Source organism: Dromaius novaehollandiae, chromosome 1 (genome assembly GCF_036370855.1).
Source record: "Dromaius novaehollandiae isolate bDroNov1 chromosome 1, bDroNov1.hap1, whole genome shotgun sequence".
NCBI lineage: Eukaryota > Metazoa > Chordata > Aves > Casuariiformes > Dromaiidae > Dromaius > Dromaius novaehollandiae.
The window spans coordinates 113,345,074-113,489,252 of NC_088098.1; the positions used below are offsets into that span (position 1 = coordinate 113,345,074).

Consider the following 144,179-nt stretch of genomic DNA (forward strand, 5'->3'; position numbering starts at 1 on the left):
ATTATCTCTTTCCCCAGGTGTGTGGAACCTGAATCTCAAGGACTGGTTAAAGACCAGGATGTCACTGTGGAGAACAGACAAGGCACTGTTTACTCCAAAGGCCTGCTGAAGAGGGGAAGGTATCACTGTTCACAGATGGGGAGTGGGACCGGGCCTAGGCCGGGTAGTCTCTCCCTGCCCGTGGACACACGCCCCAGCTTGTGCAGGATATGATAACAATGCCTTTGTCACCACCTCCGCTATTATCTGCTACCAACCACTTGCGGCCTAAACTAATGTCAAGAGCCTGACCCACACCAAAGCTGCCTCATAAATCAAGTGAAAAGGGGAATTAATATCTACAACTACATGCTGATCAGGCATGAGGACCCATGATGGGGGGCCTCCACTATTTAGTTCTCTAAATCTGAAGGGTGGAAACCTTTGTCACAAGTTTTCATTAATTTCTTTTCCCTTCCCTTTTGAAAACCCAGTCAGCAGCTTGAGCCCAGAGGAGTGTGTCAGAGTGACATAGGTTCTGGCTATTGATAAAGACGTCAAGAAACCTACTCACAATAGACATGCGCCTTAGAAGCATATAAAATGGGACAATAACAACAGCTCTTTGGAGCTCCCTCTCAGCTGGTCTGGGACCCCCCCCCCCCCCCCCATTGCGTCCTGCACCCTTGAGACCCTCGCCCACCATGGAACAGGTCGTATTACCCCTGCTTGCTCTGTATGTAGTGTAGTGTGTTATTTTTACCCTGTTAAGTACAGAACTTGCTATATTGTTTAAACTCTCTTGCTTAAGGATACTGGTGTACTTAATAAATATCTGAAACCTCATAACCGCCTGGCTGTTTGGTCAGTGAAGCATTTAAAGAAAAAAATACAAGTCACCCCGCTGGCCACGAGCGGTGTTCATCCACTTTGCAGCTGCAAGATCTCTTTTCATGGTATTTTTGTATAATACTAACATTTTGTTAGTGTATGGCCTGCCAAAAGTCTTTGAATGGTTATTTGAACCCAGAAAAGTTACCCTACTGTGCATAACAAAAACAAGGGCAGGGATTTCCAAGTTCAGAATTTTTAGATTGACATGATGGTATTTCTACACACTCTACTGCCCCACCATTATTTTTTTTTAGGAATGAAAAACATTTCTCAACATTTCATTTTGATTTAGTCTCCCAGAAGGTTCAAACAGGATTATAAATGGAAATTAAGCATTAGTATAGCTCTTTAACTGTTTCTGTTTGAACTGCAATGTATCCTTGATGCTACTTACTAATTTGTACTACCATAACATTCTAATCAGAATTAGAAACTGTGTTGTACCCACAGAAATTCATGCTCCTCTCGTTTTCATACTTCTTTACAATTTTTCCTTTTCACCAAACAGTACATGCAACTATTCTATCTATAGATCCCTTATAATGTAAAAAAAAAGTAATTAGAAACACGAAATGTAAACCACTGATCTTCCCTTACTTTCATACGTTTATTGTGGACATATTTTTAATTGATTATGCTCAACAGTTACTTAGCCACTACCATGCAGTTGTGAGTTTACTACTTAATGGCACATTAAAAATCTTCTCTATCTGGTGCTCCTAGACTCAGTATAATATTTCCCAAAGTTAAATCATTACTACAGCGTATTCTGTAGGCTCATTAAAAAGTTTCATGGTAAGACACATAGATAAAACATTTTGGCAGAAAATCATACATTTATCTTACAGAGAAACAGAATAATATGTACATGTTCCTACAAATCAATGAAACATAGTTACCAGAAGACTACCAGCTATTTGTAATTGTGAAGAATAGATTAGAGACTTTCTGAGGAAACTTCAGAGAAAATAATATGAGTTGTTTTAATAATTAGTTGTCACATGCACTTTTGAATGCAAAAATAACTTACAACAAAAATATGTTTGAAATTGTATAGCTATATTAACTTCTCCTTCTAGTCAATAATGGTTAATTTCTCTGCTTCCCAGCAATGATGGCATATCTCAAGATCATTCTACTTACTGAGGTCAGACAAGTAAATACCACCAGGAGATTGACAAAGTCATTATCCTCTACCAGTCCTCCCTTCCTCTCAAAGGAACCTGACAATTTACTGGTATGAACCAGAGGGACTGCACCTTTAATTTTCCCTGTCAGGGGAACTGTGAACCAAGAAACTCTGAAAACTGACAGGTCCAAGAGACCTGGGTATCATGCACCAGCCCTATACCTAAAAGTCTCTGTGCTGGGTGAAATCAAACACTATCAGAAACCCAGAATAACTTTTTTTCGTATATGTAAGATATAAAGTTTTGGCTGGAAGATAAATTTTCACAAAATTAACCTCTGATTTCTGCATCCTGATCTACAAGAGAAACCAACAGCGTACCTTCAAAAAACAGATTGAAACCTTCAAAAACAAATTGAAAAAAAACCCTTATGCACTAGATAAAAAAAATCATGGGCTAAGAAAGAATCTGATTCTACAGCACAACACAATTGTTTACAACTCACCACTAGCCTACCCTTCTATTGAAGGGTAGCACAAGTGAATTTACTTATATCTTCTATTTACTAGGAAGGGTAGCTTTTCTACTTTTTTTTCTATTTTCCCCAGATATATCCATTGGTCTAAATAAAATGTATTGCCATTCTTTACAAACTTTTGCTTGCTTATATCCTTATATCTGCTCTTAGCTACCACAACACTTCTACTACTGTTTTCCCCTACTCAGACACTGGAAAGTAAAAAGCAAAAAAACACTTTGCTGGTTGTACCCATTTTATGGCTTAATTATGACCAATTGCAGTGATGAAACTTTGCAGTCACATGTCTTATGAAGGTACCGATACTGTTCTCTTGATATTCAGCTCTCCATTCTTAGAAATAATCATTGTAAACAAAATATTTTGCGCTATGGGTATTTCTAATCAAGCCTCTTCACATTCATAACAGCATATATTATGATCTCTGATGTATATCTTTTCAGAACTATAAAGAACTTGTAAGATCCTTTTCAAGAACTTTATGTTTACTTATGTGATCATTTCTAAAACCAAGTTTTAGAATGGACTGAACTCAGTGGACATTTTGCTGGTATTTTTTTTTTTAATTGCTTCAGAGAACCTTTTGTATGCATTACCGACAATCAGTTCCCCTATTCAGGTTTGGAAACTGCCATAGATACAAACTTTAGCTGGAAGAGAGGAGGGTAAAGAAAAGTTGCCGTCCTACTGATGAAAAAAATCATCTCTAATAATAGAGCTTCCACTCCAAAGTCTTAGATGTGTTTATTTATTTCCAGCTGTGAATCCTCAAGTGCAAATAAGATTTTCCAGTAGGACACGTAAACAGTAGTAACAAGATCTGAGTAACTTCAGTGATGTTTCCTCTCCTCAGCACTTAAACTAAAACACAAAATCATGACACCATTTCGTGTCACAAGGTGGAACAAAATGATTAAGCATTAAGCATAACTGAATAAGAATTAATGATCCTGGAGGAAGGAGGACCTACCCTCCACTGAGTTGGATCAGGTTAAGGAGCACTTAAACACCGGACATACTCAAGCCCATGGGATCTGGTGGGATGCACCCACATGTGCTGAGGGAGCTGGCTGATGTCACTATGTGGCCACTCTCAAATTTTTTTGAACAGTTGTGGCAACTGGGAGAGGTTTCTGAGGACTGGAAGAGAGCAAATGTCACCCCTATCTTCAAGAAGGGCCAGAAGGTAGATCCAGGGAACTACAGGCTGGTCAGTTACCTTGATCCATGTGAAGGTGATGGAACAACTTATCCTGGATACTACTTCCAAACATGTAAAGGTGACGGGGTGTAGTCAGCATGGATTTACAGGAGGGAAGTCATGCTTAAGCAGCCTGATGGCCTTCTGTGATGAGATGACTGACTTGGGCAACGAGGGGAGACCAGTGGATATTGTTTCTTTACTTTAGCAAGGCTTTTGACATTGTCCCCCACAACATCCTCATAGGCAGGCTGATAAAGTATGGGCCAGATAAGTGGACAGTGAGGTGGACTGAAAACTGGCTGAACTGTCAGGCTCAGCAGAGGCACAGAAGTGCAGCTGAACTTTTTTTTCTTTGTCTGTTCAAACACTGGAAGAGGTTGCCCAGAGAGGTTTTCGATGCTCCATCTTTGGAGATATTCAGTTACTGACTGGACACAACCCTGAGCAACCTGCTCTAGGCAACCCTGCTGCAAGTCGGGGGCTGAATGAGGCAATCTCCAGAGGTGCCTTCCAACCTTGGCAGTTCTCTGATTCTATCATCTTTTAGTGTGTTTTGAACATTGACACAACTGGCTGCATCATTACATGATCACCATAAAGAATTTCAAGTGGAAAAAAGACAAGCAGATGAACATCCCCATGCAGATATTCTGAAATCACTGCTAATGACAGGTGTCATGACATCACTCAGTCAGAGAGATTTAACAGAGCAAATAGTTTGCTATTACAGACCCTGCTCTGAGCAGGAGGATTGGACTAGATAATCTCCAGAGGTGTCTTCCAACCCCAATTACTCCGTGATTCTGTATATTGTGGAACTAATTTGGAAAGGACTGGACTTAGCTATACTGCAGATCACTGACACTGGATGACTAGAAAATTGCATCTGATGACCTGAATGATAAACTAATGTAATGTCTTGTTGACAAAGCAAAAGAGCAGAGACTTCTTTTATGTTGCACATTCTCCAAGACAGCTACAGAGGCTGCTGAAAGCCTTCAGATGTACAAAGCAATCTCTAAATGCTGTAGTACAGTTGAAATTTGATTGTATCACAGCTGGTTGCTGTTTGTGTTTTACAAAACAAAGATCCCTTGGTCTTCCATTTGAAGTCTTGGGTGTGATGATGGAATTCAATATGCTAAGAATATCTGTAAAAGGATTTACTAATTTTATTCACAAGCTTCTGAGTAAGGGCTCAAGTGGGTTTCATTATTCATTAAAAGTGACCCTAGAAATATGATCTCAGGATTTTTTTGTCTGTCTTTACTTTTGCAAACTGATACTCATTAATACATTTTTCCTGCTATTATGCAATGATGCTACAGCTGCAACAATATGTTTTATTTACATAATTTCACTCAATGCCTAGCTTCTAGGAAGTACTGCAAACCCAGAGGAACAATAATCAGCTTATCAGTTGGAGATTAAGGGTCTTGTCCTGATTTTCTACCTACTAAACTGATTTCTGATGATATAGCAGTTTTAAGTGTTCTTTATATTAAAATGAAAGATCAATGGTATACATATCAAGTAAATAATAAACAGTTTGAGGTCACAGTTTCACTACAGAAACCTCCCTTGTTTGCAATAAAACAAATATAACCTATCCACGATTTCAAGATTTCAACCTTATAAATATTATTTGCTCTCACTGATTTTTGAAGATAGTCTCTATCTGTCAGAAGAGGCTCTGCTCAGGAAGCTCTTCTAATTCTTGTTTCCCAACACAGGTCAAATAGCTATGGACTAGATGGTCCCTGGACACAGAGCCTGAATAACCCTACTCATTTCTGAGCTAGGTATCTTTTATGTAGGCCAAATACCTAATGGCCTAACACCACCATATTCTGAGATTTCATTTGAGATTTGGAATATTTCAATGCACATTATTTAATGGCAGAAATGCCTAGCAGCAGAATGATTCAAGACAGTGGAAAAAGTAGACCTATAGTGACTGTCACTGATTCATCAACATACAAATAAGGATGAACTACTGTTGTATCACCAGTTAAAGCTTGCTCCTTTTGATTGAAGAAAGTCTTTGAACCTCAAATCTTTTATGCAGCACAGAGTACATATTGTTGCAAACATATACAAACAATTGGTTTCCTGTCATCTTTTTGCTTACTGGGGCCAATATGCACCAGCCTGTCAGTGGAAAGACACTTTGAGCAACGTGAAAGCTAGGGATCGCTGATAATAGCTGGAAAATGCTGTCTTCAGTGAAATCCTGCGTATTCACCATTCAAGGGAGCGTTCTTGACCAGTGCTGACCTGCTAAAAGCCTTATTCATCTCTTAAGGCTTTACTAGCTTACAGAAATGCTAACACTAGTCATTGCAAACACAGGCAGGGGTGTAAATTGTACACCCCTCTATTGTAGTCATTAAAACATTGTGCTGCTACTTTGTCAAACGCTGAGGTATTTCCGCTCCACACAGAAAATATCACAAGTTGAAAACTGGGTATTATGTTCACTATGTGATGTTTGAAAGGCCAAATCTAAACTAATTATTAAAGTCTGAAGGACTAAGTGATATTTTGTACTGAGTCCTTATTAGTTTACTTTATCAGAAACTTCTGTTGCAGTACAGCATAGTGGTAGGCTTTTCATTAAGCAGCAGGAAAAAGCAGATCTCAGCCTCACCCATGATTTTGCTCCATATTTAATTACTTATTTGCTGTGTGCATTTATTTGTATAAGGAGTTTCAGATGTCCACTCCACATGTGTGTATATTTAAAGAATATTACAATTACAAATCAAGCTCACTTGGTCCAACCTCAGACACATATTTGCACATCTCTTCCTGAGTTCTTAGTAGGAAGGAAGGTGAATTAGGAACTGACTTCTCAAATCAGTAGTAGTTCATGAACACTCAACTCTTTTTATCACTAATGAAATGCCAATCCCCTGTGCTGCTTCTGCCAGGAAAGCTGCTGTAAGAATACATAATGGCAGCACGGAGTCAATATTTTGTCAGTTAGGCTCATGCCATTATTGCAGTGAGAACTGAATATTAAAAACCAACTACATCTTATTTACAAAACAGTTGCTCCCTGCTGAAATTTTAAGATGTAGGCTTAATTTTGCAGAAAAAGTCATTTTCTGTTCATGTTTCATACCACAATAACAAAACATTTTGCAATGGAAAACGCAACATTCACTTTTGGAAAAATTCTATAATTATTCTATTGGTGGCAAAACAATGAACATGGGGCAACTTTTAAGAAACTAACAATGAATTAATTTTTAAATTTACATAACAAGTTCAACTGATTAATTTAAGTGTATTTAATTTGAAAAATTTGAAGAATAAAAACATTTGCTTTGTTTTGGAAAAATTATTCACTAAGCTTTTCAGATTCAGGTGGTTTTTCTGTTTCTTCCTGTATTGTGACTAGATGTCGGCAACATTCTGGTGACTCTGAAGATAATTTTTCTTTACGCACAGATGTGCATTCCAGCTTCGGTGCAGTGTTTTCTCATTATTCCTTCATTCCTTGCTCCTTTGTTCTCCCACTAACTCTCCACTAGTTGACATCAATACTAAGTGCAATGTTTGTATCTGGTGTAGGCCAATACACTAACAAGTAAAATCAAAGTAAAGAACGTTAAAGCAAGCCAGAAATGGGATTTGAACCTGAGAAGAATGTCTTTCATTGAAAATAATTCCTCTTAAGAAAAGATGATACCAAAAAAAGGAAACTTTAAAATCTATAGTGCCAGATACCTCATTATATCTTTTTCTTTTCCATGAAGGTGGCATTTTGGTGGGACCACATCTCTGCAATCCTGCTTTCCACGAGTGTCTTTACAGTGAATTGTTAAAGCTTCTTCTGAGGATGTCAAGAACATGAAGTACCTGAAATACAAGTCTCATGGCACTCAGCCACAATTCTGATGACCAAATTGAAGCTGCTAAAACACGGAGTGTGGCATTTGCCTATCTAGGTTTAGACATCTATAGGATAGGCCTCTACGTCAGAGCTATTCAGCCTTGTCTCCCCTTGCTGTTACTAGAGTCTGCCTGCATGTTTTACTCTAACAAACGCCACAGATCATAAGTCTTGACATCATCCCACAAAGTCAAAGACACGAAATCAGAAACTCTTCATATACCTGCACCTTAACCTCAGTCCAGGAAGACACAGAAGTCTGTGTCTGATAAGCATTGGCTTAGCTAGAAACAGGACAATAATGCTGTGTGCTCGGTCTTTTAGTACTTGAAAACAAATTACATTATATTACATAATCTGCTTGCCCTACCCTCTAGAACAATGTCTATCACCACAGACATTGGACTTTTTTTTTTCAGATTGAAAAGATAGAATTTAATTGCTTAGATTTCAATGATAGTTAAACAATTGTTATGTTTAAATCTGCAGTTTTATGGACTTTTTTTTTTCTCATTCTCATTATAATATACTGAAAACTTAGCCAGAGACATTGGCAGTGCAGCTAAATTTGGAACTATACCTGATTACAGAATGTTTTTTCTTTGTTTCTTGTTGTAAGGGGGAATAAGTAAGCTGCAACCATACAAGACAGTGTAAAATCTTGGGCTCTGAGTCTAAAACTGGAGAATGAAACAAATGAAAGATACTAAGAAATTGACCTGAAATATAGTGCTTACATCATATAGCATGACAATACGTTTTAAAGTGATATAAACTCTCACATTAGAAGAGGATCTTACAAGATTAACCTAGAGACAAATTAAAACAAACTAGTCTCATGTATTGAAATCCTTTGATATTCAACTTATTTTTTCAATTCTAGTAGGCTAGCTTAGGATTTTTGAATGCTCAAGATTGCAAATCCAGAAGTTTTATAGATTACTGTGCATCAGCGTAGCAACTACAACTCCTACCTACTGTAGATCTCAAAGTTAAAAGGGTTCCCCCTCCCAACCCCAGGTATTCAGAAAGAAAGGGAGTGGCTACAAAGGGACAGAAAGCAAGAGAGGCTCGACAGAGAGGCCAGTATTATCCAGGTTCCAAAGTCCTGAAAAATTGCTCATGGATAATTATGTACAATTACAGGAACATTAAAATGACAATTACAAAGAATATGCACCATAATTAACATTGACTACAAAAGAAATACGTGTTTGCAATTGTATACACAACAGTGCAGCCAGGTTTATTCCCTTTACCAAAGGGACATATATCCAAACAATTGTTTTTTGGTTTTGCATTTAGGAAATCCTGACACTGTACTGTGTTAAATGGTGACCAGAGGAACAGAGCTTGGGACTCTCCTGTTAGAGGACACAGAATATGATTATAAATTAAATCAATACGAGCTAAGTAAGTTTAAAACTTAGTTCAGCAGAAGACCATACATGTGAATTAAATCTGCAGTTAGATGTTTTTTTCTGATGAATATTTCAAGGAGCTTTTTTTTTTTTTTTTTTTTTTTAATAAAGTTAATTCTTCATCTTTGCCATAGGCCTACATAGAAATTCACATTACCTCCTTATTCCAGGCTTTGGATAATAAGAGTACAGAATTTCTGAATCAATTAGTCATAGGATCTGGATGTGAAAATTACATAAAATATCATTTGCTCTGATCTTAACAGCAGGACTTACTTTAGACTACATTCACAAATAATTTGACTTAATAGAAATTCCCTATCCCTATCATCCAGTTTTCAAATTGACATGTTTCAGACATACATATAAATCATTGAATTCTAAGCAGTAGAAATTGTCTGAAGGTTTACATTTAAACCCAAGAAGTGCCATATACAGGGCCCAAACAGCTGTTTAAACTCTGAGAGCTGCAGGGCCTATTTGGTGCATCACATTCCAGTAAAAGTTATTTTCATTCAAAATTTAAATTTTCATTCATGATTTTAAAAAATTCTCTTAATCTAAAGCCTACTCCTGCTCCCAAGGATTTTTGATAGACTCACAAGGCACTGATACTGGATACTTTCTCTCTCTCTGAGAAGGGCTACGTGGAAGAGTAGAAATGGAAATGTGTGTATGTATGTATGATCGTACCTCAGAATGGACCATCTTAACAGTCTCATGTTTTATTAAAAATGCAGCAACAATATAATTCATTGTCTGAGCCTGCAGACTCTGCAGATGAACATGAGGCCACCAGATGGCAAGGATAAGATTTGGTAATAGCTTACATCTTGGGGAGAAAGAAAATTTCTGTCTTTTGGAAAGACCATGTTAGGAAGTCTTTTGCAAGGGAAATTCCACATGTCAACAGTTTAGGTTTACTGATCATCACTTTGGAGTGTTTATTTCCAGATTTCCTCTTTAGATTTTAATCAACGAGAGGTTCATTTTGCTGATGAATGAGCCAGAGCTCTTTCCCAGCATAAACTGTGAGACACATTTGAAAAGGGCCTAATCATCAACCTCTGAATAAGAAATATCACCTGCACTGAAAGATCACTTAACCTGTTTCCTGAGTTTCCCCAGCATGGGAACACTTCTGAACGCTGCATTCAGCACCGTCTGCTCCTATATGTAGGTTTTCCCAACCATGTTAAAGGGTCATGATCATTTAGATCATGACTACGAGAAAAGGAACATGGATGGGAAACCGAAGTGCTTCTCCGTGTAAACTCCAATAGGTTTACTGTCCCAACTGGCATGCCTTAGAGCTAGCCCTAGAGCAGAAGATTCATCTTTTCTACTGAAATAAAAATTGAAATTTTCACAATTTCAGCCACTCCATAAGATTCATATTAAAAGCAAGTAGAAACATTCTGTTTTAATCAGCATGACTTATAAGTTTTTAGTCTTTATATGAATACCTATGTAGCCCCCTTACGCTTACTTTCTTGTCTTTATCTTTCCTCCTCATGCACACCATTCAAATACATCCGAAAACATATAACTTGTTCCATCTGCTAGGAGAAGAACCCATAAAAATATGACAGTTTCATTAAAAGACTCCTAGTATGGTAAATACTCACATTCAGTTTCACTGGCCAACAATAGTGAGCAACTTGAACAAATTACTTTTATCATTTTATTTTACAAAATGCACATTTATAATGTTATATGTGAGTGTGTGTACATGGAAAGTTAGTTTCTGTCAGTGTGAAATTCAATAAATCACAAGCTACTTTAGACAATCACAGGAATTAAGATCACATGACAAATTGTAATATGCTTAAAATACAGTTTTCCTTAAAATATAGACAATTTTAGCAACTCTTTCTAAAAGATTCAATATCTTGTTTTACTTTCCATTTTTCTTAGCAACACATCATTTTAAAAACAGTGATAATACTATTTGGGAGATAGAAGTGTGTAAAGGGGGGAATCTGCAAGGGCTGTTCCTTTCAAATCTGTATTAGACTTCTATTTCATAGTTCAATTTTACAAGCTCTGTGTTAAGGAAGATAGTAATAGCTGATATATTCAAACCTTCTGACCTGATGGAAGATCCAGCTGGCCCATTTAAAGAACACAATGAGGCATGGCCCTGCCCAGCAGAGTCAATGCTACCCCTTGCTCTTGTTGAAAACTCAGGAATAAAGACGAATGCAAAAACCGTAGAAAAAGAGGGCTTTTCTAGTCTTTGGGAGACTACTGGATGGCATCAAGCTGAAACCTGGTAACGTGTTACTTTTAAATAGTGTGCATGACAGTGTGTCTGTGCACAAGCCCAGGTTCTGGTCCTATTTCATTTTCTGGTATAGATGTAGACTTTGAAGGAGGCCGAAGAGCTGGCAGGCAGGTCACAGAGGAAAAGGACAATCATACTATGGCATAGCTAGCTTCCTAGCAAGGAATCCTCCTTGAAAGCTGTGGCGGACAGATGAGTGAACTTTTGCCTTAAACATTTCTTGGTACATAAGGTGCAAGCAAACCATAACCCCAAACAAGCCATCTGTTCCCAGCGGGAACAGGACTGAGCTGCTGCGACCCCCGAAATGGTCTCCCTGTGACCACCCAGGACACACTGAGCCTGCGCTGAACCAGACCACGATTGGGCAGAGACTTTGGGACCTGGACTGTAAATTACTGCTGCTTAGCACAACTTCTATAAAGCTTGCTTAGCATGAGTAGCTAAATTTGCTGAAGCCTTAGGCCGCACTCCCTAGTTCAGTGAGAAAGGGCCCCAGAGCTGGTGCAGGCAGGAAAGACAAGGGGGTTACCAGCAGTTTGCATTTCCATGCTTCACGCTCCGGGAGGAAGGATGTCAAGGCATTGAAGTGAGGCCTGCTTGGGCACCGGGACCCTGGAGAGCAGGGCCTCCTCTCGCTGCGGAAACAATGCTGATTGGGGGGTCTGGGCTATCTTGGGGTCCAGATCATATTCCCTTTGTCTGGACCTTGGGAAATAACACCTACCGTCACTGCTGGGGAAGTAATAAATTGTCAGGGCTTTGAGAGATAAGGGCAAGACCCGAAGAACGAAAACGCATCTGTCAGCAGAAACCACAACAGTAAACAACCTACCTAGGGACCCAATAAGGAGCAGGAGACCCCAGACCTAAATATTACTATTGGTCCAAACTACTGCGTGAAGGGCGGAGAGCTTAAGATTGGAAAGTATAATTGCCCAGGGATTTCTTTGTTCGGGGTCCCTCTTTGGAGGCACCCAACTCGAGCTGTAACTATTGCATGCGTGTCATTACAGTTTATTTATTTAATTTGCCTTGATTTGGCTCCGAACTTTTCAGCAGGAACCTAGGGTTGGACCCTGCTCGAGTTGTAATTACTGCATGTGCTTCACTAAAATTTACACCCCGGGTGAAGAGGACCAACAGGACACCGCTGGATCCATGGGTGGTGATATCCCTTTCTCTCTCTCTCTCTCTCTCTCTCTTTTTCTCTCTCACCTCCCCTTCGCCTTTCCCCACCTTTTCTCCCCACTTTGTGGAAAATAAAGTTAAAAGGTTGTACGATATGTGACTGGTTTTAGCGTCTTAATCTCGTCCTTGGGATCGTAACGAAACCCCCCCGATATTGGATCGGGACAAAAGCGAAGTTGTCCACAGTCAGCCAGGTTCTTCCCTTGTTTGTAGTGTCCAAAAAAAGGCGGGTGGCTAAAGCCGAAGTAGGAATTCCAAGCAGATTTAGTGCACAGGTTCTTCACAGGGGATTAAGATATAGGTAGTAAGCCAGGGAAAATTGAGCTTCATGGAAAAGGCTAGAGAGATTCAGGTCTAATGAGTTCTACCTTTCCTTCTGTGATGCAGTTCCTAAATGGACTGAGCAAATTTGTTACCCCCTACACCTACAGGTATTAGGGGCCATAGGAATACACCAGACACAAACTATGTCTGATTATTTTCATGATTGTTTCATATGCTTACTAAGATAAAGCTCTGGCTTGCCATTAAAGTCATGCTGTGTTCTCCTTGCTCTTTTTGACCATTTGTACAAACCAATGACTCTTTTCCAATTTGCCATTCTTTGTGCTCAGCATAGCTTCCAAATTTCCCAAGTTCTTTTTGATCTAGAAATTTAATTGGAGAAAAGTGTCTACCGAGGACTAATTAGTTTGGAGGGCAATCTGAAAGAAACCTTAGTGAGAGAAATCACTTTCACCCCAAAGTGATTATTTTCATGTCTAGTCTCAGTCAAGAGCTCGTAATGAGACACACACGATTAACCTGTTTAGATATTTATGTCGTATGTTTTTAATATACAGACTGACACAGTGCAAGGGCAGTGAAAGATAAACTCCTCACTTGAGAGTGCCAGATAGCCAGCAAAGAAAAGGAGGAGAGTTTTACATTACACAAAGCAAGAAGTTGTTTACAAGCCAGTTAAGAGCAGGAGATGACTTGGATGACTCCAAGTATAACAAAGAGAAGTTTGCTATCAGCAGAAAAGAAACAACTTCAATGTTAATGAACAGCTTAACTTGACAGTCCTCAACAGAAGGGGAGAATGGAATGGATTTTGGGAGACAGGATAAACTGGTTTATTCTGTCTTCTCCATCCCCAAAGATGACTTTAAAGTGATGATTGGCTAGTGTAACCCATGAGAGAAAGCATGAAAAATATCTAAACCTTTATAATCTCATCCAGAGGGAACCAGCAACACAGCTGAATGACAGAAAGAGACTTTTTTGATGAAAATGTAAAAGTTGTACAGTACACCTTCCAGTATATGGTGACAAGAAGAATTTTTTATATTCCATTTCTTCATCTGTATAATTTATAATGTTTGTAATTGTGTTGACTACTTTAGATATGATGAACGAATTAGCATTTTATCTTAACCTGGCTCCAATGAAACATGATTTAAGATGGTCTCATTCCTAAAGAACCTACAGACTGGGTCAACTGTATTTTTCACTGCTCCTTTTGTCCTTAATTGAGCTCATTAATAGTTAAGAAGAACAGAAAGTCACTAAGATCAGATTTGTAATGAACTCTGCTCTACAAAATCACACAAATGTAAACGGGAGTACTGAAATACAGCATTGTGTTGCACAAATCAGAAAAGAAATGTAGTAGCTCTGAGTAGCATAGAAATAAGAATATTTTATTACACTAATTTTTAGATGCTAGGGAAGAAAATAAAACACTTTTAAAAATCCTTTTCTGATAAACCATCTCTCTTCCCTTGCTTACTACAAATAGAAAAGTAAATATTTGTCTGTTAGATGGTCGAGAATTTTCCCACTGTGGTGGAACATGGTTTTCTGAAGCAGTTTCTACTGCATGTGTTCTTTTGCAATTATGTTTTTACACTTCAATTTCCTTTTCAGAATTCTACTTTTCTTCTCATAAGAAACTGAAACACTTTGATTAGAAAGTCTGCAATCAGCTTGCTACAAACTCATTTCCAGTTAAAAAAGAGAGTGTTTGACATTAGCGTCTTTTTGCTGTAAAATGTTTGTCCTAGAGTTTAAGCAGTCTGTGAGAGCATGATTTTCGATATTGGAACAGGACAAATGTTTGTGAGCTTTCAGAACTCACTCTGTAATTAACTGTTCTTAGAAACAACCCTTGAAAATTTAAAAGCAATTTAAAAAGGTGTATTGAGGAAAACCACATAATTTCCTAAAATTACATCTTATGTAGAATATTTGATTTAAACTAGCAAATTTCTTGGCCACTTTTTCCATGTTCAACATAGCTTTAGAATTTCATCCCTAAAGCTCTTGTCATAATATTAAGAAGTTTCTAAACAAAATTTCAGAAGACATTACTTGAGATTACTTCATTTACTTTATAAGTATTTCTGTGACATCTGTCATTAGCAAATGTTATTCAGTTTATTCATCATGCTAAAGTTATGGCTTTGATCAAAATGTTTCAGGGGGTTTTCAGTTGCATATATACAATTGGTGAATAAACACCTGGAGTGAGAGCCCACCTCCAAGGCAAAACTAGAAGACTTTACTCAGGCTAAAAATTCTGTTTTAGCGAAAGAGTGGTATCTTTCACCCCATATAATTTATTATGAAGTTCTTTGTGGCAAGAAATTTTATGAGGTGAAACAATCAGACTGATGGTAGTTGGAATACTTAGAAGCACATTTCATTTTTCTCTTGAACACAAGGTACAGAGAAGCACAGAAAAGCACTTTGGTAAAGAAGCTTAGTTATACAGTAGATAAGTCTATTTCTTACTTTATTGAGAACTAATTTTCTCTTTCCTCTTGAACACTCAAAAGCTTTCAAGAAGAGATAAAAAGCATGTATTATTTCCCTGAAACTATTCTTAAACACAAATATCTCTGCAATAATGAAACTGGAAATTTAAATTTCTCATAGGAAGCAGGCACACATTTATTTTCAGTTTAAGTTCTGAACATACAGGGTCTCTCTCCTGGCACACAAGCAGTGGAGGGTCTAAGGAGCTGAAAAGCTATTGCAGAAAGGCTCAAATATAACTGCAGGCAATTACTAATAACTAATTAACTTACATAGTATGGTTTCCATTCACTAGTTATACCACATCTTGTCAGCTTTGAGGCTAATCATGCACATTTTAATCCTATGCTACAATTGTGAATCACTGCTTCTTTGCAAGAGCCCATGAGAAAATAGTGTTAACTAATTCTAGGGAGTACTGTAGTGTGAACAGGAAAAGAGGGAATCCATTTCAGGGGAACACTATGACTTTCTCCCTCAGCTCTTGTTCTTCCTAATTTTAAGCAGAGATTCTAGCTCTGGAAGCAAACCCTTTTTCTTCAGCACTAGTGTCTCAAGCCAACACCACTGCTGTGTGGATTCCCTTTGGACTGATTCACTGCAGGGTTATTCTACTGATACAGTTCACTTAGACGGCAATAAAGGCTACAGTCCAAGCAGTCAAAAACTGAGGAAGTGCCTCTCAAAACCTATACCAGGCTGTATTTTCCTCCTATTAAACCCTCTCTATTGTTGCAGAAGTCTCAAAAGTCATGTAGTAGGAAAAACATTTCCTGTTCCATTTCTTACAAGTAAATTAGATATGGTCGTGAGACGCTGTGGGAGTGCTGACTAACAGCAAAATTCAGCACTTTGTCAGACTATTCTTATTTTCTTATAGACCTATGCTTTAAGTCAATTAGAATCTTGTTAGCATTTAATGAGAGTTAAATGACAAGATTCATTATTTTTAATCATTGTTCTATTCTACGAGCTAAGAGAAATATTCTCTGTGGCTTTCATTCCACTCAGCAAAAATAAGTCTGGCAAGGCAAGGGGAGAGTTGAGAAAATGGATTATTCTTCCCCCTGGCTTATTTGCATAGTATGTGCCTACATATTTGCAATAGATTTATTCTGGGCTAAATTCATGGAGGTCAGTTTCAAAACTTTTCCTGATGACTTTGTTTTTGGGTGACAAGTCTAGTTATTTAAATTTACCCATTTCTATATATTTTGTCTGTTTTCAGTGGTTTTGTTTGTTTCTGCAAGAAGTATTCTTAGTTGCTGTCCCAATGTGCAGATTAGAAAGCTTTTGATTTCCAACTCCTCAGGTCTATGTTAGTCCTGAGAGGCCTTCCAAGTCTTATTAAAACAAATTCCATTTCAGCCTGTCAGTGCAGTACATTTGTTATTCATCCTTCTGCTCCTCTTCCTCTTTGTCATCCTTCTAATAAGCAATCTAAAAATGTCCTTTAAGCAATTTTCTAGAGATAACAATTCATACAGAAATATGTCCCTATGTAAAATAGGGGTAATGATATTCATCTCCTTTGTAAACCACTTGAGATCTTCAGAAGGAAAGTACTATATAAGTAAGTATTATCATAATAAGCATGTCTTTCATACAAACCAACAATCATAACGTAAATCAGATTCATTTGCAAGAGAAGTAAACAATGACAGGCTCACAAATACAGTATCTCATTGGAAGACACTCAAAAATCTCATCAATGTAGATGGCAATTATTTCAAAAGTAACAATAGGAAGATAGTCTTAAAGAAATACATGCCAAAAATTGCTATAGGAAAAACAAAACATATTCTTGGTAGAATTCCTTCAACTATCTTTTTTTTTTTCTGAAAAAAAGATGAAAGAATACTTATAAAGATTCCAATCGTCCATTACAGTATGTAAATAGGCAATAATGAAAACAATCAATCAATTGTACTCTCAATCTTTATTTTTCAGATAGTCATTATTCTACTCTGGGTTAGAATATATGGATGTGTAAAGAAATATTTGTAATGACTGCATGAAAACAATAATAAAAAAAAAATCTCCTCTTTAAGTCATTCTAATTTGTGCAACATAGTGAGGACTCCTGTGGATGAGGCCTTAAATGTAATAAGTCTCCTTTTTTATTACTATTCAGCTTTCTACTAGTCTTTAAAATAAATGTAATAAGGAATTTATTTTGACCCTAAGATATATTCTCTGTGTATAGAAATCCATTAAGATTTTTAGTCAATAATACTGCATTTAGTTTTTCTCCCAAGAGCTGACGTTCAGGAACCGCTATTCGATATTTATTCTGAAAGATTTTTGATCCGTGTCTTTCCCAGGTGATTTCTTCTACAATAAAATAAAATTACCTAAAATAAATCAAGCAATGACTGAATCAGAAGTCTCATTGAGAACACTGAATCTGGAAGGATGTGTCTGGAATGATATTACTCCTCATGAAAGGTAATATTCAGTAGAGCCTCTGTAATGTCATACAGAATCCACCTAATACACTAAGGCACTGGCTATATGCTGATATAAATGAGAATATGTTGGAGTTAAGTTAGTTGAATTACATCACTGCTAACATGAAAGGATGAAAAAAAGTCAGATCTTCAAAAAATTAGTAACTAATGCATTTCAGTTATACACTGGAAAAACACCTCTGAGTCACAGAGAAAAACATTTAATCATAGGTCAAGCTTGAATGTCACCTATTTTGGCGACAACTGTGAAACAACCTAGCCATAAAATATGTGGATGAGTGAAACCAGGCCTCTCTCTGTAGGACTAGAAATCTAGCTTTTATGCATAAATCCTCCATTATCAATACTTAGATATAAAGTAGTTATAAAGACAGGGCAGCCACTTTTAAAGTTTGGGGGAAAGAGATTCCTGTAAAAAAGTGGTCCTTCTGACAGTACATAAAAACAAATTAGGAAAATTATTCCAGAACAATTATAGAAAACCTGTATTTGTTTCATATTAAACTTTAAAAATGTTTTGACAGCTTACATATCTCACATATAGTGCAAAATTGCTATAATTGCTTTATTATACATTTTCCCTCAAATTTACTAGTGAGTCTAATGTGATAAATTATACTGTTACCAAAACAAATATTATATGGTTTTAAATGGGATGTAGAAAAAATGTATCAGAAAAAACAACTGTCAATTGTAATTTCCCTGAAACACTTAGGAGCCTAATTCTAATCGGAATACCATCTGCCTCAAAGATTTGATCTCAAGCCTCCCACTTCTTGGGCCTGCAGGCAAAGTCATGCGAGAGAAGCACTGTAGAGGAAGACAGAGTTAGGGAGCGCTTGAGCAACCTGGACATACACATGCCTGGGACCAGACAGGATGCAACTGAGGGTGATGAAGGAGCTGGGCAATGCCTTTGCAAGGCTATTCTCTATATCATCTTTGGAAGGTCATGGCAACAGGAGGAGTTTCCTCAAGTCTGGAAAAGGGCAAAACCTCAAACCCACCTTCATGAAGGAGAAAAAAGAGGATCTGGAGAACTACGGGCTGGTGAGCCTCACCGCATTCCCTGGGAAAGTTATAGTGCAAATCCTAGGAAGCCATTTCCAGCCACATAAAGGACAAGAAGGGGATTGGGAGGAGCCAGCATTGATTTACCGAGGGCAAATTGTGCTTGACCAGCCTGACTACCTTCACGATAAGATGACTGGCTCTGTGTACAATGGAGAGCAATGGAAGATGTTTACCTTGACTTTAACAAGGCTTTTGACACGGTATACCATAGCATTCTTATAGACAAACTGGTGAGAGATGAACTGGTAGAGCGGACTACAAGGTGGACAGAAAAAAGCCTGGACCACAGGGTCAAAGGGTTTTGATGTGGGACGCAGTCCATTTGGCAGCTGGTTACTAGTTGTGCCCTTCAGGAATTAATCTTGGAGCCAGCCAATGTTATTTAATTTCTTTCTCTGCTCTAGAAGATGGTATAAAGTACACTTTCAACAATTCTTCAGCACTAAGCTGGGGGGAGGTGGTAGAGTGGTGGAGAGGGGCAGTCGATACTCTCAAGGGAAGGGCTGCAACACAGTGAGATCTCAACAGGCTGGAGAAATGGGCAAACAGAAACCTTATGAGCCTATCAGAGGTAAATGTGAAGGCTTGCATCTATAACAGACTAAACCCATGCAGCGTCACAGCTGGAGACCAACACAACAGAAAGCAGCTGCACAAAAAACAGACCTTGTTTGTTGGTGGACAAGAAGCTGAATAGGAATCAGCAGTGTGCCTGTATGGTGAAGCTGACCAGTTGCATCCTGAACTGTTTTAGTAAGAGTGTAGCCACTCTTGCCAGGCTTGAGAACAACAGCCAGGTTGAGAAATGTGATTTTTTTCATCTGTATTCAGCAGCTGTGAGACCACATGTGGAGTACTGTATCTAGTTTTGAGCTCCCCAATACAAGATAAACATTCACATATTGCAGCAAGCCCAGAGAAGGTCCACCAAGGTGGACAAGGGACTGGAGCACACAGCATATGAGGAAAGGTTTGGAGAACAGCATTTCTTCAGTCTTACTTAGAGAATATTAAGGAGGGGATCTCATTCCTACCTTCAACTAATAGGACGATACAGATAAAACACAGCCAGACTCTTCCTTGGAGATACACAGTGAAAGGATGAGAAACAAGACAAAACTAAAAACATGAGATTTCATTGAAAATGATAGTTTGATTAATCTGGGAGTTAATAAATACATTATTAAATAATAAACATTTATAGTGACATATTTTTGGGGGGCCCAGAAGTTTGAAAGGAATAAAAGTGTAGCTGTTCAGTAAATACTTAATTTTCTAAAAACTTGGGCTACAAATAAAAAATAAGTGGACAAGGGATAATTTGTACTAATTTATTTATGTTCTATCTTCCTTCTTCTCCTTCCCATCCCCTTGTCTGCTCTCCAAATCCGCAAACAGTCCCAAAGGAAAAAAATATATACTATATGATGTGTAAATGTAAATTCTAAGAGCCTTTTATCAGTTATAATCATTGCTCTTGGTTATATATTACACAGCATTTGTCACTGGCACAGGTTGCCCAGAGAGGCCGTGAAATCACTGTCCCTGGAGATATTCAAAGCAACCAGATACAGACTTGAGTAACCTGCTTCAACAACAGTTGGAGCAGATGACCTCCACAGGTCCTTTCCACCCTGTATGGTTCTGTGACTCTAAACATTCAGTTCTTGCTAAATCACAGGGCTCCCAGAGACGCCTGAAATGCAGCTGCATTCCAAACAGAAGTCATAGTCGCTCACTAATGATTAATAACCATCTCTGTAAAGATAGTACAAAGAACGTGGTACTATTAATATGAGAAGCATTTCTATAACCTTCAGTTAATGGGAGTATTACACACAATGTATTGTTATGGGCAAGAGGGAAACAAACTATATATTGCTTATATGTATTATATGTATGCATATAGATAAGAATTTGTTAGTCTAATAAAAATCTTAATGATCTAACTGAAATACAACAATTATTAGTCCAGTTTTAGTACAGCTACTTCTTAAAATTTGTACAGAACAGCCTCATCAATTACAATACCCTTACAATGGTTATACAAAAACCTAACTAGTATCTGCCATTTTCTCTGGTATTATGCTCACCATTCTGAAGTCCTTCTTGGTCCCAAAGTTGACAGGGCCAGTTTTCCTCAAGCAGAGAGGTGGGAGCTGTCAGTACAGCTTGTCAACGGCCTAAGGTCTTCACCAGGAGAAGTGTGATCTTCGTGGTGGGGTGGTCGCTTCAGGAGGTTCCCCTTCAGAAGCCCCCCTCCATGGACCAAGAAGGTCCACTTCTCAGTCCTGGGGTGCATTTGGCTTTCTTGTGATACATTTTCCTAGCCCACCTGCCCCCTTCCCCCTGCTGCCAGCTAAGGGGTGAAGCTGCCCCACAGCCCCACAGCCCCAGCTCCGGGGGCTGTTTGCAGGGCAGGGGCTGCCTGGGGCTGTCAGATCCTTTCCCAGTGGCACTCACTGAGCTGCAGCTCAGGCAGGCTGGGCAATGGGCACTTGGCCACAAGGCGCCTGGTCAGCCCAGCCCAGCTCAGGACACGGTAAGCCCAGTCACCACTGGAGACCCGGTGATGACAGGATGCCCCAGAGCCTGCCCTCTTCCTGGGATAATGGCAAAAATCTGGGCTATTTACTGGGCTACAGGAGCTTGAGATGGTTTCCTACACAGAGGAAATAAAAAGTCCACTGATCTGTGTTTTCAAGAGTTTGCTTAGGCCAGTTCTTAGCATGCATCTGAAAACACAGATTTGTCTCCTGAACCTGAGTACCTCTAACGCTCAATTCTTTCATGTTTCCAAAGGTATGAGTTCACACATAGTTTTTTCCTAAAGTAGAGACATTAATCTAAGTCTCTGTCAGCTACAGCAGTATCTATTTTCACCACATCTAAAGAAATTAAATAAGTTTCAGACCTCTGCTCTTCTTCCTGATTTCACAGAAAGTGCCTGAGAAGATTAAAACACATTTGGGGATGCAATCAGACACATTACTTCTTCATGAAACCAGGCTGGAAATCTAAAACTGTGATTTTATACTTAAATTCTTGATTTCAGACTCATTTTGGGAACCGTGGGGAATATCATCACATTTAAAAGAAAACTTGCCACCTTTAAAGAAATGCATTTTTATTGATACGCATTTAATCAAAGAAGACTATAAAGTAAATACAACTAGAATCTGTACATTTTGTGACTGTAAATACCTGGCATACTGATTTGAACTACTTTGTCTTACATCATTCAACAATTACTTCAGAAAAGCAAAACCATATCAAAAAACATACAAGCAGCTGTGAACACAACTCATAATCATTATGCTACCTTTTTTTGCTTCCCTGGTTTCTGTACATCTATGGCACTTTTTAAGCACTTTTACTATTTTTCCAGAATTCTACAGTACAACATAAGAGATGACTGACAACCAGCATGAAAAAGAATCAAACCATGAAATAAGTCCATTATAAATCTGCAGATATGCAGAGAACTAAACTTTAAAAGATACAAAATCCAAGATCTAATGGTCTAGGTGAAAACACTTCCAGAACTCCACAAGTTCTTCAAATAGTCAAAATCCAAAGTTCAGAAGAGTCTTGAAATAATTCGAGAAGACATACTGTGCTAAAGATCATGTTTTTATTTGGTCCTTTCATTTTCTCTGCCCATTTGAAAAAGTTCAAAATCTTGTGCAAGAAGGAATAACAGAAGATCTGATGACACACAGTTGGAAAAATCAACATGAAAAAAGAGACATTAAAATCCTTAAGTAAATCCTGTTCATCCCAGGTTCAAATAGGCCCAGCTAGATTCCATGCATTGAAAGACAAAGATAATTATATATACCCAAATGCAAAAAGATAAACACATTTGCTGAAGAACTGTTCCATGTGGAGAGGCGAGCCATGAGCCAGGGGTGACACCAATACTGGCAGGGGACCATGCCCTCGCCAACAGCACCCAACACAGTAAGCACAGCAGGGTTGGTGACAGTGAGCGGGTCAGCCAGTCACTCAGTGACCACCACACACATGCAAAGTGGCAAATGAGGCCCCCCCACACACACAGATCCCCTGGGGACCCCAGGGAGGGAGCTGGGGCCAGCCAGGGCCAAGGCTGGGCTCAGGCTTCCCCCGAGGCAGCCTGGGGCGACCTGGGGACTCAGCCAAAGCTGAGATGGGCACCATGGGCCCTGATATGTCCCGGTTTATGCCTTTGTGTTAGTTATTTGAAGTAACCCTTAAGGAACCACATATAACAATGTATGTATATGTATTTATAAATCCCTAAAATATTTGAAGAAAGTTTGGATTTTTCTGTCTATATCTTACTGTAGGAATATCAGTTTAGAGAAATATTACATGCAGCAAACAAAAAGTCATTGAGGAAGATGAAGCTATTATTTGAGAAAATATGTTAACTTACAGGTGCATTCAGGGCACCTTTTTTTCTCTTTAATTTTATAAATATACAATGATGTGGCAGCTTTCTTACAGTGAACGGTGGAGGAATGTTTGGCATTACATATTTTAGATATGCAATATATCTAATCAGATAGGAAGGAAATGGAAGTGTTTCTATAAAGGAAATTGCATTTAAGAAGTAATTTTTGTAATATTTCTTACCTATAAGTCATACCCACCAATCAGAATATAGCACCTGCAGAGCAACTAGTAAGACTTCATTCTTAAGCAACACTTGTATTACCTATTGTATCAAGTTGTACTTGATATCTACTATAGTTTAAAGATTCCTTTGCATGACAATCTCTCTTTATTAAAGGAGTTAGCATGCATTTCCATTACTAGTCGTAGATTTTTTTTTAATAGCATTATTCACCTAGGAGGTATCTCTATTGTCATTCAAGGACTATTTATCCAGGGTTACAATTTTACATTTTAACTATTGCAGATCATTTGCAAAACATATGGGGAACAGCTTTGATATGCATTAGGTGAATGTACAGCTAATGTGAGAAAATATAGGTCAATGGGAGATCATTTTTCAGGAAGACAAATTGCTTCTTCCTTACAGAATTTCAGTGGAGCTGATTTATGAAGCAGACCATGATGAAATTTAGAAGAACAATTGCAATACAGACTAATGAGGTTAAGTTGCAATAGCGTCTTATATCAAGTTAGTGTATATCACACCATGTCAGAATCTAAGACAAACTACTATAGATTTTCTCAAAATGAAAAATCCCATCCAAAGAAGAAAGACATTTATAGGCAAGTGAAAGATAGAGAAATACTGTAGCATTTGAAAAAGAAGTGGTAGAATATTTCATATGAGAACACAATAATAGAGTACTGAATTTCAAGTAGGAATAGGAACACTTTCAAGTACACACTTTAGATGGAATAAATTCTATTTAACAAATGAGAAATACTCACATTTAATCCTGGAAAAAAGGCTGATTTCATCTGTAATCACAGTGGTAAAATTAATTTAATCATACAATAACCATATAATACTGAACTGAGAAAGCTGGACAGGCTAATATGACTATGTGAAGATTTAAGAGAAGAACAAAGTCTCCTTTGTTAGGCTTCAGGAAGAACTTTTGCCATGCTGTGAGCCACCTGAAGCTACTAGAGGAGTACAAGTGACTCCATTCACCTCCCCCCTACCCCAGAACTCTGAATACTTTTAATGGATTTATGAACAAAAAAAAATAATAACCTTAGGACTGTAGTGTTATTATATGTTATTAAAAACATTTTACAGCTTTCTCACAGAGATACACACTTTTAGAAAATTGATTAATATGAAACCCTCAGGCCTTACTGTAACAGAACTCAGTTTTACACCTCTTACTTGTGAGGAATCCTTTCTCATATGGATATATTCAAGTCTATTGATATGAATTTTGAGACCTTGCTCAAGTGCGAGACTTAATTAATGCCCTTAATTAACTCATAAGAACTCAAATTAAACTCTGTGAAATATCTTGCTTCCTACCATTTTTCATTTAATTAATTTCAATTAAATTTTTACAGTCAAAAGAGAATTCAGGCTGAAGTTGATAAATGGTGATAGACAATATTAAAATGGCAGAATTTTAAGCTTTTGGTTTTGTAAGGCAAATAATTGAATGATATATAAAATTACTGCTTCTTGTTTATTCTTAATATCTTACTGAAGAAAAATATGGGCTTTATCAGCCATAACAAAGTAATGTATCAAGGGACAAACCTGAAGAAGGTAGCAAATATCTGGTAAACTAATTCAAAAATAGGATTCCCTTTTCCTAGATGAAGCTAGATTAAAAAAGAAACAAAATAAGCTTCCAACTTTGGTTGAGTGAATTGAAGACAGGGTTTCATATTTAAAACATCATTTATAATGAGAAAACTCCATATTAGAAGCTGCCTTTAAATCAGTTCAGTTGCATCTAAATCACATCCTTGTTTGTTGCAAAAACAAATTGTATAGAGACTGTTGTACATAAGCATGTACTTTAGATAATATCTCAAGAACTGATATCTCTTGTACTGTTCCACAGAAGCTTTTATTCAAAGAGATTGGAAAGCAGGGTTTTTTTTTTCAAACCTTTCTAAACATATCTTCAATGCTGAGGTCCTTTTTCCTCCTTCCAACAAAATAGAGTTATTTTTCTTAGCTGCCAGATAGTAAAGACCTATTTGATTAAGAAGTGCTGTTGGAAAAAAGCTGGCTTGCATGTAACTACCAAGCTTAACCTGACTAGTTTGAATGCTGTTTCTTTTCTCCCCTCCTTTTTTCTTTAACTTTATGTCAAAGGCACCCAAACTGTAAAGCACGTTCCCCCACACCCACCAGAATCTATTTTCAATAGAATAGCTACATTTTTGTATCTCTTTGCCCAAGGTTGTCTCAAGGTAGGAAATCGGTAGTGGCAGAAATTAGATTAGTTTTTCTTCATGTTATCAATATTGATTGTCATTAATTCTGTCTTTCTAGGGCATTACATAACTGTTTGGTTAGCATTTACATTGATAAAACACTTTTTAAACAAACAATCAATACCTGGATCACCACATTATCCTTCAGCTGCCTATCCTTCACCTTACTAGAAACATTTTATTTACATTCTTTATTGCACTGGGCTTCTGTTTAATAATTAATGCTAATTATTAATTATTCCCTGCATAATTTCTTACTGGCACAAAAATGCTCCTGTGCTTTGAGCAAAGAAAGCCTTATTGTTATTTGAAAAAAATCATCAGAACTTCTTGATAGATATTTCTAATGCCTTCAGGAAACAGAAAGTAGCTGAAATTGCCTTCTGGTCTTTAGCTAGTTGCTTTATATCCACAGTAAACTCTCATCCTTGGAACGGCACTTGAACTCCAGGTCAGGTTACTCAGTTACCAGCAATACTTCTGATCGTCTGCTTAGTCATATCTGCCTGAGCGGAGGTGCTTGCCATTGACAGAGATAGTTATATCTATACTGGCAAAGTCAGAAGAAACTATCGTTGCGCATCAGAGCAGAGTTCAGGAATCTGAGCATAAAGCCTAAATTTAGGTTACTATTGATCCCCAATGAATTCAGCTGTGTTAAGAAGGAAGGAAATTTCAATCTGTGTACAGGGTGTTATTTTCCTGAATGGTTTGCCATTGTCTTGGCTACAAACACATTTAGGAAAGCAAAAATTATATGCCTAGTACTTTCTTCCTCTACACTGACGGATAGCAGCAGAGGCCCCTTTACTGTACCAGGCTCCTCAGTGTACCAGACAATAAAGTTAAGACAATTTAGAATGGATAGTAGGAACATGCAAGTTTTTTCCAGTCATTATGGAATCAATATTGATATATAATCCCTTTGTCTGGAACCAGTACTAAAGTCTGTGATGGATATTTTTTAAGATAGCACTAAGAGTATAATATTGGTCTCTGTGTAATGCTTGTTCTTCGTGACTGCTTTTTAAATTTTACTGTTGAAATTCTGAGCAAGATATAATGGCAAAACTCAGTAGTAACACATACCTATCTTTGTATAAATTCATAGATTTTTAATTTAGAAGGAAACATTTTGATTATCTAATTTGCATATCAAGTGTATTTATCTGGAGGTGCTAGAATTTCTTCTTTAGAAAGACATTCACAGTTCATTTAAAGACATGTATTGACAGACTGCATCTCCAGATATTTTTCCCCCGGTGAGTAATTACCCTTCATTTTTTATGAAGTAAACAAAGAGAAACACTCAAGTAAACAATACATCTTAGGATCTGGGTTTTAACAGAAAACCCATTAATATCCTTCATTAAGCAAGGGATGAAAAGAAAACAACTTTTTTTTTTTCAAAATCAATAGGTAAATAATCTAACATATGCTGTGCTTTTTTGCTCTGCTAATACAGATAGTGTTTAAATAATCCAAACAGGTCTCAAATGATGGACAACAGAGATTCTTCAGAGAACCTAAAGGACTGAGTAAGAGATGTTGCACATGAGTAAACCAGACCAGAGAGATCAGCTAGATCACTACCTTAGTTCCTAGTAGCATAATATAAGATGCCCATTAAGATGTAGGTGTCCTTTTAGACTGAATTGAATATACATACACACCCATACTACCATGGTTGTCTTTGAAGAGTCACTTCTATTCTAGAAACAGTGTTTCCATCATTGGTCCAGGCTGAATGCTCATGTTATTGTGCTGTTATTTGCCAATACTGAATACAGCGGAAGCAGCTCAGAATCACTTCCCCCCCCCCCCCCCCCCCCCAGACTATACATATGTGGAACAAAATCTCTTTTACATGTAAGGAAAACCAGTTTGCCCATCCTTATTTTTTCGCAAATCTTCACAGCTCTGAGAAAAAATATCCACAAAGGAAACTTAGAGCTCTAGTACAGGAAACACAAATATTAGGGAAGGACATGCTAGTAAAGATGAAGATCAGACCTAAAAACTGCTACTAGTTTCTACCCATATCTACCAAAATTGGATGAGAATGTGTTCTTTCCTTCCACTACTTTTCTCTTCTTGGCCTTGAAAATAATTACTAAGCACTAAGATCAAGACAAAGTCAGAACTCTAAGTTTGGGTAGCAGGCAAGTCTTTCTGTGCTTGATGTCAGCTGCCTTTTTAAGGAATATTAGTAAAAATCACTTCAGTAACAAAACCATAAATAAAATAAGTGTCTTTCGACTTAGGATTGTGCTGGATCATGGCTGATGGGCTTTTATACACACATTTTGGAAACTCGCAAAGATTTCTATGAATTTACTCTTCTGATGCAACTTCCTTTTCTTTCTAAAATTACCAACCTTGATGTTTTGATAAATAATCATTAGCTACACAAGACAATCAAAAAAAAAAAAAAAAACCTTACAAAACTAACACCTTTCAGTATATACTAATTTATGTTGCTCAACAATATTTACAGGAGTTTTCTCATATTTGGGGCAGAAGTTTACCTCAGTCTTCTCTGACACCAAAGAAAGAATATTCTAGGTGTCAAGGAAGCTGCTTCCTTGATACCAGCTGTCCACCTGTTGACAGCTCTTGCAAAACAAACAGACAAAAATAATATATATATGTGTGTGTATATATATATGTATATGAATACTGTATGTACGCATATGCCTGTATACGTGTGTGTATACACACACACAATTATCTGGCATTTGGTTTAATTGCATCTTGAACACAAGAAACAGGCAAAAAACTGCTTAATACACATATTGTTGTAATGATGCATTTAAAATATTGAATTTGAGTGATACTGAGAGATCATGCACCTGGTTATAAATTATAACCTGGAAAGCAGTAATTATGATTAAATGTTCTTGTAGTGGTTTGACCCTTCTCTCTAAGGTTTCATGGATAAACCTTTTTTTTTTTTAATTGGTCAGCTGAGAATTATTAAACAAAACACCTGTGTGCAGCTACATATCTGTTTCAGGGAGAACAAATGATCACATGCACAACAGAAGTGTTTTGAACTGGCATAGTCTGAGAGAAGAAATGAAAAAAAAAATAGTTACCATACAACAGAATCCCTCCTCAAACTAGCTAGTTCTAAATTAGATGAAAAGTAGACCAAAATCTCTGTATAGAGAGGTCATTTAAATGCTTTTGAATGCCTGACTAAATATTCAGATATTGCTTTGCTCAAATGACTAATTAGCCAGAAATATTATAAAACTGAAATTCTACCTAAATTAAAAAGGGCAAAGGTGGAAGAACAAGTTAATTTTGAAGTTCGCTAGACCTCATTTGTGATGGAGATGCAAAGCTGGATGGTGAACGTCTGCAGAAAGATACTTTAGAAACGCCAGCCTAATAGGTCACCCTTTGTCGACTGCTTGGCATTGCCTATCAGAAATTCCTGTTCCTTTAAACTCTGCACCCTTTCTCACAGCAAACTTACATTCTGCTTTTCTTGCTGAAAGAAATCCTGATTATTCCAGCCAGGAAGGAAACTGACATTTGAAATTGACCTGAAATTTAGTATATTATTAAATAAACTGGGAGCTCTGGACTATCACTATAGTTAATGGCCTTAATTCAATTTTGTAGCAACTTGCTAGTAAAAGAACACATATAGATGAACAGAGCATTTCTAAACTAGCCATTGCCTATTAACCAGAGATCTACACCTGTAATTAAGGCAGAAGAAACTCATTTTGATCTAGAAATTCTGGATTCAGTCCCCATGAAAGAGTATCTCAATAAAACGTTTTGTTCAGACCTAAATAAACCTGTAATTAAAATGCAACCTTTAAATATACAACAGGCTTTTTTTGCACCATTTAGGATGTGATCTTTTGCCATGGAAGCCAGTGCATGTTGTGCTATTGTTTAGAGTGAAAAAGACATAGGATTTGCTGCAGTAAAAATAAATTGAAGTATCTCCTCATTCAGAGCACTTAATGCCACATATTAAGTAATGCTTCCTTGTTTTTCTAATGCTTCTAAATATCTACTACTTTTACTGGAAAATAGAAAAAATATATATTGCTGGAAACTATACTATTATTAAAAAGTAGATAGAGACTTTGATTCTTATTATAAAACATTTTAACTAGGTGTACACAATCGTCTGAACTTTGGTGGCAGATGTTATATATATTTATGTTATATAACATAAATTACCAAGTTGACTTCAAAAAGAGTAGTTATAGGTTCACAAATCGCTTCTCTGTGAAGACAATTATAAATTTTAAGAAACATACTGTTAAATTGACACAATTGTAATGACATCTCTGTAGGTGGCTCATATCATGCACTGTTTTATGTGCTACTAGGAGCATTATGGCAGCATTTGCACAATAGGCCTACACAAGGATGAGGTAGCATAATTGCAGCACCACTGAAGCATGAATACAGACTAATTACCAAAATTGGAACTGCTGAACTCACGCTCACATTTCATCTATCTTATTTCATTTACTTTTACATGCTGTTGTGGTCACAGAATTGCTGTGTTTGTTGTCTGAATATTGCAGATAATATTGTCCATTTGCTGCCTCCATCTTACTGTTCTGCTTTCAGTGCATCAGTGCTACAAGCAGGACTCCATTTTATGTATTTTACTTCAGAATACACCAGGGACGGTCTATCTTTGCTTGCATATATACAATATCTGCATGTATGCATAAATATGAATACACACACACACACACACACACACACACACACACACACACACGCGCGTGTATATATATATACACATATCTCTATATATCCCTTTTCTGTGTTTTGCCATTGGCCTATTGATACTGTACAGCAGATACTTGTGTATAGATGTATATATTTGCATGCGCACACACTTATATGAATCGCAAACTGTTTTGTCTGTGTTTACACACATGCACACCTAAGACAATAACACAATATGCAAGGATGAGTTAAAAAAAATATTAGTCTCTAGGAAATTTAATCAACTAGTTTAAAGCTATGACAGGCATCTAAAACAACAAGATCTCTGTGTTAAGAAATGGTGGCACACACTGTAGATAGTACACACATTTTCTGCTCATGTTGTGTGGAAAATAGTATTTGTTGCTGATACTGCTTCTGCAGATGAAACTTCTGAAAAAAAGAGGAGTCAGACTATATACCAAAGAACGACACTGCTGATCTGCAGTAGGAGTAGAGATGCATCAATTTCTGGATTTGTCACTATTGTCAGCCTGGGAAAGAAAAGCAGACAGATACCTAAACATTCAGAAATATGTGCCCTGTTATGTTCTTTAACATTTAGACTGTAAGGGTGCTGAAAATGATGTTCAAGGGCTAAGGAATACACCCTCCCAAGCAACAATCATGTGCTATTTTTCAGCAAGCAGTAAATTGGCACCAAAAACATCACCAGATTTCCCATCTGCCTTTGGTAATATGAATCTGCATCATCCGTAATTAACAAAACTATAGTATTTGTTGTTGCATACACTTCGGGTTTCAGCAGAGACATGAACGTTGTTCTCGATGGGTTCAGCTGTTCTTCTGTAGCCTAAACTTCAGCTATTTCATCTGTTTTTGGTGGTTTCTGTCTGAAGCCTTCTTGAGTGAAATAAACCACTCACTAATCTCTGTCAACAAATCCGGGATTATGATCTGAGTCAACAGAAAGATGATTCTTAGAGTGTAAACATTAAAAAGATATAGAAGAATTTGGGATAAAATAAAAATCAAACCTAACAGAAGAGCCAGAAATATTTTAAACAGCTTCAAGTTAATAGGTGGATACGAAAAAAATACAGACTAGGTGATGTTTCCCATTGAAGGCAGAGGAAAATGAGTTCTCTGTAAAGGAGCCAGTTACACTGAAGAACAACAAAATGAAACAATCACATCCAAAAAAACTGATCTTGTATGAAAGAACTATTGCCATTTCTATTATACTTGCTCAAGCAGTAGGAAGAAACAGGCAGAACTTACTCTCTGTTAACAATGATGCTGATGAATCCAATCAGAGCAGCAGTGCATCCAACTGCAAAAGGCATTTCTGAACATAACTGAATATTCAATTCCATTAATAAGATCATGATGCATATTTTAACTCTGTTACCATTAATTGTTAATGAAATTGTAATATCTAAGGAGAGGGCTAGTTACATCACATAAAATGTTTCTGGCATTCGGCATGGGTTGGCATGCAGAGACCTAAGTACCAATGCTGGGTTAGCACTCAGGCACTGCACACAGTTGGCCATGGCAGGATTTTCTGTTTTATTGTTTGCCATGGGTTAAGTATTACCACATGTTAATTTTTGCACTTTGACTTCTGGCATCTATGCTTTCCTGCTTCAGGTCTCCGGTTGTCTGTCACATTGGATTTTCCTCCTATTCCCAGCGTGAGAATACATCACAAGTCACAGAATGGGAAGGGCAATTTTGCCTGACTAATTTCAGTTACTTTGCTTAGGGTTAATTCTGTTTTTTTCCAGAAGACTTTTTGCAATCTCTCTTGTTCCAGATTTCAGTCATTACCTGATATCCAGCCAGTGATTCAGCTTTCTATAATTCTAAGAATCTTAGATCATGCAAATTCTTCTTTTCACCTTTTTTGAATTTACATTTAAAAATCCAATTTTTTATGTCTCAGTTAATGTGGAATCTGTTTTCTATATTAAAATTGCATAGTTCTTCTCCTCTTACTATAACTACAAAAATATCTGCTTTAGAACCAGATAAAGATTGTCTTTGTCATCAACAATTTTTTGTCATCAACAATTCTGTTGTCATTAATTGCTTACAGACATAGTGCAAGGCTTCCTTTAACTTTCTCTGATCCTTTATCATATACTGAAATTCTTTTAGCTATGATGAACCTTTAGAATATCTATTCTCCCATTCTAACAATGTTTTAATGGATGTTTTACCTATAATAATCTGTCTTCAGAAATTGCTCAGGGTCAGGCATGATGAAGGTCTGTCTCAATTAGTGATAAGTTCTGTCTGATCAGCACTGCAGTGCAACTGTATGTAAATAATCAAACATTCATTAGAAAAAAATTGAAAGTCTTTTTCTTCAGTATTACATAAAATACAGAATTAACTTTCAAGGCAAAAGGTGAATGACTGGGAGTGACTCTATCCTTGTGGCTAGGACAGTCCCTGACAGTGCTTTTGAAAAGGTTAGTTGCAAGTGCCTCGAAACTTAGGAGCTAAATATTTTCCACCTTATTAATTATTGGATATACATGTCTTAATGGATGTAAAATTATTTTATTTGATTTTTGTACCTCTATCATGTTAATCACAAATTACAAATTAGTAATTTGTATTGTAATTTGCACTGCAAATACTTTGAAATTATACCACATATATGCAAGACATAAATGTTAGTCTTCTGAAATATAAGGAAAAATAATAAATGATGAAAAATATATGGCTATTGGCCAGCAAAAAGGAGTCAGATTTTAAAAAATCATTAGTTCTACAATTCTTACTTTCACTGTTGTTTCTTAGAACACCAAAATGTTGCTGCACCTGTCAGTCATACTTCAGAAGCAACAGGTTTCAGTAAGGCAGTATTTTCTTAACAATAAAGGCTATGTGATGTCACACCACTTAGATCTTAAATTAAAAAAGAAAAACACCAAAACAATGGGAAAATGACTATTTTACCTTTGAATAATCAAGACCAGGTAATTCAGCACTATTCTGCAGTACTCCATGAGGAGTGCACACCTCTTAAACCCCATTTTTGTCTCTCTCTTTTTTCCCCCCTTATCACTGTTTCAAAAACTCATTTCATTTCTACTTAGGAAGAGTTTGGCTGGATCACTGGGAAAAGAACAGCCTTGGGTAGCTGTGTAAATCTAAAATTTAAGATGGATTTAAGAAACATAAGCTTTAATAGTCTTAGATATTTTGCTATTCATGCAGTTAAGGAAGCAAATATAGACTCCAGTATGCATATACTCATCACTAGTGTTTCAAGATGAGCTCAGTATGAGCTCAGTATGAGATGTATGCACTTCATGGAAGTAATAAGTAGCTTCAAGCTATCTTTAGGTTATATGTATAATGAAGTAATTATAAATTTTTCATATGTCATTTCAAATAGCACATCAAAATTGATGAGTCCAAATGTCAATATCATAGTAGAAGCTGGGACATTTGGGAAAAAAAATAGCTATATGGGGTATGTGGGTTAATGTTCTGACAATCATTACATTATTTGTACTAATTTTGCAGAGAAAATAGGGTTCAATTATAGCCCTTTTTATGAAGACAAGTGCTGTTAAAAATACATGATAATCTCATGCTGGCTGGTTGTTTAAAAAAAGCACAATAATTAAGGCACAGTATAAGGTTCTAGATAAACTTGAATTTTTGAAGCTCTCACAAACATGTTTTTCAAGACTTCTTTTTAAGACTTTGTTCCCTACATCACCATTACATTTTTCACTCTGAATTTATATAAGCAAGAAAGTCCGAGACAGAAACCTTCAACGACCCAGTCCTGCAAGTACAGCAGTGGCCAAAGAAAGAGAAGAACAGAAAGTACAACATCTTATCAAACAATGAGAATTGCTCTGCATACGTAAGGCTGGGAAACAGCATCATAATTCTGTGTCAAAAACTTCATCAGTGTCTGCTGCAACAAAATGCTAGACCAATTTTCCTCACTACTCAACATACGGAAAAGAGGATTCAGCTTTTCCTGGTATTTTATTCAAAACAGCAAGTACTCCCTCCAAAGCAATGAAGTATAATCAATACCTACATAGTAAAATACCCAAATAGCACATCACCAATATCTACGTAGCATCATTTCCTCAGCTAAAGATAAGTACTCTCCTAATCAGTAGAGCAAACAATCAGGATTAAAAAGCAGACCAGCAACTCTACAAGTCTCAAAGAGCAAGCCAGAATAATAATAGCCTAATTGAGAACTATCACAGAACACTGAAATTCATGAAGATGGAGACAGACTTACAAAAAACAGGTGAAAATCTCCAAAAAAAGGATACAATCTTAATTCAGAACAACACCTGGACACTCAAGAAGACAGAAGAATGACTGAAAGTAGACAATTATCTCAAATAAAAAGAGAGAGGATGAAAGCTATTGGCTTAAATTAATGGGAACTATGAAAGATCAAGTTGAACTGTGCCTAATACTGTAAAAAAGATGGTAGAAATAGCACTGTAATATACAACATCCTGGCACTGGATCAGGAATACACTGTGATGATAAGCAGACATTGGAAACCAGCTCTCACACATAATGTATAATCTCTTCATGACATTGCTTGTCTTTTTATTCTGACCTTAATCACCTTCTCCTACCCGAATTTACAATGCTTACAGAACTTGTGCTACAATAATATCTCATTGAACTAAATAGAGAAACTGGCAGTTTCCCATTAAGTGACCTCGGCCAGGGGGAGCAACTACTTTCCACAGCTCATTGGAAGATAAGGGAAAAACCTAAGCTAAGAATAATTTGTTTTTTTTTCTTTGAAACTGAAACTTTTCATAGGGTTGGGGCTACTTTCAGTGGATAACACATTTTGCAAATAAAAAAAAAAAGGGTGAAAAGATCTCCTTATGAAACTTATAGTTCAAGAATTCAGTTTTCCTGTTTTTAAACTATTTTCTTCTGAAATGAAGTTAACTTCTGAAAAGAAAGAGAGGGGAAATAAAAAGATCAGTCAGCTTAAACCACCTTTTTTAATTCAGGTTCTCACATAATAGTAGTATTATCTAGAGTTGAGGAAGAAATAATTTTCCCATCCCGAGTTTTTGAAGTATTTATACATTTATACATGGGGTAGAGGAAAAATGAGTTCAGTGCAACTTTGCTACAATTTGAGGAGCTTTATTAAGAAGCTTAGCTCGAAGGATAAATCCATGTTCTTCTGTACATCCAGATACAATGTGGATGCATAGTAGACAACATCTTTTCCATAGTATACTCATTAAAATGATCATAGATAAAACTGGATGGGAAAAAAGTGACCCTGCCTACATTTATTTTAGACTAATTATTTTTGTCTAAAGTCTATTTTAGACTAGTCTTTTAGTCTATTTTTAGTATTTTATCTTGTATTTGATGTGAAACTTCTTCAGCAAGGCACATTCTGAAACTCTTTTTGTTTAGTCAATTATGAATAAAATTCACTGTGGTATAGAAGACATATGCACCATTTACATCTCACTCCATTTGCATATTAAAGGTTTGTATTGTATTACAACCATCACAACAGTATTCACTCAAAATTTGAATGAGGGCATACCTGTGAATAATAAGGCGAGGGATCATTTGAATCTTAAATGTTACTAAAATAGCCTGCAAGGTGAGTGGGGTCTTACTATCTAGAACAAGAAGTTAGCTGTGATAAAAATCAATGCTAAGGGATTTTATCTCCGCAACAAAACAGAATTCTTTTATACAGAAAATTGGGTAATAGCAAAATAAAGTCCCCAGGCAAATTCTAATCTGTATTGAACTACATTATGTGAAGGTCAATCGGTAGGGAAGGGAAGAAATAGAACTGTGGTCTACAGGGGCACAGAGATACCACTACAATAGCCTTGCAAAAGGCAATCTGAAATTGCAGCAAGCTATTTAGGTCACAGCAGTAGAAGAGAAAAACTTGACTTGAAATAACAAATATAACTTACAGTAAGAACTATGATGGATAAGGCGCAGTAATTACATCAATGCATTGTCTGAATAAGCCCCTTAATGTCTTTATTTTTTTCAGAGGAATTAACCACTAAAAGTCAAATGCTGCATCCAGGAAAATATACTACACACTACATACTGCTCGTGATTTATAACCCGGTAGCATTCAGAAGCATGAAATGTGAGTGTAGCATGAGAATAAAACATTATTATTATATTTCCAGTGTTAGCTCTCTGAGTTATCTCCAACTCTCGCAAATACTCTTCCAAAGCTCCTCATATAAAAGGCTCGCATTATTTACTACAGTTTTAGCCTAACTCTCTTGGTTACTGCACATACCAACTATAGTTCTGAAGCACATCTCAATGAATTTAGCACTCCAGTCAGAAACAAATAAGCTAATACTTCACATTCACACTTGCTATCCAACTTGAGCTTGACATTGTCCCTCAAAAGTCAAAAAGATACACCTTTCTGTGCTAGTCTTCATTGCCTAAGACATGAAAGACCTGGTACACACATGCTGTCTGCCTCTGTCTCCAGAACCCACTTGTTTAGTTTCAGGTCTGCTTTTTCAACCATTGACGCTCTTTGCTCCTAGCTTCTTATGCAGACTACCCCTCCAGCTGAAAATATCCTTCCCCAGTCCTATGGGATATGCCAAATACTGCTTCTCCACAGACAGTCACAACAAGGTACAGATACATCAACAAGATGCCCACTATAAAAGCTATAATTATTTGTACGCTCTAATTATCTGTATCTATCAACAAATCTACAGGAATTAGTCTTATAAAAGCTTTATAGAACAAGTAGTACCACAGCAAACAGGTAGGCAGAGGAATATAAACTTCCTAATTACCAAATCAAAATCTTCCATTCTTGACACAAATGTTAATGCTGTGTTATATTTTTCCTAAATTTACTCTGATGTTAACACAAGATGACAACTAGCAGGAAATCTGGTGTAAATATGAACTAGTAACCCCATCCTGTATTTTCCCAACACATACAAGTTTTCACTAGACCAAGCATTTCATGTATTTATCTTACTTGTTTATCAATATGGATAGCATCTCTTTGAAAGAAGAACTATCTATACCACTACAGGAGGAGCACAAAAATAAGTGGAGACTCTTGGCACCATTCACAAAATATCTTCTTTGCTTTAATAGTGCTGGGTTTGAATTTACTAATATTTTTAATATGGCAGGAGTTAACTTCTTCAGGAGACCGTTAGAAGAGAGATGGTTGACAAAATAGTAGTCCATGAAGTTACCAGGCCAATCATTTTTGTATTCCTGCAATGCTTCTTCAAAGGAAATAATAACTGCAACATTCATACTACAGCATTCATAATAAGTTTGTGCCATTTATGAGAAACAATAAAATCATAACTCTGTGCTAGCTTTTAGAGTGCCAAAACACAAGTATTTAGCCCACCATCATCCAGGAAACCGTTACCATACTTTGATTTCAAAGAAGGAATTTAGTCTAGTGCTGGAGTTGAGAAATTCAGCCCTGAACACTCACACAGGGTTAATGCAGTGCAAGTCTGTGTGCTTATTTACATCGGACTGCCCACCCCCACATAAGCATATTCATGTCATTGTAGTTCGATACAGCTGTTGCTTTTCATATAGCGTACTGAAGAACAAGCTACGTGTACTCTCTGTTAAGCAGAGGCAAGTCTTTAAAGTATTGTTCATATTGCTTTGCAAGCTAACCAGCTCAGAAAGTACTAATATTCAGCACGTCATCTTACTGGCAATTCTCAGTTTACTGCTCTATCCAACTCCACCTAATTAAACACATGCACGTTCATTACACCAATATACCATCCTCTGTCCATCCCCTAGGCATCTTAATAAGAGTACAGAACAACCATACCATTCAGTGCAATACAAATATGAGTAACTCAAAGACTATTAACCTCTTTGTTGCTGGACAAAAGTTTTAAGCAAGCAGTAGCAAGGTTCAAACTACTGAAAAGAAGTACAGAAATTTTGTGTTTAGTAGCATTGCTAAGTCTCTTACTGTTTTCTCTGATGCTCAATACTACATGCATCATATATTGAATCTTCTGTTTGAAGTGCACTTCTCCTACACAAACACCAAATGTTTAAATGTTAATGTTCTATATGACAAGGCAATAATCCCTTAACACACTGTTAGTTTCTACTAGTCCTTTTCCACAATGATATTCAAAAAATATTTTTTATTTTCAAACACGAGACCTCCATCTTTGTTAATAAATGATAAGCTCCAAGGTGGATGATTTTTAGAGATTATGCACATTTTTAATATATTTAAAAGAAATGTGGTGTTTTAAAAACCAATAAATCATTTTATAATGTGTTCATGCACCACTGAGTACTAGAGACTTTGTTCACCTAAATAACAAAGATACCATTTCCAAATGAATTCCCAACTTACAAACACTTTTTTTTTTGTCTTCTTGGTTGTTTTTTAACATCACTTTGACAATGCTTTCATGTAAGGAAAACCTCTTTATATTGTGAAGGGAGATAAACAGGTGTTACCATGAATAAGGTTATACTTTGCAATGAAACATTATCAGATATTTTGCAATGTAATACAGCTTTTGGCTTCAGTGTGTAGCAGTTGCTGTTGCATGCAATGTAACAGTAAAAAGGCATGAGTACCATTAAAAACATTTGAAAGACTACTTTGATTTATAGAACAATTTTTTCTTATTTATTCAATGTTCTAAATAAGCCAGCTTCTTGGACACACACATTATTCATTTATGACAGAAAACACACCTAGGAAATGGGTGAGTAGCAACTCACATCATAGATATTTCCATGGATGACCCAGATATTGTCTTATGAAAATACTTAGCTCTAGTAAAGGTCGTAAAGTGTTGCCTAAATTGTCACTATCTCTATCCACTCACCCCCTTTATCCACCCACCCCCTTTTTTGTTAGATTATGATTTTTTCTATTAAGAACAGCATATTTTAAATTATCTAGTAAGACACAATGTTTTAAAGTCCTGTCTTTATGCCAGTTGGATACTTCCTTTATCTCTACATCTTACAGTGACTTTCTAAGCCTAAGGAGACAAGACTTAAACAGTCAAACTGTTCTGTGTTCCCACCAGCAACTTCTAACTAGAATAATGGATTTCCCATTGGAGAGGAGGATAGTGATTTAAAAACAATAAACTCCTGCAATGGTCAGGAGCATCAGCTGCAAGCAGGAAGACAGAAAACCGAAGCAGTGCCCCCTTGGAAGGAGTTACCACTGGATGAGTTCTGCTGTTTGCTGACCGGCACGTCCTAGCCAGGCTGTCAGCATCAGCTGCAGCACAACATTGTTTCTTTTCCAGAAGCAAACATGGGTGAACAAAAAGGGTATAGTGGACATAATGGATATAGGAAGGAGCTGAGGCCACAGTAGATGGAGGGGGAAGATTTAGGAAGAAGTTGGAGAGTTACAGAATGGGAGGAATTTCCATTTCTGAGAGTGTGGGGAGGTCCTGGCCTATCCTTGGGGGAACCTGGCTGTAAGACACATCAGGAGAAGCTTTGGCAATTGTACTGCTAGGGAACAAGGAGAAAGGGGCATGCGCACACACACACACATACACAGAAATTTAAAAAAAACCCAAACCCAGGGTTTCGATGAACGGATTTCTTGTTGTTGTTGTTGTTCAGCTAGGCTCCTAACTTCACAGAGTCTTCAAGATATGCCCAGCATCTGGAAATTGGCCCACTTTTTGTTCCAGGCAATTTTATAATACAACTTGTAGAGATCAAGTTCATGCATACATACATATTGGTGTGTACGTATGTGTTCTTTTATATAAAAAACAAAAACAGTGAGTATAGAAGTTATTTTTCTCTTTTTATTATAAGCATGATCTTTTAGCTTGAAGTTCCTCTCCTTTTTTTCTCCTTTTTAATGTTATCCTTACAGAAATTTGAGATGACTGTATAAGAGAGTCAGGTTAATATTGGTTTACAGTACAACACTTATCAGGCATCTGCTGTTCTGCTTACACATAAACAAGTAGAAATCTATCCTCGATTATTATCAAGAAAATTCTTAAAATTGCTACAAAAAGTGGTGCCTATTCACTGCCTACATAACAGAACAGTATCCTTTCTGAAAAGAAAATGTGTTCTCAAAATACAGATGTATGATTGGGAGACATAATTTAATAAATTCTATTTTATTTAGGAATAGTAAGATCACCTAAAGCATCTTTGTTATTTTTTTTAATCTAAGAAGACAAAGAACTTCTTTGAGGAGGATGTATTATACAGAATATCATGACAGTGGTGAAATTCCAGTAGATGAAAGAGGAAAGATCTAACCTGAACAGCAGAAAGCCCCCAAAGTCTATAAAAGAGCTAGGAAAAAAGAGCAGAAATGTCAATAGGAATGATTTGAAATTACATTAGACAGTCTAGAACAAATGGTGAGGCAAAAGCTTGGGGTTTGGTTCAACTGTCTTATCGATCAATTGGTTGAATCCAATTTCCCAGATTATGAGAAATGTGTAAGACCTGTATTTTTCATATGCATCTTTAGAAATTGATAGTAAGCATCCACTCAGGATATTACCCTTAGCATTTTCTTTTTAACTTTTTTTACAGAATCACAGAATGGTTGAGGTTGGAAGGGACCTCTGGAGATCATCTAGTCCAAACTCGCTGCTTAAGCGGGATCACCTAGAGCATGTTGCCCAGGATTGTGTCCAGATGGCTTTTGAATATCTCTAAGGAAGGAGACTCCACAACCTCCCTGGGCAACCTGTGCCAGTGCTTGGTCACCCTCACAGTAAAGAAGGTTTTCCTCACGTTCGGATGGAGCTTCCTGTGTTTCAGTTTGTGCCCATTGCCTTTTGTCCTGTCACTGGGCACCATTGAAAAGAGTCTGGCCCCATCGTCTTTACACCTTCCCTTCAGATACTTATACATATTGATAAGATCCCCTCTCAGTCCTCTCTTCTCCAGGCTGAACAGGCCCAGCTCTCTCAGCCTTTCCTCATACGAGAGATGCTCCAGTCCCTTAATCATCTTAGCAGCCCTTCGCTGCAGTTGATCCCATAGCTCTGTGTCTCTCTTGTACTGAAGAGCCCAGAACTGGACACACCACTCCAGGTGTGACCTCACCAGGGCTGAGTAGAGGGGGAGGATCACCTCCCTCGTCCTGCTGGCAATGCTCTTCCTCAGGCAGTCCAGGGTACCATTGGCCTTCTTGGCCACAAGGGCCATGGTCATGGCTGGCTCATGGTCAACTTGGTGTCCACCAGGACTCCCAGCTCCTTCTTGGTAGAGCTGCTTTCCAGCATGTCAGCCCCGACCCAGGATCAGAATTTGTAGAGTAACGCACTATGCAAATGCTTATCTGTTTTTTGTAAGCAGATAAAATATCTCTTATCAGACCAATTTGTGCTGTAATTTTTTCAGGCAGTCTCTCACAAAGCACTTCAGTCTATCTAACTGCAGAGTGAAAGCCTGCCCAGCTAAAATCAAGGTTAGAATTTCTGTTCATTTCAAATGCCTGAGGCCTCAGATAGATGTGAACACTTTCCACATAAAAGGTGAAAGAGTTCACAATAGCTGTACATTGGTATATTTAAGGCTATATAATAAATCATACTGGCAAATCAATTAAATATATAGGAATGACTGGATAAATATTTTAACTTCCAGTTAAATATACATTCTCTACACATCCAGAAAATTAACCTAAATTATATGATTACCAATTCTGAAGAATAAGTCTTTTCCCAGGATATTTGTACAAGATCTTCCTTTGACTTTTATTTTTCAATGGCAGTTCAGCCTAATGCTATCTATAATCATTAGTTTAGCAGTCAAGTTGTATCACCTGGACTTCACTACAACTTTTCATTACACTGGGCACCCACTAAAAGCTTTCACTTGAATTTTGATTTACAATTTAATGTATTTTAGAATGAATTACTAGACTCATGCGGTGGCACCGAAAAATACATACTTGAACTTACATTTCTTAAAAGGTCTTCAAATGAAATGAAATGTTACTTAGACAAACTTTTAAATGGGGAAGTTAGTCTATTATTTTGTTTATCCTCTGTAAATATAAGTGTGTCCTTATGACACACTTGGCAGTTTTTTTAATTACTCATGGTTTTGTTCTGATTTTGAGTAAGGCCTGCTTTTCCATAAAGAAATAGAGATTTAATTTGTGTGGTATAGAAAAGTTAGTCTGTAATCTGATAGTGTACCATAAACTCTTGTATATCATCAATCAATAGCTGGCAACTGCAAGAAGAGAATTATATTAAAAGGCAAGACAAAAATGACAGTTTAAATATTGCTATATAACTATTTAGTACAGAATTCTAGATTACTATCTTTGTATTTGAAGAAGAGGTTTCTTATTACTGAATTATGATGTTATTTCATTTTTTCAAACCTGGAACTTCCTTCATTTGTGATATTTGATTCTCTCATGTCATATGTATAGCAAGCACACATAGAAACCATTTAAACAGCACAAACTGCAGCAAAGCAAATTATAAATGTGAACTCTCTGCTTTTAGATGCTAAAAGAGCTGGAGCAAGAACAAAACCTGTTATAAAACTAGATGATGCTTAGAGAAGGGGAAAAGAATATTCAGACATTTCACACATCAAACAGAGTTGATATTATTATTTCTGGCAGACTGTAGAAACATTGATCTCCACATCAGCTGAATGCATGTGATGCATTACATCACCCAAAACACTATGATGCAACATATCAAATTTGAATTAAACATTTTTTTTTGCCTCATGTGAATTATTAGTTTATTAAACATGCACACAGAGGAACAAATATATGAGATCACTGCTTTAAAATTAAATGACTTCAGAAAAAAATGGTCAGACACAGAAAACCAAATCATGTCAGCATGCTTCCATATTTATGAATATTTTTTCTTCCTTGAGAAGGAGAATGGAAACAATTTTTTCTAAGCGTCCAGAGAACATAAAGCTGAACAGTTGCTCAGAAGCATTATAACAGCTATCATTTTTCCACTAGTGTTTTCTTAATGTACTGTACTTCTAAAGTCAGGACTCTAAATGGCATAAGACACACTCTTGGCGTGCTCAAGTTCAACAGTCATATGCAAATGTTCATGCTATAAAAAATGAATGTTAGCTGTATGCTAATGATGCATGAGATATAAAGTCCTGCATTTATGTCTCACTGATCATATTTCACATTTTCAATAACATTAAACTCCGGATTCTTCCTTTTGTTTCACTGGATTTTTAAAAACAGCAAGAATCCAAACATTATGGTTAGCAAGAACAGTAAACATATTTTTCTTGTTCTGTTGCTTTTTACGTTTTCTATTTTTGAAAAAAAAGTAGTGTCAAAACATATTACAATAAAACTGAATATTTTCTTTTTAGTTCCAGCTACTGTAGCAAAACTGATGAATCATATCCTTCGCTGTTTTAAAACAACACCATTCCATAGACTTTCATGGAGTTATGCAGGATATATACTGGAAAAACTGTCGAGATAAACTTGCAGAAACATAATTAATTAAGAAAGTAGGACAGCTGGAAAAAATACATTATTCTAAGCCTTCTCTCTGCTCAAACCTGCACCTGTTTCAGATAAGCAGGTAATTTGAAACCAGACCAGAGAAGCCACAGTAAAATAACTATTTAAGCAAACTAATACTGAACAAGGACAACTGAAATTTTCTTCATGCAATTTTTCATGTTCACATTTCTAACTGTATTTGTTAACTAAATTAGACTTAGGTTTTGGTCCCTTCTTTCATCCTTGCTTTTGCATTTTGTCCAATGACTACCCAATGTGAAATACATACTCAAAACTAAGAATAGAGAACCAGATTCCTGTTGGGTTAGCTATCTTGATCACTTCCTCAAACCATACTATCTATCTCACATCTCACACAGCAACATGTTGTTTCTAGCCATACCACCTGCAACATTTCTGTGGAAGGAACAAATCAGACAGCAGCAATAGTTTATTTAAGGCATAATGGCAGACACAAAAGGCAGTGGAGCTTTGCAGGGGAGCACCCTCACTTGCAGTTCTTTGCAGTTACTCTGACAGAAGCTATGAAGTTGCTGACCCAGCCCTGCCCAGCTGAAGGACTTCTTCAGGCAAATCCCCAGCAACTGCCTGATAGCTTCACCATCTAGTTTCTTATCATCTACTGTTTTGAGCATTTCTGTGATAGGCAGTGGAAGAGATAAGAAGTGATTGGAAGAGCTAGGCAAAGCACAGTGTGGAGTACAGGTCTTCTGTTTCTCGGGGTGGGGACCTAATATCTTAGACTCTTCCCTAAGAAGGTAGATCTTGGTACCTTCACCTGTGTTTTCGAAGAAGTGGTTGATCTATGGACCCATATTTGAAGCAATACTACTTGCACACCTCAGCCCAGAAGATCGTTTGGGCATCCAACCCTGAGCTGGGAACTCCACTCCACTATCTATGCTCACACCAGCTATGAGCTGAAACATCTGGGCAGGCCTAAGGCCCTTTGTAGAGCTAGCCCCAAATGGTCTGTACAAAAAACTGTTGTTTTTTATGACTGCCTGGTCAGCAACAGAATCAGAAATAATCCATATACTTTTTAATAACCTGGACAATTCCTATTAACTGGATCTCCCATCTTTCATGTGACTGTTGCTAGAGTAAGATCCAAGCAGTACCTCTAATTTAAAAGAAATAAATACTTTAAAAAGCAAGGAAAAAAGATGTACCCTTCTGTTAGGGTGATGTATAAGTTTGCAAAAATAAATGGAAGAAAGACTGTCCAGGGTAGAAGCAAGAAAAAAAGCACATTTATTTGTGATTTGCCATCTTTCAGAGTTTTATCGTGGACTGACTATTAATCAGGCAGATTTTAAAGCATATTTTCTCTTTCTCTTCCTTATATTTAAAGTTAAAACCTCTCTTATTTTATCTTAGGATTACATGATTTTGAACATTTGGCCAGTAGCTTTGTTCGGTGGTCATAAGAAAGGAAACTTTTATCCCCATCTCTAAGGACAACACAACAGCAACTGTCCCCTTACAGTCCAGAGAAGACTAGAAAGTACTTAGGGAGGCAAAAGTGGACAAAATGACCTAACGTGCTTGTCCATGAAATAGCTTCTATATATCATAAGGAATCATTTCATCCATCACTGATGTACAGACAGTTTAGCAAAGCAACATGGCATCTAATAGACCAGAACCGCTCTATAAAACAATGAGTTAGAATATTCAGTGAAGGATAATATTCTGTTGAAAATACAGATGAAATTCAGAAAGAACATGACCTTCCCGCTCTTGCAAAGGATGCTATAGAGGTTTCAGAAGCAAGATTTTAGAAGCTTGATATTTCTCATCTGGACACACAGCAATGCAGACCCAATGCTTTTCCTTTTCCTCAGACCAATGTTCCAGTTGCTACATATCAGAGCCACGTTCTATACTGGAGCAAGGAAAAAAGAACACTTTCCTGAGCTTCACAGATCATTACAGGAAATACGCACTTTCAGTCATAGCAAAATACTACAAGAAATATTTGACTGCTGGATCATATTAAAATTTTTCCAGGAGGACTCGTCATCATTGTGTTTTTTAAAGACTCAGAGGAGAGTTGTGTCCCCAGACCCTACTGAGTTTTAAACAGTAGTGACACTCCTAAATGCTTTGCAGCACTTCTATAAATTTAGGCCTAAAAAACTTCTCAGCCAGCTTGCAGATTTGAAATAACAATAATAGCAATTTTTTAATTGTTAAATTAATAACAATTTTTGCTTTGGCAGGCTTTTTCTTTTAGAAACAGGCACATCAAGAAAGGAAGTCTCAGAGACATAGCTTAAGGAGGCTGTGTGAACAGTGGTAAAGATCTTCAGTGGTTATAAAGCAACACAGAATAACGGCTAGTTTTTCTTCCACTACAAACATGGAGGAGGACATGTGCTACAATCACAACCAATATTTGAGCTACTTTTCCAAGGGCTGTGGCCAGTACTTCACTGCCAAGAAAGTCACGAAGGGGAAAAGATATGTGTTCTGGTGTTCTGGTGGTTGCCTGATGAGGGAATTCCTTGGGAGCTAATAAGAGTGCTGTGGGACAAGGTGGACAACCTGGGCAGAAGGAGCCCATGTTTTTGAGGGTGCACTGACATGTTGTCTCACATGGAAACAGCTGGAAAAGGTTGCAGTAATGAGGGAGAAACTGGCTTTTCCCAAATGGAGGAATGCTGGCTACTGACCTCCTCTGAAGGCAAAGGATGATTTCACCCCAGCTGTGATAAACCTTGAATATCACAAATAAGGATGCAAGGAATAATGTATGGCTAAGCTACTTTGGAAGAGGAAAGGTCCACCTTAAAAGCTCACAGATTCAGTCACCACTTCAAAAGGGTAACAAAAGCTTATGGTGTTTGGGGGTGCCCTCCCTGAAATGGGCCTGAGGGGACCTTCTACCAACCCAACTAATACATAAATTGCCTGCCAGGAGTGTGGAAATGCTACAGAAAGACTCAGTCTCGTCTAACGCACTGGGCAGATTCTGCTCCTTCTCCGCCTGGCACTAGTGATACCACCAGGAATAACTTGGAGCAGATGAAAACAGCTACAATGCTCTGGGAGTTAAGTCTGAGGGTAGCTTCATCAGAGCCCCAAGTATGGGAAAAGGAAGGCCTTGAAAGGAACAGATGCTTCTTAGAAATTAAAGTATCACTGGGTTTAGGCATGTCAGTAAGTGGGGTTTGTTTTCCTTTACACCTTAAAATTATGTTCCAAGCAGAACTGTTAAAAGAGACTATCTCACAGAGAAGAAGAAGAGCCTCTTCAGTCATAAGCTTGGTGAAATCATGAGGAGAACAGGTGAGAAAAGCTTACAGGGAAGAATGAACAAAAATAATCTACATAAGGAATTAAAATGAGGAACAGGTTTATTTGTAATAAGAAGAAGCACAGTGAAATAATTTGCTTACATTTTAGATATCTGTATACTAACACAAAACAAATTGGGAAATAAACAGAAGGAGATTAACAGTAAATTTGTGATCAAAATTACTGCTTGATTTTCCCAATAAATTTATTTGGATAAAGCTCCTGACTAGATTATAAATTTTAAAGGGCAGAACTTGTTCATGAAGGACAGGAAGGGGAAAAAATATTTCATCATAAATCAAAGATGCATACTTGCTCTGTGATTCAAAATACGTGAGGAAACTGTTAGAAAATTGTTGGGGTGCTACAATGCTGTGATCTACCACAAAAACCAAATTAAAAAGATTTTGGTTTGGTTTGGAGTTGGTCAAAGATTTGGTTTTTGTGAGAAACTGGCAGAATCATTTATAGTGCAGAACTTGGGAGCAATGGAAGATTTTAACTGCCCAGACATCAACAAAGAGGGGAATACAAAAGAGCAGCCCAACAACTCTTATGTTTTATTGATAAAAAATTTTGGCGTAAAAAGTAAAAGAAGAAACTGAAAGAGAAACTCTTCAAGATTGAAATCTAGCCAGTAAGGAAGAGAATGTGAAATGTGATCTGAGTGAGAATAAATATGAAATAACACAAACTGCATTTTTTGAAAAGGGGAAGGAAGAATAACAAAGTAAAAAGAGTGAACTTCAAGGAAGGACATGGCAATAAACTCATAGAATTGACAGGAAATGTCCAGTGGGAAATAAATGTAACCTCTACGACAGGTTACAATGTAACCCCATTGTGGCACACACAGACAAGCTTTGCTCCCCAAAATTCTGCATTACAACTTCAATTTGAGTCTCCATCCAGCCATCCAGGAAAAATAAGTCAGTCAGAGTGTTTAGTGAGTGATACCTCTCTCTTCTTGCAAACAGCTAATCAAGCAATCTACTACAGAAGAAGAAGTGTTAAAGGGAAGCTTTAAAAGGAATGCATAAACATGGAAGATTTAAGGACAGCTGACCCTACTTTGGAGCTGGGGGAGGATTAGGTTGTTTCTTGAGAAGCTTTCAAGCTCTATTTGCCCTATTTTTAGAATTCAATGTTTGAAGAGAAAGAAAAACCTAGAAGAGATCCTAAAATAAATGATCTATATAAAAAAATACCTTCATAATGTCTTCCTCAAGAATAATGTAGTAGTAGATGCATGACTTTCTCATAAGCCATTTTCTAGAACACAACAACATGTTGTGTGAACAAGTCCGATATAGCTTACGATTCTTATTACAGATATTAGCAACTCCTATGTTAGGTAACCTGACTTCTTATACATAAAGATATTAAGCTACCATTTTATTAATATATACAGTATCCATTTCTTACAGTTCTTTTAAATGAACTGAACAGATCCATGTTTAGCTCCTTAGCAATCATGTATTTTTATTTATATTTTAATACTTTATCATCTATAGAGCTTTGCTGAGAATGTTTGTTCTATCTAAATCCATCAGAGGCAAAATTTCATCTATCCTTAACACTTAGAGGTAATTATTCAAACATGTGGCCCCATGACTGCCAAAGGGTCTACACATGAGAACTACTTAAAATGCATGATAAAATAATCTGTCACTACACAATAATCCATAATTGTTGCATAGACATTCAACAGTCAAAGAATCTAACCATGCCCTTAGCGTGATTCAAATGGAAATAATAATGACTAAAGATGCATATAAAATGAGTCTTTCCAACTTCAAAATGTGCCTCCTGAGCCAACTCACATATTTTTTTGGATCTCAGCTTCTCTGGAGATGGTTGACTGGAAAGCATTAATAAGTTCATGTTGCCAATTTCTGATAAGAGATGATACATTTTCTTAGGCTCTCTTCTATAATCTCCATAAAATGAGAATACGATACATAGGCAATTAGTTCTTTCAGAACTCTCTTTTCTTTCTCTTTTTATTTTTTAAACTCCTCATATGGTCTGCCTATTAAGTAGCAGTCGGCAAGTGAGACATCAAAGAAACCACTGGAAAAAGAAAAGAAGTATGGACAATAGTTGGATAAAGCTCAACTGCTTTGAGATAAGCAGACTCAGCTGAGGAAAAAGGAGAGAATGAACAGTACAGAAGATGTAAGAAGGTGAAGTTTTACAGTTCTGTATTGCAAGCTACATCAGTAAAACCTATATTCTAATTCCGTGGCTTGTTTTCATGACAAAGCTTGTAAAAAGAACTGAAAATTTTCATGGTTAGGAAGAAACAAACTTTACTCGTTCCTCTAGCTTTCATGCTACTTTCTTGGATGGCATACATTCACTCAGGACTTTCAACTTAACTCTATGGTCTAGCTTGTGTGAAGCTGAGCACAAGTATTTGCAGGATCCAGGCACAAAAACATAAGTAAAGTTTTTGAAAAAATGAAAGTACACTTAAGGTAATTAATTTCATAAGTAGTAGTACATGTGGGTTTTTTTGAGAGTGAAAGAGTTTTGGGGAGAGAAGGGGGTTCTATTTCTACATTGTATGGTTTCCTAATTCTAATAAGATTTTACAAACTGATACTAGGAATATGATTAGTATGGATCCTATTTGTTATTTCAAAATCATGTGATTATTTTAAAATATGTCCCGCATTAATAAATTTGCAAACCAAAGGAGTAACAAAGTACAAGTTAGGACATTAGTTTTGGGTTTGTTTTTTCTTGCCTATACTGGGATGATGGATAGGCTTATTTCTTTTGATTTTATTGTTCACTGTGTCTCTTTGAATAAATGCTGAAGACCATAATAAATTCACATCATATTTGCAGAACCTCTGTCTGAGAGTGAAGGTTATTTGGATAGAGACTACCAACAATTTCCAGAAAGGCACTCTCTATCTCTCTTGTCTGGATGTCAGTTAGACTGAAATTTATCAGTTTATGTAGAATATGGATCCATGCTAATCTGGTACAGAAGCAAATGTCTACTTTCTGTTATATGGCTTTATGAAAGGAATCAGTTCACATCATTGCAGAAATATTTTTCATACGCTTACGTTGTGCCTTTTTTCTGCATGCCACTACATTAACCTTTTAGTCTCATCAGTGAACACTTAAAGTGTTGCAACCATTAATAACAACAACAAAAACAAAACCATTTGTCCTTCACCATCAGGAAAACAATGTCAAGTTATCACCTTGAATTCATGAACTGACTACCTTCTATAACCCAGCTAGAAGTCTGGATTATTTCATTATACATATAGAAATGTACTTTTTATGAACTCTTAACATGATTTCTGATACTATACTGCACTGTGTAGGCCCTTATCTCTCCCTAATTTTGAGAACTAGTCCTTTAGGTTGAAATGCCAAAGAAATACAACACTGATTTAAGAAGAAAAGTGTTTTAACACAGTAAGTATTTATAAAATAAAACTTTCTTGTAGTGTATACATACATACATACAAACATGCATATATATATATATATAAGTATAAAAACAGAAGTGGTGGGGCAGAAGATGTTCTTCATCCACATCAGTTATCCTTTAAAAAACACAATCAAAAAACAACTTTTAGAGTTACAACATCTCCAGTGCTCACACACTCATCATTCTCCACACAAGAATGCGCCTGCTAGTCATACTGTAGATCTTTTTATTGAAGGTTTCTAATTACACTAGGTCCCAGAGGTGAAATGAAGATTTTCTAATTTTAGATAGTGCATAGACCAATACCAAGACATACATGTGGGAATGTGATGTGAGATATGAGACAGGATTTCAATTTCTTTAGCACATAAGAGCTATAGCCAAGATCTTGTTGATCTCAAAGCTACATAAACAGTCATGGCATGAGGTACTGGAAAGTGGGAGATAAAACTTGGAAAAATCTATGCATTATGAGTCTTTCTATATCTTTATTAAGAAGTTAGATGATAAGCTTCTGTAGTTGATTTACAATGTTGTTAATAGAAAGTCAGCTTTCTACACAGCTGTTGGCTTTGTTCCCTTCTATAATGAAATATAGCCTGTATATCTGAAGGATGCACTAAAATCAAAGTCCTACTAAAAAAGGGCTACTGCAAGAGGTTTGTATTCATCTCAAATCAGTAAAAATTTGGAATAAAAAAGGGAAAAAAATGTCCAGTCCATTCTTATCAATTTGCTTACATCCAGGGTTTTAAGCACCTATCTATCCTGAATCTCTCCATGACTGAACAGGCTTGTGAGATGGAGAAAACAGATTATTTTTACAAGCAAGCAGAGAAACAAGCAAACAAGCAGAAAAAAATATTCAGAACGTAGGAGGTGTCCAAACACAATAATAAAAAATCAATTCAGTCTATTAAATCCACTCAATGGCATGACCTTCCAGATACTTTCTGCATTTAGATTTTGCATTTTTAATGCTCTCCAAGGGTCCAGACAGAGAGTTTGAAAGACTTGTTTATGTACGATACAGAAGAAGCAGCCGTGGGTTTGCTAAACTAGAATCTTTGGTTTAAAAGTACGGTAAAGAACTCTATAAATCCTTCTTATTTTCTGTATTTGCCTTCATCGTAATATCACCATCTTCTAGCGTATTTCTGGACAATCCTCAGGCTTGTGCTAATTTTTGCAAGGGAAAATTTAAAGGCCAGAAAGGAAGAAAAGATGCACTAACATTACCTTCTGGAATAATTTTCTCATAAAAGCAAATAAACAGACTCTTTATATATGTGCATATGATCATAAAACTCATATCTTTTTATAGGGAATCAAAAACATATATTAGGTTTTCTAGCCCATTCATCTATTCCTTATGCTACCAGAACCCTCTTGGAGCATATTCCCCAGCCCGACAAAACTGCTTCAATGACATTCCAAGTTCCAGACAACTCCAAAGACCAGGTAACCTTGGCAGAAGGAGGGCTTCCTCTTGGTATTCTACTCCAAATCATTCTGCATCTTTTTTGCCTCTTTATCATCACTTTGATCAACGGGATTTGTTTCCTATTGAATATATTTCCTGTAGAAGTATTTATCTGTTGGAAAAGCGTGGGGTGAAGGGGACCTGATATTTCTTTATTTCTCTTTTCTTTTTCCAAGTTTACTTATATTTGGAAAGGATAACATGTAAAGCTGAAAAAAAAAGTGTAAAAAAAGTTGTTAGTGTATGATCATGTCCTACAAGGTCACTTGCAGAATATGTTTAATGCAAGTCTGAGCAGTAGACTGAGGATTGTAATTTATTTTAGTTATATTTGAGGTCAGGAAAGAGTAGCAATAAAAAAAAATCCTTTTTTTAATGAAACAAAATATGAACTGAAACAGATTAAATTATCTTAAAGTAAGGTATTAATTTTTCAAAGCTAGAAAGTTTCAATTATTACCTTAGGAGTTCCATAGATAAAAATATAAATAGATGTGAATCTGAATTTCTGTTTATTTTAGACTGAACCTCGCATATTTCATTGCAACATTTCCTCTTTGGAGCACAAAGTATCCACGCCTTTATTAGAATGACCAAGAATACAGTAGTTTTATGGCTGCCCAGTGGAGACATGCAAGGTCATGTAGAAGATAATTGGGCATAGAACTCCCTGCAGATTCTGTGTTTCATTACATCTATTTACCTTCCTTATTATCAGACTAAGTACACCAGCTTACTGACTTTTACTTGTTACATAAATTGTATTTCAGAATTTCAAAGCCTGAACAATCAAACCTGGCAATTCTTCAATGGAATGATTCTTTAGGAACACTTAAATCAATATCTATTATTTACATTACAACACATATAGAAACAACAACTAAGATTGTATCCTCATTTTACCATGCTAATCACCACCATCATTGGATTCCTGCTGCAAACCATAATCAAAATAGATAATATGCATACATTATTCAGAACAGAAATCTCTTATTCCACATTCCAGTAATAGAGAAACAGAAACACACAACTTCTATACTTTCCCCAAGCTCATCCCAAAATCGATCTACATCTCAGAGCCAGAAACTGAAGTGAGAATACTAAAGTCCAGCTTGTCTCTAAATTGTAAGCAAAGGGAGCCATGTCAATGCCATACCTGGATTTAAACATACATAACACAGGTGAAAACACACATAACACAGGTGAGAAAAATAAACAAAATGTAATGATGGGCTACCAAATAAAATACACATCCAAAGTCCCTAGCGAGCTAGTACAACTTGTGCTGAAGTCCATGCTGATACAATTTCATTAGCATTTTATTCATGATAATCAAATTAAAGATATCTTTATTTAATTAATTGAAATAAAGCTACAGTCCTTGTTTAAGTTCAAGTACAGACCTGCTCTCAACAGCAAACATTTAAAGATGAAATGTAAGGGCATGGATCCACTTCTGCTGTGGATTCCTATCGACAACTGAATATTCAGTTTCGGGATCAAATACTTCATGACAAAGTCTAGTTTTATTAAGAAAAAAAATCTGTATTCTCTGAGAAGTAAATAGCTTATAAATCAACTAGACAACTAATTTTTCTTACAGTCTTTTGTGTCTGTTGTTCATTTCAGACAAAAATGGAGGTGGCTCAGGACCCCCTCAGAGATTTAGCCATTTGTATTCAGGCATAAACTATTTCTCAGATCATTATCACCTAAATCTGAAATCTCTTGACAGGCTTTAATAACTCTTGTGCATATTGAAGGAAGAAGCAGCTGAAAGAAAGTTTAGCCACATGTTTTTAAAAAGTTATTCCCATTTACCTTCCATTCTTTGCCCTGCAAGCTCACAGTCATAACAGTATTGGATCAAAATGATGAGAACACTGAAGATGTGAAGAAATTCAATGTCTTAATCATCTTAGAATAAGTTAAAGGCAAATAAAAAAGTATAAGATGGATTTAAATAGAAAAAGAAGTTCTGCTCACATATGGCTGAGATTAATAAGTCAGAATGGTAGATAGACAAAATATTATCCTTTTGAGGACTCATATAGATAGGTCATTATCTTCTAACAATTTTTTTAAGTTTCCTGAATGGAAGTACAGATAAAATACATAATTTTTTCTTAACCGTTTTCTAAGGGGAACCAAAAATAAATCTTATATTGCATTGCAGCAATTATCTAACCTTAAACAGCACCCAGGTTTTCCTGCTTGTATTCTTTTCTAGTTTTGGAGGGCTTTGTTTTGTTTTTCCAAGTTCTTGTGCATTTAAATACATCTCTCTTAGAGGACACGTTCTTGGCAGGAATAAGCAAAATGCACATGGAGATACCTTTATATAGAGGTGAAGCTTATTAGTGACCCAGACTCAAGGAGATATCTATATTGAAACAGTTGCTAAACAAATATTTAATATATGCCTGTGTTATTTGTGAAGGATACCTGAGAGTTATCAGGAAAGGCTGTCTACAAAAGAGTTTTAACACATCACAAAAGGGCACTGCAAGGGGAGGAGCAGCCCAAATATATTCCATGAATTGTTATCACTGTTCTACTCTATCTACTGCCAAAGTCAGTTGTTAACTTTACCTTGATTTGAGGGATCCTATGAAGTAATCCATTATATGCTAGGGTCTCCTCAGTGACAATTTCCCAACTACCTCCATTTCTTTAGAGGACTGGAGTTTCTTCCAGTTTTAGTTTCTCTGCCTAGGTCTTTTCATTACTGCAGTATAATATCATGCATTGCCACTATTTCTAAAAATTATCATGAGGTTTATTAAAGGTGGGTTCTTTCCTGTTCTGCATTTTTTTTTCTTTGAGATATCCTACTTTGTCAACAAGGAAATCTCAGCTAGAATTCATTTATTAACTATGCATAACAGCCTAATATGTAAAAATACAACAGGAAACTAATTTTATTTCTTAAAATGAAATATAGATGCAGTAGTAATTAGGTATTAACTTACACTCTTCAGAAGACATAAATAAGAATATAAAAGTTTAGGAAGATAAATGTTTGTTTTTTGTTTTGGTTTTTAAATTATTACTTTCACCCAGAGACTAATTTTTGGTTTCATTTATCATTTAGCAATAAAGGATATATACCTGTTTTTTTTTCTCCATATAATGCAGATCCATCCAGATTTATACAAAAAGTTAGATTAAGCATAGGTCTGGATGCCCAGAAATATTGGACATTATTTCAGTAATATACAATAGGTACTTCATATCTAATTTCCATACAACATTTTGCCTGATGGTGATCACAAGCTGCCAGTTGACTCACTGTATGGCTTTATCCTCTGATGTCAATTTGCTTCAGTTGCAATTGTGAATAGCATATATCTTGAATATAGGTCTCATGAAGGGTATCAGCTTAATTTATGCAAAAGGACTCTTTACTAGCATTGTGGTGAGGTCAGCAATGAATATATGCATATACTGCTAAAACGCACTTTCAAGGTATTATGCGAGCAGGTAGCCTTTGTTATATGAATCTTGTTATTGCAGCTTGAATCAACCAAAAAACACTGAAGACTTTCTGCAGTGCCCTCACAAAGGAGGGTATTTTTGTTACATATTCATAGAATTTGGCAATAAATATTGTATTCAGAATTTTAACTGAGCATAACTAAGTTTCATTTTTGGACACTGACTAATGATTCTGAATTTTTTAAATTATATTGTATCCTATACAGTGTTTCAGTTTGCTTTGACCTCAACTATCTTGCCACAGGGGGCAGTTTATAAATATTCTATGACAGTCTGTAACAAAATAGATGTGAAAGCATCTTCATAATTTCTGAGGTACTGGGCTACCTAGGATAATTTAGGAAATCTATTAAAGAAAGCTTATCCATTTATAGGTATTTTATAATTCATTTTTCCTCTTATGACAGAGGGTATTTTTCTTTACTGAAAACTCAATATGTTCTATAAGAAAGGTTCTACGAAACACTAAAAAATAACACTCTGGCTGTGATAGCCCCAAAAGGTCAGCTCAGTTGAATAGATATAGGTCAGTGCTTCTAGTGAAAGAGAATAATTTCTACAGGTTCTGTGTGTTTTTAGTAGGCAAAAATTTTCTGTGATGAGTGTCTCAGTTTGCAATCTGTTATCCTTCACATACCCAAATGCTTTAAGTGTATAAAAGATGTAAACAGTTCGAAGAAAAAAAAAAACTCTTCAATCTCATAGACATTATATTCTTTGCAAAAGCTCCAGGCAAAACTCTCTGGCTGCATTTTCAAACTGCGCTGAGTTTCTTCCACTGCTTCTGAGTGTAATTGCAGGTTCTTGGTCCTTCAAAAATGTGGCCTTTCCTTCATTCAGTTACGGGAGACAATCCAGTTTTACAGAATACCTTGAAAGTACTTTCTTTAGATAATATATTCCCAGCTACGAGAGTCAACAGAGCAGTTTGGTTGCTTCTGCTTAGCTGTGACATTGCTGGTTTTAACTTATGCTTCACAATCATCGGAGATGGGGGGACAGGGAGGAGGGAAGGAAATAGAAGCACAAAATGGCACACATGCAGGCTTTGACAGCTATTGAAGCCATTGAAAATATTATAACACCTTCGTTTTCCACAACTTGCATTCAATTTTGTTTTGTAAGACCCCCAAATTTTCTACAAGATTGGGGGATTTTCCTTTCTCACACAGATTTCTTGTGAGGACATTCTTACGTTTTAGAAGAGTTTTTTAAAAAAAGGCAGAGGTTCTGGCTCAAAGAAACATCATTTACTGACATCTAATAAGCTTGATGCCGAGTCATTACATTTAATTTTCTGTGCACCTTATCTCATTATAAAGCCAGTGGAATATAGGGAAGGTAAATCAGAGGTGCTTAATAGTTCTTTTGTTTCCAAGACAAGGACTACAACAGGACCTATTATAATTAGATACCAGGCTCATTTTTTAAAAAAACAGGACAAAAATGCTATATAGCAATTATTAAACATTAGAAAATAAACTGGTGGTTTGCATCTTGCATAGCACATTCAGGCAACAAACAACAACATCAGCAAATATTTTCACATTCCCATACACTCACAGTCATTAACTTAAAGTTAATGTTGCTTGAATTCAATTCCTGTCAACAGCCTTGGCATAAAGCAAGGAGAAGCAAAGTGTGAAGCTAACCTAACTCCAAACCTTCTATTACACTGGGTAACTTAACACTGAACACAACAGACTCATTCTCAGCACAAAGGCAAATACCCCCCTGTTTTTCACCTTACCTATTTTTCCCGACTTTTGCCACATGGAATTTGACCATATTTGGAGATCTATATTAACATACTATTGATTTAGTAAGCACACCAGAGATAGCTTTCTTAGATAGGCAGATAAGCATCAACATTTTATTGCTAACTCAATAAGCAGGAGACAAAGATAGAACACAGTGAGAAATTTAGCATTTAGCTTACCATGTATGATGCATAAGAAAGATTGGTGAAACCAAATGCTTAAAACAATTACATGCAACATTGAAACAGACAGTATCAAAACCAAGTCTTTTTCAGCTATTAATTTTCATTGATCGTTTCTGACCTCTTCTAAGGTTAATTTTTCCTCCAGACTTCCTTTAGAAGGCCAAACATGAAGAAAGCTACTCCATGAACATATGTACCAAAAGCATCCCACTGCAACAACTGAAATGGGGACTTGGGGAACACTAGGAAGAATGGCTGGGGGTAGGTGTCCAGGGTGACACCTGCAAGGACCTGCACTATGCCATTCTACACCCGCAGAAAAAACAGAGTTGTTACCGAAGAATTCAGCATAAAATGAGTGTCACACTTTGGAGGCAGAGGCCACCATGGTCAGGGAACCTCAGCTGCTTAAATGCAAGTGGTTGGTTACTCATAGATTGTGAATCCAGTTGCTCTACTGCAAGGCTTCAATCTATACAGAATCACAGATTTCATCTGCTTCTGAACTCCCAGTGCTCCTATCCCAAGAGTGCAGCTACTTGCACTTAGCACAGAGTCAATTTCATGTCAAATATGTGCACTAAAATTTGTGAGAAAATATGAGCCCAACTTGTGCAAACATTGCAATCTTTTCCTGCACTTCAAAGCAATATCAATTATTAGCAAAGGTTTTAATTTAAAAATAATAACCCTGAAATCCAAAATGATCAGCACAGCAGATGTCAGGTATCTGAATGCCCAATGAAACTAACAAGGTTGCAAATATTTTCGTAACAATAATAACGTATTTTATATCAATCCAGGATACACATTTTTAACTATTTCCAGTACACTATTCTATTAATCTAGTGCTATATACCAAGGCATAAAGTTAACCAATTAATATCTGTCACTGAAGAAGTACAAAGAGGCCTCTGAAGGAAATTATATTAGCAAAAGATTTGTTTGATAAAATCAACTCTTTGTACTGGAGGATCTTTTTAAAGATAGCAGAGAGGAGGTTGTTTTATACCAGCTGAAGTTCTGCCTTCAATACCAAAGTTTTAGCAGTGTGTATAAGTCAGAGAAAATTTTCTAAAAGAAAGTCAAATTGGTCAAATTTGGAGCCTATCCCACTGACAAATTGTAGGGAAAAAAAATGTTTACATTTTACACAGGCATATTCAGTCTTATTTAATTACAGTCATTTAACTTAATTCATTTTAATTGACTTTTTTTCCTATTTAGCCTTCTAATTTTGCTTCTTTTGAAAATTCCCCCACACTTCTTGAATTAGTTTGACCCAATTAAGTTTTTGACTACAGTTTCCACTGTGACAAACAGATTCAGTTTCCAAAGACATCCCTTAAGTTTGCATGGATCTTGTGTTGAAAATACTGCTTAGACTTCCACCCTAACATCATAGCTTAAGATTTCAATATTTCCAAAAAAATATTTGCTGAGAAATTCAGTTGAGGGGCCTTTTCTTCAGATTATCTGGTTCCTCTGAATCAGAAAGAAAGCTCTTTCAAAAATTTGAGATGCTTAGTTGATAAAGCAAAAAGTGCTGACTGAGGTATTTCTCTCTACTCTATAGAGATTTTTAACATCTTTAAAACCGCCCCCCCATATTACATTTAAAAATAATTTAAAAGGCTCTTGAGAGAATATTAAAAAATAAAATGACCTCAGGAAAGAATAAAAGAGAAGAGGTATTTAAAACAGGCATGGGCTCAGAATAAAATCTGTTCAGGACACACGTTTTAACCACTGATTTTTAATCCTGTGAAATCAAGTGTAAACAATCAGTAAGGATTCTTCGTATTCTGCTCTTGCTGCTGTGTCAGGAGGGAAGCATAAGATAGATCCCATTTTATACTGTATGAGCTTGTCTCCATTTTGCTTAACCTGATCTTCTTGCATCCTTTTTGCCACGAGGTTTTGCTTATAAAGCACAGCTAAGTAATTGTTTAATGTAACCTGTTACTCATTTTGATGTCCTGCATGTGCCCCTTTTTGGTTACTAAGGTGTTTACTAGTGGTTCTCTTATGTTGCACTTTTGGCATGCTGGTCTGAACAGGTGGGACTGACGTGATAAAGTCTGGAGGTTAATGTGATACTGCTTCCAACAGAAAAAAGGCACTTGTGGAGTTGAAGGCTGCCAAGCAACTGAACTGGCATTTGTAGCCTAGTTAACTGTCATATTATCTTGTGAGCAGGAATAATGCCATATAAGCAGATGGTTATGAGGCATATTGATGGCCAAATGATTATGTGTGTACAACAATTGGGGATGTTGAAGATTTCAGTATCCTCAGGCTGGAGGATCAAAATGACAATCCATCCAGTGCTTTCATGCATAAGATTAAGGAGATAAGGTTTCCCTTTTGCTTCATCTCACAGATACTATGGATTAATCTCTTTGCCACTGTGTCCTTTTCCACAGCAGACTGGCAAGCCAATATGATCCACTGACATTCCAGTTAAGCACACCAGGTAGTAATAAAACATGTCTACTATATTCATCGAAAAAACACTGACCTTCCCAGGAGCACTCATCTGAATTACCAATGTGAGAATGATTCTGAAAGGCAAACAAAAAAATGGTTTATTTTAGATCTCAAGATGCCCATAAATTAATCCAAAAAAAAAAAAAAAAAAAAAAAAAAAAAAAAAGCCTGTTGCTAAAAAACATTCTAATTAAATCTAATTTTAATACAGTGGAATGCTGCAAGGGAGAACTATAGAACAAAGTGGCAACATAATCAATCATTCAATACAGAAGACCACACTGCAAAGATAAACTTATCTGATTTTGCTTTCAAACCTTGGTCATGTATATATTGCATGTACTGATATACATTTTTGTCTCATAAGCAAGACTGAAGATACGTTGTTCAGAAAGATTCAAAAACTAAAGTATGGCTTCTTAAGACAGGGGCTTCTGAAAGACTGAGAAAAGAGTGGGTCCAGGAACATGTAGAATGGCCTTTGAGCATCAGAGAACCATTATCATTTTTTGTAGCACACAGGAAATTACTTGCTTTGGCAGCTCTTCACAGATGTAGGTTTGACTGATATTATCTATATAGAAAGAAACCAAAGAAATATAAAAGGAAAGAAGAACATGATCAAGAAAGCTATCATACTCTGCATTATGATTGTATTCAAGAGCTTCCAAGAATATTGAATGTGAGCCATAAAGCATTAGGAAAAACCGTGCTATGACGTTGAAAAAACAGGTGACATGATGAAGACGGTAGGTAAGAAAGAGGGTGCTATTAGTGTAATAGCCAGGGGGCTAGATGAGAATACCATCAATATCAGTGAGATAAGTATTAAAAGGACCAAAACTGGGGTGCATAGGTCAGCAATTTGTTAACGGGAGAAAAAGAAGCAAATTTTAGAGGGATACAATAGGTTTTGCTTATTGTCTGTCTGCAATTAGGAAAGAAAAAGAGGACAAGCAGTATCTCAATTGTTTTATGCCTTCAGACAAGAAGGATTATAAAACATCACAACTAAAAATGAAGGTAGTCGATAAAGTTTCAGAAAGAAAATTAGGTCTGTTTTAACCATGTTGGCCTTCCAGGACTGGGAGAGAGATTCTCAAGAGGAATAAAATATGAGAATGAACATGAGCAATATGAAAGATTGATAAATTTAAGATTAATTTGGTTAAAAGTGGAGGTTAAATCCATATAAGGAAGTGAGATCTCTCAGGGAGAACTTGCAGAATGCAAGGAGACTGTAAATAATTGATACAGATATTAAAAAGAGAATTAGAAAGAGACAATAATAAAATTCAAAAGAGTACAGGATATGAGTGATTTTATCAAAAATAGAGAAAATTAGAATTAATTATAGTCTTAGAAGCCAGCATAGAAAGAAGCCATTTGAGACACTGGCAAGATAAGTTTTGATGACATAAACAAAGAGATAAGTTTGTCTTGATCATTAAACGGTGACTATTTTATAATTAGTGAGTAATACCAGTAATCTCAGAAGAGATTTTTCCTTGATTTTTTCTGTGGATGAATAGTGGCTGGGAAAATGTAACTTAGAGATTTTGAAGCTATGTATCATGTTGCTGAGTGATGTTTTAATTTCCCTGAAAAACAAAGTCTGTTATAGTAATTTAGGAAATAATGTTATCCCAAAGTTGTTGACCACGTATCAATGAACTAAGCAGAAATAGAAGAATTTTTAAGCCATTTTTAAAGTCATTGAAGACATTTAACTATTTCAGATACACAGGAAAGAAATTAGTGCATAAGAAACAAAAAAGACATTTGTTATGAGTAAGGGATGAGTGTACTTCTTGTATCATACTTATGGTGCAGTTACACTCATGCTAATGTGGATGTCTAAACTGTGTCTGATGAAACAAAGCGAGTGCCTGTTTTTCTCTGTTGATCAGACAGGATAGCCAAAATCTATCTCAGATGCAAAGCTTTATGATATAGACTTGTAAAATTAAGTTAGAAGAATTTTCCCCATAATTATTTACAAATCTTTTATTCTTCTCCAAAAAGCAAAAGACCCAGTGCTTTTGACAACTTCAGGAATTAAAATTTCAAAAGCATCCAACAGACAAACTGTTCTACATTGTTGGACTACATTAGTCACAAAGACATCAAAATGAAACAGCTTGTCTTTTCTTTTTTTTTCCCTATATGAATTTCAGCAACCCATTTTATGAATTCCAGTATGAATAATTTTGATTTAATTTGCTCAGTTTGCAAACATGGCTATATTTGAGCACAATAGGTGTCTCTCTAGGAATCTGACAAATGAGTTGCAGAACTTGAAAAAGGACTTTCCATAGAATATTAGAAGGATAAAAGATATACAGCCATAATGTCGAGTACTAATCACATACAAGAAACACACTAAACAGAAACCTAATCTGCACAAAATTTGCAAAGAAAAAGTCAAATGGGGTTCCAGCACCACTGAATTTTGTGGCATGAACACATAGAACTCCAAATGTTCTCGTAAAACAGATACTACAATTGCTTCGCAAAATGTCTTTGAAAAAGAGATAGTGTATAAAGCACCAGCTACACACACACACACACACACACACACACACACACACACACACACACACACACACACACGGAGTCACTCCCCAGGTTAGCATTCCTTCTATTGGGAGAGCTGAAGAACATAAAAATGTCTGCATTTTGGAAAATTTACAAATCCTTACTGCTGTGGTTAGTAAGCGATATTTAGAGAGACATTTAACGAACAGAGAAGGTGGAGAAAAATCTTTTCCCTGGTACATCTTTCTAACATCACCAAAGGTCATGGAGAAAGGAGAGGTCAGTTTCTTCTGTCCTGTTTCACAGGTAAAATTTCCAAAGTGGCCAGAGTTTTAGCATAGTTTCTTCTTCTTTCTTTCACTAGAACTTTCTTTCACTCCTCTCTCATTAAACATCAATTTGTTAAATCTTTAACAGTGAAATCGATGTAAACATCCATTTAATCCAAAACAAAGATTAAGAAATAGCTTTATCATTGTTTTTCTTAATAAAATAGAAACAGGGAAAGTGCAAAGGTACAGCCGAACAAGCACAATAGAGAAGAATACAAAGATACATGGTAAACTACGGTTGACTTAGCCGTAGATGAAATTTTGCCAGCTACATCTTAAAAAAGAATTAAGCAGTTAAGTCAAAATATAAAAAGGCACAATATTTAATAATTTAGCTAATTAAAAATCCTGTGCACTGATCAAAGCTCATGATCATACCTGAACTAATCCTGGAGATGCCAGGCATACATCAGTAATTTTCTTCATATGAACAGTGCTACTGGCTTCTGCTCAGATACCTAAGGGGGGGTGAGAGGTCTGCATGCATAAATATTTACAAAATGGAAAAAAAAAATTGTATACAAGATATAAGCCCTATATTTAAACCAAGTTTTTTAATTAATGAAGTTTTTGAATCAATTTTTAAACAAAGTTTATAGGATCATTGGGAATTAGAGTGCTTCTCATATATACATCAAAGAGTCGCTGTGACAACTCCTGTCAAAAAGATACAAACCAAAAAGCAGCACTCTGACAAGGTATAAAACCCTATCTTCTATTGTGCTATAAATTGTTGTTTCTCTTCCCATTTCAAATCAGGATGACAAGGTAAGCCAGGAAGCACAGGCTGAGGTCTTAGAGACTTTAAGTTAAAATCAATCAACAAATAACAGCTGCAAAGTAAAAGAAACACTAGTTTCTCTGGGGTGATTGAAAAAAAATGCACAAGGTCCCATGAATAAATGAATAGGGATGAAACTCTACATCCACATATACATTTAAGAAGGTTCAGTATAATTGCTGTAAAACCTTTTCTGATTTTGTAGAGATTGACATCCTTACAATGGGTTGTATGCAACTCTGTGGAAAGGGCATATTGTTTACAGCATTCTGTAAAAGCTTTTGTGTTCCTGGGCCAGTTCCTATTAGTAACTGACTATACCATTAGAAAAGGAAATTTTTGATATTTCAGATGAATCATTATGCGATTCCTTTCAAAGTGATCTTAATTAAGTTTTCAGATTCTGAGAACATGTACACACACACACACACACACACACACACACACGTTAATAAAAAGTTTTGCAGTCAAGTTAATTGCAGGTTGTACTTTCTAGTTCTAAGCAGGAATCTAAAATTAAATAATCCTGGCAACAATATCTTATCTGGAATATCTAACTTTATCAACTACCCAGTCACCCACAATCCACACTCAAGTTTTTTAATAATGTTAATAGATTGTATATTCTCCAGAATTCATTACTGTTTCCAGATTCTGTGATGAGGGTGATCTGAAATTAAATCAGTATTTCATCTCATCCTAGGTTTCTTGCCACCATTGGCAGTGTTTTCCTAGGCTGCTATGGAAACTTTTGAAAATGTACTTAAACATAGTGCTGAATTTTGATATACTGGATACTGTCAATTAACTTGCATTTTTTTTCTGTTAAAATAACATTATCATTTGAGGATAAATGTTATGTTTTTGTTTTCATTATTCCCATTTTTAATTCAGAAAATAGCTTTAACTCCTTTTGTAAATTCATTTTATAGTCATTTAGATATTTAAATAATGAAACAGCATCAGCTAAATGAAAATTTTGAGTGGAGAGTCTGCTCACCTCATAGTCTTCATTGAATCAGTTAATTCAGAAATTTGAAAAACCCTTCTACCCTAATGTTTTGTTAAAATAGTTTGAATTGTTTTCTGGAAAGAAGTGTATAAATTAAAATTAAAAGAAGCTTTTCAGAAAAAGTACAATTTTAATACATGTAAAAAGGACTATTCACCATGAAAAGACATAACAATAAGTCACATAAGGCACTGTATCCTCATAAATAACATTTCTAAAAAACATAGAGATTAGTTTTTATAAGGAATCCTAAAGACTCAAAAATAACCTGAAAAAATGAACGTATGAAACAACCACATGGCTTTATAACACTGTCAGAGGGACCTGAAAACCGGACTCTGCGATAGGATGATTTAGGGAGTTGTGAGCTCACACACATTCAACTTGACTTTTTAAGCAGTGATGAACACCATCTGGACATGGGACTTGCATCTACTTGGACTTAGATATAAGTGAGTGTATAATCCAGTAAAGATGATTTTTCCATTATTATTAAAAGAATGTGGGCTTGGTATTGACCTGAGAGTGTAGGGTCTCAAGATGTGTCTTGGCCTGAGCTAATTTTAGCTTGTTTAGCTGCGGGAACAGTTGTCACCACCAGGTGAGCACTGCCTAACCCCTAGCATAGCTTTGTGAATGTTGCCCACAGTGAGGGCTTGCCAGAGCCAGGCAGTGACTGTGTAAGAAACAGCAGCCCCTTATATTAAATGTGGCTGGCAGGGGCTTCTCAGCAACTTCAGCTAACAGCTGATGAAGATGGCAACCAGAAGAAAAAGTAAGCAGGCTGTGTTAGAAGATCTATAGAAATAACTCCAAGCTGATGAAAAATGGTGCAGGAAGATGCTCTATCCCCCTTCCAAACAGTATCATATTCCTCCCAATGAAGATCTCAGGGAGCTGCAGACCTACCATAACCTCCTCTACCTCATTCTGCTTGATGAAGCACCATCAACCTTAGGACTCAGAGGAAAACTGGAAGGGTGATCATGGAACTAGAGAAAAAGGGTAGATAGTAGGAAGTTTATTTACAAAAAAAACCCTGACTGTATTAATGAGACTTTTTTCTGTACTAAAGATGAATTTTTCTTAAAATTGACAAGTCTTCCTTGGAAGGCTATCAGATCAATGGCATAATATATAGATCACAATATATAGATCATTAGGTAGTCACCCTGAAAAGACAAACCACTGTTTCTACTTTATATCAAGAAGTGGGAACACTCAGCTTTACAAAGGAGGAATGTGTAGCTCTTCTTACCTCATCCTTTCTTTCATCTTTTGAAAACTCACTTGACATTGGCATTAGACAATAATTTTGTTCAACTGCAATGTAATGAGTCTATCAGTAAAGCAAAGAAAATACACATTTTAGAAGTTATAAAATAATAACCCAAAGAAAAATAGCAACAGATGATTGACCTGAGAGTAATATAGATGATAAAGAAGTAAAAGCAAAAGGTATAAAGGGCAACTAGGGCACATACAGGGCTCACATATAGGGCTGAAGGGCCATAGAACAACCAAGAGAAAACTAGAAAAGAAAATATATTGGCTATTTTTGTAATAGACAAAGCAGCTCCTAGAAGATGCTTAAATGACGTTCATCTTCAACTTTTCAGACAAATTCATACAATTACACTGATACTGGGTATCTCCAAAGCTGACTTTTTTTTTAATCATCACCACCAGTAGAATTACCTTTGTCTAGGCTAGCTTTGAGTTGATGGTCAAAGGACATCACGGAACAGACTGGAAAATGGAACTGAAATTTTGGGAAATTTCCCAAGAAATATTAAGCAAAATACATAGCAAAGCCTCATTTACACAGGAAGTTTTTAGCAAAAAGATGGACAAATCAGCTGATCTATAATATTTGAAGCAGTAGTACATAATTCCTGCCAGCATTTTCCCCTTCCTCAAACTACTAAACAAATACTTTTTGTTTTCTTTTCAGAATAAAAAAATCTATAGTTTTCCCACTATTATATAATCAAGCATTTAAGACAATAACTGATTGAACTTTTCCCATCATCTCACAGAATTCCTTTTACATTATTGACTTTGACTTATTTATACCTTTGACGATCTAGTAAATTCAGGGATAGTAAAATCTAGCCTGAAATTAAAACACTGGATTTATTAATCTCTTCAGAATGGAGAACTCCAAGGGAAGAAATCCTAAGCAATTCTGAAAGACGATACACTTCAAATTTTATATGGAGAAAAAGAAAAGTTCCCTCTTTCAACTCTATCTCTGCCTTGTGTAAGTAGGTTGGCCTGAGACACCAGCTCCATTAAAGCACTCTTACAAGGCCACAGTCATAAAACCATGACAGTGGAATATATGCCCTCTTTCATATTCATGCTAGATTACTTTGCTTCCACATCCTCATTCCATTTGCAAAATTGATAGTCTCATTTCTTTGACATGGTATATTATAAGGGGAATAGAGGTGTGGGCTAAGAGATTTGAAGAAGGTATTTTCCTTTCTTTTCTCTTCTAGACTCTTCATTGTTTAAATTTATTTTTAAACTACACAAAATATGTCTGCGTAACAAGACTTAGCAGCCCTATGTAGACTCAAAAAAATATGAAGAGGAGGAGTTATGGCTTGTGAATTTACAGACAAGAGCCAAGCAAAGTGAAGAACAATATCCTGACTTTGTCACGGTCATGTCGTATTTTAAGACGACTGCCATCGTAGATTATTCTGAGAAAGTAAGGTCCCACAGCACACAGTCAGATCAGAGTTCACTCTTTTAAATGCAGATAAAACTCCTACATAATATTCTTAAATCTTCATCTCACAGCATCAACTTCTTTACTTGAAGGAGAGGAGTAAGAAGAATTGGTTTAAGGTTTGTGTTTTTTTCTTAAGTTTATGTTCGTAGTCACTCTGAGGTCACTGTCATGTCTAAACTGATTAAGGCATCTCTGTCTGATAGAATTGCAGCTCTGGGACATTTGGATACTTCTGTAAACATGATACAGGAATATCTTTCTAACCATAGTAACATTTTCTACTGTATAAGTCATTTAGATGGAAATAATTATTTTTCTTAGAAAACAAAAAACCCACAAAATGTTACCCATACATAAACGTGTACATAAAACACACACAGAAGTTGTGCTTAAATATAATAGAAAATATAAGAAAGTAGAAGGTTCAATAACAAAAAAAGTACACCTGCTAAGATCTATTCATTTGTCCTAACTTTCTGATCATACAGTGTATCTGTGGTCTGTACTGTGAGGTTCAGGATATTATTTTCTGTTCTGGAGTATTAAGTAGTGATGGATTCAATTAAATCTGGTGATAAGTAAGGGGAGCTTAAAAAAAGTCTGGAGTACTATGTGTTTTGTAAATTTTGCAACTCTGGAAATAACCACTGCTTCCACAGTGAAGTGTCAACTCTTCACCCTCCCAACTTGTTTAAAACTGATAAGATTATGAAATTGTTCTAGGTTCTCAAGAGGTATATAAATATATCTTTGTATGTGTGCTTTGTGGTTACATGAATGTGTATATGAATGTGTTCACCCAAGAACAATGGGTGATGCATTTGGTTTCTGACTTCCAGTGAGCTGTGAAGAATTTCTGCTAGGGTAAGAATCTACGCATTCCTCCATTTCACATAAGTATAAGTTGAGAATCTTTTTAATTGAAAGTGTTGTTCTCTCATAGACTTCTGATATACACATTGTAAGAATAAATCAGTAACAACAAAAATGATACAAACGCCTCAGGGTCAGGCCATGCAACGGGCAGGGAAACAAGAAGTGAGTTTCAGTGTGTTCTTAGCAATTGTTTATCAACCAACATCCAGCAGGCATGAGGACAGCTTTTACACTAGCAACTAAAACCGTATCTATAGGTCAAAACTTCACTGGCAGAAGGAGAGGTCTTATGGATCAGTTTACAAAGAGTCTTCTGCATATAAGGAACAGAATAAAAGTGTAGCTGTTTGTGGTGGAGAACACAGCTCTACTGTGAGAGCAGCTCTGTAACTAAAAGCAGAAGCTTGGACAGATCTGTATTCAAAAATAGATATCGGATGAAGGAAGGAACTGTGTAATTCTAGTCAACTCTCCTCTTTCCTTTCTCCATCTCTAAGAACAACCTCTAAGAACTGATGCTTCTTTTCTTTTTTTTTCTCCTCCCTGCAGTCACTGTGTGTCCACGTTTTGATGACGGGAGAACTAACATGACAAAAACCTTGAAGGCGGAAAAGAAAAGAAAGAAAGAGAAGATGACAGCGTGCTTTGACAAAAATGCAGGGGAAACGATATCAATTAAGTCAATAAAGAAGGGGTGATACAATCGGTGACAGCTAACAAGGCTGAACTCAAGCAGAGTGATTTGTCTGTAACAGTGGAGCTGATTAGAAATGTTTTCTCTTGCAAAAGATATCTTTGTTTATTTTGAGTATAGGAAACCAAAATATTTCAGCCAGAAATGTTTGAGTCAAAAAATCTGTTCCAGTGTCTCATCTAATTTACAGTCCACCTGCTTCGTTCTGCTGTACTCTTGTATTGGCTATGGTGTAGCAAATCTACACCACCCACTTCTTTTGAATATAGAACAAGGATTCATGTCAGTGGCATTTGAGAAAATTACGAAGGGAAAAAACACAGATAACTGTGTATAGTCTGAATGTGTATGTCAAGAAAAAATGAACTGTATAGTATGATCTTGAGTGACAAGAAGAGGTGAGTTTTGTCAGCAGTGCAATGAGGGAAGATGAGAATTGTCTGTTTGGGCTTTTTGTTTGTTTGCTTGCTTTAAGGAACCATGAGAAGTTTAATTTCGTTAAGGTTAAACTGAAGTCAGAGCAACTAAAAGGCAATATCAGAGAGAGAGGATGATATACAGGAAGGAGCTGAAGAAGACAAGGCAGTAATAGAACCATTAATTCTTAAAAAGGAAAACAGTGTCTTTCCTCAGAGAAGAAAACAGTTAAACTTTTGCTTGTTTCCTCAGAGAAGAAAACAGTTAAACTTTTGCTTGTTTCAGGTATTAGTTTAAAATTTGGCAGAATTTTTACTTCTGAAATTGCTTGGGTTTTGAGCTCACATTTATCTGCTTGCAGTCTGGGCTATTATTTCTTTTGACATATTTACATTTTTTTATGACAAGTAAATAACATTCATATTTATTTAGCAATGAAGCAATTGCGTGATATGGGCTGATAAATACTAGAAGGATATTTATCAAAACAGGAATGGAAGTTAGTAGATTTGCTTTTGTGTCAGCACAAATTATTTATTCTGCTTACAATAGATATTTTTGTCTCAGTCACCTGGGAAATCAGACCCAACCACATATCATCAGTCTGAATAGCAGTTCTAAGGAGGAAAAAAAAAAACCAATTTTTTTAAGCACTGTTGAGCGTAGATATAAGACAAAATCTGAATAAAAAGTTAAAGTAAGGAGAAGCGCCCAGGGAAGGTCCTTTAAGGATCATGATCCTTTCATTGCACCACACACACAAACAAGAATGAAATCCATGCCTGGTAGTATTCACAGTACCAGAATGCCAGTGATACAGAGAATTACCAGTCATTTTGCTAAATGCAAAATAACTCACCTTTCTCCCAAGAGAATTCTCACCACAAGATCACAAAGACTTCTTTTCTTACAAGCAAAAGAGCTGCACCTGCTTATCCCAGCAGAAGATTTGGCTGTGTCTGATTATCAAAGCTTTTCTGGTAAACAGAAGATTCATAATATTTGATACCACGGTGCTGCTGACAAAATCTATAAGATGTATTAGGCTGCCTTTAACAGTTTAATTATAATTGCAGTAACTCTTATACCAGTTAGGAAAGTAAAGGGAAGAAGTCTTTCTTTCCAAAAAGGAGGCTAGACACATTCGTACCTCTTTTGACATTGTAAAACCTTAAATGGAACCACAGCTTCACTCATACATTCTTCCAGTTCAAATCGTCCTAACTGTAAAAATAATTTGAGTCAATTCTGCTCAATATTACTATCACATGGTAAGAAACACTTTCCTTCTACTGTTTGCAGGATTGTGCTTTCATATAAATATGTACATGCTACTACATTCATCTATATGTTTGTTTCTTTGTTTCTGGAAAAGTCTGTATTTCACTGCCAGCAGAACACTGTACCCTTTCTGAAATCAAAATAGTTTACATGTTTGGAATAGGATTTACACAACCCAGCAATGTTATCAAAGGTACAGTCCTTTTTTAAAAAGAAAATAATTCTAAGATTTAACTTGATGAAATTAATCCTAGAGGTAACTTTTTAATAATATTTCTTCACACTTTTAAAATTTCATTGCCATATTTCACTATCTAAGAAATATAAATATGCACAGGTCACATATTAGGCTGAATATTACCTCCCAAAGATTTTAATTTAAAACATATTATTCTTTGAAATACTTAACTGAAAATTTCAGAATACGATGTCAATAAACATTTCTGAGCACTTTAAAAATTGTTCTCTTTAGAGGGATACCTTAGCTTCCTTCCTCAACAATATCACCAGGGAAAGCAGACTATTAATCAAATTGATGAGCATTAGATTCTGAATACCAATTAGAAAAGGAGATTGAGAAAACTATCCCATTCAGTTGCCCTATTTTTTTTCCACATCATAATCTCACAGATCTAAGCAAACAATTTTTATGACTATAACTCTATTACTATTTACTAGTCTCTATGCTTACAATACTATAGAATTTTATATTTTTAATTCCACAAGAAATTAATAAACACATACAAATTAATGCCTGGTCTGATACTAACTTCTATGATACTTCTTCCTTTTCCTTCTTTGTTCTGAGCTTTTCTCCACATGAACTACACTAGAGAAATGCTATTTCACTAAATCTGCTTATTAATTCATTCAAAAGAAAATGTTGAAGTTATATATGTATTTGAAGTTTTATATATATATATATATGTATATATAAAAATACTTATTATATATCATATAACCTTCTATATGCTTATTTATGTCTCTCTGCACGTGTGTGTGTATACATATAGGCATCTGATTTATATTTTCCAAAGAGAAAACAAATTATTTTACCAATATTATAATCCTCAGAAAAAAGAAATATATTAAAAACTACATTTTCTCTTAGAAAATATTGCTTAATAATTGTAGTTTACATCTTCAGCAAGATAGTCTTGCTTCTCTTACAAATGTGGCTGCAGGTCATTGCTCATATAAAGGTCATAGTAGAGCAGACAAAGGAATAGATTTTAAGACCGCTTTTTCTTTTCTTTTTTGACCATGAATCAGCAGATATCAACTCTATTTTGTGAATAGCCTTGAAAAAATGCTGTGGATTTTGTAAAAACTTTTCTTTTAATTAGGTTTTCAGGTTTTCATATCAAATGATATGAGGAAGGTGACTTCTACAACAGTAACTTATTCTGATTTAGGTATGTTAAGAGCAGTGACAAAGCACATGATGCAAGGATATCTGCTGTGAATCCTTAATACACAGAGCCCACCATCACCTTCAATCAAGACTTGAGGAACTGTTAAGAGTCTTACTCATTATAAAAGATTTGATTTCCTAGTTAAAAAAATAAGCTTTGAGGAAATCAGAATGAATAGGAGCATGAACAGGAGAATTCACTTTTAAACTGCTGTATAGCTTTCTTGTATCTTAGAGGAATACGGGTGCTAGGCTCTTTCAGAAATAAAACTGCTCCTGAAAACAGTTTGCCAGAGTAAGTGTAAGAGCTGCTATTTAGAGAGCAGACAACCTCAAAATCTTTTTCTAAACTTTCTTTTGGGAAAACAAACAAACAAACAAACAAACAAAAGCATTTTTTCGTTTTGAAAAATCCAAGAGCAAAGCCTTAAACTTTGCTACGTGGCAGGGCAAGAGAAATTGATCTTTACTGTGCTTTCAGGTTTTCACTTCATTAATTTGCTATTTCAGGAGTGCAGTAGCATTTAGAAATCTTTTTCTTTTCTTTTTAATTGAAATGCAAAGTACTATCTTATGTACTCTTAATAGGATTAAAGGGTTTGTCATTCCCTCCTGCCTGGCTGGGTAATTGTACAGATGTATGTTAATTAGTTGTGTGTCAATGTTTGTATCTTCCACAGGTTCTGCTTTGTTTGCTTGGCTGGGTGTATTCTGTTTTGAGGTTCGAGAGGCTTTTCTTGCTTCACATGAAATATTCATTTTTTATTGTAAAACTTAAAAGTATCAAAAACATTTAAAAGTACTTTATTTCCACTTTCGATCATTTTCCTCAAATCAATACTTCCATGTAGGTACACAAGGTTTAGGTAAAAGTATCTTTTCTTATACATAAATACATGGAGAGATAGATGAATACATATTGTTTGCAGTTCCATTGTTATAGCTATGATGGTCTAAGCACTATAGCTTAGTCTAGTAAAATAGATCACTTTCCCATTTTAACCTTGGCTTTCATTTTATACAGACTGACCTTAATTATTTTCCTGTTTGATCAGAGGTAGCTAAAGATATGAATATATGAAATATCACAATGTATCCTTTCTTTAACAGTTGCCACAAACAGGTAGGAAGAGTAAGAACAGTGTGAGCATTTTCCATAATTTCCCTTACTATTTCTACGCTCCATATAGCTTCAGCTTAGAGGAGGTCCTGAGCTAGCGTTGTTCCTGAGCATTTCAATTTCAGTGACAGCTCAGGATGATGTTTCAGAATCAAACCAGAAAACAAATATCTATTTACACACATATCCCATTCTTTTTTTAAAAGATACTGTTTTGGGTATCTCATTTTTTATTAACTTAATATAAGAGTTAAAAAAGATTCTGATGACAGAAAGTGCTAAGTAACTATCTGTGGCTGCTTTTTTGAAAATGATCTTATAATTCTCTATAAATAAAAATAATCTTTTTTTTCCTTATTTTATATTTGGGAATAAGCCACAATAAAAGTGCTTAAAGCTCAACTCCTATGAGAATTAATTATTTATTCAACAAAACAAGCCAATTATCTAGAATTCTAAGGTGGGTCACTGACACTTTATGTATTTTTGTGTCTGATAATACTGGAGGATTTGATAAGAAGGAAATAAATGATGCGTTGGAAGTTATCAGGTGTGGAAATCTACACTTCAGAAGCTGCTCCTCAAAAGACTAAAAATATTGGGGAACATATACTGCTTGAAAACTAGTCACATACTTCCCACTGGTGCTTTTGAAATGTGGTCCTTGGTATTCTTTCTAAAATTAATTTCCCCTATTTCTAATTATTTTTAATGGTTTAATGTTATTTCATTCAAATAAGTTGTTTCATGCTCTGCTTTCTACTCTTACTTTTCCCTGAGGTTTTTGTTGTGTTTTGTTTCTACTTCGTTCAGCTGACTTGAATCCTGAATCAGTGCTTAACTTTTCTATTCACTTTCCTACTTTTGTATGGACTGACTTACGTGATTCACTTTATTGATGGTGAGCACTCACATTTTAACCCAATGCTCATAAAATTAAGCATGTGTTTAGTGGGATTACAAAAAATTACAAAAGCTCTGGCATGTCTTTGGCAGCAGAATGATGCATATCTGCTCAGCCTAACCCAGAAGTGTCAGGAAGGGGCCTTAGAAGTAACTGCTTCAGAATGGCAAGAAATTTTCTTGGAGTATGACATGAATAGTAGACCTACATTTTGGAATGTTTTTGTCCTAATAAGGATTTTTTGGGGTAAGGATATATCTTTGCAAGCAACTCAAGAACAAATAATCCAAATCAACATTTAAAGAGTATGATTTAAACTACATTAATTCATGTATTCATGACATGAGTTCCAGAAGTGTTCTTTACCTCATGTAATTTAATTCATTCAGGAACGAGCAATGATGCTAGAACTAAAGCATATGTCCATGAAGAGGCATACAGAAATCTAAGTTCCTCCAACACTACTTCAAATGCACGTGATTCTCTACTGTAAGAAACTGCACAGTCCAGTTTCATTAGTGCGATACTATGTGCAAGCCTATTGTGTCTTTCCCATCTTTGAACAACTCAACATGTACAAAAAATATCTTAATTACAGAAAAGAATTTAAATATGCTTGCATCTGCCCTTTAGATATGCTTTAAGAGAGATTAACTTCTTAGTGCCTTAGACAACATAACAAAACTTCTAAAAACTCCTAAACTTTCACATTAAAAACAATCGACTGTTTTTTTTTCCATCAGGAAACAATACCATTCTTTTAAATTAAGTTTTACAAGAGGTCTTACTAATTCATAAACATTCTTAGATTTGTAAACTGCATTGAGCTATTATACATTGAGAGATATTGAGAAAATATGCATTTTGGGAGAAAAATAAAAAAATGTGGTTCTTCCAGGTTTCTGTGGATGTGATGGATAGCCTCAGACTGCTGAAACAGAAATAAAATTATGATTTTATTCCCTGTGAAATAAGCCCTAATAAAGTATTGTGTAGCCAAGCAGAGTCTACTGACTATTTATTTACTCCATTATGTCAACTAGGAGAAGTGTTTTACCAGCTGAAGTCAATGAGATCTATCTGCACTAAGGCAGCTCTCTTGGGCTGCAGCTCCTGCTGACCTGTAGAAGCAAATCTCACTAGTATATATGTTGGAGGGGGTAAGGAGAAGGCACATGGTTTTTGCAGTTGAATGACACCTCCTGTAGTCAGTTGTGGGCTCTTTTCAGTATAAGTCTAAATATAGATAAATATGTACAAAATGGAGTTGCAACTTTTTGATTTGAATATGCTTTGTATCCCAGGAGCACCTGGAAAAGAATTCATTTTAGTACCTTTTTCTCTCTCAAGAGAAAATGTAGAAATGTCTTTTTAACCAATAACCATGTTAAGGAAGTAGTCTACAAAAAGTTAAGGATACTAAAGGTCTTCCACCAGCTTGAATATATAGGGCATATATACCTACGTATATGCATAATATGTATATAAACACATGTATATGTATATTCATAAATTATTAATCTGCTAGTCTACTAGGTCCCAATAAACATATAGGTAAAAAAGAGAATAGGAATCCTCAAAATAAGAAACAATCTACAAACCCATTTATAGAAAGTAACTTTTATATCAATCACTTATTGACACCTCGGTTACATTTATTTCATTATTATGTCCCTTTATATAGAAGAGTCTTTTTGACATGTACTGTATACAGAAAAAGAATGACATTCTTATTAGGGGTATTTTGCAATGAGTCCTCACAGAAGTTACCATGCATTTTTCAAGTTGTCAGAATGCTAACAAAGAGTGCCTTCTTCATTTTCCATAATGGGTTACAAATTCAAAAAGATTAAGTAAACATTCTTTTGTCATAAAAGAAAGACAAATTCAAACGAGATGCAAGAAAACTGCAAAACAGTGTTAGGGTATTTCAGCCTAATAGCGAAACTCACACAAACGATATCTAGCGCTTAACTTACTTGATACAAATAACAGCTTATAGGAACAGGCTAATTTCAGTTGTTATTATTGAAATGCTATACAGTATAAAGCAACGACTCATGAGCAGGGGCACTTTCATATGCACAAAACCTAAAATATTTATTAGGTTAATAAGCAAGATCATTAAGCACACAGCTGTACACTTCATATCAACAAGATCAGTGGAAAAAGTCTTATTTTTTGTATTAGTATCTGTGAAAGACGCAAACAAAATACAGAGGAAAGAGAAGCTCAAAGGTGCTGATTTGTTTGGGTATGAGTGCTAACCTCATCAAAATGGTTGTGTGGCTAGAAGAAAGCATTTGGTCTCACAGCTGTGTTGAGCAGAGGAACACTTTATCAAACCAAAGCAGTTTTCTTTGGCACGGGGAATCTTTTATATAGAAATACACAAAGTGTGACATAGCTTCAGTTTCGCCACTGCAGGCCAGCATTTAAGCCAGAAGACTGAAGTACTGATGATAATGTAGCAGTGGCTGTGCAGAGCTCAGCCCCTAGAGCCAGTTTTCCCTGTTTGTTTTTGCCTTCAATAAACCCATATTATATGACTGCCTAATTATCACTACACAAGCTAGATAAGGCTCATAAACATACACACTGCATATGTTTATATGTACTGCAGCCACCGCATATGGAATGAAGCCTTTACACTTAAATGAGAGAATTAGTAGAAAAAGGTCACGTTTTCTGTGGTCTCTGAATCTCCATGTCTTGGCTGGAGATGGAAAATCCCATATACCTGTACATATAGCTTAGCAGATTCAGTAATGTTTTATTTAGAAAGACATGAGTACCAAAATAAATTTATTAAAAATAGTTAAAGGAGGAACTGATTTTAGTCAGGAATAATGGGATTTCCCCTTCACCTTCCATGTTAATGTCTGAATGGACTTCTGAGGAAATAATTCTTACTCCATGTCCTGAAGAGGAAAAGATGAAAAAGACACAGTGTCTTTGTTTCTTTGAAAAAGACAACTTTTGCATGCTGCAGCACTATATGACATATATATCATACGATATATGGCTCAGGGCCACTAAAGCCTACCAGTGCCCTCAGGGCCCTGACAGTATGACACATCCATGAATTTCCCATGTGCTTACTCTACTGCTCCAGCTTAATACTAAAATTAACTCACATGGTTACAATCTGATATTTTCAATTACTCACCTGTTCCTTCCATATATAGACCCAATCCTGCTCAATTTGTGTACTTTACTAACTCTCACACTATACTCTGTGGGCTGTTTTTCTAATCCAACATGAAATTTCTGTTATGGACAGTTGAAGACATGCAAGTCTCGGCAGAATCAAAGCCCACGGCTAATTCCTGAAATAAAACAAGATTTCTGGGGGAATTTCATACTTTGGGTTACCCCCTGCATCTTATCTGACAAAAATGCTTTTGGCTTATGTTCTGCAAAGAAAAGTGCTTAATGAGTGAATGTAAATACATCCATTATTTGTATACATTTGTTATATTAAAAGTTAATTCTGGATTTCCAGCTCTTTTTAACATTCTGTAGTTCTATGAATCAGTAATTTTTTTTGGTAGTTTTCAGCCTTTCCCTCTCTTATCTGTCTGTGCTGTTTCTAGCTAGACTGACCCACTTCTCAGTCAGTATTCTTTTTAAAAATTAAACAGTAGTTAAGAAAGTGAAAGAGGAAAAGTTCATTTAATTTAGCTTAATGTGACCTCTCAGTAAAGTTCACTTTTCTGTCTGAGATACCAAAGAGAATGGATATGACAGGGGAAGGATTTAAGAAACAAAGCAAATTTATTGTCACTGAAACCTTAATGCCTGAAATTGCAAGTGATCACTTTTGAGCATATTGTCATGCGTATGCTGATTCTATTACGTTATGTATCAGATAACATACAGTTTAATTCACACACACGTTCTTCTGCAAACGTGTCTACCCATACCAGAAATGCTAAGAATCAATGTCAAAGTTCTCTACTTGCATCTTGAATATTTACATGGATTCACATGGATGATCATTTTATTTTCCTCTATTTAATGCTAACAGCAATTAATACCTATTACACCTGGAAGCATACCGTTATTTTGCAAATTAACTGTAAGAGCTAGATTAAGCTTCTAAATCTATATATTAGTTTATATTCAGACTTTCTCAATTCTTTTATCAGTGCTTTATATCACAATAAAGTCTGACAACATAGTTTATGGGGATAAATCATCACGGAAAGAAGAATACTGTTCTTCTAATTCTATCTGGCAGAAAACTCATAAAATAAGAGAGAAGCAGAGGTAGCCACATTTGGCGATACCAAAAGAGCTGTGTTACATCCCTACAGAAAAACAATACAGAAATGTTTTAAATGCACTCTTTTTTTTAACTATTATAATTTTCTGCAACATTTTCTAAAGTTCCTAACAGCAAAGTATTCATACATTTCTTGGCGATTCAGTGCAAAGATTTATCCACACAGCATACATGCTCATGATAAATGAGAAAGAAGAAAGAAAAATGGACTATCCATAAAATTGCAAAAAACCTGAGGAGAAGGTAAAGGAGAAAAAGGGAAAAAGGGGAGGAAAGATAGATCTAATGAAATGGTAGAGGACAGTAGTGTGAGTGACATTATGTCCCAAAAGGAAAAAAGAAAAGATACACAAACGAAAAATAAACCCGTGTAAGTGATTTAACAAGGAGAGAAACGATGTATAAAATAAGCAAGGCAGACGTGAAAGCTAGAACCAATGGAATGGGCTTTCAATTTGCTTTATCATGTCTGAAGCAATAACATATGATCTAAAGGAATTGCTTATCCCATAGCAGAGCAAATCATAATATATGCTAGTATAACTTTGTTTCATCCAATTCCACATTTTTTTTTAGTTTAATGTTTTGTACAGAAGCTTAATAGATTTATCTTATCCAGCGTAACGATAAAAAATGTTCTTAGGATTTGTATAAAATTTAAAAAATTCTATTAAATTATTAGTTTTAACAATAATTTGTGGTCAAGAAATTCACAGCTTACTCATGCCCATTGTAATATATTCTTGTCTGATATCAGTCTTGAATGTCTTGAGTTCTAGTGTTACTAAGCTGTATCCTCTTGCTCTTCTATTACATATGAGAAAAAGCTATTAGGAGCAGCCAACTGACCTTCAGTGTGCTACTCTGAGCACCAGTCATGTACGTTTCTCTCACAGCATTAACTTTTTTCTTTTCTTGTTTAAATAAATACCTCATTAGTGTATTTTCCATGCTTCCCTGCACCCCACTCCTCCCCAGTGTTCGTAGCTGTTAATTGTCTGCATTAGTTCCAATTCTATTTGTTTTGAAAACGAGTAATTGACAATTCAGATAACATTATGTAATATGAGATTTCCTTTTTTTTTTTTTTTTTTTTTTTTTTTTGGTAACAGCATCATATTTCATTATCATTGTCATTCTTTTTTTTTTCCTGGACTAAAGCTAGTAATTTAACTTGACCATGAATAGATTACCGAATGATAGGCTTTATTATCTTTATTGAACAACCTATTATGTCATCTAGACTTCTTTCTTGAGCAGTTACTGTTAATTTACAGTTTAACATTTTGTGTGAGTTGTTGAAATTGTCTTGCAGTGTGGATTACCTCGTACTTGACCAATACTGAATTTCATCTCCCTCCGTGTCGACAAATAATCAGTAATGCAAGTAAATATGCCTCAGTGTACACAAAGGAAAAGATTTTTGGTGTTAGAATGTGCTATGAGTACAGCCACTTTTTGGATAATAACTGTACTCTAAATATGATTTTACAAGTGTTTGCATCTACTGGGCTATAAATGCATTGTAGCAAAATTATTGCGATCCTTTAAAATTCTTATTGGCCTCATAAATGAAAATTCATTGGAACTGAAAGACAAAGAAAGTAAAGTGCCAGTTGTTAGGATAAACTATGTGACTAAAAATATAAAATTCATCTCTTTTCCTAGACTAAATGGTATTTTCAGATTCAGAAAGTTTAGTGCTTATCTAAACAATAGCGCAAACACATATAAATATATAATGCATAGGATTAATATATCTGCCTAGAGATGTGTTTAGATATATGCTGTTGGAAGAAGGAGAAGTAGGACAGATTACATCTAGCCAGAAACTCTTCAGCCATTTGTAGAGTATTTATTAGATAAAACTAAATATGATCTGCATAGAAGTAGGTACTATCTGTTTGCTGTAGTGTCTTAGAAGCTTATAAAATTGACATACTTTTTTTTTTTTTTTTGAGAGAGAGAGAGAGAGAGAGAGATGAAGAGAAAAAGCTATTTTGCCTTTACAGCTAATAAGAAAAATATTCTTCTCAGTGGGTGGAGAAAGCAGACTAAAACTTCAGTAGTGATCTTTTTTTAGTATCTGAGGTTCCACGTAAGTACAGTTAATGGACTTTAAACGCAAAAGTTTAATGATAAGCTTCTAAAAGTCAAAGGCTGCTTTTATGTTTATGTTGCAAACAGATGTTAAACTTCCAAATGGAGGTAACTAATGGACATCAATAAAGCCTTACAGAATGTATATGCTCTAACTCAAAAGTCATGGTTCAGTGTTGCATAATTTAAGGCAGTACTTAATAGCATAACATACCAATGATAGACGTTCTCTCCTTTTGCTTATCCACTTACATGATATATTTTTGAATCTGTATTTTAGTCTTCTATGCAACTTGGAAAGAGATTAAATATGCCTGTTTCTATCAGGAACTATAAGCTGTTGAATACTATTTAGAAATAAGAGGCTACTTACTTGATATAGACTCAGTCATAACAAGCAGAAAAATTGACCACAAATATCAATAATGCTAAATCTAAATTATTTCCTTTACAGTTGATTTTATTTCCTTAAAATATTAATCGTCTTCCACCTATTGAATCAAATACTTATTTACAATGTTAAAATATTTAATAGCTTGCAAAATATAAAGTGCATTTTCTCCAAATACATGGATCTGCATTTTAATGTTTGTATGCCTTTCTTGAAAATGTATATGCATATATAATGCAGCTGTTTGATTAGAAATATTCAAACAAAAGGCATGCAGCATAATTTTTCAAAATCCATGTCCCTATAATTACCTAATTCTGAATATATAAGAATGCTTGAGCCATATTATAGTGTTATTAAAGCAAATTTGTTGAGTATGTTGAACAAGAAAAAGTTCTTCAGAACACTTATAATAAAAATAGACCTTCTAACAGAAGTATTTTTTCTGTGAATTTTACATGAAAAATCACATTCCCCATTTAGTAATTATCTTAGGCAAAAAAGAAAATATTAAGAAATAAATACTTTTCTTTGTTATTTAGAAGAAAATGCAGTTAATTCGTCTCATATCCAGAATCTTTGATAAAATCCACAAGCCTACAACATACAAAATCCTCAGTCATTACATGACCATTACGTAACACCTCTGCTCCCTCACAGAGTGAAACTGCTGTGTCTTAAGAAACATCCTGTTCAAAGAGAGAGCTTTGCCTATGAATGGAAAAGAAGATCATGACACATCCAAAATATAATTTGCTAAAAAAACTACAGTGTTACCATGACAACTTTCCTGAATCAAAAATGTCTATGTTCAAACTATACAGCTTGGACCTCTTATTCTTTCATTTGGTGAAAACTATTTTGTATGTTTGGTTTTTTTTTCCTGAGATCTGCTATAGAAGCTCCATCCCATTAATTCTGATCAGCCAGTGCTAGATGTAAGAACAGACCCTCAAATAATTTTAATGGAAGTACTTCAAGAAATGTAAATCATTAATAATTGTGTTTTTCCCTTTCAAAAACATCTCTGAATATGATTTTCTAATTATTTCTAAAACCCTATACTGCACATTTCCCCCTTAAGCTGTATTTGCAGTTAGATACAATTTTTGAAGCTTCAGAGTTAAAGAGTGTAGAATAATGAATCCCAGAGCTAATTCTACAGTTAAACAAGCATCTCAGAGGTAAAAATTATGGACGTTTAGTCTTATTCCACCTCAGGCGTTATTTGACTTCATAACTTACTGAAGCTTGTTGGTTAAAAAGTCAAGCTGTCACTGAAATAATCCATCGTCAAATAGAACTGCATGTGGAAAGAGTGACTAATATAGAAACCACTGCATTAACATGTTAATTTGAATGTCTTAAGAATTAAACTTCTTTTACAAAGCTAAATTGTTATTCCAAGACAAGAAAATCAAAATATTTGGTATTTATGTATATTTCTATATGCTTTTGATATATAGACAAACATTCCTGAGGAAAGTAAGGAGGCTTTATCCACCTGGGTTGACTAGTTTGGTGTGTGATCTTACGCTACATGGGATAATTTCAGCCTTCCAACAAAAGGCAGAAAAGAAAAATTATATTTCTGGAACACAAAAATTGATTGTGTGTTTTCCTGAATTGAGGCCTCCATATCTGATTCATTTTTTCACCAAGCAACATGCCTCGATACCAGAGAGTGCATACAGAAGTGACAACTGTCACTGGTTATAGCACTGAGGAATTTGCCCTATGCTTTTTGTCCGAATGATACCTGGAACAACTAAACAACCCTGTTCAGCATATCTCAGAATTTTTCGTGAGACTGCATTTTGCTGACCCTGTGTAAAGGATATGACTCAAGAACTCTGAATGCTTCAGCAAGAGGCTGAGATGAGAGACAAAAGGATTGTTCACTGACAGTGATGACCAAGAAATTACAGGAAAAAAAAGCAAAAGCCAAAAAAACCCCTAAAACCCCAAAAGCCAAAGCAGTGCCACTAACAGTCTGAACTGAGGGAACGTTTGTTCTTCGCAGTCTGTCTGGTGATTCTCACTCACCACATGAGAATTTCCAGATTGTCACCAGCAGAGTACCAGGCAGGGTTTAAAACTACATCCTGTAGGTGTGCCAAATTTTCTGTGCTTCAGAGGAGGTGAGTGCTCTCCCTCCTTCATTCCTACTGAAATTATATTATACATATCTTGGAGAAACAAAAAGAATGCCCCGAAGCACAAGACTAATATAACATAGGTATGATGCAAGAAATTATGATTAACAGACATAGATAAAAAGGTTTTTCATTCATTGCAGGATCACAGTCAAATGGATCACGATACACAAGAATTCAGTAAATAATTTCTCCATTAAAATTATCTTCCTGTGCTATTTTTATATTTAACTATATTTTACTGGTGTTGGAGAGTCTGTTTACAACATGGAATGACATTCACCTATGACTTCCATAGCGACCAAGAACAACTTAGTGAAATGTCAATTTTTCTTTAAATCTCCATTAATTCAGAGAATATTATTAATTTTTCCTGCTTAGAAATAGCATCTTATGTAAAAGAAGAAAGCAAGAGTCTAACAAATTTTTGGGGGAATATATATTTTTAATCATGTACATTTTTTACGATGCGTATACTTTGCAAAATAAGAGTGCCTAGCAAATTATATACTCAATAATAACTGTCAAATGGTCTTAGTTCTTATTTTAAGACTAAGGGGACATATGTTTTGATTCTGAACAAATCATTCTTCTCTTCTGACAGAGTAATATTATTAGAGTAATATGCCCCCGATGCCTAAGCTACATCTAACTGAAACACTGCTTATTACTGTCAAGCAAAGCAGAAGTCAAATATATATAATTTGTTTCAGCTCTGTCATCTAACACAGTATGGAATACAAAGTTAGTGTCTAATGTGGGAAATGTAAATCAGACTATAAATAACTTTTAAAAAAGCAAGCATAATAAAAGTAATTTATGTGTTGAACAAGTACAGAACTTGCATTAACATCACAGTGCTATTAAGCAAATAAAGCAGAATCTCATTATATGGAAATATGCCATCTGTAGATAACTTTCTTCAGCTTTTGTATGTGACGTTTGTAAAGGGGCATATAGAACTGGCGTAGGCACTTTATATTTCAAAACCTTGCCATCATCAGTTTGTATGTTGGTAACCAAAGTCCTAACCTCAGTAAAATACGTATCACATTTGCATTGATTTTTTTGGAGGTAGGATTTCACCTGTGAAATTTATTCTAGCTGAAGGCAATTATACAAACTATTCCTGCTCCTTCCTTTGTCACTGCTTATCACATCCTCAGTTCTGACAGCAAAACTGTTATAAACTAACATGGCCATAGCCATATACATCTGAAATTACTGGGATTAAGAAAGACAGCAGCTGCACTGGTGGGGAAATCCATGCCTTATTCCAGCTCCTGAGGACTGAAGGAGCCTTGGGAACCCCCAGAGTTGAAGACCTCTGGAGGGAGACAAGCCCCCTACGCACCAGCGGGCTGTGAGCCCTGACTTGTACAAAGGCCTGAATGCTTATTCTGAGCTAAGAGCCTGTAATTCCTGCTTTAGAAACCTGGAGACTGTGGGGTGGCATTATGGTTCTCACAAGTCGAGGTGAGAAGTCAAAGTTCAGGATATCCAGACTGAAGAAGTAATAGGGCCCCTGCATACAAGCAGTTTTAGACAGCAGAGACGCTGGAGTCCCTGTCAGGCAATGGAAACTCGCCTGCATTCTGGCTAAAACTGGTGTGTTTTCTATGAAACATTCCAGCTTTCAATGTTTATTTATTTATTTTTTTTAGGACACTCTTGACCAGCTGCAGTTATTCGTATAAAACTTGCCCACTCTTGACTTCTAAACGACTTTGATATTCAGCTTTAAATACTTGCTTCTGAATATTCACAGGTTATATTTTCAAGAAGTTTAATAGATATTCCTTTATGACATTACCCATTACAATTACTGCATTGCAGTTTGTAATTACATGTTGTAAATGTGATTGCATGTATTTACACCAATTACACAATTACAGATAATTTCATGAATTCTGTAAATGCACGAAGAATGACTAAGCTTTATTAAAAGAAAAGACATCAGGTAAATCTGCTAAATACAAATGACCTTAGGGAAGCATTGAGATAGTGAAAGGATTCCACCAAATCAAACTTTTTCAAATTAAAGTATTTACTTCCCAAGTACCTTAGCATAAGCAAAACATTATGTTAGCTGAATTCATGGTTAATTTGGTAAATATCAATTTACTGCTTTTATTAAATTTAATTTTTCCAGAAAGAGCTTTTCCTTGCAGTCATATGCTTTATTATGATGATATATAAATTTATGATCAGGCACAGTGTTTACTTCTGTGAAAAATTCAGTGAGATTAGTTATATATCTGTGTTCTAAACACAGATATGGTGATAATAAGTATGAAAATCTAATACTCCGAAAGGAGCTGAAAATATAGTTGGAAAGTATAAAGTCTATCACCACATAATGCAAATTCTCTATCCTCTTGCATCTCCTGAAGTCAAATAAATCTGTTCAAAACAAGCTAGAAGAGAGTGAAAAATATGACCAAAATCATTATGGAAATATATCCCACATAGTATACACTGGGTGAAAGTGACAATAACATCTGTGGGGACAAATAGTGTCAAGAAACCTTTCAAATTGGAAAAGAAAGTGTTCACTGCAATAATAGGAAAGCAACAAACAATTAAGTCTTTGATCTTCTTTCTAAACTGATTTAGAAAATAACATGATGAAAATCAGAGAAGTTCCTCTCTGAATACCTAGTATTTCCTTTCATGTAATTGTCTTAACCAACAAATGGGTTGATTGAAGTCCATATAGTCCAAAAAGCTAAAACTTAAAAAAATGTTACAAGAAATAACCACATAATGGCAAAAGGATGGTAAAACATCCACTTTCCTCCAATTGGACTTTAAAGTATAAATGGATTTAACTAAATTGAGAGCCTATTTTGCAAATATTTATGCATATGTCTAATTTTGTATTTACATACATATAGTATTCATAGTACAAAATATCATACAGAAATGATTGAATCTACTCCTGATAAGAAAGTCCTCCTTTTATGACATTAGAATATTCATTTATTGAATAACTTATTTAATAATACAGATATCTCATATAAGCAAAACAAATCATTATAGTTTCCACATGTTGCAATTGGGGCAAGTATGATAGGTGCTTAGCTGCTAGATGGAAATTAACTAAGCTGTTAGAAGTAGTTCATATTTGATCATGTGCTCAGACTGCAGCTCCCCAGCCAACGAAGCCGTTTTACTTTCTTAACATAATTTTATGTGCTACAAAGATTTCAAAAGAGAGCAAACTTAGAGTAACACACTATTGAGTCAGATTCCATGTATATAACATATTGCACATTTGTTCAGATAATCAATGAATTTTATGGTGTTGCAAAGCCAAAAAGATAATAAAAAACTATTCTATATGCACAGAGTCAAGCTGTGGGTAGAAAACAGAAAATTTTGAATCGTTTCTAAACACATTAGAGCACTGGGTAACTGGTATGCTAATAGTATGCTTGCAGACAAGCATGCAATCGAACACTTGGCTTTTACTATTTTACCAAATTTTCATCACACTTAACAGCTTTCTGCATAGGAGAAGCAAGGATAGACAGGCCAGGAAAAGTATTAGTGACATCTAAGAAAGCATACAAATAACACCTGTAGGGAGTAACACAAATTGTGCCAGGAAAGCTTTTAAACTGGAAGAAAGAAAAAAGTCATCATTGCAAAAAATCCCATTTGCAACAGGGATGAATGAGAATTCATTGAAAGGAATAGTCCACAGACACTAATTCAGAGACAGAAAAGGCTTTAGGGGCTGCCAGTTCATCTGCTAATGCATGTCAATGTAGTCTTTAAGGACTTAGATTAGCTGTGACAAATAATCATGTTACCCAGCCTGACTGTGTACCTCCACTTCCATTCCTTCACTCTATGCAATATTTGAGCTCTTTCACATCACAGCCTTGTAGCTCAACTTAAATCACAACTGCAATCAATCCACACTGATTTATCTTTTAAGAATCCTTTGTTCTATGTTATTAGCTAACCACTTCAGTCGATTCAGTATTAAAACTTAAGCAACAAAAACATATAGCCTATTTTTTTAAATTAAATCAGCTTACTGGATTATATCAAATACATGTTTCAACATAGTTTGAAAATTAAGTTATCAATTGACAGTAACCACCTGCTAAAGAAATGTTTACTTAATTTTTAGAGAATAATCATAAAATCTTTCATTCCTATCTGCCCCATATTGGCACAACTTTGAGGAACACAAATTGCAACAGGACTTCAAGAGGGAACGACATGACATTACTCTGTAAGGCCTCATCCAGCTTACAATTAGTCAACAGAAAACATATTTGCCATATGCCTTATTACTGAAATAAACAGGCATCTTATCAACACCCATGTGAGGTTGATCAGGTCTAAAATTTCTATAGCCTACACAGCTGTTCTATAAAAAAGAATGTCCAAGTCATCCTTAACTGTATGATAACAGGTATAAGTTTCCACGCGTGCAGAGATAATAGGAAGTTACAAATACAGGCTGAGGAGGATAAGGACAGGGTTATGGGGAACAAACAGAAAGGCACTGCAAGAGGGTACAAGATGGTCACAACCAGCAGGCTTTTGTTCTCCCTCACTAGAGGATGTGCAGAAACAGAATACAGGTGTTCAACAGAATATCATGGCATTTTCTTCAAATGGGAATGCACCAACATGCTTCCTTCTCACTACTTGAGCACACATGCAAGTTGTTCTCACTGTGGAAAACAGAAAAATAAAATGTGTGGTTCAAATTTAGCCTGACTTAAATGAATCACCAGCACTGTTGGCTAGAAATTCTCTAACAAAACATTTTTCTCTTCAGAAAGTGTTATTATTCTCTAAATAAATCTTTCACCAAAAGGTACTGGCTCCAGTTATTCTTCCGATGGAACAAACAGGGCTTCAAGACAGTGCCGTCTACTAGATTTCTGTCCAAAATTTACCTGCCTACCTTCCAGCTCCCCCACCTGACCCTTCTGCCTATACCATTGCCTCTGAATTAGGAGCTCTAGGGCTTCGCAAGTCCATGACTAGAGTCAATCAAGTGCTGAAGACAACTCTAGGCCAACAATTATATACAACCTCTTGGCTCAAAAACAGATAAATAAATAAAGTCCATCAGTCCAACACTCAATCCAGGTATATGGCAGGACTGCCTCAGGGTTGCAACTCTGAAAGCCCTTGTTTCAATCAAGAGCTGATGAGTTATTCTGACTGTTCACAACTCTTTTCAATTCTATGAAGCAATGGGAGACAAGAATCAAAACAATCTCAGGTAGTCCTAAAGAAAATGTTTCATTTCAGAAGTGAGCAAAATATCACATGTCCAAGATTTTGCCTTTCCTTCTCAAATTCAGTGAAAAGAAAGCTCAAAAACACAAAATACTGTGCAAAAAAATCTCAATAACCTAGACATTTCTGTTATTCCAATGCGTAGGTGATTTGTAAAAAAACTGACAACAAAGAAAACCCAATCACCTTCCTACCCCCCTCCCTCCACATGCATAAACAGGATTCCAAATCTGAAACAAAAATAGAAAATGTAATCAAATCTTAATATCACACGCAAACACAAATATCAAGACCAGGAGCTCTAAATAATACTGGCAAACTCTACATATAGTGAAAACATATGATTAAGACTAGTAATTCAGAAGTAACCATGATGTCAATAGCTAAAAATTCCTATACCACTCCTGCTACAGAATAGAGATCCTCACTGAGTTGGGAATCTGCTTACTTACTGCTTCATGCATCAAAATATGACCACCTGAATCAAGCAACTCAAAACATCTTAGTCTGGAATGGAGGTCTTTGCTCCCAGTGATCCCCTTGGCAGATATTCCATGCTCTAGATACAGGCAGGTTAACCATCTGCTGTTTTCACTCCTGTTACATTTGCAGTCAGCTAAATAATGTTGCAACTGGCAATTTTCTAAGAAAATGCTGACCAAGATGGCCTAAACAAATGCTTATTCGTGTGTACGGGAATGGGAGGGGAGGACTGCTAAATAGGGAGTAGGTAACATTTAGCATTATTCCTTTGGAAGGACAAAGTCTTTCGGAGCATAAAATTCAACAAAGCGAAAATTGACCTGGCTGGATGACTGACTAATGCTGTGGCATCCTGACCCATAGGTTCACTGTTGCCAAGCTACATATCAGAGGCTCACCTATCATCATGTTCCCAACAGTGTGAGGCAATGAAAATTCTTTATGTTTTGTTAAAAACACATTGCATTGTAAGTCTCTGCGGAAGGACAGAAAATAGAGCAGTGAAAAATTGTCATCAGACTAACTGCTTGTTCCAAGTTCGGCCACAAATACAATAATATTTTAAAGCCTCCGTCTCCCAAGAAATGCATAGAACCAATCGTGTGTCAAGACTTTTTTAAGTGATTTTATCATTTCGTCTATTTTAACCCCCCCCCAACCACTGTATCCCAAATGCTGAATATCCTAGCATGTGTCCCAGCTGGTCATATCAAATCTTTTGGTATTCCTTTGGTATATAAACTTTTCAAAATAACACTCTTAAATACATTTAAACTCTGAAACAAAAGCCCTGAACATCAGTGGGGGGAAAAAGATTTTCCATCTGGAATTGTTTTCTACTCATTATTTTTCCCATCCGATAGAGAATTAAATAATTCCAGCATCATACTTAGTATGGGGCATTTTTCCTCCCAATAAGAAATTCAAAGAAAGTTCATACATAAAATTTTAATCCAGAATGAGATTAGCAATAAATGGCTCTTCCTTCCTTTTAATTAAAAGTATTATTTATTTTTTTATTCCAACTGAATGGAAGACTGATAATACTGAAACTTCAACTATAATTTCTAAATCCTTCTAGTGCTAAAAGAATGAAGGGTTAATGACTTGAGTACTGTCTAATCCCTAGTTTCTCTATCAAGCTACATGATGCTGCTAAATGTAGCTGGTGTACACTAACATGCCAGGGATTTACGGTAAGAATTAAAGAGCAGGAGATAAAAAGAATATTTCTTAATAATGTCAAGTTTTCAAAGGGCAAACTGCTGAATTCTGGGATAGGTGGGTACCACACTGCACATTACATAATCCTGACACAAAGGAAAAGTCAGAGAAACGATCTGGCTAAAGCATAGGTGCAGGTAATGCTAATGGAAAGTCAATTGTTTTGTCCTTTCTGTCATAACAAAGACAACAACTCATAAAACGAAGCTGTGACCACCTGAAGCAATAGATCCTAAAGACAAAAAGTAGGTCACAATTTACACCAGAGATTTGAAAATATAATCCTTGCCATTTTAACCTTTTCCTGCTAACACTAAAAGATTAGAGAAGTGAATGAAAGGGACTCCTCCAATTAATATCCACTGATCAAAACAAGACCAATACTTTGTTCAGATGGGAAGTATGATTTGTAGCAAACAGAAAATCAAATTGAAAAAAACATATAAAAAGCTTGGCTACTGATATTAGTAGTATTACAGTATACATCGGAGTAAACTAGGATACTGTTGCTGTGGCCATGATGGTCTCGTGCTGCAGGCAGGACAAGGTTTACCAGTAGAGATAATTGCTTTTGTTAGATCAGCTGGTACAATTGAAAGAAGCAGACAAGCCTGAGAAGTTCTCTACTATTTTTAATTATACCAGTCAGAGCCTAATATAAATAAAAGATACTATTTCTCTCTACAGCCTTGTCTTGGGAAGCTATTAGTCCTCCAATTACAGACACATGGAAAATTGCTTCTGAGGCCTATCTGGCTTTCATACAATGTTAGAGCATAAGCCTATTTACACTGTCTTCTTAGTGAATTACCATGTCCCTTTATAGATCTGAGATATGATAACTAGTCCTTTAAAAATTGAATTCCAGGATTTTTTGACACAGGCTCTGAAAATTAGAAAAAAAGGAATATAAACCATATGTCTCTAATTAAGGCACACATAGAGCACGTTTTATCTGAGTCTAGAGGTAAAAATTCTCTCTGCTCTTTGATCAAATATCTTCTAAATCAAAATGACCAAAAATTTGCAGGACCTGTTTTAGATGGTTTTATCCCACTTACATCCCAAGGTAGGCATATTTAATACCAGAGGTATTTACTGCCATGGAGGCATAAAAGGTTCTTGAAGTTTCTCTGAACTAGTTGCTATAGAAAACGCTAGTAGACAAAGCAGAGCCTCAAGGAAGAATCTCAAGTTGTCCAAATCAGAAGTAAAATTGCTACACTTTTCTAATTAAATGCATGCACTGGAACCATGTAAAAGTGATTCTACTCTTCCGGTCAAAGAAATAAAAATGTATATGTAATCCTAATAATACCTAACTATAGGCCAGAAGTAGTATTTCTATAATATTAACTGAAGGGTAAATAGGTCACTAAATTAAAAATTATCAAGCAAACACACAAATGGTTGCCTTGAAATGGTCATCAAGTAAAATAGCAGGCTGTCAGGAGACAAATCTATGATAGTGTTTAGGAATATGGCAATAAAATGAAAGCATAGCCAAAGCTCACTTCTAATTGCCAAATTGAGTTATTCAGTTATTGATGCAACAACTGTCATTGTCAGCTTATTTTTCCCTCAGCTGTCACTTTCCTAATAGAAGTAAGGACAAGGGAGATTGACCTCTGCCATCTTTTTGACTATTCATATGGTAGGAAGATGTTAACAAAAAATAATTTTAATGTTTTGCACAAATCATCCAATAAAGGAATTGAATATTTCAATCTCTTCCATTTAAAAAAATAGTATAGGAAGATTCCCGAGGAATTATCCCACCTGTCCATATTGAGACAGAAAGTGGTATTATAGTTGCAAACTTGTTACTATTTTTTTTTTCTGTTTTCCTAGATCAAATCACTAGTGTACTTTCAGTTCATATATTTGTTATGGTATCAGTGCTATAAAATATATATTTAATATTAAGCACACATATAGTACTTTTAACATCAATTAAGTGCCAACTGTACCTTAAGTGTGCACAGAAACAATTGCTTGATGAGAAATCTCATGATGATCGCTTTCCTGGCCTTAGCACTCTATTGCCTGTAATTCAGATATTCAATGGAAATGACATATTTTTTTTCCCACATTGGTTTAGAACAGGTATCTATTTCATTCTTTACAGGTAATTTTTCATTTTAAGAAATATATAAAACTTATAATATTCACCATCATTCAAATAATATTAATTATACGATTCTGTCCTATTGAGGTAAAATTATCTTTTCCGGATTAAGCCCTGGAAAATAAGGCCCTGTGTATGAATGTTCTGTTCAGTATTACATACACTCATGACTTGAACATTGTTTCATAAAATGTTTGAAATAAATTGAAGATTTTGAAAATGAAAAACTGATTCCAATCACCTATGTTCAGAGTAATACTGATCAATGAGCCAAGCAGAGTAGAAAGGACTCAGCAGAAAGGACCTAGTGCCTGTGATATTCATTGACTTGCTGGGTCAATATCTTAACTATCAGCTAAAGTCCAGTACTGGTAGGTAGAAATTGCAAGTCCTTATAATCTGAAGGCTATTTAATGAGTGATATGGAACTGATAGAAAATCTCAGTGCCCAGTAACTGTGTTACAAGTATCTATATAACAAAAGTCATCATCACAATTGGCATTTCAACAGCTATTTCAGGAGAGCAGAGAATGAAATATACTTATACTAGAGGCTTTTATCTGCATCAGATAGTTTTTCCTGTAAAATTCCCATGTCACTGCCATTAACGTGGCTTCATCCCTGATCAATCTAGTATAAAATGATTGATGCTACATTAGCTACCAGAATATCTAAATCTACTTGTTCTCAATACTTTACTTCACAGGGTGATCTTTTATGTGAGCAAGAAGAAAAATCAATCAGATAGCGTGAAAAATCACTACTCATTTCTATCCGTGATATAACTTCCTAGGGAGACACAAAAGTAATAACTTTCAGAGTCATTTTTGAACAGGAAATTCACTCAGACATGCCATATAATATTCATTCATTATGAAGACTCTTCGAACACACCCAATATGACACATTGAACTGACACAAACACCAGCTATTGAATATCAGTTTATAGAATGATTAGCCATTTTTGTCTTTAAAAATATTTATACTATGTGATCTTATTGAATAGTGAACCATTGTTTCTTTTCCAAAAAGTTAAAATGTTGTAGTACAAAAGCTTGCACGCTATTCCTCCAAATCCAGGGAAAGGAGAACAGTGCTGGCAGCCAACATGGCCACTACTACATGAAAATAATTTACCTAGATCGAAGAGCACATGAATATTAATCATTCGCAGATGTTTAGTCCACTAACATTTTATACGGATGATTGCATTAGTCCAAACTCCAGTCCATCAGAATCTATTTTTTCTATGACCCAAGGTAGCTTATGTTATGTTTTCTTGTGCTAAGGTTTTCTGAAAACTGTAAATATCACCAGCAACTGCACAAAGATTAGTTGTGCATTAGCTGATGAAATAGGTCTCAAGTCGCCATAGCAAACCATGAAGCTTTTGGACTGTGGTACAAAGGTTAAAGCTGCGTACATTAAAAGCAAATTAAAGCAGTGAGAACATTTCAAACACTGTATACATTGCACCTTTCTTACAAATCTGACAGAAATCCCATTAGATGATATATAGCCAGTCAAAACGTGGTTAGGAAATATCAAATAAAATGAAGCTCTTAGATCTGTCAAATCTCTAAGATTTCCTCAGACACAGTGGATTTTCAAAACCAGAATGCTTGCAGCACCACATTCACGGTACTAAGGAATTATATGGACAACAGCTTTGTCTCTTCATAGTTTAAAACCAGTTCAGATATTTAAAATGAACTAAAACAGACTTGGAGAGAAAAAACATACAATGAAAGTATGAGTACACAAGAGACCTACAAGAATAGAAATGCAAAATCAAGATTGTGCTTGTTCAGTGTCTGTAAGGGAGGAGAAATAAAGGTAGCACTGAAGACCATTGCTTTCAGATAAATCTTCTTTACCAAAATTTGAATAACAAGTTATTTTTAGGTTTTAGCAGTTAACAGTTAAATAGTTACTAGTTGCCCATGTAATACAGTTTGGATGAGGCAGTTTGCCAAGTAATATAGAGATACCTGGAATATACATTCATCTTTCATTTTTATGAGATTAGGGGGATGGGAAGGCACAAAATAACCCAGATAACAGCAAAAATGTACAGGTAAGCTGAGAATATAAAATGAGGTGTCACAGAGAAAAAGATTCAAAATTCTAGAAGACTGAAGATTATATATAGATGCCTAATATATTGCTAGGGAATAAAAGTGTCAAATGTAGTGATTCAACATACATATATTGCTATTGCACACTCTTGGAGAGGTGTTCCTTATCATTTTGTACTTCAAAAGCTAAACCAATTCAGGTAAGATCTTATTAAACTATACAGCTGCAGTATAGCTTCTACCCCTAAAAAGGAAATCACATAGGAAAGCCTCACATTTGTCAGCATAAATATCAGCTGTTATGACCAGCTCAGGCCAGAATTATCCAACTAGAAGCTCTTCCAAGAACCTCAAAAAATAAAGATTTGCAGCTGCCTTGCATTATTCTAAACCACCTTTTCTTTGGATTTGGAGCTGTTGAGATAGCCCACATTGCTAATCTGAATCCTGATTAATTTGCCAATTTGAATTTTGCTTGGATAGAGTTATGTACAGGAACTGATATCCTGATAGTTACACCCTTGCACATTAAGGATCTGAACTGAAAACACCTGAAAGTAATATAGATGACCTTATAAATCTCAGTTTACTAAATTTTCCAACATTAAATTCCATTTCAGCAATGAACTGCATTTTCTGGACACACTGATTGAAAGCCTGTCTCCTTACAGCCAACTCTTACTTTCCCAGACTGTTTTGTATACTTACTACAGCTAGTGTTTTTTTACTTCTTAAAATATTGACATTTAATATTTTGCTAATTTTGCACAAAAAAAAAGGAAGAAAGCATGATGCATATAATTCTGAAGAACATATGTGTAGCAGAGTTATAGATTCCATAAACCACCTTGGTACAAATGATCACTACTTAGCCACTACTAAAGATTTTAGCATTTCTAGGAAAATTCAAGCAGTATCTTTTCCTAATGGGACAGAATCTTCCTGGCTATTTTCTCTCTTTTTCTCCTCCATTTGGAGTTGTGTCCTGATCCCACTGAAGCCAACAGCAAAAACACCAATTGAAAACTATTAGTCCTACTCATAAGCAGAAAAACTATTAAAAGTGCAAGAATAAAAAGCTCTGAACATGCAAGGTAATAATCTAGCTGGTAGAATAGTAATAAGCATAAGAAGCTAATCTGCATACCACTTAAAACTGCAGGTTGCTTAAAACAAAATTAAGGATGTATAAAAGTCTTTAGCAATGTAGTTTAAAATCAGTAAGAAATCTGATACAGAATGGTTGATAGAAATATGAAAATTAAAAAAAAAATACAGAGCAGAACTCAAGAAGCACTTCTACATGCGGCTGGCTAACACTCTTTTGGAAAGCCTAAATGGCAAATCTGTTGTGAGAATGGAGCAATGCAATCAAGGAGCAATTAGACAGAAATGGCATCAAAATGGATAAGCTTCAACAGGCTAAACAGCACTCACTCATGCCCAGTCATTTTTCCAGCATTATGAATTAGAAATAAAACGCATAAAGAGGCAAACTCAGCTGTGCAAAATTCAAGAAGGCTGGATTTCTTTTTCCCTCTTAAGTCACCATGAGAAACTGATTCCGTTGATTGACTTTTGAATACCTTTAAAAGAGGCAAATGCTGACTTGGAATACAAAAGTGTGTGCTGGAACAATGAATGCACTTTGAGCGTGTACAAATGGGAGGGAAAGAAAAGGGAGAAGAATGTTCAGGGAGTTCCAGGTAATACAAGATGAAAAGCACCATGCATGCACACACACATATAAACATTGAATTTTCAAACTTATTTTCTCTTTAAAATGGAGGCTGTCTGGAAAAGTAAATTATGAAATTTCCTCGAGAGCTTGTTTTATTTCAGTGTTGCTGCTGCCAGCCAGTGAATCTGGGGGAACCACTGAGATAAACTGTCTTTTGAAATGACTCTCTATGTAGTGTTTCATTTGCAAGCTATCATCAAAGAATTTCTATCTATCTTATCGCAGTCTTAGATTTCACTAACAGTTGTAGACAAATGTTAGTATCATCCCCACTACAGAGTGGTGGTGCTTTGAATTATGAGTTTTGAACAGAGTGGTACTTTATTCCTAATTTTAGCTATCAACAACTATTGCTGATTTACTAGCTTATGCAATTTGAATTCACACTAAAGTTTAAACACAAAGTTTAAGGTTGGGTGACAAGGCTATTTACACTGACTTTAATGTTACCATCATATGCGGTCAGAAATTTTCACTGGAAAAAATTTCAGAAATAGAACATTATCTCCAGAAAAATTAATTTAAAAGTTTCTATTAACAACAGGTAATGGTAATAATTCATAACAGGACAGTTTGAACTTATTGGAGTGTATCATCTGGTGAGGCATGTAACATATTTGTTCCAAACAATTCAATGAAAGAGTTGAACTGGATTTCATTATCCAGATACTGACCTATGACAGTTGTAATAAGGCTCCTGCTCTTTCCACCAGGAGAATGGGAGCCTCAAAAACAAATCTCACAAGGCAACGAACCCCAAGAAAGTTCAACCTGATGGTCTGTTGAATAGATTTGAAGCAAAATGTCACACAGGGACTTACCCCACACATAGAGCTCTAAGAAACATCTAACTGCATGTGGTATCTGGCCCCAAAATTGCACTGGAGGTATTCTGCCATTAAATTATAACAGCCACAAGAAGTGTATCATTATTGTGCAATACGGTACTGAACCAATGAAAAATAAAACATTTAAAGGACATTCGCCAAACAAAGGTGAATTATTTTAATTTTAGCAGTGCTGAAACATTGACTTAAAATGTACTTAGCCAAGATCACTCTCATTCTCTGGTTCATCTTACAAGCACCTTTTGGAAGGTTGCTAGTTTTTCCTCTGAAATATCAAGTACACTTTGCCTTGTATATGCAATACTTAACTAGAGAAACAATACTGAACTGAATAAAATGTTACTTTGGTTTAGTATGGCAGTTCACATGTTCCTATTTCAAACAGTTCTGGTGTAAGACGCTTCATTTATCAAATAGAGGAATTATACTGAAAATCTTTTAAAAACTCTCATATAAATACATTTATAAAAAATTTTTCTCAATAACATATATAACATTCCACTTCTTTTACCTGAGGACATTGCTCCTAGACCTTCTGCTGTACAGTGTAATGATTATCATAGTTTGGAAATAAAAGACCACCTATTTAAGTGTGGAAAGAAGCTTAAAAAAACAAAAACAATACAAGGCCCTTCTCCACATACAGGAACTCTAAGTTAAGAAGAATGTGCATGACTTCTGGTTACCTTGCAAATTTATATTCAGCCCTGCAAGAATTGTTTTGACCAACAGAACAAGCATTTTGGCCTGTAAAAAATTTTTGCAAAACCTAAGTCAACAACATTAAAACCAGACAAATTAGTAAGTAGTACTGAACAGGACATTTTCATGTGGTGATAAATTAATGTTGTAATTTGAAACTGAATATTTTTAATTACTCTGAAAGCAGGAATGTCACTGACCGGACAGTACCAATTTTTTTTTTTCTTTTAGTGTGGTAGAGTTGCATGTTCCTTTATAATTTCATTTTAAATATATGCTTATTTGAGAAAAAGAACAGACTTTTATGACATATTTCTTCTACTTATCATTTAACACCAATTCTGCAATCTTCATTTTAATACTTTTCTTCATAATTAACAGTGCTCGGTATATTTCTTTGCAAAATTATCAGGCTATTAGAAAATGTGCACAATTAAAGTTTGACTGATTTTGGAGGGTAGAGTGGGGGCAATATGTGCAATACCTAAGTGACTGCAAATTTAACTTGCATTAAGTTTTACCAAAGACATTTATCTACAGACTTAGTATATAAAAGACCTTTAGTCTGCAAAGCCATGGACATGGAAATTAAGAACTGATGATTCAAAATTTATATCTAATTCGACTCCTCTTATGCATTCTTCCTATACAATAAGGACTCAAATACAAGACTCACTATTTTTTTCCACATAATTTAGCACTATTATTTACAAATAATCATGCACACACAAAAAGATGGAGTGGTTCAACCAGTGCAAACCTGTCATTTTCTAATTTTCAAGTGCTTCACTTTGAGGCTTTTATTATATCTGTTGAATGAAGGTTTCCTATATTGACTCTGCCTTTTTTTCATTAAGGAAAATGTAACATACATTCAGCTTAACACTTTTCACAATAGAAAGATTTGAACCATTGGTTTTCATCACTGCATCACAATTGTCCATCCTTCAGCTACAGGACTGGCTATCAGCAGTGAAAAATTTCTCTATAGCAGGCAGTGGGTTAGATCGAGGGACGTTACATTTCAAGATATATGGAATGAAAACAAGGACATGATCCTGTTCAGTCAATGAATTAGAGGAAAAGGGGGTGTGTTTGTTCCTCCATGGGGGAAAAAAAAGTTATATAAGGGTAAAACAGAAGTTGTGAAGGGAAGCCCAAACTGATTTTTCCTCATTTATCTTACCACAAGCACTCTACCATTTTCAAAGCATTATTTCTTTCCAGTGCTGCACAACACATACAGAAATACAAAATCACTCAAGGAATTTATCTTACTTTATAGCAAAAGCCCATGAGTTTAAGAAGGAGCAAACGATTTTGGCAACTTTAGTGTTTTTTCTCCTGGAGAGAAAGAAAAGAGTATTTTTGAACACACTGAACTCAGGTTAGCTGAGTTTTAATTTCATGGAACATAGAAGTAATTTTATGTCAAAGATTTCCTCCTGATAAATCTCAGATTAATACAAACCAGATGATAATATACCTTAACAATAAAATTCAAATAATTCTAAATAATAGGAAGTTGTAGAAAAACTACATATTAGAAATAAATACTTGCTCTTTCTACAACACTTTGCTGCCAAGATTCATTAAATATAGAATTATTTTTAAGCTATGAAATACTAACTTGTATTAATAAAACAGGCAGACAAATATAATACTGGTTTGAAGTTTCTTTGCAAATTATTTAGAAATGTCTAACAACCAGAGGTTGAAGTTATGCTAGTGTAATAATTTGGTATCTTATTCATGCAGAAGACAATTATTAATGACTTCCATTAGTGCAGCTAAAATGCATGAAGTCAATCTTATTTATGAATTCTAATGCACTTATTTTCCAAGTTTAAACTACCACACATAAAAGGAAACATTTAAAATTGTTAATAGAAATATATTTATATTAATAATATTAATATTTAAAATTACAAGAGTATTAGAATATTGCAGGGACATTAAATGATTTCTAAACACCTACTTCATTAGTTAAGTTTTTATTGCTGTCTCAGTAATCCAAACATGGGAGTAATGTTAAAAATACTTTAAAATAAATATTTGTTTCCTAATTTTTATTCTGGAACACCATGTCTGTTACCTGAAGCACATGTTTCTGTACTTCAGCAGAAATGTCAACACTGCAAATTCAATCACCACTCTAACAGTAGCCCAACAAAGGATTTTTCCAGGACTGGAATCGGAATTTGGAAAATATTGGGAAAATTGCACCCAGCATTCTCAATTTAATTCCATCCAGTTTAAGTGAAGCTGCTCTTTTTCAAATCTGAAAGAAGACAACCTTGCTGACTGAGTTCCTGAAGTCAGACATGCTTAATTCTTTTCCCTAAGTATCACAAAGGATTCATTTTGCCTTGTCTGTGGCTGATTTTAACACTGATTTTATTGGGCCTATGCTTTCTCTGAACAAGTCTCAGAACCTTATATGAGAATATAAATGTTTATGGGAATGTCTACTGGATCACTGAACTTTGGGACCCAATGTCTGGCTCATGCTAGGTGAGATCTCTCATATCCATGGATGGTGCAAAATGAGCACAAGCAGTTTGGAGAAGCTATTCTTCCTTTAATAGCTCAATACTTTAGATATTTCTCTCAACACATTTTGGAGGAGGAGGAACTGATGAATTTCTGCACAAGTGTGAAAACTGAAGTTAAAATGCACACCAACAAAGTCTTTTTTTCTCATTAAAAAGATAGTTTCAAAAAAAGTCACATGCACAAATATAAACTTTTCTAAGCTGTCTGATTTGAGGGTTATTGTTTTGGGAAGGAAATGCAACAACTCATATTCACGGCTTCTAGTAAAAGTGAAGAAAAATAAAAGGGAGTTTTTTGTATTGAAGCTACTTTCAGAAAGAAGCATAATATTGCTAAGAGCATACTCTAGTTTTGATTGTCCCAGGATGCCTAAGAATCCATTACAATCAGAGAGACATCCTTTAGTCCTCGTGCTTAAAGAAAATTCACTTTTCTGTGTGGAATATGCCAAATAAATACATAACAGATTTTTTGTATAAATTGTTTTCATGTCTCAGTATGTCCTCTCAGTATTAAGTATATATGACTTTCTTTTTTATGTTCACTTTATTGCCAAGAATAATCTATGTGAACCTTATTCATATACTTGAAGTCCACAATGATCCTTATTTAGCATTGGCTACTAAAGAAGCACAAACATATATGACTTAGGAGTACAGTTCCCCTTTATTTTCTATTGGAAATTAGAAATTTGCCACTCAGTGTGAAAACTCAGAACATGTATAGTGGGAAATCTTATGCATACTATTTGATTTTCTAATTCATTATCTGACAGACATCCTACCACATCTGCAAGGATTTTTTGAAGAAGATAAAAAGCATTTCTGTTATAGAGAAGATCCTGGAGCAAAGGTTCAGATCTTGCTAAAAGTTCCTTGTGTGACTCATTTAGCATCTTTTCCTGTCACTTCCAGATAATCATGTCTGTGTTCCATATTTAAGGAGAAAAATAAAAAATAAATATAATGAAGTCAGTGATTTAAAGGAGTATCTCTAGGTGTAATACACATATTTACTGATAAATAAAATAATGGTAGAGTCAAATATGTTGCATAAATTATGATTTCCAGGGATCCTTTTAATTAAGAACTAGATTGCATGCATTTTACTACTGTCATACTTCAAGATTATTTGAAAATAACTAGTTGCCATAGCAACTATACTTTCACAAACTCTGGCCTAATTTTTCTTTAGGAGTCCAGCATACAAACTATAAATTGAGGGCAGTTTCAGGGAATGAATTAAGGTTCCATAATTCCAAACACAAAGGCCCTGACTTTCAGCAACCCCTCAACTTTTACAATACTCAAAATGTGGGGCAAAGATAGCATTGCAATGTCTTATCATTTGATTTTAGGATTATCTCAAACTCATCTGGCTCATTTCAGCTCAGAAAAACCTAGAACTTCAGGAATCCTATTTTTTATGCAATTAATGACACTGAAAGAAACATCTAAACATTAAAAGGAAAGAAAGAACATTCACAAATCAAAGCAACCTCTATTCAAACACAGCATGCATGTGTTTACCATGTAAGGCCCAAAAAAACATCACAACAATTAAATATTACAGAGGAAACCATACCTGGGTATTACCCCAAGTATTGTGATAATCCTGAGTACATGTCAATACTTCCCCTTAGAGAAAAAAAAAAAAATTAGAAAACGCCTCTTCTACTACCCATATCTTCTCCCACTTTTTTTAATACTAAAGGCCACTTTTCCAGGAAATGTCCATATGCAGCTATTTCACTATCTTGACTTACTAAAATGGCATCTATTTGACACAGCAACAGCCAGTTGCAAACACTGAATTATGAATGTTTGTTTTTCGATAATACAATGCATTATTTCTCTAAAAATCTAGACTAGTCTCAACTATATTCATCATACACTTATTCTCAACAGTTCACCTCTTAAAAATTCCCCCCACTTAAAAAAAATAAAGTTGTCCTTTATCCTTTCCCTTCATTTTCTACAAGCAACTATTAAACACTTCAATAGACAGCTCCAGTGGGACAAAATCACTCAAGATTAGTCAAATATCAGAAAAAAGTCTTGCTAATTCTTCTTGCTAGAGGAGTGCAGCAATGAACTACGCTCACACTGTTTGGGGAATATCACAATTCCACATCAGAAGAAAGCATCAAGCCTAGAGTGAATGTCAAGGGGAAAGAATATTTTAGTGGGAAATCCAACCACATATAACTTGTTCTATATAACTTGGGTCCATGTCACTTGTTCATCTTCCTTCTGTGCCCATACCTGCCAGCAGAGGCCTCTCACAAACCTCCAAAAATTAGTAAGAAATGGTTGCTTTGGTTTTGTGACATTAAAAAGCTTGCCTATTTTAAACCAATACTAACAGCTTTCATCTTGATATTTCTCTCATTTATGTTCACTCCCTTGTGCTTTCCACCATGTTTCTTGCTTGGATGCTGCTTAAATGGCAGTTGTTTGGTTCAACATTTGAGCATTCTGACAATTTAACTGCGAATTTTTTGTTCCCTGAAGAAGATCCAAGCTAGCTAGCTACCTTGCAATGTTCAAGTCAGGAAACTGTATTTAGATCAATATTATAATAGGTAATATCATGATATGTTAAACTAAAAGAACCCTTAGGAGCAACTAAAAAAGGTCACAAGAAGATCAAGTGCACAAAAAATTGTGCATTTCTTTGCATGCTGACTATTTTTACAAGAACTAAAGGAGTAGTTACTTATACTGGCAGTGTACAGCTGAAATCATAATTGGAAAAAACCCCAAAACCTGAAGTTACTGATTGCTGGTTTAAAATAGCAATGAAATAAGACAACCTCAGCTATACCCAACTGAATTTTGGCTCAGCTAGTTTAAAATGGACATATAACTCATGCAGTAGTTAGCAATTTCTGCAGGCAGCCAAAGAATTAATCAAATAGAAGTCTAATTCACATTTCTAGAAACACAGTCCCAAGAGGAAAATAATTGAGTGCATGTTATTTGAACAACAAAGAAAGGCTTATATTGTTTACAATTACTAACCTATTTTGAAGAAAGTATGTCTTTGCTACGTAATGTACACTTTCCACTGAAAATCTGTGTTGAAGTATTAAGAGATGCCAGGTCACAATGGTGGCTTTCATCATGTATAGACAAAAGAATCATCACCACTCCCAAGCAGTAAGACCTTCAAAACACAACTAATTTCCTAATCAGAAGAGAAGCCTTGTCTTTTCCCAAAGCACAGACAACATCTCTGGTTATTTCTATCATGGTTTCCATGGAAGAAGCTCCAGGGATTGCAAGTAGGAGCAGGTCTTCGCAGCACCAGTTGGCTCACCAGCCCTGATGGCACCTTCTGCAGCTGGCTGGCTGCGAGAGCTGAAGGGGAAAAGGCAGTTCTGCCTCTGACTGTGGTTTCACCAAATCCATGTGAAATACTGTGAGAGGCTCCAACAAGAAAGTTGACTCAATAGTAATGAATGGGGTCTTACCTTTCTCTTGATTTCAGCTGATCCTTAATGAAACGTTGAAAGCTTTCTTATCTGAGGAAGAGCATAAATAAACATCTGATATAATCCTTTATGGACAAATATATAATCTGCTTAAATAAGCATCTGATATAATCCTTTATAGACAAATTGTGTCCAAAGCACTGGAAGCACTGAAGTGAAAGTATGACTTCAGTTAGCTTATTAATTCCACTACATTATCAGTTGCTTTTTCTTTGGATCAGCTCAAGAAGGAGACTCTGGCAAGAACTAAGTAAACATTACAAATAATTTTGTATTAAAAAAAAAAACTAGAAAACATATTGCTGTATTTTCAGGTGCCTAGTAAGCTACTAGTGACAAAAAAAAAAAAAAAAAAAAAAAAAAAAAAGAGAAAGAAAAAGAAAAAAAAAAAGAAAACAACATGGAAATGTCACATATGCTGTGATAAATACACTGGCTTTGACAAACAGCAGAATTTCCACTGGATAGAAAACCATGTGTTCTGGAGCAAAGAACTAAATTCCGCAAGTACGTAAAGTTAACACAAACATCTGAATAATCAGAGTACTGCATACAATCCTGACTCCAGCACTGTAATTTATGTAGGACTCTTCTGTTAAATTCAACTTCATCTATAGCTTTCCTAGGGCTGATAGCCTAATAAGTGCATGTTCCTTGAGACTATAATACGTGTGATTTTCTTTCTGAGTGCGTAATGGCCATCCATATGTATTACAATGCAACAATAAACATGGCAATAGCCAATGACCCTTAGCAACCTTAGAAGCAAGGCTCTCAGATGAACATTTACTTTGCCCTTAGCTAGACGTATTCCTGGAGTAATATAGTAACATGTAAACATTATTTATTTATAGCAGAAAGTGACTACACGGCAATAAGGAGATACAGAGAAGGAAGAAATACAAAGGATGGGGAAAAGAGAAAAAGAAACTTTTAATATAAGCTTTGCAGAGAGTTCATTAGCTTATTGGGGGGAAGAATATTGGAGAGATCAGGGACAGCAGATGAAAGAATGAAAATACATTAAAAATACAAAGACAGCAAAAATGTATATTTCCTACTTTTTTTTCCCTCCAATCAGATGTTTTCTGAGAAACAGCTGCTTGAAAATAATACATGTTAAATGCATGAATTATGCCGCCATATACTCCATATACTGTATATAGCAAATTATAAACAAAAATTGTGAAAGCACTAGTGATAGGCCAGAATTCTCAAGCCAGGATGTCAAAAATATACCTTTAATTAAATATTTAGAAACACCAAAGACAAGATTTAATGTCAGAAGTGCTGAAATGGACATGGTAGTATAATTTTAGTAAATGCATTATAAAAACTCAGGCTCATCAAATCATGTGACAAACACCTATTTGTATGAAAACACTCGCATGAACTATAAATACACTTTTACAATGAACATTCTGTTAAAAATAAAAGACTTATCTGCAATTACAATGTTTAATGCATAAAGATTTAGTATCTTTTTAAAAAGACTACTGTGAAAGTCAATAATTTTACCTAAGCAAGAACATCTGCTGATTGAATAATGACATATGAAATAGTTAATATGTTCAATATGCGAAAAAGTAAACATAATATTCATAGAAACAAAATTAAATGATTTAAATTTCCCAGTTTATTTAAAGAAATTCCAAAACATCACTTCACTATGTACTTGCTAGGAAGTTTTCACATGAATTTCTTTGGACTAATAAATTATTATTCTCCAAGAGTGTGGTTCCTTTCTATTCCATTGAGGAATAGGCAATTTTTGGCAATTAACTGATATATGTTCTCATTATATACATATGATCGATATATATTACTTCGCAAAACATTGGACTAGTGTAAAATACAATGTTTTTCTACTGGGGACTTCCTCAGTTTCCTTCTCCAAGTCTTCACGACACAAAGTTTGATGCTTCAGATTACTTCGGATCTGAACACTTACTTAGATGTTCTAATATCACAACCTATGATGCTATATTTCCACTCAACATTCTTCCAGTGACAACTGAATAAAGAAATGTTTATGAGTATCTTTATGTTTGATTAACTAGGCATAAAGGAGTGTAATATCATTCCCAATGACTTCATTGGCTATAGCTTTGACAGCTTACAATGCAACTACTGTCCTCATGAATTCAACAGGCTCATGCATGTGTGTAACTAATCATAAAGTTACTTAGGCAGAATGTACTTGAGTAGTTTTATACACTTTCATATTGCATTAGGATTGTATTTATACTCACATTTCTCAATTACCCTAAGATTTTCTCATCACTTCTTAAAGTAGCTTCCACTCCCCTTCTCCCCCACCCACCCAATAGCACTGCAATGCCCCCTATTGCATTTTTACTTTATTGGCATAGCTATACCGGAAAGCCGGAAAGGAAAGAGTAAGTGATTTAAATAGGGACAAGCAAAGACCAGAATGAGCTGTTAGATCTTCTCTTATATTGATAACAGTAAAAGAAAGATCCCTTGGTAAATCCAATCTAAATGTGAGAACTCATTAAATCGTCAATGAGCAGTTATGGCAGAAACTCTACATCAATAATCAAATCAATTTGTGATTTAAGAGAAAAAAAATAACTGAATTTTAATGTATTGTGTATATATTTAACAATGGCTGAGACAGATGTTAGTAGATAACATAACAGATGCTAAATGATTCCCTTTTTTATAAGACATTTATAAAAGAGAAACAAAATTAAATGTCAAAATGATGGAGCTACTCTCAGTTCAGAGATACAATCCTCCCCAAACTCATTAAACTGGAAACAACAGCTAGAACAGGTGTTCATATAAGTGGGATTTAAGTTTACATTATTTGAAAAAAAAAGAATAGTTTTTTCATGTACTCAGATGTTCCAGTATACCTATTGTTTCCCTTTTGATAAGTAGCTGATATTCCAGCTTCTTAGCCAATTCTTATTTAGATACTATGTTCAACAATATAAATTACTAATCGATAACAATGTGCGCTCCCCTACAATGGCCACACTACAAAGAAAAAAATTATAAATAATATTGAGGAGAAAAAGGTAAAGTAATGCATTTACAATTACTGTTGATCCATACAATATTACTGTAACCATGCTGATTTTACAGACAGAAGGCAAATATATCTAGGGTAGACAAATGAGAAACTAAGTGACTGAAAAAGGAAAAAAAGGTCAGATAACTAATGGTAAGAATCACATGTTTTATAATGTTGATGTTTTCCACTACAAAGAGAAGTAAAAGTATATTCTCATTGCAGATTCTAACAAGTCTTCAGTTTCTGCTGTTTCATAGATCCCATTCTGTAGTTTGCAGCCTAAATATCCCATCAAATCACAGAAGTGTAGGTTAGGGAATATTTCAAGGGATCATCTGGCCCCTCCACTGAGGCATGAACATATGTAAGTTGGTCATTGATTATGTTCTGCTCATAACAAAGAAAGACTCTTAATATGTGGGCTTCATACAGCAACAGCTTAATGGGAACAGAAATAAATCTAACACAAAAAGACTTATTTTTATTTAATAAAATATTTTTATTTAGACTATTTATGATAGGTTAAGACAAGAGCACAAAACTGATATGTTAGTTCATGAGAATTAGAAAAGAATCGGGCAATTAGCAAGATCAACAGAGTCAATTGCACAAAAGAGTTTGTATTCATTATAGCCAATGAATCTACATTGACAATTTAGTTTTTAGTTGATTAAAAGCATACTGTTTAAACTTGTTTTCTATTTTCAAACCATTTTTTTGAAGCCAAAATTGCTTTAAAAAAAAAAAGTACCACAAACTGACTTTTCAAAATCAAGAATTTTTTTATTACAGTTTATGGTCAAAACTTTGCAATTTCTGGTTCACAAAATTCATTTTTTTTCTACCAAAAGAGTATTTTTGATCATAAATATTTTTCAGACTCCAAATAAGATTTCAAAAAAGAAAGAAGCTTTCCATTATCTAGATAGCTATGGCACTCACCTGTACTTCCAGAAAGAATATTTAACATTATATTTTGAAAATATCTTTAAAAAATCAAACCATGTTTCCTATATCCCAGTGTTCCATATCCCACTAAGCCATCAGATGAACATTCTGGAGCAAGCTTCTCTTTTGTTCTCCAAACATTCTATATGGACTGGTTCCATCACATGGTAATTTAAAGCTCTTCTGTAACAGAGAAAACTTGATTTTAAGGCACAGATATGGTGAATCTCTCACACACGCACACAGAGACTATACGCTCCCTCTGAACAGCCTTAGGCTCTTCCTTATATAGACAGGCTTTCCTCACCCTGAAATTTTATATATATATATAAAATCTTTTGCAGCTCATTTGTTATAATGTCTATGCATTCCTTTAAACATGAAAGGATCAATTTATAATATTTACCTTTCAGGTGAAGGTTTTATGTTAGAGAAAACAAATCTGTAAATCTGTTATTAATACTTCTATGATACGTGTATAAAATGGAGGACCTTAAGTTCAAATTTCCAAAAGCTCTTGAAGTATTTCAAGTCTGAGCCCAGTTTAAAGTATAAGGGATTTGGAACTTTGAAAAACAGGAGAGCACTTACATATTTGACAAATGTATGGTCAATAAAGAAAGCTGTCATTCGCATAGATGCCAAGGACAATAGATTTTCAGCAATTCTTTTCCCACACACAACTCATTGCTCACTCAGCACCAAGCAGAATTTATCTGTTCTGAAGACCAGCTCAAGCCTCTATCAACCCATGTTGTAAGGTTTGAGCACAGCCTATAGGGACGTTATGCAAACAATAAAAGCCCAAACAAATTTATCAAACCGTCAATAGGCACTTACTTGCGTATGAGAGAATTAAAGCCACAGACTATATAGTATGGTAAAGTGGAAAGCAATTAATGTGAGCTAAAACAGAACCAGAAAAATTGAAACCCAATAGTTATTTAAAAGCAATTCAGGATATACCAAAAAAAGTGTATGAAATGCGTCAAGCTGAGTACATGACAACCCATTATCAACTAAAAATCTCTAAAAATGAAGATGTGCATGAGGAGAAGGTGATGAAATACTATTTCCTTTTAAATTTTGTTTTTTTAGAAAAAATAAAGGTGTTTGGATTTCCTTGTTTTTTTATTCCCTCCATTTTCATTGTGACTAGTTTTAATGCTTAACACTCTAAAGCAATAAAAATGATGCATTACTCTGAGAAAATTTGTAAATAAAACAAGAAAAATATTTACAAAAGTACTGCCTTAAAGTGCTGTTTCTTGTAGGTTTGAGATGCTTTTTGTCATGGTTCTTTTTTCAAAATCAGAAATTGCTAACAAAAAAGGAACAAGCAAGGTCAAGCATTCAATACCTCATTTGTTTTACAGACAGAAAGAAAATATCACAACCTTGTTTTATACGCTTGGCAAGAAGACACAACACTCAGAAGTACACTTACTATTTTAAAGCTTTTTGGTTAAACCTGCTCAAATGAATTAAACCTTTCCCTTCCCCTCCTTTTTTTCTTTGTGAGTGTGCATGTGTATGTCAATATAATCCAAAATGTCATCTGTGAAGTTATACATATTCCAAGGCAAAGGATACGTAACTCCTCTCAGACATGAGTCTGTGGCATAAGTCTTTTTCCTATTACCTCTTAAATAATACACTTCCATTTTTGTAGCTTCTCCTTCCTTGGTCTTTTCTAATAAGCTCCTGAGGAAAGGGACCATGACTCCTACTACAGTCTGGACAGCAATCCCAGCTCAGTGGGACCCGGCTTACAGTCAGGCATTTTTATGATGATAAATGATAATTATAATACTCTAGTATTCCAAAATAATTTATAGTGCAATCATTCATTTTAATGACATTCATGTTTACTCAGGAGACAGTCTGCTCTTGCATGAGTCCAAAGGACATATGAAGAAGTAGGGAAAGTAACTGCTTCCTTTCTGCACAGAAAGCGTCTGTGCTGATTGCAGGCAGATGTGAATGAGCTCTGCCTGTGCCATGGATGGGGGAGCGGAGGGAGGGAGCTATCTGCAGTTACAGAATGATAAGCCAGCACTACCGCAGTACTGATCCTAGGGTAAAGTGCCTTGCAGAGATAGGTTACCTGGTGTTAGGATCGTTCACATTTGGCTACAGAGGTTTGGGGGTGAACTGGCTTGAAGTATGAAGTGTGAGCAGAGCTCAGTGACGTTCTTGCAATGTGCAGGGAAGGCAGATAAAAGGACAGGTCAGCAGAGTAGCCAGCTGGGCAAATGGACTGTCCCATCTATGATTCCTCTGAGAAACAATAGTGGTATGTTTTCATATTTCAATCTGTTCATGAAACACTGGATCACAACCTTGACCTTCCACAAATCTTTCAGTTTTAGTGACACAACAGAAGTACTATACGTGAAAGAAAAGCGGCAAACTGATCTAGACTAGGAAAAACCTACTTCTCTGCAGAGTTTTTATCCTGGGTAAGTTCAGTGCTGAAGTTACCACAAGACCTCACAAGCAGCAGAGGCCACAAATAATTGCATCTGACTGCCTATGTGGATGAAGGGAGAGCAGTAGTTACTGGCTATTTGAATGTGAATGAGGAAAGTACAATGCACAAGATATACCTTGAATTTAATAATGCTTCATCTCCTGTGGCATTTTCACTTAAAAGCTGAGGAAGTATGGACTGCCTGTTGCACTGAAACCTGGCTGGAGCCCCTGGGCTCAGTAGCCATAACTAACACCTTAATTTTCAACTGGCAGAGATCAGCGAGCAGAGTACCTCGAGGGCTGCCACTGAGGCCCACCTTGTTCAATATTATTGGCAACCTGGATGATGACAATGAGTCTCCTGACAACAATAAACTACAAGAAGTTCCTGACAGTAAGCAGCAGAGCTCCTGTCCAAAGGGAACTTGGTAAATTTGAGGACTGAGCTAACAAATGTGATGAAGTTCAGCAGTGAAAATTGCAAAATACTACACCTGAGGCAAACTAACCCAGTGCCTGGGAACCAACTGGCTGATAGCAGCCCTGATGAAAAGGACCTGGGGATTAGAGGATGCCAGGCTGAATATGAACTAGCAGAATGCTCCTGTCATAAACAGAGCAGGCTGCATCCTGAGCTATGTTACAATGCCAGTAGATCTAGGGAAATTATCACCATTTTCTGCTTGGCACTGGTGAGGCAGCACCTGGAATACTGTTTTGGGCCAACATCAATTCAAAATGAATGTTGAGAAACTGGTGGGGGTCCTGCAGAGGACTATCAAGATTGTCAGGGGATTACAGCACATGTGCTACTAAGAAAGCTAGGCTTGCTCAGGCTGGTGAAGAGGAGTCTATGCGGCAATCTAATAGCAGCCAACAGCTACTGGAGTTACAAAGAAGACAGAGCAAAGCTCTTCTCAGCAGCGGCAAATAAGATAACCAGGGGAAATAGCAACAAGCAGCATCTGGAGAGGTTCAGAATAAACATTAGGAAAAATATGTTTTGTTGGGGGTGAGGGAGTAACATAGCACTGGAAGAGGGTATGCTGTTCTTGTGTTGGTGACAGTCCTGCTTCAAGCAGCAGGCTGGACTAGATGGTCTCCAGAGGTTTCTTCCAACCAACATTTCTATGATTCTACAGGTTTATTGCCTTGCATTTGTGCTCATGTTACAGCTCCAAACTTTTATGCTGCTTAATTTATTCTTTATGAGAATGTACCTCTTCTCTCCAAAAAGCTTTTAGAAAACCACCAATACTGAAAGGAATGCTCAATATCCATGCTAGAAGACAAGCAAATCTAAAGTACCTGAAGTGTAAGTGTAGTTCCTTCAATGATTCAAACAAAAACTTTTAAAAGCAAAAAAGAAATTAAGGAAAATTGTGAAGAAAAAGCATTGCCCACAGACACCTTTTCCATTACAAAATGACCCAATCATTATTTTGGATCTATGCTTTAACAAATACTTTCACTTACATGCCTAACCTAAGATACTGTAAATATGCAATAGCATTCTCATTAATGCACCACTTTTGTATTTCCACAAATGCATTTGAGGAGATTATGATTTTAGTAATAGAATTATTATGGAACAAAGGGAATATGCTGCATATCAGTAAGGTTTCAAGATAAACAACAGCACATTTTAAGAGTGTGTAGCGATAATTAGTTAATAATTGCTGCTGCTTGCTTAATATATTCTAATTAAGTGCCTGAACCATTTGTTAAAAATATTAATGTACTAATAGGAATTTAAATCTGAATTTATTACTTATTTAAAGTTGAGCTAATGGTAAAGAAATTAGATTAATCAATCATTTGCTTACTAAACCTCAGTAAGTGCTCACTAGTACATATGCGTGAGTGAATGTGATATTAAATAAAAATAATTGCTTTCTTGAAATAAAGTAGAACATTTACCAGGTTAAATATATATGTGTGTGTGTGTGTGTCATTTGAATTTGGATAAAAAAGTAATAGTTTATGTCCTGAAAAACTGAAAAATCTCTCAGATGTGATCATTTACTTATACACTAGATTAGAAATACAACCTTTGGGGAAAATCCTAGCAAAAATCAACCGTTAAAGAGTGTAACTACATAGTTAGCAGTGCAGATATAGCTAAGCTGGTGCTGATCAAGGCCTGTAGATTCACATAGCATAGCCTTATGTCATATGCATACATACAGTTTTCATCTAAACCCAGACTGTTTTATCTTTATTCAGTGCTGGGGTGAGCTATTAATAGCATTTTGAAGTGATCTAGTTTCACTTTGACTATATAGACTACATAGAAAAAATCTGAAAACTTAGTCATATGTTACCACTTTCATACTTTCATACTTTCACACTGCCCATGAAGAGATAAAAAGAGACAACTTTAAAAAAAGTCTGCCAACCTCAGTTTTCCCCAAAAGCTCTGTATATATGATCTCAGATCCCTAAAACATTTCTTTTAGCTAATTAATCCAGTTAAAGATTAGTTGCCATCTTTATGCAGACTAGACAGCATGTCAGCAAAACTAAGGCAAATCCCTTATAAAGCTCTATATGGGTGTGTATATGTGCATACATATATGAGTATACACATATACGCACAAAGGTGTGTATATATGCATAACTGTTTATGTATGTATATATATAGATACACACACACATACACACACACCTTGAGTAATATCTAAAAAGACCTTCTAAAATACAAATAAATAACTCACAGGAACCACTTGAGATTAGACCATTCACTTTTTTGGCCAAAATATATTTATTTTTTCTTACAGAGCATATGTAGAATTCTTCTAGAGGGAGATTAAGGTAGATTATTTTTAATACTTCAAGTATCAACAGTGTGTTCACAGAAAATCTTGGGAATGGTCTGGTTTAGTATATTTGCAGTAAACTATATAGACCTTTTTGTGCTCTTATAAGGGCTCTAAAATATATAATTTATCATGAATTTTGGAGTTCCAGTTCACCATGGTCTGGAAAACTCATGCTTAATTTTCCTTCACCTTGAGAGGGCATTAAGGGTGCTATCATCTTTACCTTTAAAATTACTAACCCATCTAGCAGGGCACATGATCAGAGATATTTCAAACAGATTGGAAGTTTATCTCCATCTCATTCCCGAGATCAAAGCTATAGCACCTCTTTCTCTAACATCTGCAGAAAAACTCGATATGGTAATCATGTGCAAGCCATAACTAACACGTACAGGTGGACTGGCACTTTCTAAACCATTATTGTTCCCCTTTGAAGAAGTGCCAATGGAGAAGAAAGCGTGTGCATCTAGGGAAGGAGGCTGCTGACGATTTCTTGACCAACCATAGCCTACATGCTCTCTGTCCCCCATTACAGTGTTGGCCAAACGCACGGCTCGCCCGCGTGGTAGCAATCAGAGGCAGTGTAGGAGATGCGCAGCCACTCCGCTTCCCTCCTGTCCCTCGCAGTGCACGGCAACGCAAAGGCAGACAGTGGCACCATCGTGCCTCCTGCCACGGGATCGGGGGGACAGCACGGCTCCTGAGGTGACGGGCCAAGCTCTGCCACCATGGCCCCCTTGCCCGCTACTCTGCTATCGTGGTTCTCTCTGGCCCAGGGAAATGCTGGCACTTTCCCCTGGTGCAACTTCAATCCTTCACGTGGGGATCGTCTTGCCTATCATCTGTCCGGCCACCCTCAGACCACTCTCGTCAGCCTCCCTTGCATTTCTGCCAGTGCGGCATGCCTGGGGTGATGAGGGGTGGCTGGCTGGCGCCATGCCCAGCGGGCTGGATGCAGCCCAAGGGGCTTTGGCCTTTGGCAGCCCCTGCGCAAGCCCAAGCAGAAGGCTGCAGGCGCCAGGCTGCCTGAGGACCCTTCTTACATCAAGCTCTTTAGCTCTAAACAGAAGGTCACAACACTTTCAGCTCACTTTTAGAAGAGTTTTAGGCCTTTCACTGTAAAAGACATCGTGACTCCTGTTTCCGAGGCACCCAGCAGCCACCGTGATTTAAAGTCACATGGAGAAAGCAATGCCTCGGCCCTAAATCTTTGTCTCGGTTAGATCAATGAACGCCTAAGGAAAAGCAGGCCAGCTCTTTCTGGAGCTTTGTACACATAATCAGAAGCATCTAAATCACTATATTTCAGTAAATTACCACAATTCAGCCTAAGCTGCAAGTCTCGGCTAAACATTTTTTCTTCAAAAGTATCATGTTCTGTGAATACACATATGGGGTGTTACGATTGCTCAGCTGATGGAAAGCAAATTGTGGAACTGGAATTAGAGAAATGTAGAGGGTTTAAGCTGGCCTTTCCTTCTTGATTGTGCCATATTGAGACTTGAAGTATTTCTTCATGATTTAAAACTGAAAATTGGGATTTGGATAGTCCATGGCAACAGATGTTTTTCATATAATGATTCAGACAGAAATCCTGCCAGTCAAAGAGCTAAATAAATGATCATGTTATCAAATACTTATCATGGTGGAACAACATGAATAGCTGATTTTAGATTCAATGACTGCTTCAGAAAAGAGAAATAAGTGTTTCAGGTGACATTTTGATACAAAGGGAATGTGGTTTTGTTTCTAGGTCTTGTTTTTAATACACTTAATTTTAATTTTTATATTTGACTGAATTTCAAAGACCAAATGCTATTCTGAAATGAAAAGCCTAAGTATTCACTTAAGAAATGATAACACTGAAAAAGAAATCTTTCCATCTAGTTTACTTTTTTCTCAGACAATATCAGCTGTATTTGAAATTAATTCATAAGTTTTGTTTGATTCCAAACCTTTTTAGCAAATGAATTATTTAGTGTTTTCTTTATATTTGTCTAATAATATATAAGTTCATTTCATTTCATTTCATTTAAAATACAAAAATCCTAATCCTTTAGTATAATTTCAATTTTTTTTAAAGTTACTAATTTTTTAAGAGCTAAAAGGACTGTCCAATTGGGCTATTGCTTTGAAATGACAGAAATAAATATCTTGAGGAGTTCTGCAAGTATTTACATGCATATTTCAAAATATTTGTTTATCCACTGTTCTTATACTTTATTTAAGATTTGTTTCTAAGGGGACATCAAGAGTGAGGAGCGTTTTGGGAAAAAAACACACCCTAAGAATATAATAGTCTTAGATTTTCTGTCAGGCAAACTCTTTCTAGAAATACTCAGTTTCAACTGCTGGGCCCTCAAATCACTCCTATGTTTGTGGTGGAGTCTTCTCAAATAATAAGCAAAGCAATAATATTTTTTCAGCACTTAAAACAGATTTAAAGATTAAAATACTGCAGTATGAAGGTAATAAAAGCAACACAAGAACAATCAATTCATGAAGCCTCACATTTACAACAAAACAGACAATGCTTTATTCAGAAACAAAAAGATAATTGTCACAGATAAGTTGTTTTAGTACACAGAAAATTCAGGCAGACTTTCTCTGTGATCCTATGCAGAAAGAAGCTCTGAACTCTGGCAAGATGCAAATCATGCTAGACCATGGATACGTTTCTAAGAATTGCATGGTAGCTGATTTTGTTTCTAATTATTTTATCAGGGTTATGCTGGGTTAATTATGCAGTGTTTCTGGGGTCATGCATTTCTGAAATACTATAGAAAGTATAATAGTCTGCACTGGTTATGTAAAATATGCCATGATCACCCTCAACTGTGTGCTTTTATGTGGATCATATTTCAAAATACCTTATTTTTTCTTATTAATTTTGCTGTACTATTTTCTGTTATTTACATAACTTTTCCATTTCCTGTGAATTACTGACTCTTCTGCAACCAGCAGGTAGTTTACCTCCCGCCCCTCCAAAAAAGTAAATCAATTCTACCTGAAAGTCTTCCTTTGTATGATGCTTACCTATATGTTTTTTGACCAATTAATCTTTTGTTACATAATCACTATGACTTTAGAACCATATATTCATTAAATTGCTTGAACGCTTCTTAGCTGCTTTTTTTCACTCTCGCCTCAGCTAAGGCAAAAACAGTTATAAAATGATTTTTTCAACGAATATAATTATTCTTGCATTTAAACTAAATTTAAACAAAACTTATTCTTTCTGACTTTCCTGTGGCAATCTGTCTTTGAAATGCATAGCTTTAGCTACAGAGAGGCTACATCATGAAGATTTAAGCCTATATCCATGCACTCTGCCAACAGGTTAACAAGTTTTACGTTTACCATTTCTTCCTCCTGCACAATTTCACTTGATGGGAGTCTCACTTAGAACTTGTCATATTTTAAATTGTCGACAATTGCACACTGGAAGAGTGAGGGGATTTTAGAAGAAACACTGTTAGTGCTTTAACTGTGTATCCAAACATGCTAAATGTTACTATGAAATTAACTAAGGAATGCTTTTTGTGCAGAATTATTTTAAATAAGCCTTTGAAAATTAAATGATATATCAAACTAAATGATTAACATATTAATGATATTCATGAATATTATAAGCAAATTAAACAAGTGCTTACATTCTAATGGTTAATTTAATGTTCAGAGCACTTACTAGTTAATTTCATAATAGCATCTAGTAAGTCTGGATACAGAGTTAAAGACCTTAAAGTTTCGTTTTAAATATTGCTGCAGTACATTTAAGGCTAATATCCTCTACGGTCTTTCAGGCAGCTAAAAATGGTCTATAAAGGTATGAAATTACAGTCAACATAGCATTTTTTTCTGTAAAATTTTTGAGAATGGCTTTTAATTCAATCTCAAGGAGAAAGATTGTCTAGTTCTGTATAAAAAGCTACTTTCAAGAGAAAATAAATCACTTCATTCCAGCTACTAATTACCTCAAACTTGCAGGAAGTTTGTAAATCTCTTTATTTTAAAGTAATACTAATCCCACTGTATGAACCTAAAATGCTAATGGAATTATAAAAATAAATTAAAGATGAGGTTTTAAGAATTTGATTTTCATTCCTCACAGCTTGATCAACTCTTTTATATTACATCAAAGATCATTCAAATTAGCTAGCTATCATAACCCAGAGTTACTTCTTTGTCAAGAAATTGTGATAAATCATTCCTTTTAATGCCATTACTTAAAACACTCATTTTCAAATTAACAGGTTTTGGCCTATTTGTAGGAAAAAAAAAGTTTGGTCAACTGTCATTAAAAAATACTCACTGGTAAAGAGAGGAGTGTATTTTCACTTTATGCCCTGAAAACAGTATATTGGTTTTCTGCTGATGTGTAATTGTCTAGAAGGATTCTTTTATAGGGAACCTGACTGGAGTCGATTATTTAACCTGATGAGGTGGGGTAAGAAAATACTTTCCAGAGCTTTGGCAGCACTGGTGCAGAGGAAGATGACATATTCAGCACAGAGCGTCTTCTGCAAGAGAAGGGATCCCTGAACCCAGCAGCCCAAGAGGATGCCCAGGCCTGGGCAGATAAAGAGCTACGCACCTGCAGACTGGCAAGCTGGCTGCTGCCAAGCAGAACACTTGATGCCTGAATTTTGCCTGTCCTCAGTTCTCACGGTGCACATAAGCCTTGTTTCCTTGGGGAGAAAAAGCACAGTGTTTTTTGGTTGGTGACTTAGCTTGCCACTTAAAGATTTTTCCACAAGTCCTAGGGGATGTATTCCCTCTGCTTCTGCAAATTACCAAGCCAGGCAGGAGGGCACAGTAGGACAATGTGACAAGTAGGACAATTCGTCTCCAGGATACTATGGAAATTAATTTACTGAAGCTCATAAGAGCAAATGATCACAGAGTTTGGCATGGAGCAGGAAAACAACTCCTTGTCAGTAGCAATCCTCCTATTCCCCTTCCAAGAACATATGCAGCTTTAAACCCTGCTATCTTTGTTTGGATCCATACTGTGGCTGCCTCCAAACAGCTGAAGTAAGGAGGAAGTACAAAGTTTAAATCAATGGCAGTATTTCTACATCTCCCCTCCCACTGAGGCAGCGCAGGACAGACACTGAGTACTAAGCTTTACTGCAGATTTCAGACCTTCTTTAACCTTCCACAGACAAGTGAAGGCCAGTTATAAGACTCAAAATGTTGAATGAACAAAGAGGCAGAAAAGTATTAAAAGCTATTATCTTTGTGGTTCATATATCTTTACAGATCTTGGACCGTAGAATTACATTTAACTAGGTACTTTTTTGGTTATTACCTAGCTTTGCCAGGTAATTTGCCATTGTTGCCCTCTGACTCTGATTTCAGATTGTCAGTGCCCATTGGGAAGGCCTAAGGCATTGTTCTCGCTCTTGAAATTCATCATGAGATCCTTTTCTTAGTTACGAGTTATTACACTGTTTAAAATTTTAACGTATGTGCTTGCCATTTTTCCCTAATCTATTTTCATTAGTGAAATGATACAGGGTAATTTTTTCTAAATGGAAAATACAGTATAAAGTATTTTTGGAAGTTCTCCATGTTACAAATAATACTAACTAAAGAAGAGCTGCTCCTCAAACTAGTAATCACCTCACAGACTGCCTTTCATACACTTCCTCTACTCCATGCTCCTGTAATCTGCATTCCCTTCCAAGCTTCCTGAAGGCTGCTGCACTTTCAGATTTTTGAAACCATAGTAAAGCCATTGGTTCCAAGGGTCTCAAGCTTGGATCTGTATCTTAGTAGCCAAATACAAATCGCAAGACATGTAGCACTCAAAGAATTTCTTCTATTGCACACAAAAAATCATATAACCTGCCTGACAACCAGACTAGCAGGGTCTGGTAGAGCTACTGAGTGAAGAATCCACATGTTTCCTAAAGCCTTCAGCCCCCACTTTCTGGGAGGAGAGCAATTCCCGTGGCTTATACTCTTCAGCTTATCTAGGCTCCAGCTTCAACTAGACGAGTGACTGGAGATATTTTTCTCTCTAAATCCCTTCTGCAAACAGAGAATAGAAAAAGGTAATAAAAAATTCATTTTCACAACTTCTGTAAGAATAGTGACACCTCATTCAGAGATAGAAAACTCAAGTTAGATTAAAGGCTCAGTTTTCATAGCATTTTTTTTCCCAATATTCTGTATATACAATGTTGTTGAAAGAAGACATTTTCTTTTTCCCAAAAGCTTATATGAATACTCACAAAATTATCTCCATCTCAGAAAAGATTGGTTATATACTTGCTATGGGGAAAAATATGTATGCATAGAAAATCTACTTCACTATTTTTGTGCAAAACGATTTCATGTTGAGGCCTAAACCCTGCCAGTGACCAAGTTAATGGGGATTATCTGGAGGCAGATATGCACATGAAGTGGCAAGAACATGATTTAAGACACAGAGATGCTTATCTAGAAAAGACAGAGACCTGAGTCTCTCTGTCCTTTGAGTCTAAGGGAACACAAACCTTTCCCTTTCCTAGGAGAGGCAAGGCAAGTACTACATCCCTTCGCTACTATAGAAAGCAATAGCAAAGCTGATAGCATGAATAAGGAAGTACAAACCACACACTCAGGCAGTCCTGAATTGGCTATGGAATAAAGCACTGGGAGAAATGACAAAGTCGATGAGGGAAAAGGGAAAGTTAGCAATGGAGAAGACCTAGGTTACTGGCCAGCACAGGTTGGCTTTTTCTATTTTGTTGTTTTTAAGATACCTGCAGAATTATTTTGAGAAGCTCTGTGTATCAGTAGCATATTCCTGCCTTTTATCTGCTAAATAAAGACTAAGCTCTGCAAGTGATGTAAACTGGCACTGACATCAAAGGAACAGAAGTTGATACTCTGTCCCTACAGATAAAGAGAGAGGCAATATATATAAAAAATCTCAAACCCTCCCCCCACCCAAACTTTCTTTCTTGGACATTATCCAGTTTGCTAAAAGACTACATAACAGAAATAGGATCCCCATTTCACATTTTGAGAATCATGAAATAAAAATGATGAATATTTTTACAATTTTGTGTCATATCTGGATTTTAATCTTAAATGTAATTGTGATTATGGATGTATTTTTCTTTCAATGCACAAAAATACCCTAGATATACAGAGCACACACTGAGAGGATAATTTGCCCCTTAAATGTGCAAATCCTATTACAGTACTTGTCTAAAGCCTGGGTTAATACTGGGTTGCTGCTTTTGCTAGCTCATCATAATTTTACCAGTGCTTATGCTTGAACTATGAGAATGCTAATGGCTCACACAGCAGGCACTACATGTTATAATGGAGTCCAATTACTTTTGACTATTCTAATATGTTTCAAATTTGAAGGATAGTTCCCATCTGACTAGTTTCTCAAGAAGCTGAGTTACTAAGCCTTCATCTACTTAAATATATACATATTTTAAATGAAGCTGCTCTGTAGTCAATCTCTTGAAATATCAAAAGAATTTTCTATGAAAATAATTTTCTGAAAGACTCAGTATATTTTTTAGCATCTGGCCTGTATGTGTTTCCTTCTCAAACAAAGGCTTCACAAGATCACCCTCATTTATTTATGTGTTTCAAAAAGTCATCTGTCATGTCTACGAGAACAGATAATGTCTCTGGTATCTATTCTGTGATGGTATCAGATGGTTCAAAAGCTGACAGAGACTTTTGTTAAAGACTCATCCAGACTGTGGATTTAAACTAGAAAATGTAATCCAAACCTGCAGCTACCAAACTAATGATCATCTATGTGCAGGAGTAAAAAAATGATAGGGGCTTTTGTGATAAAGGTGAGGACAGAAAGGATAAGAAATGCTTAATTCCAGTAACATGCTTGTCATCTTGACAAGACCTTGCACTATATATGAAATTTCAAGGGCAAGATTAGCCTAAGACACTTAAAGTTTCAAAACAGTAATTTTAGTAAAAATTTTCATGATCAATTCCTAGAGTTGTCATGTTTCTAAAATTCCCATTTAGTGTCAACAGACCTATTAATGGAAATAGACCTGACCTACACTACCTTAGAGCAGCTGAGCATGCCACCCTTTATTGCCTTACTCATGCTAGTAATAAAGTTCTGGAATAAATTATTAAAACAAAAGCTTTTTTAATATAGCAGAGCTATCGTTTTGGAGATTACATCTTGCATGGTGCTGAATGCTTCTGCACTTCTGTATTTCTAACAAGCTCTACTTCATTTGACAGTCATTAACTTCATTTACTACATACCACATATCACTCACTGATGCTTAGTCACCTAACAGTTCTGATACTCTGTTCCTCTGAGTAAGGACTATTAATATGGCTCATTTTCTTGACTCCATAAGCCTTCTATAGCCTTAGCTAATGATTTAAGACTACAATAAGCACAACATTGAGGTCAATCTGAAGCAATTTCTTGTAACCCAATGCTTAAAAATTTAGTGTCCCTTTGTAATAGCTCCACTCCTCCCACACAGATTGCAGAAAAAGTTTTTCGTCTCCATCTCTTCACACTATGATGGTTACTAACTGCCTTGCCTTTAGATACAGTTATGGTGGTACCAATCCAAATGTAAAATATTGCTCATGGAAAGAAATACTAAAGATATCCTTCTGTATCAAATACATTCAATGTCACTATAATTAGCTTGGGGAAAAAGGCGTCAGCTGACACTGTTAATAGCATGAAGGTCTGGGAATGCAGGGCAGAGTAATTCTGGAGCGGGGCAAATATAGCCATAGTAGTTCAGTACTGCCTGTGAGAAGTTGATCACAATCCTTGTCCTGAAGTACACTATCTTCACTATGTTACACTGTGCGTCATGATATATCTTGAGCAAACACTAGTTTAGCTGTATTTGCAATAAGCTCTGTCATGCAGCACAGGGATGTCCATAGGTACTACATGCCATTTCAACAAACTCATGTTTTTAAGTCCTTTCAACTGTCAAGGATGTACACACGTCTAGGTGTACATATATAGGGCACGGCCTCCTGATTCACTTAAATTTGAAGCGGTTAACAGAACTTTTGTTCCTATCCGTACCACCTGATGACTGAGCCAAAGGCTCAAATCTCTTGTCCTAAGTCGTGCTGGATTTGCAGGCACCCGTAACTCTCATTTAAGTATTCACCAATTAACAACTCATTACTAAGCCAGATGGGTCCTTATTGGCTGTTAACTCCCATCTGCTGGAAAGCTTTTGTCCATATCAAATATGAGAATGTATGAAACATGAGTTTCCTGTCTTTGTCTGAGTGCGATTGGCACATAGATAGACAAATTATTCTGAATATATTACGAGGGAATATATTTCCTCCCTCACTTTTTATCTTGCCACATTCAAGATAAGAAATTCTAAACACTATCCTGAAGTATTTCAGACTTGCATATAAAACATTACATCAAAGGAACATTTAGGTTATGAAGGCGAGCACTTGAAAATTAAGAAATGTCAAGATTAAGATCAATTTTGCAATTTGATTTGAGTTTCCCTGTGTGTTGACATTTTGCTGTCATCTTCAACTACATACATATTACTCTTTTGTTGACCTTTTTTCCCTCTTAGTGAGAGGTGTTCTTGGCTCAGCACAGGCACAAGGTCCACCCTGTGCTCTCAAAAAGCTGAAACCCTCCCTTTCATTCCCCAACCTGGTCCCTGCTACCTTCGCTTCCACTCCAGCCTCCTTTGTGCCCTAGTCTTCTGCCAGATGCAGAACTCCACCATTTCCTTTCCTGTCAGGGTCCCTCTGCTGCCTCCTTTTCAGAGGAAAAAATTAGAACTCAGGAAAAGCAGATAGTGTCCTGTGTGATCGCACAATATATTCACAATGCATTTTGAACCAGAGCACAGACCTAGGCTTCAGCCCAAATCCATCCTATTACCTACCTAAGCATGTGCATGCTCAGGTGAACTTGAAAGCCTCCGACTACCAAGCAGGAGAATGGCCCAGTCCTACAGAGAAAACACAGTCACACCCCCAGCTGGGTGTGACACACCTGATTAGATCCTCCAAATCGTCTCTTATCAGCCAGTGTCATAACATCAATATCGTTGGATTTAAATCAACAAATTAGACGTTATGCTCTAAACCACTTTTTTATGTGCAAAATAGATCACATCTCCTCTGAGGAGACGAGATGCATCATTAGTCCAGTTAATGCTTTAACTGCCTAATAATCCATATTGTTAGTTCATTTACGATAACACTAGCAGTCCAAACTAATACAAAAAAGCTTTGTCAATAATATTCCTAAAGCTGTCAAGGCAGAAACCTGACTAATACTCCCCTTCCCCTTGGTGCAGCGCCCACCTTTCCATGGTGCTGGGGTCCCAGGTGGCCACGGCCAGCCGTCCTCAAGCCGGGGGGGCCAAGACCTCATAGCCAGGCACTGGCATGCCACAGCCTTCGCTAGGAGAGCCTGGCATTCATGAGTGAGGTCCCTTCCTCCTGATAATGGGTCAGCTCAGGGCTGTTTTCATATGCTTTCCTCCCACAGGCTGCTCCCTTTCCATTGGCGCTGCCAAGTAGCGGTGGGCGCAGGACTTCCCTGCCGGGGCTGAGGTGGGATCCAGCGGCGCTGGCATAGGCTGTGCCAGGCCCTCAGCAGCCCCGGGGATGGCCAGGGGATGAACCGTGGCTGGGGCCCTGCCAGGGGGTCCTGCCAGGAGATGGGGCTGGGGCTGGAGACAAGGCATCCTTACGTAAAATGGGCATCCCAATCATAAAATACTTATGGTGCATTTACGGAATTATATTTGCTGGAACACTTCATACTAAAAAAAAAAAAAAGTCATTACAAATTCTCATTATAATTTTTGGCTACCTCTTAGGATGATAATAATGCATAGAATAAGAAGCACAAGATTCAAATACACTAAATCTAGAAATTGCCTTCAACACTTATGACTGTTTTCTCTTTTACCCCTTTCTATTCTAAGTAAAATTTTATTCAAATACTTCATAGCATTCCTGAAAGTATGGCACCTGAAAAGGTCTTTCCATTTTTTCTGAAACTTCAGACTACTGTCTAGATGTACCAAAAGGCCTTTTCAGCTTTTTGAATAAATATTCATAAAAACATTGAACACAGCATGTATCTAGTCTCTGTACCAATCATACCGCAGGCTAAACAAAATCACTAAGGACACCTATCTGACTTATACTCTGTCTAAAATGTAAAAGTTCATATTTCCCTCCTACCCGAAAGCACTCAGCTCCTATAGGTATCTATTCCCCCGCAAAGTCCTTAAAGTCCTACATATGTGGTTTAACTTTGAACTACTATCTCCCACTCCCTAAGGGAAATGCAAAATAAACATTTCTCTCTCTCTACCACATTTTATGGATATGTTGCAAGCATGCATCACTATATAAGAATACTGGGGAGAAGATTATTATAATGTTTCTTGTTCCCTCAGAAACTTTGATTCAGTCCTTAGCATCTTCATCCAAGATGTGGATTAGTACTAGAGTTGAAGTAGTGCTGAAACCCAGTCTCCCAGTTCTCAGGAAAGTGTTGGAAACAGTAAGCCAAGGAGCAGTGACGGGATGGGAGAGAGGAGGACAGCTGGTGTTAATGATATGACTGAGAAGTTTTGAAGGCCACCTACTACCATGCACCTTTCTCACTTCTGCATCCCTCTTCTTTCTCATTTGTCATCACTATGGCTTCTACGACACCACGTTCAAGGAGCTAAATGGACAGAGCGCTACTTACTGTACAAGGAAGAGGGGAGAAGAATTGGTTTTCTGCTTATGTTACCAGCAGGAAAGTGCCAACAGAGGGAAAGGGAAGGAGTGCAGAGGCAAAGCTGGTGGAAGACATTTGGTCCCTTTTGTCAGCAGTTCAAATCACATGAATCACATGACCTCGCCATCAGCTTGTATGTGTGCATCTCTTTCATTTTCTTCCCCTCCAGGTAATACTACCTATTTTTCATAATTTAATATTTAGTAAGCAAGACTTAAACCTGACTCACACCTATTTCTGGCTGAGTCACTGCAGAGAGGTTGCTAGAGATAGATTTTTGAAAAACAACAAAAATACCACCAAAACGGGCAAAACATACTATGGAAACCCCACCTTGCCTTTCAGTGAGCCTGGCACTCTCACTAAAAGCCATGCCCCTCCATGCAAAGGTTCATCTTCTTGCTGACACTGAACCTCACGCTGCCTGCAGCAAGCTGCGCAGGAGCCCTGCTGAACCCTCGGCTTGCTCTGCTGCCACAGCCAAGCTCTGCTGGAGCAGGCAGAGAGCCAGATTGCACCTTGGAGTCCCCGAGTGGCTACTCAGGATAAAGTAGGCCTCAAGCAAGAGAAAGAAAAGACCATGGTAGCAAGCACATGGCTGAAGCCCTGCATTTACTTGCACTGTACTGCCAGATCTGAGAATTAGGTCCTATCAGTCCCATGTTTAGTTTGAAAGGTTAATTATAATTTGATTGGACTGTTTAAGGACTAAATGTCTGATCTGACTGATGAATGAGGATATATTTCTAAAATTAGCCAAGAGGAAAAAAACTGAAAAACAGTTCCTTAGTTACACATATATTACACTGATTAAAATTCTAGACTGTGGAAATTGAAATCTTAGCATATTTGCATCTGCTTTGTTATTCCTGACAGTACAGAAAGATTGTATCTGCCCTTCCTATTGTCCATGTAGAATACAAACAATGAAATCTTTACAGGAGGAAACAGATGTGATCATTTCCATATTAAATTTGATTATTAATTCCCTGAAACATGATTTCAATAGCTAGTTCCATTTCAGTAACTGACTCTATAATTAAAGTATTCCAAATAAGCTTCATATTTTTAAATATCAACGTAGTATACACTTCATTAACTGGCTTTCTACTGAGAAGAAATTTTTGTTTAAAAAGCCATTTCAGTTACTTCAATTACTTTCCCTGGCTTACATTTTCAGCAGTCCTATCAAAGGCAGCTGAAACCAGTGGAGAATCTACTCTCTGACTTGAGTATGCTTATATAGAAACCATTTGTTTGCTTGCAATATGTAAAAAAATAATTAAGAGCAAGCTAATATTTGTCACTGCAATCTTCACTTTTTTAAACTTCACTTTACAGTGTGCTAAATTTAACAGTAGCACTTATGTTTAAAATATTTCCTTTAGGGATGTCAAAGACCTATGTGCATTAAATAGTAATGACCCACAAATTTGACAAGCATCACAGTCAACGAAAAAGCCTATCTTCTTTCAGTATTTCTGAGGTTTAAAATATAATTCACAAGGTTCAACTCTAATGTATAGTGAGATGCAGAGAGAAAAGAAAGCTAACTTCATATGCACAGAACTGAGCATGAAGCCACTGCCAGCTATTGATCCATTAGTGTTAGCCTTTGTAACTGTATTAAGCAAGTATTAATTTAATACTTCAATAATTTTACCTTCCTCTGTGCCATCCCATCTCATCCTTCAGAGTTCTGATTTCCTCCCTTATTAATTCTTTGCTTTGATAATAATGAAAAATCTTCTGAGTTATTTCCATTTCAATCCATAACAATTCACATTCTTCCTTCTACTTATTTAATATAGCCTTCAATCACGTTATCAGACAACTTCCAATTCTTAATCATATTTATTTTCTGTTTAAAAGTTGACATTTTTCAAAATCCATTCCTTGTTTTTACAATATATATAAGTGCAGATAGGATTTCTACCTCTACTCCCCAAACATTTATGTATATATGACATATTAGTATAAAAATAGGAATAGATACATATTTGTCTCCAATGTACACTAAGGTGATAGCATATTACCATGTAGTACTGCAAAAATGCCAGCAGGTCTTCTGTCACTCTCCACAGGTGTTTAAAACTCCAGTTCTTAGTTTTCAACTTCTCTACTGAAAACGTCCAGGCTGCGCAAGTACTATTTAGAATACTTTGCAATACCTCTCGGAACAGATTGGTCAGGTCTTTATTCATTTATTTGTTTTACAGTAAGGCTTATATTGCACCGGAGTACAAAAGAGAGGGTTTTTTTTCCTTTTTGGAGGGTTGTTTTTAACAAAATTAGAATCAGGAAGCTACGACTTCTGTGGAAAAGCGATGACTAGGAATACCACATATTTATCATTTAGGGAATATCTTCCCACTCTTAAGTCTAAATTTTTGAATGATCCCACTTTACAAGACTGTATAAAATGTAACACTACACAAAACAGGTAGTAAAGGTAAAAAACAGAGGCAGACCTAAATACAGAACTCTTTTCACTAAATGGTTATAAAACAATAAATCAAATACAATATAATTGTTGAAACAGATCTTTCTCCTAGTGCAGGAAGAGATGTCTTTATGTATCAAATAGTTACAATATCTGATTAGTTATATTAGTTATAATATCTGAATAGTTATAATATCTGATATCATTACAGTTCTTCTGGATAATGCTGATGCAGACACTTGGAATAAAAGCATTACAAACCCAAAGATTTTATCTCTTTGTTTTGGACATTGTTTACAATTCTGGCCCTCTCCAATTCTTTTTTTAGCACAGTGGATAGAACAGATACATTAATTGTTTTGAATGCCTAGGAGCAGTAACTTAGAATGCAATAACTCACTCATTGCAATTTTGTGTCTGGATAAAATATGTGCAAATGCTTTGTACATTTCTATTCACAGCAATTATCCTTTTGCTCACTCAAAAACTTAGGATTTTAGTTTTTTCTTGCCTTCCACAGGGCCAGCCCATATCTCATCCACAGCATTTCCAAAGAACTCCTACCGACCGGTAGAAGCCTAAAGAAAACCAAACAGCTCTTTTAGCACCAGAGTGATGGAAACCTGCTTTGTATGGATTTGTGATTCGTGATTCTAACTCAAGCTCTAATTGAAACCTTTCTTATTGTTGGGGCATTTATTAAAAGGCACTTTCCCATGTGAGTTCTCTAACTCTAATAGCTGAGACTTTTCACTGGTCAGAGCTTTCATAGGCAACACCCGAAGGGTGTCCTTCCTCTGCCCAGTCACCTATTCTCACTAAACATACAGGAAATAAGTTATCTCCAAGATTCTTATCCCTCCGTAAAATCTGAAAAAAACCTGGTCCATAATTTCAAAAGCCACTGGGAGAAGAAGTCACAGTCACATACCCAGACAGTATGATCACATGCACCTTATCCCCTAAAAATATAAAAAGGAACAGTAGTGAATGAATACAAATGTCTACCCATTTCCTGCCCTAATTACATATTTATAGTGCACTGAACTTAAGCTCAATATAAATTAAATACTACATCATAAGTATAGAGTGTGGATCACATATTTTTAGCTTTGTCTTTTTTTTTAAGTAACTACAAAAGATATGACACAAAATCTTTTTGTAATTTCTACGAATTCAGACTAGGACTTCAAAATCAATTGTTTTTCTGAACATCTTTCATTGTAAGTGCAAAATTGTTCCCAAAATATTTTATTCCCTTTACAAAGACAAGGAACTTAATCTGACACCAGAAACAGAAAATAAACTAGATGATTAGAAGCAAGCATTTATTGAGACATACGTATTAGCTTTTGAAATAGCATCTGAGTAGGGTGCTTGGTAAACATGGTTCAAAAAGTAAGCTATTACACTTGTGAAAAATTAAACAATTGTTGCTTCTCCCAGAAAGACAGATTACTTACAGAGTAGTCGCAAGCCCTGGTGTATGAAATTACTATAAATCAAAGTGCCTATTACAGTGGTCAGTAGCCAATGGAACTATTAGCAGGTATAAATCATCCAGCACAGCTACCAATATCTACTAATTGAAACACTCATTTTTCCTTACAGTTTCTATTTTAGAAGCCACGTTATACTGCTCAAAGTCAAAGCTCAAAGATATATTTTGCATAAAATGGTTCAGAAAAATGAGTGCAGCCATATTAATGAACTGACTTCTCTGTTTTTATTCTTTGCCATGGTTGCAGGACTAGTTATACTTCTCTTTCTGATCTCCCTGAATGCAAAACAACAGGTTTCTGAGCTCTTGCCCTGAGAGGAAGTGTTCTTCCAGCTTACAAAAGGACCTAGCTGTCATTCTGCATGCTATTCCCCAAGTGCAAAATTGTTCTTCACTCTTTCTGATAAAGCTTCAGCTATCTCACTCCTCTACTGTTTAAGATACAGTAAGTACAGCATAAAGATTATTTTGGTTTAGCGATTCGTAAAGATCATTTTAAGTTAAAAAAAATCAAAGTAATTTATATGCAAGCTTGGTTTCATAAGTAGCTTTCTCACAAAACCAGGTTGGACGGTCCTGTTCTTCTCTCATACCTTGTCAGAGAAAACTTATATTTTAGACTCTATGGAGCTTTATATCTAAATTAACCTATTTTGGCCAGACATTAGTTTGTGTCTCCAGAAGTCCTACTGCTCAGTGATCTTACCAAGCTTAATCAAGTGGAAATCTGTGTTTTGTTTCAGACTGATATGTCCAATCCTTCAAACTAGAACCCTTGAGAAATTGCTTCAGTGACAAACTCATTCAGCCTTACTTGTTTGTAACTGCTGTGAGACTGAACTTGCCAGCTGTGACAGCATGTTAGAGTTTCCATCCTTCCTGTCAATGAGCTTAAGCAGAAGTAGAACCGCATGTGGGTCTGGGCTTCTACAGTCTCATTCTTCCTCTCCTACTTTGCCACATACACTTTCTTGCCCCTCTTGCCTCCAGCTGTGGGATGCTTTGCTGTCACCTACAGCACACCTACAACATGTCTTTCAGTAATGCTATTCTATACAAACAGGTAAATCATCTCTTGTCTAGATTTGGAGTAAGGTTCTCCATTTCTGAAAAGAACCCTATTTATTTATGGGTTGGGGATCTTCACCCTGCTGCCAAGCAAGCGCTGTAGGCAAATGCTTGGTCTTAACTTCCAGGAAGCATATCACCTTGAAATCCATTTTTATACTATCATTCATTTTTTTCATTAACATTTAAAAATATATCTGTCTATAGATAATCCACTATTATATCCCACTGACTGCTTTCGGGGAACCTCATATGCACCACTTTATATGTACAGTATAATTTGGTAATTTACTTCAATTGAAACATTCAATAAAATATTCATGAAAGTGGCCTCTTGTTGAGATAGACCATCCTTTTACTTAAAGACAGGGCTGTAGCACTAACAGGTATAATCCATTAGGCAAGCTAATTGACATTTTGACCAACAGATTTTTCATGACCTTGCCCCATGAATCTCAACAAAGGTTACTGGTCAAAGTATCAATTCTCACACCTTCTGGGTCACACCTACAAGTGAAATAAATGTATTTTTAATAGAACACTCTGTCTAAGTGACCCTATCTCAATGAGTAGACACTGTCATGAATATTTATTTAGTACTACATTTAATGGATCCTCATACCGAGGAACACCTACATTACAAAGAAGTCAAGACCCATTAATTATCCAAAATCACCACTTACAATAGCTTGCTGCTAAAATTATTTTTGCTAGTTTACCAGATTTTCATCTACTACATAATGAATTTACTAATATTAATAAATTAGACTGTATGTCAATTTTTGTGGTGAAAATGTAAATGGTAGGTAGGACAAATTTCTTACACGAAATTAGGTCTTGATTCAGGGAACATTTCTTCCTGTGCTCATCTTTAAGTAGTTGTGCAGCCTCTGAAACTTCATATGTGAATACAGGACAATATCTGTATCTGTAAAAGGGATTTAGGACTTGAACTGGAAAGTACAAGATCTTATCCATGTACTTTGGCTGCACTTTCCTAAGTACTATAAAACAATACATATATTTAATTAGAAGGACAATCACCAGCATCTAATAGAGTGAATGATCTTAAAAATTTAATTATGTCAGTCTGAACTGATTATAGTACCTGGCTTTCTTTGCCAAGAATAGGAAGATATAATTTCTGCACGTATCTGGGATAGAAATTGCTGAAGTTTTAATGGCATCTCTTCCTTAGTGCTACGTGTGCTGTGTATGCCCAATCACCCCCTTAATCAACTGATTATATCCAGCAGGGAATACCCTACAGGAAACTCTTTGGAGTTGAATAGAAATTTAACTAAAGATTTTGTCCTGTGAGGCTTTTTGCATGGACAGAAATAAGGTCAAGTATAAAACAACTCAGTCCTGAAATATGTTTTATTGTGCTGTTGTTCAAATTTCAGCATCGTTTATTAGAAATTATACTGCAAATATGATCTTCCTTGATTTTATATTGCCACTTGCAACACCACTACCAGTGCATGCTTTATCAAGACTATTAGAAAGTGTCTATCTAGAGGGCATTTCATTTCCTCAAATGATGGCATTTCCTCTGAAGACAAAGAGAATAAATGTTACATGCATGAAACAAAACAAAAACCTTTCCTGTGTTCAATTACATGGACCATTTCCTCTTTAAGCAGCATCAACTATTGAACTACTAATACTATTCCATATAAGAATACAAAATATTTCATCTTGACCTCATTTCATTAACGAACCCTTAAAATAAACATGAAGAATAAGCACCTTGAATTTCACTTACATAAGGAGATTCTCAAGCAGGTGGGTATAGGCATATGTTGGAAACACGACAGCTCCCTTTCCCATGTTACTAAAAGGAAAGGGAAAAAAAGTGAAGCAGCTTTGAAGGAAGAAGACTCAGAAGAAAAGACATTCACAGCTGGGAAAGGCAGAAAAACCCCGAATTGCAGGAATGAATGAACAAAGAGGATGTTGGGATGCAACAAACAGGGTTTGAGAGCTCTCTGTGGAAGTGAGGTAAGAGGAATGTAAACATTCGAAGGAAAAAATGAACTCCAGCAGATGCTAAAGGTAATGTAATGATCTAACAGGACCTGTCTAAAAAGAAACATTTCAGGAAGGCAGGAACAAAAACATTTTTGACCCAGTTATTTGTGTTTTCCAAAGCTTATAAAGGTTTTTGGTTGTCTATTAAAAGTTAGAGTAAAAAACAGAGTTGTACTTTTTTCCTGTCTCCTGGGGTATTGAAAAGGAGTGATAGTTCAGGCCTGAGAAAAAGTCTTAAACCCCTACAAAATAAAAATGTTAATCATTTGTATGGAGAAATGTAATCCTATTAGCCTTGACTGATTTTCTCCAAAGAGAATACGAAGACCGTGGTGCTATAACAGTCTTTTTGAAAGCAAGGTGGGTGCTAATTTACTCACACATACTAGATGTGAAACCGCTGTCAGATGGGGATGATGAAAGAATAACATTAGCATGACGGCTCTGTGGCTTTCAAAACTATAATCAATATTTTCTATTGAGTGGGTAAAGTATGTCTTTGGGTTGCCACTGAAATTTAAAGGGCCTTTCGGTCTTTGTATTGCATTACATTGAAGAGCCAACGACAGATTTTTATGTGTTTGAAGCATTAATGGATATTTCTGTCCTGATCACATTAGCAAATTATTTTGGCAATGAAACACATCCAGTATATCACAACTAGACTTGACAAGGAAAAAAAGCTGTTTTAGATCCTAAGCTGCAAAAATCCTTAGATGTGCAGGTCCTTCCTGACTGTAAAATTCAGCTAGCATACTTCTGAAGATACAATGAATATTTGCAGAGACATCTTGATGGAAAGCAGAGGTTAAGGCATAAGTTCCTTCTCTTTATATACGTTAACGGTAAATTTTTAATTAATTTAAAATGAAGAGACTATGTAACCCAACCTTCGATGCCAAGAAGGGCATTAAACTTAATGCCATAAAGAAAAACAAGAATTTCCAAATTTCACAAAGTTTCAACATCAATGTTTTGCCATTCTCATGTTATTCTGACAATATATCACTCACTTCATCCAAGAAGAGACCACGCTGCAAAACAGTCTAAAAACTGTCAAAGACTAGTCGAAGACTAGTCAAAGTCTAGTCGAAGACTCAGTTTGAGTTCAGATTTGGGACATAACACACCAAAGATTCTGTAGAACCATCTTCGGAACCAGAAATGTTGAACTGACTGAAACTGGAGCAGATTTGTTCAATCCACTAATTACAAACAATATGTACAGTTCATGCACATAAAATATTTCATTTTGTTTTGTTAGTGGAAAATCAAAAACTAGTAAATTCTTATCTTGTCCCCCCAAAATTCCAATTTTCCATGAACTTTTTTCAATCAAAAAATAATGCTGATAGAAGTTTTCTATTAAAATTCAATATTTGGGGTTTTTTATATTACTTTGGAAAGACAAATTCCTGCTTATGACAGAAAAATAAGGTTTTGTTATCTCATTCAAGTTCAAGCCATTTGATCACTTTCACTGTGGTAAAACCCTTCCCAAAGTTTTCATGAATTTTCAGGTAATTTTCACAAATTCAAGATAACGTAAAAACTAAAAAGGTTTACGAGAAATATTTCTTTATATGGTTGTATCCCAAAGGTGTTTTAGCAAAAGGAGTGCTAGTCCTTTTCAAGCTTACTGAGATATAGTATACACTTTTTCAATATGCGAGGTATTTAACAATTCCATTCTCCCATTTACTGGGAGAATTTCATGATGTTCCTCAGCTCTTTGAGCTGAGACACAGCATTAAGTTTCAAATGGTGTCTTCATCAGTATTGCTAAAAAATTCTCTATCTGGCACCACTACTGGCACCTGCCTGACATGGGAGCCTCTTTAGAGTATCTCACAAAAAAAGTATCAATAGTGCTGTTTTAAATGTTTCTATCCCTTCTTCCAAACAAAGAAGAGTCTGAAGTTCTTTTTGCTTATCTCTTCTTTTGTGTGAAGAAAGATCTGGCAGTTATCAATTAGGGTATATAAGACAAATTATTAGAATTAGGTTCTAATAGGTCCAATAACATTGTAGTAATAAAAATATAAATGAAAAAATACAAAAGTGTATGAGAAGTTATATAGTCAAGATAATAGGCATCACCTCAAATATTACCTTCTTAGGATATATATTTATGCAGTCTTCATGCTATCTGACCTTTTATTTATATAAAACAAGGCTTTTTTGTTCAGCGTATTACTTCAGTTTATTTCAATAGCTTAAAAATATGCACTGCATCTCCCATATAATGGGAACACTAGCAAATCATCGCCTTAAAATGCTTATCTTTTTGCTGTCTTTTAGAACAGTTAAAAATGTAAACTGGGAAAGCAACAGTTCAAACAGTGCAACCTTCTAGGTGCATTTTCACAGCCTATCCTTACTTATCTGCTTAAAAAAAAATTCAAAAGAATTAATTTGATAAACAGCATGACACACTTAAGATAAAAATTAGGGCTAAAACAGAGCATTAGTTAACTGAATAGGGTAGTATCTGTGGAAGCACATATTAAGTCCAACATTAATATTACACTAGTTCATCACGATTAACTTTGTTCCACTGGATTCTAGACAGTAATCATCTAAGCATGAAACATCACTAATGACATTCACAGGACTACAATATACATTGAGTTTCAGATGACTATTTTTCAGTTCTATATCTATAAATATTGCAGAACAAGCACTCCGTCTCATCAGTTCAGAGCATAGGTGGGTGCTTATTTTTCTGATGTTGAAGCAAGTGGGGATTAGCTATTTAAGCCTGAGGAAATCATTCCTGTCTCTCAATCGCCCAGCCTTCAGTTTCTGATCACATCCTTGTAGAAGGATTAGGCTTCAGGGTATTATAATTACTGCAGTGGTCAACAGTGCATCCTAGCAGCAATGCTTGCCTAAGCAATTTCAAAACAAAGTCTTGTGATCCAAAGGCTGTATCACATTTCTTAGGGGACTTTATTTCCATGCTCAAGACCTCACACAAGAGGTGGTATCATTAATACATATAAATACATGTTTTATTTGGGACTAGCCATTGCTTAAATCTGACATTTCAAACAGTTGGCAAAGTCAGTACTACTCAGTGAAATCACAGCTGCAATGCTTAGGATATAAGCTGAAAATGTTGAGTTTAACAGACATGCAAGCTAGTGGAATAAGCTACTTATGCATACTAGTGTACCTGTGACATTAAACTGAAAAACAACATATTTGATGCATCTATCATCCACAGTAAAATACAAATAGATGAAAATCTGTTGAGAGACAATCTGTAGACTTCAGTTAGTCCCGTGGAAGCGTCAGTTCTATACTTAAAGTTATTAACAAATGTAAATTAGTCATGAGTTCTCTTGCCTTTGTCTTTGCTTTTTTGCTTTAGTTTTATGAGAATGATGTATCAAAGTTATTTGTAAGTATTTGGCTGCCATTTCTTCACTGCTCAATACAATGAAGACACAGTAGCTAATGGGATCTTCCATATGCTACTGTACTGGAAAGGCTAAAATTTATAATCTCAGGGCTGTTGCAGTAAAAGGAAAATTTCATTAGTACTATACACATCTGGTTAGAAATGCAGGATTAAAGCATTCATTGACAATGAATTGCATTAAAATGATCAGAGCATCTTCTCTCAGTTGAAGTGAAAAGGCTTTTTGATAAATTTCTCACTTCGGATAAACATCTTTTCTGAAATTTTTCCTATAATTGAAATTATTTCAGGGCTTTGAAAATCTTAGGATTTTGGGGGGAAAGTACTATAGTAACTATAGTTTTTAAAGTTCAAAAGTTAAGCTTAAAATTAAATATTTTCAGGTGTGAAAAGAATATTTATGATATATTACAAAATATATTTCAGATTAACAGCAAAGAGGAAGTTCAATTTGGTGGGGGAAGAAGAGAGGAGGGAGAATGTTTCCAGGTTAGGAAAACTTTTGTCTTCTCCACTCATGTAAATATATAATAAAATATTCTTGTCAGTTTCAGTATTTTTTAAAAAAAAGACCATCAGAAAATATTTTGAAGAAAAAGGTATTTTCCCTTTTACTACAAACAAGGCATATGAATAGTGACTTCTTCTGGGTATTTAGGTAAATAAATCAACAAGCAAACATAATGATTTTAAAGTCTCTTTTTCATTAGATTTAATGATCATTTGCTTCTCCAGCATTTTCCTTGGAAGTATGGTAAATGCTGTCAAAAATTCATTTTCTAAGGGATACTAAAGATGATTTTGAGGAAATTTTCATCATAATGAATGCCTAATATATATTCCAATAGACTTAAACATGTATCACTTCTGTTGAAGTGACAGAAATGATAGAAGCCCAGTATAGCTCTGCAGCCAAAAATACATTTAAATGACAAAATTAATGATTATTTCTGAAAATTTAAAGAAACTTTCAGAAAAATGTAGTTTACTAAAAAAACCAAGCACTTATTACTTTAATAAGAATAAAGATTTTCAATATGATATGACGACTTTAAGAAAATATACTTGGCATGTACTTTGAAGATGCATGTGCTCTAAACACTGTAGATAAAAATGTGTTCTATGGTTTTGCTCAAAAATTCTTTTCAAACCTGCCTCTTTTTAAGGTTCTTACTTTTTCATATTATATTCTCAGATTCCACTGTTCTGGAACTCGCATATATTGAACTCACCTGCATGTTCTATTCCTATTGAGTGAAGTAATACAGAGTAGTGGAAACGGAGTGCACATAAAAACACTCACACTGAGGCATGTTGCAGCAAGCTCTGAAACAACAACAAAATATATAGCAAGAATGACCCAACGAGTTTATAATATAATTAGAAGCACTTATAAAGACCAACAGTGAGAAATTATCACCCCTGTGTAAATTTGGAACAAGTCGTTTGTCCAGAATCACATACAAAATTTGTCCAGAGACAGAAGTTTAGCTTGATTTTCTGGGACCCAGCTTCCGTGATTTATCACCATTATCCCTGAAGGGAAAACCAAATCACAAGATGAAATGACTTGCACAGAGATATCAAAGCAGATTAGCAAAAGGCTTAAGACAGCCCATATTTCCTGAGCACAATTGCACCTGACTTGCAGCATTTCTAGAGGAAGCATCTTCTCAGACAAAGCAAAACAACACAGGACTCCCACGCAGCTTGTCATGCAGTGCCTGAGCCTCTGAACTTCTTGGAACAGGAATCCCTTTTCTTGAAAAGATGGTAAGCTGACTTTTTATGTTTTGCAGCCAGCAAAGCTCTCTTTGTTCATTCCCAAACTCAGGGACATGTTCCAATCAAGCCTTGAGCCATTCTTTCTTGTTGGAAGGATTTTTTTTCTAGTCCTTCTCTACCTACCCTTCATCTTGCTGCTTCTTACCTTTCTTAGCATATTATGCAACTCACACAGCCTTCATAGACCTAACTTTAAATCCTTCTGGCAAGACAGGCTAGTGTTTAACACAGTTCAAAATTTAAGACGCTAAGGCCTACATTAGCATGTGATTTGTTCAAAGTCACACAGGAAGCCTCAAGGCCACGGTATGAACCGACATTTTCTGAAGACCCAAGAAGAAGTTTATGCAGAATGATTTTCTTTCAAAAATTGCTCAAACTTCAACAACTCTCACAAAAGCCGTTATATAACTCATACATAATAAAATCTGAAGAACCCAGTAGAAGGTAGGAAACCAATTCGTACTCTTTGAGGAGCTAGTGAGCTATTTTGAGACAAATTCAGGGAAATTTAGGTTTGTAAGATTTAAAATATTATTTTGGCCTTGACATGCTTTTTTCAATTTCATTTTCTGTCTTAAAATTAATTAAAAAAAAAAATTCTTTTCTCATCTGGTAATCAATGAAAACTAAACAGACAGCAGTTCCTCACTGCTACATTGCAGCAGCAGCAACATTGACCTCTATGTAGCTCAGATTTCTGTGGAGCTGAATACAGATTTACCACTGCAGAGCACCTTTTTCTTTCTTCATACAAACAGTAGCAAGCCCAGACAGAAATATACTGGCTGTTCCTCTTTCTGGACATTTTATCCACCTCCAGTAGTTTCTGGGAGCTGCGCGATGGATGAGGACTGCCTGAGGTAGGACTGTATGACCACTTTCCACATGAATTGTGTTTTATAGCCTGCTTTTATTTGAGGAAGGAAAGGAGGTGAAGGAACAAACTCTGCACGGAGAGAACATTGCCAGAATTGTTTACTCGGTCATCTCTGAAATTATGTTATTTATACACTCAGGCACAACTCTAGATAACACACATACATTCTACTGAAAAATTTCCCCGCTTCTTGCAAAACAAAAGGAAACCAAAAAGATGGAGTGAGATGCAAAGTGATCTCTTTACTTGTAGAGACAGCGTCAGCATCTTTTCCAAGGACAGTAAGAACAGATTGCAGTCAGACTGCAATTGCGAGGTGCCAGGATACTCCTTAAAGCATATACAAACAGAAACCAAATGGCCTACAGAGCATATCAAAAGCTGCTTCTGTAAAAGGCAATAGAGAAGAAAGATTTCTGTTGCCTGTTATAATTAGCTAAAACAATTTTTTATATGTAAAAAAGTCTACCAACAAAAGAACAAACATACAGACAGAGAACATAGGAAATTTGATTGAGGAAACAATTAAGCCATTCGAGAAATGTCGATTTCCTTTCTCTTTAAAACAGGTCATTTCTGGAAGATATACCTTCATTTGATCAAAATTTAGCTTGCTATTGAATAGAATAAATTTTATTAGGTGCATTACATGAGATGTCACACAAACCCCGCTCTCTTCCTCCCCCCTCAAAAAAAAAAAAAAAAAAAGAAAAACAAAACACCCCTGTGTTTGCATGAGGGAAAGATATTGAAAACTGAATAATTAAGTTATTTTAAACCCTTTCCATAAGCTGAACTATCCAGCTGTATTATTTAAAATTTCAAAAAGTTGGAAAGAGATCAAGTTAAACTACCCAAAATAAATCACATAGAAGCAGCTGCTCGTATACAGCAGGTACTACTAAAACAAAGCTTAATTAAAACAACCAATATCAAGCAAGTATGTACTCTTCCCTCCAGATCCCCCCACTTCCCCATTTCAGGAGGTGCAGCTCCTTGCGTACCTGTGGCTGGCCTGCCAGCCAAGCAGAAGCGGGGACTTGTGTTGGGTCAGAGCAACCCATGTGCCAAGCAATGCTCCATTGTCCCTCCAAAACAGAGCAGGGAAGAGGCTGAGGTGCTCTGCCTTTTGCAGGAATTTAATAGTCTACTCATTTCCTGGCTTGGGGGAGTGCTGTATCTCTGAGACAAACATGGTGATAATGGAGGGACAGCTAGCCAGTGAGATCAAGTACACTGCTTTCTCTTAGGTGACATTCTTGTCAGAAATAAATCGTAATACAATAAACCATTTTTACTCAGTAATTACTGAGCTACTTGTTATTAATTTTGTTTCCATTTCAAGTCCAAAAAGCTTTGAAACATTAAGATGGAGACTGATAAAACAAAATTGCTAACCTAAGTTCATAATTTAGCTACATTTAATAACGTTGAAATCTTTACTCCTTATGAAGTCAAAAAAAAAAAACAAAACAAAACAAGAATTGCCCACACTCACACTCCCCTGCAAAAAACAAGAGGCTATAAAGCTCCAAATTTTAGAGGGATACAAAGATACCATATTTTTCTTGGGAATTTTCTGTGTGAGTTGGGCTCGCTAAGGGAAATACTTTAGTACTTAGAATAGTTAGCAGTTAGTACTTAGAGTACTTAGTTCCAGTTTCTTGCCTGTTCTTGCCTACAGTGTCACTTTTCAGGCCACAACCATGTTTTAAACCAGATGATTCATTCAAGCTCAGACTGGTCATCATCATCAGTAATATTATTACTGTCCTGTTAAAAAGAAATACTTCTAAAAAATGTTTTTGCTGTATCTTAACATATTTCATGTTTCTTTTGAATATGGAAATTAAACAAAGGTTCTAGATTTTGATGCACAGGCATCCCCTTATTTCTTTACTAATGAGTGTGTTTAAAGTAGGTCAGTAGCTATATGAGCTTTTCATTTCATGTTGCACTTAGATGCTACCCTAAAGTGAACCCTGTATATTCAGATGATTTGTACTTCTTGTTTCTTGAATTATCTACATTTGATGAGACAGCAAGGCTGAGTGGGAGTGCTGCCTTTCAAGAAAGTCTCTGAAAAATAACTAAGGATATTTTTTTCATGATTTTGAGACGTGAAAGCAGTACACTGAGAAATGCAGGTGCTACATTATGCAGGTCCCTAGCATGACTTTTTTTTCAGAAATAGGATTCAAAATGTGTTTAAATACATTGCCTTGGCTAACTCATGGTTTCTCAAAACACGACTCCCTACCACCAAAGCACGAGAACATTGGAGTTGATGAAAACATTCAAATCAAGTGTCAGCAAGTGGAATAGCAGGCCAATTCTTTTTTAAGAACACATTCTGAAATGTCCTAGAGGGATTTAATAGAGAACAGTTTTAAAAGCACACTTTCATTAATTTATATTTCCAAGTCATCCATTATTCTCCCAACATTTAAGGGAAAAAGCCCCACTAAGAACTAAATGAAAAAATGCAAGGGTTTTCAGGTGGCTCCTAACCATTTTTGTGGAAAGGAAGTGCTTGACTGAGCTCTCTATATGATGGATATCAATTGTGGAACAGAAGATTGCAGATTAAACACCTCTAGCTTAAGTTGAACGAAAAATAAACTGGACACAAGCACATCATAGTTGGCTCAGACCACAACAGGTTCAACAAAATTAGTATCAGTAGACTTTCCAGATGAAGAATTTGCCATGTGTATGTTGATTGATTGCACTGAATTCACTCCAAACTCAGAGGAGAGGGGGGAAAAAAAGAAAAAAGAGAAAAACCTGAGTAGCATCATGCCGTTGGCAACTATGCAGATCAATCAATGCAATACCTCATTGCTCACGAGACAATGATAGGAACTAATGTTGTATTTGACAGGTTCACAGACATCAGCTCTAATAAGAGCACAGTTCAGCATAAGAGCATTAGCCAGCAAACTGCACTGCTGCCTGGTTATAGTCCCTGGAGACGTAAAATGTGATTTGTGTAACAGGATATAGGGCAGATGGGCTCTGAGGTGTTGCAGGCTATACGTAGTGGAAATGACATGCTTCAATTCTTCAGTAATTTTCACTGTGGAAACTGTTTGGCCAAAACCAAAGATCTAGTGAAAAATATTGGACCACCAGGAAAACAAATAAATAAATAAAAGGCACATGGCTGAAAAACTGTTCCAGATAGAATAAAAATTATGAATTATGTGGGCAAGAATTCCAGCTGTCTCGTCATACTGGTGGAAAATATTCAGATACAGAGCAATGTATGACCTGAATAGCCATGTAATTTCAAGAGACCGGTATTTCAGCACAGGAATTGGTTTAGATACTGTCAAGATTTGTAGGTTGCATAGAGAGAAAGTTTGTAATTTACAAGGTGAATATCCTTAGAGAGGCTTAAATAGCCTTTAGAATGTGTTATTATTTTTCTGTATCATCATTTGTTATTTATAGAGCATTCCACCATTTGCCAGAAGGATAGTAGGCATATAATAAACAAAAACAAGTGAGGCTAACTAGTGCCCATGTTGACAGGTTCAGCAGTGACAAAATAGGATAAAAAAATGAAGATACTAACTATATGTCTACTCCTTTAAATACTGGAATACCAAAAGAACACCTTTAGCAGGAAAGGTACAACATTTTTATGGAAATTAATATCATATAAGAGGATTCCTTCTACAAAGCAAAAGAAGTCAGAAAAGTATTATCCCATCATGACTGCATGTAGCAGTGCAGTGAGAAAGATTCCCAGATACACAGAAGCTTCTTACTCCAAATGAATATTTGTTACTCTTACTGACAATCTTGCATTTTTGCAATCTTTTAAAGCTTTATACAACTATATAGACTACTATGAATTAAAAGCTGGACAGCAGAGAAGTGGATAATACTCTTGACTTACAAAGACTGGAGCTGAAAATAAGAACTGACATTGAAGAAGCAGTGTAGAAGCAGTGTAGAGACAGGCTCCTATCTATGGTAAAATGAAAACCAGAACAGGCCTTGTTAAAAACACTCTTCAAAAACACTGATGGAACTGTAAGACTGCACTTTGCTGTAGGAAGTCTTATTTTCCCCAGCATAAAAAGTTTGATTTAAACAGAGAAAATTGAAATGACATGGTGATTTTCAGGTGATTTGAATGCAATTAAAAAATATGTTGTCTGTTGAACTGATCTCTAAGGCTTTATTTCAAATTAGTCTGATAGATCGTTAAACTTTATTTTCCTGTCTGTACATTGCAAAACCCATATCCCTTCCTAAATATCAGAAAGTTGTTTGGTAATGGAGAGAAACATAGGCTTGGTCCCGTGCTTTTCCTAACTAAATTATCAAAAATTCTCTTTGAAATGGCACATTTTAAAACTTCCCTGAAAAACAGTTTGTATTTTGAGATTAAGTCTTGTATTTGTCCACGTGCTGTATCTTTCCTTAGCTACAGCCTTCAATACTAAATGGAGAAAAAAGTCCTTGCCTCTTCACAGAATCACAGAATAGCTGAGGTTGGAAGGGACCTCTAGAGATCATCCAGTCCAACCACCTGCTCAAGCAGGGTCACCTACAGCACATTGCCCAGGACCCTGTCCAGACAGCTTTTGAGTATCTCCAAGGACAGAGACTCTACAATCTCTCTGGGTAACCTGTTCCAGTACTCTGTTACCCTCACTGTAAAGAAGCTTTTTCTCACATTCAGATGCAGCTTCCTGTGTTTCAGTTCATGCCCATTGCTTCTCATCCTGTTGCTGGGCACCACTGAAAAGTGTCTGGCCCCATCCTCCTTACACCCTTCTTTCAGATACTTATACACATATTGGTAAGATCCACCCCCCTCAGTCCTCTCTTTTCCAGGCTGAACAGTCCCAGCTCTCTCAGGCTTTCCTCATGAGAGATGCTCCAGTCCCTTAATCATCTTAGTAGCCCTCCACTGGACTCGCTCTGGTAGTTCCATGTCTCTCGTATTGGGGAGCCTAGGACACAGTACTGCAGATGTGGCCTCACCAGGGCTGAGTAGAGGGAAGAATCACTGAGTAGAGGGGTGGCTATCACCAGATTTTTGTTTTCCCACCTCTTAAGCAAGAAATTAAGCTCATTTTCTTGCCAAAGCTCCTCTGTGTTGGTGTTCATTTTTTTCTTACAATATGGACTTTCTTTGATATGAAATCAGAATTATGCATGACTAAACACCCCTTGATACACAACTGAGGTGTATTTTTCCAAATGATGCTGAAATTCATTATATATGATCTCAGGACTGCAAACATTTCCAATAAATTGAACAATTTACTAAAGAGTTAAAACATCTGAAATTCTTTCCACTAAAATAGAACTATGTTAAATTCTTATGTTCAAATATTTAAATAAAATGTTTGCAATTAATGCATTTTTGCCAGAACATAAGTATTGCTTTCATAGACTGTCTTGCCAAATTTTCTTCACAGGCTTTGGAGTGTACAGCTTCCAATATCTGGAGTTTTCAGAGATCCCTGAGCTTACAGTCTCTCTAGGATTTGGAATAGTTTAGCAGCTGGCCTCAAAAACTGTAAGTCCTGGCCAGATAGCTGCATAATGGTGTTCCTGAGAATTAGAACGGATTTCATAAGATTAGATAATTTGTAGGAGATTTTAGAAATGTGAAAATGTACTTGGAGCATACTATCAGAAGTGCAATTAGTTCTTCTTTACAGTTAGGTAACTATATTTCAACAACTATATTTCCCAGAAGTTAAAAAACTAAAGTTTCACCTAGCAATATTCCTGAGAAGGTCGATAGGATGAAAACGTATGTGCTTTGAACTGACACGTAAGTTAAAATGCAGAGCAAAAAGGAGCAATTGTACATACTGAAAACGTGTTGTTTTATTTTCACAGTTATTACCTAGTTGTAACTGTTTAAGACTTTTTTATATCCCTTTACTCTACTATGTGTACTTTGCTTTGCTTCATAAAAAGTAATGGAGCCTAGAAATATAAAATCTCATTATAGATCTTTTCCATTAAAAGTTTGCTGAGATGTTAGAAGAAAATGCCCATTATTGTATGAGAATTATGATGTCAATGGATCAGAGAGGTTTCAGCGGATACACCTGGAGAACACTCTACTGTTGCATCATTTACACTGAGGAAGAGGAAGAAGTTTATGCTGAAACCCTTCAAGAGAAAAAAG

The 144,179-nt window shown here is 35.9% G+C and overlaps 1 pseudogene; it reads right to left on the bottom strand.

The window, feature by feature from the left end:
• Nucleotides 1–41,179: 41,179 nt before the first annotated feature.
• On the bottom strand, nt 41,180–113,835 carry LOC135327175 (uncharacterized; annotated as a pseudogene).
• Between the last annotated feature and the right edge of the window lie 30,344 nt (nt 113,836–144,179).